A 139069-nucleotide genomic window follows, 5' to 3' on the forward strand; every position below is an offset into this window, starting at 1 on the left:
CTGGATTGTATTTTATTTTTCCTCATTTATTACTCCACAAGCATATTATTTGGAAAAACATCATTTTAATGCTCTCTTGAAATGTTAAGTGGGCAGATATATATGAACATATTATATTCTTCCAATTAGACGATCGAGAACCATTCAGTGACGTTTAACTGATACGAACATGGAGGAAGACTTGAAGATGATGGAGCAACGATTGGCGAAGAAGTTTGAGGCTCTCCATGATAAGCTGATGAACTTCATTAAGGGGTTCACGGGAGCTGATTAGCGAAGAAGCCTTTACTGAATAACATTCATAACCTAAATCCACACCTTTATTGAGTTCAGGGGCATGTCTGTTTCATCAAATTCCAAAGCATATCCACCAATTTAAACCACCCATCTCTTTCTCACTCTCCGAAACAATGCCATCACCCTTCAACCGCTCACCGACATGTTTGTTTGCTCAAATTGCTAAGCATTTGCAATTCCTCCAATCAGATGATCCATCTCTTCCTCGTTCTTCGACTCTTCACGGTCTTCATCAGACCAATCACTTCCCCTGCATGCCTTCGCTTCTTCTTCACCAGACTCAAGAATACTATCACCTCCTTTGGCTTCTTCACCACCATAGAACCATAGAGGCATATGGGTTGAGTCAAAGCCCCCCCCCCCACCAATTTCAATTTCATGTTCCTCCGAGTCAAATTGAAATTTTGGGGGGGGGGGGGGCAGAGACTTTGACTCAACCCATATGCCTCTACGGTGGTGAAGAAGCCAAAGGAGGTGATAGTATTCTTGAGTCTGGTGAAGAAGAAGCGAAGGCATACAGGGGAAGTGGTTGCTCTGATGAAGACGGTGAAGAGTTGGAGAGCGAGGAAGATATGGATGGTCCAATTTGGAGGAATTTGAAATGCTCAACAATTCGAGGAAACAAACATGCCGGTGAACGGTTGAAGGGTGATGGAATTATTTCAGAGAGTGAGAAAGAGATGGGTGGTTCAAATTGGAGGAAAGGCTCTGGAATTTGAAGAAACAAACATGCCCATGACTCAATAAAGGCGTGGATTCAGGTTATGAATGTTATTCAGTAAAGGCTTCTTTGCTAATTTGCTTCAGTGAAGCCCTTAATGCAGCTCATCAACTTATCACGAAGAGCCTCAAACTTTTTTTGTCAATCGTTGCTCCGCCATCTTCAAGTCTTCTTCCATATTCGTATAGGTTAAACGTCACTGAATGTTTCTCGATCATCTAATGACATTAAGCACTAAAACAATAAGTAGTAAACAGAAAATATTAACTCAAACAAATACAATTTAAACAAAAGATAAGCATACCATTCAAATTCAAATCCATGTCATGATAGATAAAATAACAACATCATTCAAAATTATTATCAACAAACCACACATAAGATATTAACAACATGTAGAAATCACGTTTTTAACACACTAACAGCAATGAATTTTTCTCAAAATTTCCAGCAAGCTTATATGTGAGTAAACATGCCATAATCACTTTTATTTACTCAAAACCATGTCCATAAATTCCTTAAAATATCAGCAAGCAATTACATGATATATTTTTAAGCCAAAAACTCGATAAAACAACATTATAAGTAAGGGAATTTGCCTAAAATTATCAGCAAGCAAATAACCAACAAACACATACAAAATTGATATAGGCGCACAAGACAACAATATAATTATAACAACTTCATCTCAAACACATAGAAAATTGATATAGGCATACAAGACTTTATATTAACGATCTAACACCGAGTTATCCTTACCACCTTAGGTAGTAGTGCATAAACGTTGAGGACATTGATCCTTTGAGGAGGAAAAACAAAATCTTGAACTTCTATAGTGAGAGAGGAGGTTTCGAAGACAAGAGAAAATAATGCTTAAGGGTTGACATTTCCTCAATTATTTCTCAGGTGAGGGTAAAAGTGGCTTCCAAGCGAGTGAATTGTTCCTCACTCAAGACCTCTATTTATAGCAAAACCCAAAAGATGACAATATTTTGTATATTAACAAAAATAATTTTTATCCTGTTTTCTCTCTTTATAAAATAAGGAAACCTCCTCTCTCTCACTCTATTATTTTTAAATATTCAATTTCCCATATTTAAAAATAAAAATAATTAATATTATTTAAATTATAATTATAAAGGACAACTTAAGAAAAATATTAAAAACAATAATAATAATAATAATTGAAAGTAAAACTGACTTAACCTTCACATTAATAACAATATTAGTTAGATATTAATTATATTAAATACTAATTGCAAAACTTTTGACGAGTTTCTCATTATTTATGACAACTTATGAAACAAATATTAAAAATAATAAAGATAATAATAAGTAACCGTAATTTTGACTTGACCTTCACAGTAGTAATAATATTAGTTAGTAATAAATAATAGTTTATATTATTTAATAATATTTATATTATTTATTATATTAATTACTAATTGTACAACTTTTCAATTTATTGTTGTTAATGTTATTCAAAAAAATTTATTATTATTAATGACAACATGAGAAAATAAAAAATAATAAGTAAAAGTAAAATTGACTTGACCTTCACTTGCAGTATTTGGGGGTTTATTCAAAGTGGCACTTTTTGTAATTTTACCACAAATAGAGGGTCGCTATTTATGTAAATTTCATCCTCCATTGCCTTTTTTCTCTATATAAACACAATCACTCTCTCTCACTCACTCTCACTCTCACTCTCTCTCTCTCAATCTCTCTCTCTCTCCTCATCCTCTCACTAACTCAATCACTCACTCACACTCTCTCCCCCTCTCTCTCTCTCTCTCTCTCTCTCTCTCTCTCTCTCTCTCTCTCTCTCTCTCTCCTCCTCCTCCTCTCACTAACTCGATTACTCACTCACTCTCTCTCTGTCTGTCTCTCTCCCCCCCCCCCTCTATCTGAGAGACTCTAAATCGTGATCTGCCGCTTTCTCAGTTTCCGTTCCTCAAAGGGGGATAGAACACAAGTTCTTCTCTCTTCTCATTCCCCTTCTCTCTCAATCTTCAATCCTACATCATCATCATTCTATAACTTGGATCTCACATTTCACTATTCGTTAATCTGCATGCGCTTGAATTCAATGTTTGCTTCTTCCATTGTTGGATCTCAATTATGATTTTTCGCTCTCATGCAATCTGATTATGCATGCGCACGAATCTAGCATTTTTAAATTTTTCATTCATTCATAAATTGATTGAATTTGAAGCAGAGTTTCATCGACCAATTAATTGGAAAAAAATTTCCGTGTTGTTTTTTTTTTTTGCATATAAGAAAATGGCGACAACAACGACAAGATGGTACAAAGGAAAGGTGAAAGGTGTTCTTTCAGGGGATTGCTTGGTCATCGTGGCCTTGAAATCCAACAAGCCTGGTCCCTTGCCTGAGAAGAGCATCACTCTATCATGTGCTAGTGCTCCTAGACTGGTACTCATTATTTTTATTTATTGCATGTTTGATTACAATTGATGGTAGCTCTATGAGTAGCTTCTGATCGATTTCAAAATTGATTTCGAAGTTGATCCAATTTTTTTATAGAACTTGTGGAATTGATGTTGTTGTAGGCACGTAGAGGTGGTGTGACTGTGGATGAGCCATTTGCATGGGAAAGCAGGGAATTTCTAAGGAAGCTCTGCATAGGGAAGGTGCAGGAAAAAATTTAAAAGTTTTTGTTTTGCTACTTCTGCTGTTGTTTCTTTTTATGACATAAACCATGCTAACTTCTGAGTGTTTGACCTGTTTTGATGTTATTCGAACAGGAGGTGACTTTTAGGGTTGATTACCATGTGCCGTTAATCAATCGTGACTTTGGCACTGTTTTTCTGGGTGATAAGAATGTTGGGGTTCTGGTTGTTTCTGCAGGATGGGCAAAGGTTGGATTAGAGATTGTCGTGTGGTGTGGGTGTGGGTCTTCTGTATTTTGATTTTTTCTGCATTGCTGATTTTCCGTTACTGTTGTTTTTTGTCGTGCAGGTAAGAGAGCAAGGGCAGCTGAAAGCAGAAGTGAGTCCTTCTCTAGCGGAACAACTGTTGCGATTGGAAGAACAAGCTAAGCAAGATGGCGTTGGCCGTTGGAACAAGGTTCGATTCTGAGTTTTTGTCTTTACTTTGTTGGAACACCAGACAATTAACTTTCAATTATTATTATTTACATGCATAACCGTTTCTTTTTGGATATTTTGGTTTATGTGAAGTGTTGCATTACCTACGTGTGTTATCTCAACTTTGACCTAATTATGTGTAAATATAAAATAAAATAAAAAGAGTTTTTTGCCTGATGTGAATGTCAACTCTCAACTGATTTTAATAATTACTCCCTCCGGTCCTATTTATAAGCATGAAAGAGAAGAAAAACCTTGGTCCTTTTTATAAGAACCAAATGAAAGTTTGAGCTATATTAATTAATTTTTTCCAATGATGCCCTTATTAATTCTAACTTGTAAAATGTGTCTCATTAATTATTCTCTCTCTTTCCCACTTTCCAACACTAATAACAAAGGGTAATTTTGGAAGTTTATTTTGATTTAAGACAAATTTAATGCATTTTATCTAGTTTAACTACATTTTTTAAACTATGTGAATTTTTTTTTATTGCTTATAAATAGGACCGGAGGGAGTATAATGTATTAATTTATTACATTAAAACTACGAAGTGTAATATATACTTGCCTTTATAATGAAAACCTACTCGTTGCACGTAAATATGAAATATACAATTTTATATAGTAATCTGTCATGAGTAACGAACTATATTTGGTTTTGTGGTTGATTGTTGCAGGAACCTGGTGCTGCTGAGGCATCTATCAGAAATATACCACCATCGGCCATAGGTGACTTTAGAAATATCGATGCTATGGGTTTATTATCTGCAAACAAGGGAAAGCCCATGAAAGGAATTGTTGAGCATGTTCGTGATGGCAGTACCCTACGAGCCTATTTGCTCCCAGAGTTCCAGTTTGTCCAAGTCTTTGTTGTTGGAATTCAGGTGTGTATTAGTAATGTTGTTGTTGCTATTTATATCTTTATCTTGAAAATGTAAATAATATGTTTCCTTTAATTTAGGCACCACAAATTGGAAAGAGAGCCGCACCTGAAAGTGTTGTTGAACCAGTGGTCATGGCGCCGGCGGATGAGACTAACGACGATGCTCCTGGGGAACCTCGAGCCCCACCTACATCTGCCCAAAAACTTGCAGCTTCAGCATCTACTGAAACGAATGCTGATGCTTTTGGAAATGAAGCTAAATTCTTCACTGAGATGAGGGTTTTGAATCGAGATGTGAGTAATTTGCATGCTGCGGTAATTTACATTGTTGTTGCATTTCTACATCTTTTTTAAATTCCAAACTTGTATATATGCAGGTTCGGATTGTCCTGGAAGGTGTTGATAAGTTCAACAATTTGATTGGGTCAGTGTATTATCCTGATGGTGAATCAGCCAAAGACCTGGCATTGGAGCTTGTGGAAAACGTATGTGCTTCACCTGTGAAGTGATATTACTGTGGTTTACCATGTTTAACTCTATTCTTGTGTATTTCTTCTAGTTTTAGTGAAATAACCTAACAACACTCCTTCTCATATTGATTTCTTTGACCATAAATGAAGGGTTTGGCCAAGTATGTTGAATGGAGTGCAAATATGATGGAAGAAGATGCAAAGCAAAAGCTGAAAACTGCGGAGCTTCAGGCAAAGGAATCCAAGCTAAGGCTTTGGAAAAACTATGTACCACCAGCTACAAACTCAAAGACAATTCATGACAAGAATTTTACTGGAAAGGTAAAATTTTCTCCAATCACTGGTTCATCCCAGATAGTCAATGATCTCCAGTCATATATTTGGACTTGTCTTTTTCCAGGTGGTTGAGGTTGTTACTGGAGGTTGCATCATTGTTGCTGATGATTCAATTCCGTATGGCAGTCCCTTAGCAGAACGACGAGTCAAGCTTTCAAGTATTAAGTGTCCAATAATGGGCAATCCTCGGAAAGATGAAAAACCAGCTCCATATGCTCGTGAAGCAAAGGAGTTCTTGAGAACACGCCTCCTTGGTCGTCAAGTATGAAAATATTATATGATGATGGTTTCTTTTGACATCTTTGGTGAATATATTTATATGGTTTCTATTTGTATTGGGTTGAAGTACCCTTTATACATATTTTCAATATATTTTTGGCTTATTAAAAAAAATTATAACTAATTGCACTTCTTTTCAGGTGAATGTTCAAATGGAGTACTCTAGAAAGGTTGTTCCATCAGATGGATCTGCAGTTCCATCTGGTGCTCCTGAAGCTAGAACAATTGATTTTGGATCAGTATTCCTACAGTCTGCCAAGGCTGAGGATGATGATGCCCCATCATCTGTTCCTGGAAGTCAGCAAACTGGGGTGAATGTTGGTGAGTTGGTTGTTGCACGTGGATTCGGAACTGTCATTAGACATCGTGAGTTTGAAGAAAGATCAAGCTACTATGATGCTCTTCTTGCTGCTGAATTACGAGCTACTTCTGGAAAGAAAGGGATCCATTCAGCTAAGGATCCTCCGGTCATGCATATAACTGACTTGACCTTTGTGAGAATAATCATAATCATACTTTATTTTAATTGCAATCTGAAATATTCTTGTATCTAACTTTCCTCTTTGGTTCATAATAGGCATCAACGAAGAAATCCAAAGATTTCTTGCCTTTTTTACTCCGAAGTAGAAAAATTCCAGCAGTTGTGGAATATGTACTATGTGGGCATCGTTTTAAATTGTTGATTCCAAAAGAAACTTGCAGCATTGCTTTTGCATTCTCTGGTGTCAGATGTCCTGGTCGTGATGAGCCATATTCTGATGAAGCAATCGCACTGATGAGGCGCAAGATAATTCAAAGAGATGTTGAGGTAATTAGGGGTTCTTCTGTGACATATGATTTCTTTATGTATTTTTACTTCTTACTTAATTGTATTTTTCAATGTTTTCAGGTGGAGGTGGAAACTGTTGATAGAATTGGAACTTTCTTGGGTTCCTTATGGGAATCAGGGAACAATGTAGCTGTTACACTCCTCGAAGCTGGTCTTGCAAAACTTCATACCTCCTTTGGTAGTGACAAAATTCCAGATTTTCACCTTCTGCAGCAAGCTGAAGAATCTGCCAAGAAGCAAAAGCTGAAGGTAAGGAAGTTCCAAACCATATTTCACATTATAACTATACTTTTCCTCCTGCTTGTTGTTCTAAAGTAACGAACGCTGCAGATCTGGGAGAATTATGTTGAAGGGGAGGCAGTACCTAATGGTGCAGCTGTTGAAAACAAACAACAAGAAGATCTTAAGGTACTTAGTATACTCCCTCATCCAGTTACATAAATGGTATTTCTTTTTGTATCAAAAGAGACTGAATGATTTATCCCATTGTTATATGTTCTTAGGTAAAGGTTACCGAAGTCTTGGGTGGTGGTAAATTCTATATCCACCCCATCGGTGATCAAAACTTAGCATCCATTCAGCAACAACTTGCTGATTTGAACCTTGAAGAAGCTCCTTTGCTCGGAGATTTCAGTCCTAAGAAGGGAGACTTAGTGCTTTGTCTTTTTGTTGCTGATAAGTCTTGGTACCGGGCAATGGTAAGCCCTTATATTTAGTTCCATACTAGCATTATCATACAATGGTATGTCCTTGTTTTCATGCAATTTTTTCTTTTCCTTATGAAATGTATTGAATTGATGAGTAGATAGTAAATGGACCTCAAGAACCAGTTGAATCTCCTGATGACAAGTTTGAAGTATTCTACATCGATTATGGAAATCAAGAAGAAGTAACTTACAGTCAGCTACGGCCTCTGGATCCATCTGTATCTACTGCTCCTGGTGTTGCACAACTATGCAGCCTTGCATACGTGAAGGTTCCCAGCTTGGAAGAGGAATATGGTGATGACGCAGCTGAATACCTGAGCGAACTCACTTTGAAGAGTGGAAAAGAGTTCACAGCGAAGGTTGAGAAGAGAGATACTTCAGGAGGAAAACTGAAAGGGCAGGGAACTGGAACAGTTCTTGCTGTAACACTTGTCCCTGTGGATTCTGAGATCAGTGTTAATGCTGCCATGCTTCAGGTTTTTATTTTCTAGCTATTACACTCTTTTATTTTCTTAATGAAGCACAATTCTCTGATTATATATGTTTTTTCTTTGTGAAATATTCCAGGAAGGTCTTGCTAGGTTGGAAAAAAGAAGCAGGTGGGACAAGAAAGAAAAACAAGTGGCCCTTGATGCTTTGGAGAAGTTCCAGGCAGATGCAAAGAAAGAAAGGCTTGGAATTTGGAAATATGGAGATGTGGACTCAGATCATGAGGAAGCTGCTCCTCCTGCAAGAAAGGCTGGTGGTGGCCGTGGCGGTGGCCGGAGGTGAGTGTCGGGAAGAGAAAATGAGTAAAGTTGTAGATATGAACATTTTACCTGAGAGAAAAACGAAATGCCGTGCTTAATAATCCTCAGTTTTGTTGTATATTTTGTTGCTAGATTGAGGGGACAATTTTTGTATACAGATATTACAATCATAGATGCGCGGTTCTTTTCATTTTTATATCATGGCACAGCGGAGATAATTTTTATGATTGATCATAGTTGAACGAACAGTTCTGTCTTTTTAGAATGTTGTGTTAATAATTTTTGGAGGTTCTCTTGCAAGAGCAGCATGGTGAAGAGCTTCTCAAAGTGAAAGAATATTGCCTTCCACATCAGTTCATTGCTCTGGTCCTCCGAAAGCACCCTGGTTGGGTGGTCTCGTGGTGAAAACTGGAAAAGAAAAGGATAGAAGAAAAAAGAAGAGTCTCGTTGCCAATATAATTAACAACATTATCTGAAGTTTCAACTAGTCTGAGTGAGAAGTCTGCACATTCATATCCGTTATCCCCCAATGGCTTTTGCTACAACTAAATGTGGCTGGCCTTTCTTTTAATATGGAGCAACAACACCTACCTTGAGACTCTTAGTTCAATAACACTGTGATCGCCCAACATTCTGACAAAGCTTCTAGCACGCGGCTAAAGGAAATATGTTGAAGGCAGCTTCAAGAAGTGCAATTAGCATCGGTGCTAGAAGCTTGATTGTTGACAGAATGTTCGGTTGTCTCTGGTGTTGATGAACGAAGAGTCTTAAGAGGTTTCACCATAAGACAAAGCTAAAGCTATTGGGGATAACGGAGATGAAGGTGTGGAGTTCTCACTGCAACTACTTGAGACTTCAGATAATCCTGCTAAATTGGCATAAAGACTCCACTTCTTTTTTCTTCTTCCTTTTTCTTTACCATTTTTAACCACGAGACTACCCAACCCGGTGCTTTCATAGGATCAGAGCTCTGAACTGATGTGGAAGACAATTTTCTTTTACGTTTAGAAGCCTTTCACAACGACTTCAAGCTAGCAAGCGAAAAAAACCTCTTCCCCTATCCATTTAGTTTATACTTTAGGTCGATTTGGTTCGGCCATATCTAAACTAGATTCTTATTACATTTGTATGTAGTGGAGTTTTTATTAAATGGATAGTCAAGGCTGAGTGTAAAAATCTACGACAAAATGAGGAATAAACATAAACATGTCCAATCCTAGTTCTTATAAAGAAAATTGAAACCAAATCTTTTACACAGAGAAAGCTGTAGATTGAGGTGTTTTAAGTGGTAACTTGTGCTCTTTGTGAACCCAAAACCAAGTGAACTTTCTGCATGCAGCGTTATGGGGTTTGCTAAATCGACATGAATGCTGTGGATATTTTATTACAACCTATTTTGGGTATTGGGTGTTATGCAGCCGCAAATTTTAAGTTATGACTTGATTTATAAAAGAAGTTCGTTGCTGGGAAAGATGGAAATAAGAAACATCTCATTTTGAAATTCACTTGATTTAGTAATGAGGTTTAGAAGCTCAATTAGATTTTGGTTATTTTTTTTAAACATAGATTTGGGTTGAGAATGACTACGTTTGATTTAGTTATTTGAAATGGCAAACTTAGTTTTACGTTATACCTTTTTGACACATCTATGCGGGGTTAATAAAATGAATTACTCAGGTAAAAAAAAATGAATTACTCAATTAATTCAATGTACTTTGTAAATGTACTTCAAATATAGAATTTCATATAAATTCTAATTTATATTTTATGATGATTTCTAAACCAAATTTTGAGTTAAACCAAATTTTATATTTTATGATGTTTTTTGAACATAAATTCTATTTTTATAATCAAATCAATTCCATGTCTTCTATTGATCCAAACTTTTTTTCTGTGAAGAATGATTTAATTATAGTCTTGAAAACTTCTCAATGAGAATTACTACGTACATTAACCAATGGAGATAAAGAGCTCAGTAAGTCAACCCACTCTCGCAGAAACTCTACTCCTCTCCAATTCATCTACACCTTTTGCATGTAGTAAGGGTGACTTGGTGACCTCCATTGATATATGACGGCCTTCCTCCCATCTAAATATGTCTGCAGCACTTGCAGAGCCATTTAGGCAAAAAAAAAACAAGTGATGAAAAAAATCGCAAGATGCTTGATGACCTAGATAGTCATCCAATAGTCCTCCATTAATTAGGCAATAAAGAACACACATTGCAAATTTTGTAAGAGGAAGTTGGCAAGTGTGGCTATCAGTGACAAAGAGAACATTAAACGTATTTCTGAAGAAGAGTATTAGGAGAAATGACTAGTAGTTTACCTTATTAGTAAATAAATGACAAATACTTAAGTTTAGTTATTCTGATTAACTTTGTTATGGTTGTGCAACCATGTATATATACTTCAGTTTTTCTTCAATTCAATGAGATGAAAATTACATTCTACACATTATCATCATATTGTTACTCTTAAATCTTAATATGGTATCAGAAGAAACGCTCGCTTATACATAAGCTCACGACCACCACATCCTCTTCCACAGACACCGTCATTTTTCTTTTAGCAATTGCTAATCAGCAACCATGGAATTACTCTTCCACAAAACAAGAAATTATGCTTGAAGAATATACTTCTAAATCCATACCCAGGATGGCCAGCTATTCATAATGTTGGACCACGCATATATTTAAATCGGGGTTCTAATTTTGGTATCTGTACTACATACTAGAAAAATAATTGTACAACCTTAATTATCTTAAAATACTCAAGTCTACAAAGTGACCAGCACAATACAGAATATCTGATTTACATTCCATACGCATATCATCTTTCAAAATACCAAAATGAAAAACAAAGTGCTATGGAATCAACCTAATGTCCAACTAAGCTCAAAATTTATCTATGGTGATCTTGAATGGCCGCCCCTGTCAAGTTTCTCAATCATTTCAATCATCTCGCCTTACCCTCCTTCGGGCAGGGGGAGCAGCGGTTTCCTCCTCTTTGTTTTCTTCACTCTGTTCACCGCCTTGGTTAGTGGATGTTTCTGTGTTTGTCTTCTCCACCCTTGTTGCCTGCACAAGAGACAAGGTCCATAGATGAATATATAATCTTAAGCACATATATAACAAGACAAGAGTGAGCTTTAGCTGACGAGAAAACAGAGTGTATACTCACCGGCTTCTTCCCACCAAATAGGATCCTGAAGAAAATTGACAAGAAGACAACCACCACGGATACAAGAATTCCAATAGTGAGATTCGGTTGCTTTTCACCCTTTTCAATGATATCCTGTAAAGAAGTACAATATTCAATTCATATTCCAACAAGTGAAACCATGCAAGGATGCAAGGTTCCAATAGAAGGGCCACTTTTTACTTACATATATTTTAAGCTTGTAGGCACTCAGGAAGGGAATGTCCGCGATCTTGTATAGCAGGTCAAATACCTTCTTCTGCAAGTTCAAAAAATAAAATCAAGCATAAGAAAGTGGAAGAGGAAATGCTAGAGAAAGTAAAAACTAGAAGAAAGTGGTAGAGTAGCTAAAAGAAGGAGTGCAGGGCAATAAAAGAAAGAAAGAGGAAACAGCAAAATGATATTACCTGGAAGCTAGCAAGACCACTTGATCCAGTCTCCACATCTTCTTCCTTCTGTTTCTCTTTCTCAATGGTAAACTTGGGCTTCCATGTAGTCTCCCGATAGGACGCTGCAATCTTATCATCTTGAGCAATCAAAATGTTGTCAAACAATATACCGTCTTGCATTGTCCAAATTTCAATACCAATAGCAGCAATAGGCTCAAAGTCGGGTTTCTTAAGTTCAAAGTAGTCAGGGTTTGGAATATCCTGGGGCTTCCATATACCCTTATATGCTGGATTATCAATTAGTGGGGCATGCCACTTTCCCTTATAAGCTGGATTCCTCTTCATTGGCCTCTTCCACTCACCACAACCAGGGGCTGCTTCACACTTTGGGTTATCAATCTTCGGGGCTTCCCATTCACCATCCTCCTCCTCGTCCCAATCTTCTGGTTTGGTTGCATCTGGGTCATCTATCTCCTCAGGCTCATCATCTAACCATCCTTCAGGTTTCTCGGCTTCTTCATCAAGAATTTCCATGGGTGCATCCTCATCCCAGTCCTCTGGTTTTACTGCATCTGGGTCTGGAATTTTCTCTCTCTCATCCCAGTCTTCAGGTTTCTTATCATCAGGATCTGGAATTGTCTTGGCAGGGATAAGAGAAGGCTCAAAATCCTCAGAAGATAAGAAATTTGCCTTCTTCTTTTGTTCCCCATCAATTAGAATTTCCAACTCATTGTCTGGCTTCAAAACGGCAGTGTACACATGAGATAGTTTGTCAGACGGGACAGATGGGGGAAACTTGAGATGGTGTTCAACATACTCCCCGCTCTTGGGATTCTTATGCTTGAAAATGAAGTGCACCTTGTTTGTGGCCCCACACTTGTCAGGACCAAACATGATAGAATATGGAGATTCGTTGTCAAATTCCTTGGATTTCCATCCAGCCTCCTGTGGTCGAAGATATTTCAGATATGCACCACCACATTCAAGGCCATTCTGAAGGCGAGTCTCAAACTGAAGAACAACTGATTCATCTTTAAGCTTCACAGGCTCATCAAGTTCTTTAACTATAGCATACTTCCTTGCTTTCTCACTGACCAGAAGTCCATAGTCATCATGCCCCTCACTCTTATCATGCTTCCAGGCACCTAGCACCCAAAAGACAAATCAAATATATCAATTCTTGCGAGAACATATTATCTATAAGCCACTATAAGCGGAGTGGGATTTGGAAAAACTTCATCCAGGGAATTAATGAACTGAAGCATGAAAGGGGAAATAATCCAAAACATAAATTCAAGGTCAAGTTTATGAAATATATAATCCACGCAAACCTAACGAAATAAATACATGAAACGTATATTCCAACGTTTCGTCTCATATAAATACTGATAACATGCAAATCTATATGATTCACCATTGCTATATTATACGGTTGCACAGCCGCAACATACTGTACGCAATTGACTCTTATTTTGATAATCATCACAAAAACTCAGGGAAAGACTGGCATAACATTGGCATAACATTTGCAACAGGATTTAATAACACAAACAAAACATATACACAAAGAAATTGGGGAAACAGTCTGATCAGTGACGACTGACGAGTAATCCGCAACAATTGCGTACACCGGTAATCCTAAACATATTCTAACACAATCTCTCTAATGATCCGTTCATTTCAAAAGTAAATTTCATTTCAGAAGTTATAGTTTGATTCAAATCAGTTGCCACTACGTGAGTGGCTTGAACTACATAATAAAATTCGATTCAAAATCTAACAATAATGAAAGTAAGCAACAGAAGAAGAAAACAATCGGCAATTACACACAAGCTACAACCAAAGAAGGAAACGAGTTATAGCAGTTACCGTTGTATTCATCCTTCTGAGAGACAATCCAACGTCCTTCGAAATCCTCATCGAACGATTCGTAGAAGATCTGAAACCACAATCCACATACAACACGATTCGTCAATTACATCGTCACAAAAACAGAGATCCAAAATCAAATCATCCTACACACACACACAGAAATTGAAACGAATCGGAAAAGGAGAAGGGGAAGGTGAAATACCGCATCATCGGAAGCGGAGAGAAACTGCAACGAAGAGGTGGAAATCACGAGGAGCACCGCGAAGATCAACAGAGGGGTTCGCTTTGGTTCTCCCATCGTAGATCGTACACGCACACTCACTCTCTGAACCCTAACTCGAAAGTGTTCCAGAAAGTACTTGCTTCGCTTATTATAGATGGATCTTCGTCACACTTTCTGCGTGCTGTTTCAACCAATTGGTTTTATCTTCCACGTGACGCTAACCAATAGTCTCTTGCCACGTTGTCTTTTTTTTCTTGCATCATTTCACTGCCCTGTACCGTTTCAAAATCCCAGTTTATGATATTTTAATTAAAAAAAATCAATTTTTTTATAAAATAAATTTAATTAAAAATAAAAATTATGTAAACTATTTTGTAGTAAGTGGGCTGAAGTGACATCAAATGATTGATATGATAGGCTAGTTTGATTTGATAAGGGACACCTCTCGCGTCATGCGAACCTCTATGCTGGATCACTGGGTGATAACGATATGTTAGTAGATTCAGGCTCATATATATGAAGTTCAGTTATTGCGGAGCGTGAGAAATAAGTAAGTTGTATGTGTAACATTGTCGGTAGATTGTTTCCAATTTTAGAGACGATAGGTTCATTAACCATGAGTTTCCTAGCAAGTTGCGAGGCTTGCATGAGCTTTTGATGCGAGATTGGGATGTTTGCATTTGTCATGTCTCATGAGATGCAAATGTGTATATGAATGGTCTTACTACTATTGGTGTCCACTAGGGTGCACAAGTTATAATCTGGTCCATCGGATGGACCAGAGGGTAACTTTGTATTTTCCTTTTCCCTTACCCTTTTCCTTTTGCATCTAAAGCTTGGCTGCAGTTCTTCACCGTCTTCACCTTCAACGTCTACTCCGCCCACCGTGCCGAATAACCACCCTGCTCTTTCCCCTTCGTCGTGCCAAACAACCACCCTGCACCTCCCGGTCCGATAGATAATCCCGGCCACCCACCCTATGCTGAGGTAAAAGCCACACATCTAAAAAATCACCCAAAAATTAAAGCACATCTTCAAGATTTTCCCTTACTTTTGTTTTCTTCTTCACCCATCTGTGTCCAAACCAGAACTTGCGCGGAGAAAAGGCCTCCTCAACGGCAAACGCCGTGGAACTCAGGTTCAAGACTCACGTAATAAGCCATTACGGAGAGTAGCAGAGAGAAGGGGAAAGGAGATCTACACAGGGAGTGGGCGATAGATGAGAGATTGAGATCGACTAGTCGCCGTCGAGGTCGTGGAAGTGTTTGGGTAGGTGTCCGTGACTGTGGATCTGAAGGCCGTGGTTCCGTCGACAGCGACAGGTTTCACTGCGAAGCAGGAGGTGGTAATCCCTCAAGCTAGGGTGGTAATGGAGCAGAGTTCTTATGGTTGGGCATTCTTCCTAGCAAACCCTGAATTACCTAACGACAACATTAAAGCAAAACAATCTTCTCAAAACTGATTATCAATTTGTGGATTTGGAGTTTAACAATTTCTCCAAAGAGTATGACCCACGCACATGTTGGTGTTTATGTCAATTCCATTTACTCTGACATGCTTGAAGAATGGTGAAACTTTCACTCTTTTTGTTTTTCAATCAATTTTAATCCGGTTGAACTTCTGGGTTTTGATTTTTTAGATTGATTCCAAATTTTTCCTCCTGTTTTTCTTTTGTTTTGCCCATTATTTTAGTACATTCACCATGACCATTTTTCCGGGCAACCACCACTAGGTAGAGAAGGTTTTTGGAATGGAGTGGAAAAGGGATGAGAATTTTTTTTTTTGGTGACAGTGGATTGGGGAAGATGAAGGGGGATTATAAATTTACATTTTTATCATTTTTATCATCATTTAATCCTAACCATCCAATAAAAGAATATTCCAAGATTCTCAGATCCAACGGCATATGATGATGGTCTATGGGTGGACCAATTTTAAAGTTGTCCACCCTAGTGGGCACCACTACTATTAGCCTTGGTTTATCGTTTTACTGTTTTAGATTATCCTCCTGTGAGGATTGTTCTTATACTCGTTAGAGATGTTTTAGCTTTATAATTGTTTTATTTAGTTTTCTCATTAAAAAAATTGATTGATAATACATCAAAATTAAATTTATAATTGAAAATAAAACGAGATGTACAAAGAAAAATATGCGTAAATTAAATAAAAACAATATGTATGGATGTATTAAGAAAAATTATTTTCAGGGATGATAGCTCAAGTGGTAAGAGCTATGAGACATATGAGTTGGAGTGAAGGTCTAGAAGAGATCCAGGGATCAATTTACCTTTCCGATATAAAAATAAATTATTTCCTCGTATTCCTTTCTTTAAAAACAAATTTTCAATATTGTTAATGTATGAGCACTCCAAAAGTAGGGCGAGACTTGAGTTATTAACCACCTCATATATAAACTAGTGGTCAATAGAAAGTTTGTCAATTTCTTGTGACGGCCTCCAAATTACCATATTCCTACAAGATTATGGTATCAACACAAGGAATAGTAGTTAATACATGTTTATGCCATAGACTTGCAGTGACATGATCAACAATCTCAATAAGAACAAATAAGTCCTTAGCCCCTCTTGAGAATGTAGTATGAGGCATGTTATGTTTGGTGTAGAACAAATACATGTTTTTGAACATTATATCGTCTAAGAAATGGGTAAGCACCTCATGTGCTTTATTTGAATACAATTGTTTGGCTTATAAAAAAAATATCGTCTGAGAAACTTGCTTCCAAAAACATATACTTATATTTCTCATTGCAAAATTATAATTTACATCATGTGTTAATCGTGTCAAATAGCACCACTGATAATTAAAATACATTATAAAAGCACATTTTTTAATTAAAATTATAAATAGAATTGCAACAGAGACAATGTCAAGAAGAACAAGAACACGAACCTAACTCACCAAGAAAATGAAGAAAATAATACTTATTAGGAGGGGCTGCATCTACCGTGTGTCAGTTTCAAACTGACGCACGGTGCTTCAGTTTTTATTTTTGTGTGAGTAGACACAAATACCCTCCATTACTAAAACAATTCCATACTTCTCCTTCACTGTGTTCTAGCACTTTTCCAGTTTTGTTTCTCTCACTGTCGGTGGCCACCAAAGTTGAAGCTGGATTTCAACAAACCAACAACATCATCCCCTTCACTCACTTTCTTCCTCCCTGTCTCACACACTGTTATTGTTGTTCCTCCCTTTCCACCCCAGCTCCTCCGCCGCCGCAACCTCCACCCGCCAGTGCTGCCACCCTCCTCCGCCTTCACCACTCAAGATCGCACACCGTCGGTTTGAGCCACCGCTCCACCACCCTTGCCTCTCGACCACCATGGTGCCGATAGCATCTGCGACCGTTCATTCCCAACCACAACCGCCACCGCCACCGCCACCCTCTACAGCCCCTCTTCTCTCCCACACCACTGCCTTTCTTCACCACATCTGTTTTTTCCGCAAATTGTAATCACAGGGGATGAGTGTTTGGTACCAGAGATTTGTTATGGATCTGAGTTTTGTTGTTGAAGCCATGCAATTTTGGGTCTGGGTTTTGCTATTGAAGAGATGCTATTTTGGATCTGGGTTTTTGGAGGGTTGGCTTTGGGTGGAGGCTTGAAGAGTGCAGCATCATATACAGTGGCGGAACTAGAAATTTTTTTGAGCCCGGGCAAGATTAAGTCTAAGTCTAATTGCTCACACCTGATGTCTGACTTAAGATTTTAAATTGCGGTTGCGGTCGCAGTTTTAGGTGCTGCAGTTGCGGGCAATACGGTGTTGTGGCGTGAATAGCGTGTTGCAATAACTAATATGTGATTTGCAACTTGCAAGAATATAACAAAATAAAATAATATCATGTAGTTAATAAAAATGCTTATTAAAAATGTAGTTAATAAAAATAAATAAATGTAGTCAATTTTACATTAATTTATTTTTCCAATTCCCCTCTATCCTTACCTCACCTCACGTTCATTCCTAATTTTAATTAGACTAAAAAATCAGAACCACACAAATTAAATGATTTATGTTTCTTTCCTAATTCTCTAATTGTCCTAATGTTGTCTTCCTCTTCACCTTACCCAAGTCCCACATCGGCTTCTCACTTTTGCCTCCCCAATGTTACACAACTTTTCTCTCTCTCTCTCTCTCTCTCTCTCTCTCTCTATTATCCCTCACAGAGTCACAGTGGCCAGACCACCAGCTACTTCACGTCTTCACCCACCACGGATCTACACACAAGATTACAAGAAGAGGTTCTGCTGAGATCTACATGCAAGAAGAGTGTTTTTTCAGGGCTGAACATAGCAATTTGGATCTAGAAATTGAAGGACAGATGATGAAGGGAGAAATGGTACAAAGGGAAAGGTGAAAAACTCATTTGAAAGAACCAATTCAGAGAAGATACCCTCACCCACTCACTCATCCATGACCCACCCCCACCGCCTCACTCCCTCACCCACAGCGACACAACCTTGTCTGTCTCCCTAAATTTGCCCTTTCTCTCTTTCTTTTTTGGTCCAAACACTTCCCTGGTCCAAAGAAAAAATTAAAAAAATTTCTTAGAGCCTGGGCAAAGGCCCAGGCAAGCCAGGCGGTGAATCCGCCCCTGATCATATACCTTTCTCTGAACCCTATTCAACTGCGTCATTCCTTTGAAGGCGGGTTGTACCCAATCAGGCATTGAAGATATTTTCACAAGCTTCTCATAAGGACCAAAGGGTTCAGCGTTCAAAATCAAGCATATGGCGATACAATGGTTCTGCAAAGGGAGGGCACGGTGGTGGGGTGGAGGAAGCATGAGAAAGGAGAAGGGTTTTTTAGTAAAGTAATATATATTTAATAAATGATTTTTTAAAAATCTAATTAATCTGAACCGTTAAAACATAAAAACAATTAAATCAACGAATGTCTGTGAACTGAGGCACCGTGGGTCAGTTTAGATGAAACCATTAGGAGGAGATTGAAAACCTTACTCACATGAAGAAGATGTAGAGCTCTCTTCTAAAAATGAGAATGGAGTTAACATGTGTGGCAAGGGGACATAAATATTTAAATGTCAAACGAAGGGCATTTCGTGCATAATGGATGGTTCAAAATAAATAAATGGTACGTGGTAAGAAAAGGAAGTCCATAGAAAACTGGCCAAGTATCTTATGAAATAATATATCTCTTGATATCTTTTTTTTTTTGAGAGAATATCTCTTGATATCAACATAACCCGTGAATCACCTTTAATTTTGTAAAGCTTTTCAGTTTAACATGAACTCTGAAAACTAAACGTATTCCAAACTCTCAATCCTCAAGAGCTTCTTACAAAAGAAGATTTTGATAGAAATTAGAAATTACATCTATAGAGTATTGAGGGAGAGAGTTCAGAAGACGTTTAATTTCCAAAATCATTGTTCTCATCTTTTGTATACAGAAACAATGCAGTACATTTTACAACAAGCAGAGTACTCTGTAGTATTTATACTAACACAGACAAGATATTCCAGTCCAAGTATAAATATTCCATGTACATTTTGTATTTACAATTAACAAAACTTGGAAGTGACTTTCAAAGCACCTTCACTTTCCGCGTACCCAACACAATCCTCGTGGTCATCCAATGGTATTGGAGCTATTCAAAAACTAACCATGGTTTCTTGTGCTGCCTATAAATCCCCCTTTGTCTTATTCGGTTTCTTACCGTTAATAGGAAATCCTAAGTACTATTTGTTTCAGTGGGAGGCGGCGAATTGGAGACTCATAGGCTGGCCTTCCGTGAATTTTGAGGTCATCACTTGCTGATCTTCTAGTTACCATTCATGACTATGCTACTATTTTGTATTGCACGGGATTGGAACTAATTAGATTACGGCACACCCACACTCTTAACAACATTTCTAGCACTACCCTTATACATCCACACACGGTTAGTGTATACGTTTCGGTACCGATAAATGATAACATTCCACAGGGTCGGCCCTGGGCCTGTGCAAGCAGGCCCACAGCCCAGGGCCTCAAAAAAGAAGGGGCCCTAAAAAAAATTCTCATTAAACTTTCCCATAAAATAAAATTTAGTTATAATAATAAATGTTCAAGATGTTATTAATGACTTGAGCTGGTCTAGTGATTAGTAATTGTGTATGTAACATTTATGTACCGGGTTCGAATCCCACATTTTAACTTTTGACATGTTATTTGTAAAATTATTAGGGGTTCTTTTTTATTATTTGTCCAGGGCATCCAAAATGTCGGGACCGGCCCTGATTCCAAGATTAAATAGAGCTTAAACGATATTTATCTCTTGGTATTAACATACACACATATTTAGAATTAGAAAACTACTATTCTACGTATTATCCATCTGGAACAATTAACCATTTTTCACCATCACGGCAAGTGATAAAAACTACCAAGATTAAATGACACTCAAAATTATATGTACCTCTCAGCATCCGCATACACCCACCCAAGGCAAGACTGTTGCTCTGGTCAATAAATGGTCTCTGCTCTAATCACACCCACCCTGTTTGGCACATGCCTCGAACTCGAAGCGTGATCTGCTAGACAACATCATATACCTTATCGAACCAAAGTCATTCATGACAACCAATTGCATCCTATATCCGACCTCCCGATGACATGTGTCTACCAAAACTGAATGATCAGTCAAAAACCGGTTGCATCCCTGTCATCATTCATTTTGACCGAGGGCTGAGTTTGGGTCTTAAAGCACTCGCTATGATACATACATGCGCAAACATACCTCACTTGTTTGATACATACCTCACTTGTTCGATTAAGCAGTGTGTTACAAAATTCAACAAAATCCAACGTTTCCTATTCTTAGTTGCGTCTCATATTCATCATAAAACGAAGATCTCATATCACATAAGGTAGAAAACCCTCGTTACAGTACGCAAACACAACCCGCCTATTCAATTCAATTAAGCGGTGTGTCAACAATCATCAATTACCCTAGAACTCTTAGTTGTGCGCTTCGTGCTCATCATGAGGTGCCAAACCCTGATACCCTCAAAACCAACCTAAGAAACCCCAATGCCCTCAAAACCAACATAAGAAAGGAGATCTCATATCACATAAGGTACTCCATAGGGTTGGCTCGATGATGAAGAAGTTTTCAGGTTCGGTTCGCATTCTCTAGGAAAAACATTACATCAAGAGGAAGCTCACAATTCTTGCCTTCCAATCAAGACTCTTCTGAGTAATTTGGTCAAACTCATTCGATTATTATATTTCTTTTTTGGATAAGCATTCGATTATTATATAATGTAAATGACTAGAATTTTACACATTATATTATGCTCTTGTGCCGTTCATTTTTTTTTTATAAGCAATTAAAATCATATTAAAGGGAAGTACAAAGGGTACTTCAACCCAATACAAATGAAAAAAAAAAAAAAGAGAACTAAGTGTAACTTTATCACAGTTACAGTTACAATGATCCTACAAACACCCACAAAAACCCCCCGAACTCCTTAGAAATAGGATTTAGCGAGAAAGCCTCATTAAAACCTTACTAGGAAAAAATCCCTTGGAAAAACCTATTGAAGGAAAAAGAGTACTAACTCACTAAAATTTAAATCAAAGTGAAATTTCCAAGGAGCAACCCACAGTGTTTAAAGACAAGTATCCACATCCAAGCAAAGATACGATATCAGCAATGTGATAGCAAGGAGCCTTCAAATAATTAAAGTCATATCATTAAAACATGAAACTACAATGCTATAATTAAAGTCACCTTAGAGTTCTATTTACAGCCTGCCCTCATGATTAAAAGGAATTACAACACTTAAAAACTTCACTAATTATTTAGTGTGTGACTGTGAACACCAGTTAAGTGCATCACAATCAATGAGAATGATTACACCAGTAAACACAACATAATCTCCAATCTCCACATCATCACACGTGCGATGGGTCAACCCCAACGGACTTGAGAGTCTCAACACGAGGTTCATAGGCGTAGGCATCTTTGCGAGTTGGATCAGGCATCTGGTTATGATCAGGGTAGCTACGCTCCTGCACGTGAGCAATTTTCCTGAAGAACGATTGCTTGAGAAACTTGTCAGCTTCCCCGGCCACGTGATCCGGCTCCACCACCTCCGGCAGAGTCTCCCTCCTCTGCTTCTTCACCCGCACACCGGGCGAGTTCCTCAGTTGCTGCCACGCCGTGTGGAGGCCGAACGCTGAGGCCATGGCTATCAATCCAACCGCCACATAGACGGGCACGAAGTCCTTTTTCCCTGATGACTTCCCAGGTTGACGGTGGTGGTGGTAATCCGTCGTAGGAGCATAAGCCTTCATCTTTGGCACTGTTGAGGTTGTGTATGCAGCTTTGCCTCCACGGAAACCATTCAACATTGCTATCCAAGTACTCATCTGCACCATAACATATCAAACCAAAACCATTATTACATAACATACTAAGCAATTTTATTTCACGTTAAAGCCAACACAAACGTGATTTCACTGTATATGGATCAGAGATGCAGTTTTTAGACAGACTTCGATCTTCATGTTGAGTTTAACGAAAATTAAACTGAGACTAATTTGACATATTCAGAGAAAACATAGAATAAACAAAATTGTACCGTAGGCCTGAAAGCCATGAGTGCAAATCGAATTGGAGCGATGAAACTAGATAATTGTAGAAGTGTACAGTTATAGGAACAGTTTATGTTCGTTGCTTGATGCTGTTTCTGTCATTGATTTTTGCGGTTACCTTGATTATATAGTTTGATGGATTAGATGTGCTTGGGTTTGTACAGGAAGTGAAGTGAGTTACACAGTAGAAAAAGAAAACTCTGGAGCCACGTAGCAGAGTGTTGAAGTCCCAGAACACGTGTCACTCTGTGCAAGTGACATGGTAACCATAGAAGCCTCAGGAAGCGCCACGCACTGTTTATCGTCTGACTTGAAATTTTGTGTTTTTCTGTGTACAAGACTAAACTGAAAGACGGTAAATGGTTAAATTTATACTCCTAATATATTTAGGCTGCATTTGAAACAGCTTAATTAAGCAATAAACGCTTCTTTCGGAGAGTTTCTTCATATGCTAACTTAACTTGAAATTTAAAATAAGATTAAAATAAGCTCTTTTTTTTTTGTTATTGAGTATGTTCCACCTAATAAGCGAGAGATTAATTTCTTGAAAGAATCGAACTTAAAATCGCATGTTTTAGAAATAAGAGCTCCTTCCACTTAGATACATTATTAGTAGCTCAAAATAAGTTATATATATAGCTAGTAGCTACTTATATATGTCTACACTATTGAGTGATAGGATCTTTCTGAAATAAAAAACCAACAAAAATATGGAGAATTCTCTCTTTAATCTATTACTAACTTATCAGTTAAAGTATTGCTAACTTAACAGTTAAACTGTTAAAGTGTGTTTTGCAGGTATCTTCTCTAAACGTGGATTTTCATCACCTCGCCGGCTGCCGTGTTCTCAGCCACATTCTCTACCATCCACAACCACACCTGATATGAAGAACATCTTGCTCATTTTCTAGATGAACAATAACTAAAAGGGTTAAACTTTCAGCTCCAAATTTTAAGTTGTTAGTTAGTCACTGTCAGCAGGCATAATTTTCGATATCAATCCCATTAGCAACATCAAGAAGGAGACGTTGAAGAAGCCAAAGCTAAGTTAATTTTTGGATGTTAGTAATTGGTACATTGAGTAAACAAAATCTCAACCTTGCCAAGGACCAAAAGATGGCCTTTGGAGGCCTTCTATAAACTTTATCAAGTGTAAGGATCTAATTACAAACCAAATTGTCAAAGGAACTTATTGATGATAAATTAGTAACAAACTTAATCAAGTGTAATGATCTATTTACAAACAATAATATTGTCAGAGGAACTTATTGATGATAAATTAGTAACAATCAGTCGCAACTAAATCTATTCCTCATACCCAATTAATCTGTGCACCTTCTCCTTTCCCTCCCACCTTGGTGATCAACAAGGTTCAAGTTGATTGGCACATCCCAGAACACCACTGCATGTTGTGGAAGAAAATAATCATCCAGGGCCCTAGCTAGCAGCATCTAGTTAGTGGCATTCAGTCTAATCAAACTACGACCAGTAATCTTCTTGGCCCTCCTGTTGGCACCCAACGATCTCCTAATCTTGACCAAATCATCCCATTGTTCATTGTGAGCAAAAACATTAACCATAACTGAATAAACCCCACCATCCTCAGGTTTAATCTGCATAACTTTCATTGCTGCTTCTTTGGCAATCTCAACGTTCCCGTGTATCCTACATCCACCCAGCAACCCACCCCACGCAAAAACATCACCCCCACTTGGCATCCCTTTCACCAACTCCACCCCTTCCTCAATCAACCCAGCCCTCGCCAACATATCAGCCATGCAACCATAATGCTTAGGCTCTCTAGGAACACCATACACAGCTTCCATTTCATTGAAAAGCTTTCGTGCTTCATTTACCAGACCCGCATGGCTACACCCTAGCAACACCCCCAAGAAGCTCACACCATCAGGTTGAACCCTGTCTGAAATCATTCTAGAGAAGAACTCCATCAAATCTGAACCTTTCCCATGAATAGCAAGGCCAACAAGCATAGCATTCCAAGTGAACACGTCTTTATCTGAGCTTGACTCAAATATCTCCTTTGCAGTATCAACACACCCACATTTTGCATACAAGTCCACCAACCCAGTAGCTAAAAACGAATCAACTCGAATCCCATTCCTCTTTATGTAATCATGGACGACGCTACCCTGCTCCAAGTCCCCCAGCTGAGCACATGCAGAAAGAACGGACACCAGCGCTATGTTATCCGGCCGAACCCCTAAACAAATCATCTCATCAAAGAGCTCAATAGCCTCACTACACAACCTCGCGTGACTATAACCCGCTATCATGGTACCCCACGACACCGAATCTCGCTCGGGCATTTCATCGAACACCTCACGCGCACATTCAAGCTGGCGATTTTTAACAAACCCATCAACCATTGCATTGTAGGTGACAACATCCTTATGAGAACTTTCACAAAACACCTTATGGGCATCGAGGATACTGCCGTGGACAGAGTAGACGCGAATCAGCGAGTTGACGACGAAGGAATCCGGTAAGAATCCGAACTTGAAGGCTTGGGAGTGAAGAGAGTGAGCGAGGGGGAGGGAATGAAAATGGGCACATGCTTTGAGGACGAGGGGGAACGTGTGGAAGTCAGGGGGGAGGGGGTGGCGGCGGAGAGAGAGGAAGGTTTGGAGGGCGGGGAGAGGGGAGGAGAGGAGGGTGTGGATTCTGATGAGGGTGTTGTAGGAGAAAGTGGTTGGGTTAGGAATGGAATGGAAGAGGGAGAGTGCATAGGTTGTCAGATTAAGAGAATGGTTGTTGTTTTTGTTGGAGGGAAGGGAAGTGAGTATGGAAGTGAAGGTGGAGAGGATGTTGTTTAGGATTGGGAGAGTGTGGAGGGGTAAGAGACCAGTGGTGATGGTGTGGGCATGAATTTGGTGGAGTTGAGGGATGGTTTTGCATTGTTTGATCAGATTCAAGGTACTCATACATGCAATGCATCAAAATCAAAATAAGCAAAAGCAGTGAGAATTTGTTTGTTTGTGTTGATGACAATGTCAATGACAGTGTTGTTTCCATGAATTTGGAGGTTTGGATAGTGGGAAGGAAGGTAAGATGAAAAAATTCATTAAAAACATGATCAAAATGCGTGGACGGCAGGATTCGAACCTGCGCGGGCAAAGCCCACATGATTTCTAGTCATGCCCGATAACCACTCCGGCACGTCCACTACTTGTTTGATGAAATCACACCAATCAAAGTATATAAAGAATAGTAAACAGTAAATATTTGAAGCAATTAGATAATCAAAAGTACAATATTATAATGATACAGTGATACCAATTGTACTATTAATTTTGGGATAATTTATACACACCTCATTTTTAGGTGTGGAGGGGTAGAGGAAGAGAAATAAGAAGAAACGAGAGAGAATGTAAAAACTAAAGATGTAATAAATGATTTGATTGATAAAGAAATGAGAATTATATATAAAATAAATGTGGAAAAAAGGTGGAAGTCTGTAAAAATCATAACATAGATTTTTGGAATATAGGTGGAAGTGTGTAAAGAATAGTTTTATATAAGTTAAAGATACCTATACACAAGAAGTGGACGTGCCGGAGTGGTTATCGGGCATGACTAGAAATCATGTGGGCTTTGCCCGCGCAGGTTCGAATCCTGCCGTCCACGTTTTGTAACTTTTTTTTAATTTCTTCAATCTTCATCTTTGCTCCCACTCTATTCAAATTCATGAAACACAAATACACAATGTCTACACATGAGATGAAGAGCAATTTTCCCTTTCAGTAAAAAAAATATCGCATATTCAAAGATAATATTTAGCAAATTAAAGTGTACTTTTAATCATGTATATTTGCTCAGAAATATAATATTTTTGTGTATATAACTATATATAATTATCTATCATTTGCACTGTGTGTTTCAACCTTAAAAAATCATATTAAGGGATCCGGATAACAGGAGCTAAAATTCAGCTTCAATAACAAAAAACAAACGCATGTATTAAAGTTAGACAAATAATGTTAATCTGTTTTTTTTTCTTCAACTTCCTCACCAAACATGTTACCTGTTCTTGCCATAAATAGCTCAATAACAGTTAGTTTTTATGACAGTTTCTGAAGCTTTGACAAAACTTTAAAAGAATTGGTTGAGGCAACAAACATCTAGTACCAAAATCCATAGATAGTGCATGTAGGGAACTAGGAACCACCCTAACAAAACCTGAACAAAAAACCAAAACTGAAAAAATCAACATTTTCTATTTGGCATAGATTTCTTAATTACTTATATGAATAAATGGATTCATACATATACTAACTAAAAGCCCCTTTCAAGAACAAAGTTACAAAATCTGAAATCAAGAGATTGAAGAAAAACCAACAACATCATTTTTTTCCCAAATTTCATTTTCTTTTTCAATGGATGTTCATGTGGATACTCAACAACAAGAACAACAACAACCCCTTTTGGAAAACACACCCTCACCCCAACAAAAACCACCCAAAACACCAACACAAAAGACCATGAGAAAAGCCTTCAAAGGCACAGCACATTTGGCAAAGCTTCTCCCCACAGGAACCGTGCTCATATTCCAAACCCTCTCACCCGCCCTCACTCACCGAGGCCAATGCCAAACCCTCACAAGCCAAGCCATGACCTTAGCTCTCTTAACCTTTTGCGGCGCCTCGTGCTTCGTTTTGTCCTTCACAGACAGCTTCCGGGACGAGAGGGGGAAAGTCCGATACGGTGTGGCCACAAGGACCGGGATATGGATCGTGGACGGGTCAGTGAGGCTTCCAGTTGACGAGGCGGCGAATTACAGGCTGAGGTTCATTGATTTCTTCCACGCTTTCGCGGCGGTTTTGGTTTTCGTGGCGGTCGCACTGTTTGATCAGAGTGTGGTCAGATGTTTTGTGCCTGAGCCTTCAGAGGAGGCCAAGGAGGTTCTGGTTAAGTTGCCTATTGGGATTGGTTTGGTTTGCAGTGTTCTGTTTGTTTTGTTTCCTAGTAAAAGACATGGGATTGGTTTCCCTCTCTCACGCAATTAGTTAGTTTTATTTGATCATGTTCTTTGTTTCTTACATTTATGTGTTATATGTTCTTTTTTTCTTATGGAAATCACAACTACATTAAATAACAATAGAGAATACATCTGCTAGCAATGCAGAATTAATTTGGACCGGAAAATTATCCCACCAACATGTGTTAGGATATTCCGACGCCATAGAAGCTAACAAATGGGCTACCTTATTAGTTATTACCCCTCTTTACATGAACTAAATCAAAAGAAGGAAACTAAGAGGCATGCACTCTACAGTCCTGGATCAGAGCTCTATAATTGCATGTTGTATGTGGTTGAAAAAACAAGAAACAACCAACTGCGAATTTGTTTTAATTAACACAGAGTCCATCTCCAGCTGATGAATCATGAATCTTCAACAAATACTATAATGATATATAAAATTAAATTCAAATGAGTTAACATAAAATAAAATGAAATAAAAAATGAAAAAGTTACTCTTCAATTATAGTCTAAAGTAGAAAATGATTTAGAGGTTTTTGTATATACATCCGGTACCTGGTCACCCTTTAGATGCTACCAGATTTGAGATTTAATCACAGTTAAGACTCCTCATCCAACCAAAGTAATAAAATATGCACAAAAGTATCCATGTCAATGAGGAGGTTACCACCTAAGGTTAATTTTATTTTTATTTTTATGAAGAGCTCCAATAATTGATATTCCTCTCAGTAAGGAAAGAATATGTAAGATTCCCACATAAGTTAAGCTGAACAGCATGAATTCCTTCCTTATTGTCATAATAACCTATAATTTGAAAAGTAAAATTGAGGCTCAAGGCCTAAGCCCAATATTATTGTATAAAGTATAAACAACCAGCTAATATATATGCATATATGCTTAAAGTATCCCTAGTCCTACCAAGGAGGAGGTGGTCACCTAAGAAGGGGAGTTATTATATTTTATGATGAAGAGTTCCAATAATTGCTATCCCTCTCAGTAAGGAAAAGATGTGAGATTCCCACAGGTAAAACTGAACAGTATATGTTAATCCTTATACTATTCCATGTAGAAGCTGCCCTCATGAAAGGAAAAAAAAAAAGCAAAAAGTTGAGTATTGGATTTATTTAATTATAGCAAGTCACTACTGGATTTAGCAATCTTTCCACTTAAAGAATTGAACATATCCTTTCAGAAAGCATTAGGCCCTCTCCCACCATCCACATGGATACGAATTGGGTGGTGTCATTGTGCTAATCTATGTTGCTTTACTTATAAGATGCAAGTGCTCATCTACTACCCTCTCCTCTCTTTACATTTGGTTGTTTTGTCTTTACAATTGCTTTAACCACATTTCCATTATTGTACCACCTATCACTTCTTTTTATCTGCTTTACACACCCACGCCTTGTGCCGCCCAATCTTATTCCTCTATTATATGTTATCGCCCTATAATAGGGTTGGGCAATTATCACTTATGAATTAACTTTTGAGATAGAGTTAGATATAACTCAAATTTTAAGATGGTATCGACCTTACTCTAGAACCATTTATTAGATATTACCCGTATATTGGCTATTCACAAATGATCACTCTTTCAATTCCCGGGCTCCATATGTCCAGTCTTGGGCATGTGAGTGTGTTTTATGATCTCACATTTACTAGAAATATGGTCACAATAATCCTTATATAGGGTAGAATAGTCATCACACATAAGCTAGCTTTTGAATTAGAGATTTAACCGAAATTCTAAGATTATTCATTTCTTGTTAGCACATACATGTTTAGAAATTTCTCTACGATTGATCCTAAACTAGAATCAGTTCTGAAAATTTCTGTGAGTAATTTTTTATTTTCAGATTTGATTTTCGAAAGAAAAGTTAATTAGTCCAAACAATACATGTCTCTTTTCTAGTGGCTAGCTCTATACATCTCTCTTTTCTAGTGGCTGGGCTCTATGCATTTCACTTTATCACTACAATAGAATATTGTGAGCAGATTGTCTATAGCTGAATAATATTTCTAGTCTGGATTACTTTTTCAGTGGTATTTGAGCAGTTGTTTTCTTTTGTCTTCTTTTCCAATGCCCTAATAAGTAGGAAACAGAAGGCAATCTTTCCACTTAAATTTGCCTTTGGAGTGGATATATATATGCTTGAATGTAAGTGCAATAAGAAAGCCACCAATTATCCTTCCTTCCAAGTTCCATCTAGAACTACAAGCTAATAAGCCAAGTAAAGCCCTGCATATGGAGAAAGAAGAAAATGACGAGGATGATGAGAACAAAGTTCAGGTCTTGAATACTATTCCTCTCTCCTTTTAAAGAGAGGAGTATAAAAAGGCAAGGCATAGTGGCTAAGGGAAGGCAAAGCCTTTCTTCCAGGTTCAGTTCATGAAGCTGCACCTCCTCCATGGTGATTCAGCTTGCTATGCCAGATACTGTCTGCAGTTTTATCTTCAATAAATGTTTATGTTTATTGCTACCAAGCTCACTTAGTGTTGTGTCTCTTTCTGTCTATTCTTTAGGTTAGTCAGTTTTTCATTGTATGACTCATAAAACATCTATAAGTGATTTGAGAAATAGGGAGTTATAATATTTGCCTCTCTTTGTGTTTAAGTCATGAATAAAGTAGACAACTGTTTGTACTTTGTTGGCATGTAGAAGGGGAAAAGTATTGTGAAGATGTACTTTGTGCTGTCAAATTCTAGGTGCATTCCATGTTCATTGTCAATGAACACTGGTGCTTATGTAATGTGACATGTCCATTTTTCAAAGATGCTAATTGTTAATGTGCAATTTATACGTAAAACTCCAGCATTTAGATACTTATATCATGTTTGGTTCTGCGTTTAGTCTTATAATCACTTTTGAGAAGCTATAAAGTGTAGCTTCTGATCTTACGAGAAGAAACTCAAACACATACAACATCATATGATATTAATATCCCTGTCCTAACTGTCAACATGATGTGAAGGCAAAGACAGACATGAAACCCGTTATGCATTGCTGACTGAATGCTTCCACACACTAAATTCCAACCAAGGATAGTTGATATTTAGGCTATGTTTGGCATGTTTAGCTGATAAGCTAGCTGAAAGCTGAAAAGCTAGCTGATAGCTGAAAGCTGATAGCTGAAAGCTAAAAAACTACGTGATTAAAATAAAAGTGTTTGGTAAAACTATCTGTTAAACAAGCTGAAATTGTAAAATGACATAAAAGGACATACTTGTATAATTATTTTTATATTTAACATTACTTATTTTCACATTAATACATATATGATATTAATATTAAAATTATTATCACTTTAAATATTTTTATTAACTCAAGTTATTTATCATCTTAAAAATATAATATTAATTTTTACTTATTTTTATTAATATAATATTTTTAATACATATGGTGCGCAGCGGTGTGGCGAGAACTGCATACGTAAGTGTGAGAGGAAAATATGTTTAGTGTTTTTATAAATATATAAGGGTAATGATGGAATTTTAACAAAATAATAAAGATAAAAATGAGAATAAATTTAATAAGCTATAAGCTACCTGAGATAGCTTATAGCTTAAAGCTTTAAGCTACTGAAATAAGCTCATTCACCAAACACTTTTGAAGAACTTTTAAGCTAGTCAAATAAGCTTTAAGCTAGTCAAATAAGCTATAAGCTAGCTGAAATGACATGCCAAACATAGCCTTAGATAATGACATTGGAAAGAAGTTCATATGGCATTTCTGATATTAAACAGAACTTGATCATTCATTCTGGAAAGATGCTTCAGAGAAACTGCAAAGACTCCTGAAAGCGTAGTGACTCCTGAAATCCACATGGCTAAACATGCAAGAGACCACATGTACAACAGTTGAACAGACAATAACCACTAAAAACAAGTTTGGTTTCACATTTACACCTTAAAAAATAACTTCTAACCTCATAAAAGCTATTAAAAGTAGCTTCTCACTTCTCCCTCAACATGAAATTTTAACAGTTTCTAAACACACTATGAGTGAAAGCTATTCACTGGTCAGAACTTCCAAACTATCAGAGTCCGAGGTTTAAGCTCAATGCAATTGCCTGTATCAAACTAAAGAGTGTTAATAATCTCTATTTAGTTTTCAACATATTTTCCTTGCACTTTGCAACTAGTACATTCATGATTCATCAGAAACTTACATAGTGCATTTAGCAGAATGAAGTGTGAAAAAATAAATCATTTACCAATCAACTTATAAGAATCCATTTGGTCATTATGCAGAAAGTGGTTTTCCTTATTGTTGTTTCCTGAACCTCAGAAGGATGCCACCCATTAATTTTATTCACGCATACAAATCCAGAGACTATTTTGTTAATGGTATTTTGAATACCATGAAAACAGAGGGAATATAGTTATGTATATTCGCTTTTGGCTATAGGAAAAAGGGGGGCAAAGTACATATATCGAGAAGGATAACACCCATTACCTTGGTATATATAGAATACCATCCTAATTTCTCAACATTTAGTTCAGATAAGCATGGGGGAAAAACTTTCTGACTACAAAATCTATGTTTTAAGATATCCTTAGAAGAATCACTATATGTAATAGCTAATCTCTCTTTTTTTTCGTCACCATCAACAATTCATGCCATCCTATAATATCTGAAATCAGTTCAGTTGTCTAGGCACTAACTACAACAACTCTACTTAAGATCTAGTTTCTTCTTCATACTTTCATAAACCATATAGGTAATGCTTGCAGCTGGCACAACTTTGAGGAGATTTGGAATGAGTCCCTTGTAGAAACCTCCAAAGCCTTCAGTCTTGAGAGTTTTCCAAAAAACATCAGACATTCCTCTGTCACCACTAGATGTGTTCGTAGGTTGAGCCTGAAGTCTGAGAAACATGATAATGTAACGTCAGCATAGAATATCAATTAGAAAACTAGCTAAGAAGAACAAAACTGATACCATCCCCAACTCAAGGAGTGCAGAGAAAAACATCACTTCTGGCACAACATTATACCTTGTACGAATAACCTGCAGTGGATAGACACATGTAGCTCCAAGAGCTCCTGAAATTGTCCCACATCCGAGTTGTATCAGAGCACCAGGTTCTTCTATGAAGGAGAAAAATAATGGAAAGTTTAAATTTCAAATGTTGAATACTCTATCAGTGTAAAAAGCATAAGCTGTTAGAACAAAATAAAATCAGCAAGTTCAAGAGATAATGTAGTTGCAGTAATATCATACCGCGGTCATAAAGAATATATGTTTTGGATATATCTTTCAAGGTGTCATAGGCAGTGAGATCAATGCCTGCATAAGGAATCATACCAAGAAGAGATGGAACAAGCCCTCTATAGAAAGCCCGAGGTCCCTCATGGACCCATATATCCCTTGTAAGTGTGCGCAACTTAGGAACCCTTCCACCTTCAGGAACACAAGTCTGTAACCTAGTTTTGACAAGATCCAGTGGATAGATAGCAATCTGTGCAATAGCACCAGCCATACCACCTGCAAAAAGTCTTCCAGCAGTACCGATATCTGACTTGTTCCCTTGACCATCTCCGATTACATTTTTAATCATTTCATAAGCATAAAACTTGATGGCACTCTCTGGAGCAACCTTCACAACATTCAATCCATTACCTCGGAAAAACCCTAACAAACCATCTCGTTGCCATATCTTCATCACTGCTGGCATAATAGAAGCATTTCCGGTCTGAACTTGTAAGATCACCTTTAGACGATCAAGAGGAGCAGTTGCTGTGCGAGAAGCAGCTCCTGCTACCCCTCCTGCAATAAAATATCTGCTCCTGTGCACATGCTTGCTGATGCCTTCAGGAATGACAGCTTGTTCTCCGATGTCTACAAGGCACACCCTCTCCCAATGCTGATATATATTTTCAATAGTGGCTTCATGAGGATAAAGCAGAAGAAAATCTCTCCATTCTTCAAAAGTGATAATTCCATTATTATCCTTATCAACATGCTCCACAAAGCGAGCAAGCTCCTCCTCATCAATTTCAATCCCTGCAGATTGACAAGTACCATGGTAAACAAAATGGAACAAGAGAATGGAACAAACTTCCACATAAGCATTAAGGACTGCCATCTCAAAAACCTCAGCAAATCATAATAACTGAGCACTGAACAGATCATAGTACACAAAGCAGAAAGCTAAGTAACAAACATGCACTAGAATCCACCATCGAAGATTGAAATTGAACCAAGCTTCACAAGTCCCAACTCCCAAGCAACATGCAAATCCATAGATCTATTCCCAAATTTCTTTTAAAGGAAGTCCAATAAACAAGACAGACGCACATGCTCAAAAGGAAAACATTCTCACAAGGGTTCGCCAAAGCTTTGGTATATGAATGATCAATGCTGTTAATCGCAGATCCTGGAAAATAGCGGAAAGCCAAAAATCTGCTATGGCGAGCCCTCGGAGAGCGGAAAATAACGGATAGCGGCGAGTCCTCAGAGCGCTACGCTAAAGCGCAATATCGCCGCAATATCCACTATTGGACAACACTGGAATTAATATAAAATCTCTGCAGTCTCTCAACAATTTTTCACGCATAATTGCTACAGCTCTGGCTACGGATGTCCTATTAAAAAACAAAAAGCTTCTTAAATAGCACCATTATAGCTTGCATATTGGTGGAACTCAATCTCTTCAGAATAGTTCTGCCACCATTATAGAATCTACAAGGAAGCTTACCCTACGGCCACAACCACAGGCAATGAAAGTTTAAGTAGTACTAGTAACATCAAATGCCAACATGTCTAGCCCCACAGCCCACTAATGGTGAAGAAAAATGGCAAGCAACAGCCAAACAACATAATTATGACACCATAAAGGAATAAGGGTGCATTTGGTAAACAACTTAATTAAATACTATGTGTATGTTTGAACACGCGCGTTTCGTCACACACATTTTTATAATCCACCAATGAGACCATTATAAAAAAAACACCCGTATTTTTTCTTCCCTTCAAACGCGGAAACAAACCGACCCTAATTCAGTAATTACTTATAATATGTGAGTTTAAAGAGCTTATTCAATAATTGTTTAAGCAAACCAAGTTTAAGTGTTCAAGGATTCTGCACACTAAGCATAAAAGGATGATGAAGATAGATCAAACAACAACAATGTCAACAACATGAATAAACATATAACTAAACCCCAGGCAATAATCACAAGTACAAGGCATAAGTGATGAAACAGCACAATTATCAATCAAAGTGAGTTGCATGAAAGGGGCTAAAGGAATACCAGCCTTGACAAGTGCATCCCAAAGCTCTTCAGGGAGAATGCAGCCACTGTGCTCCACATCAATAGCTTGAAAAATGCGGTAAAGCTCAAGCTCCTTGTCATCCATATAGCGCCTGAAATCATGGTAATCTACCCTGCCATCCCTATCAGCATCACAAACCTTGAAGAGTTCCTTAGCATACTTATACTCAGGGGGTATCTGCAGTGCAGATAAACCCGTTTCAATGTGAGCATAGTCCAAGTAGCCTTTGTTAGCAGAGTCGAAGAAATTGAAGAGACTCCGAATTCTAAGATCCCTCTCTTCCTTGGTCTCACGCAAAGCCAGAAGAACATGATCCATCGAAACCGGACCGGTTTTCTTGCCCTGAGCCGCCGTCGGCGCCGCCGTGGATTTCGCCTTGGGAAACCCCACATGGTCCATGGCTTGGCCTGCACCAGACATGGTCTTCTGCAAGTTGAATTTCAAAATTCGAGAATTTGCAACTTCAATGGAGAGACCCAGTTGAGCATTTGAGTTGTGAAGGATCGAAAGATGCTAACTTTGGCTTCAGATCTGAACAATGATTACGCAAAGTTAGATGGGTCAAAACCTCACAGTCAATAAAAAAACACCAACTTTGAGAGAGAAAAAAAATTAGCCATTGAATTGAACGGTGGAACAAAGGAAAAGAGAAAAAGAAGAATCAGAAGAAGCCATTGAATTGAACAGCACAGTGTGATACAGAAGAAAAAACAAGAAGAAGGTACCTGAAATTGAATTGAAAACTGGAAATTGATGAAGACGGTTTGAACATTGAAAATAAGAATAAATTAAATAATTTATATAAAAGAAGAGAATGCGTTAACTTTAGAAAAAACTGAATCAGAGAAATTAAGAGGGGATAGAGGATCATGACATTACTGCTTTACTTTGCTGAAAAGGAAACCAAATAATTTGTGATGATTCTGAGAGTGGTTTCCTAGTTTGCTTACAGCTAGAGAAGAGAAGAGAAGAGAGGAAAGGGGATATTGTTGGATATTCCTCTCTAGCTGTCTTCAATTTCAATGACTTGCTTCATCCAGGTTCTTCTACTTTTTAACAGCTATAAATTTTTTCTTTTTGACTTTTATTTTCTTACTCTTTTGCCAAATTTCCACTTATTGAATGGTAAGTAGCTTTGGATTATTTTTTAATCTCATGCCTTATAGCTTATATTTATTAATTTTTTTAATATTAATGAGAAATTAAATAAATAAAGTAAAAACTACAAGTATAGAATATCCTAGATCTAGGTCAATAAAAGGTCAACCCTCTTAGGAGAACCCGCACGAATAAAAAGATCATACTGAAGAGTTGCTCCAATATCAGCTAAACAATCAATAGATGCATTAGCTTCTTTAGGAACATGATGCAGTTGCACTTTCCAATTCATCTCCAAAAGTTGGCGAATATTAAGGAGGCCCTGAGTATATAAATGGAACATAAATATCTTATTTGATAAGGACGTCATAAATCTCTCTTCCCTAACATCCATGTCCTATGATAAGGATAAATCATACCTCTTAGCACCAATAAGCGCATATGGGTTCTCCTAGCATGTATAGATTCTTCATGGGTCGACGGTGGCTTGGAACCATAATTTTAAGCTTGTGGTTTGTTGTTATTACTCCTTACATGTAATGTCTTTAATTAAGAACCCCATGTCAGGCTTTTCATGTATATGTTGTCCTTGTGGCTAACATTAGGGGTTTGCTTCATCATACGGGTTGTTCGGTGGTTCATACCCTTTTGTGAGGGTAATGTATGTGCAAATTTTGCAGCTAAAGCAGGAGTACGACAATCTTCTGACTTCATTATGGTGCAAGATCCCCCTCCTTATCTTGGTCACCTTATTTTAACAGATGTTTTATGAGTTAGTTTCACTCGAGCCTAATTGCCTTGAGTGTTCTTTTCCCTTTTTCTTTGATTTTTTCCCTCTTGTACCAAAAAGAAAACATAAGAAAAATTATGATTTAATTTTCTTGTTTCTAGTTGATTTCTTTTGTTAGGGTCAGGCAAGCAAATACCGCAACTTATAAGTTATTTAAGTTCTCATTGTTAAATTAAGATAATGCTTGGCTTAGAGCTTTGCCTGCTTGTAATTAACTTTGTGTTTATTTTAGACATTTCATCAACTTTTGTTTTATTGAAAGTTCCAATTTTTCATAAAAAAAATATTTTTTTTATCAGAAAGATAAATTGCATCCTTCAAGTATTGATTATTGGACCTCTCCCATTTGCATCACACAGATATGTACTATAACTCTTATCACTTGAGCTATCAATCGGGGACATAAAAAAAAATAATTAATAAACTTCAGTAATTACCTTTCATATATGTTTTTTTTCCTTTTAATATATGATCTTCTCTTTTCCTTCCGTGTAACATTTATATTTTTTATTTTTGAAAGTAAAATTTTGAGAATTTTCCTCTTTTTTTGTCAAAAGGTTTTTCCTCTTGTAACTAAAAAAAGAAAAATTTTGAGGCCCAAACAATGAAATAAAAAGGGGAGGCATTCCAAATAAAAAAGGGTCCAAAACCTGTACAGAGCAAGAAAATAAAAGCCCACTAAAACAATATCCAACACATGCCACAATCCAAAAAACCACAAAACCTATAAAATTTACATCTATTTAATTATGATACCGCATGACTGTAATTACATTTTTTATATCGACTGAGATATCTCACTCGACCGCCGGTAATCGTGAGACTATTTAATTAAATTTTTAGCTGGTAATTTAGAGATTTTAATTAGAAGATCATTATTATTTTTTAAAGCGAATATCATTTTTATTAAAGTAAACCAATTTTTGCATGCAACGTATTTTTTACAACGTGTATAAAACTATAAATATAATTTAGAAAAAGTGAATTACTAGTACAGGGTTTAAGAAAAAAAGAATTACTAGTACAGTTTTTTAGGTAAATATAAAACTTCATTAGAAAATTAATGTCAAAGATACAAGAATGCAACCAAATAGGAATATTCAGCAAACTTTGCAAAATTATGAGCTACCACAAATTAGTCTTCCTATTTGGAAGTGAAACAAACAGAAGTAAAACAGAAGAAGCTACCCTCTTGATCTCATCAACCACTAGTATTAAGTATGAGCGTGAGGAGTAATTCCATTGATAGCATTGATCAGTCCTAATTGGCAATCAGATTCCACAGCAATATATACTGAGAAAATTACTAGTACTTAATTGGAATGTTGTCAAGCCATCCATCTTTATTAATGAAAGATGATTTGGAAAATTCTTGTAGTTGTGAAGGAGTCATATTCTTCTTCCATGGGACACGGTTGACATTATTAGCCCCAGGTCCTATGCAGTCAACTTCTGCATAGGTGATCTTACCCCTGCAATTATTTGTTTACAAATTAAGAAGAAGTTAAATAAAAAAAATGTTCTTCAAATTACATTATATCAATACAATCCTGAAAAAATACACAGATCTCTCAACAGTATAGCCCACTCCAAACACCTTATTTAATAGTGATTTGTAAACGTTACAAACAAATCACATCTAAATGAATTGTAGAGCTGTGGGTTGCACTGTTAAGTGATTTGTATATAATAATTGGTACAATCCCCAAAACAAACAATATGATATGGCATTATCTACATAAAAGGTTATGATCAACAATACTGCATTATTATCATTTTTAGTGAATGCACTGATTCAAACTTACTCTTGACCATAAAAGTTCCAAGAGTTCCATCCTTCTGGAATCACCACTGAAGAAAAGTATGTTTTATGAAATATAACTCTTGAGTAAGGGCCCCATGCTCTTCCTAGATTCACTACACCAATCCCATCAACAGAACCTCCCTCAAAAACAAAACCATCTGGGTCATTTGATGAAGCCCTGCTTTGAGCTGTGATAAAACCAGGAGGTCTACCCTTTGCTTGTGTGACACTGATTGTGCAATTCTACAACAAACGAAAAAACCACATAACACCTAATGCTTCATCATTTGATTTTCAAAACATCATTAAAAAAAGGAGTGTACTGCTAACATTCCTCAATCTGTATTTATGTATTACCTCAAAATAAGATTGCCCGGCACCAGCAATGAAATCCACCTCACCTTGAATGTAGCAATCTTTAAAGTAATGGCGTCCGATCGCAGCGATCAGAGTGTCTTGATAACCCTGGAAAGCACAATTAAAGAAGGAGGATTTGTCTCCAGCTACAACAGCCGCCACTGCTACTTCGATTTTCGCTGTTACACCCGGTAATTGACCCCCCACCAAATTAAATGTGTTCTGCAATTACAGAACAATGCATAAGAAACAAATACAATTGAAGAGTTATCAAATTTGTAGTCATATCTAGCTATTGATGTGTTTACCTTAAAGGCAATGCCACTCACAATCACATTAGGTGGACTTGAAGTGAATGTTGCTTCCCAGCTAGTAGCTGTTCGGGTATCACCATGAATAATGACAGTATGGCGACTGCCTTCTCCTTCTAAGATGATGCATGGTTTATCATACGGAATTGAAACTTTTTCACTGCATAGTTTACAACATGATCAAATACAACAATAAAATTTAATAATTTATGAGAATATAATAAGTAGCAACATTTCAACTCACATGTACACGCCAGCATTTATGTGAATCTTAACCCACTGGTCGTTGTTACTCTGTATAGAATCAATACCAGCTTGAATACTTCTAAATGCTCCTCCTCTGCCAAATTTATCAATGGTAATGGTTTTTGCAATGTTGTTTCCACCACAATCTATGGCTGTTCCAAGGTAAAAGTAGCAAATTACAAGAAGGATTAGAGGGGAAATCATTGGTTGAGGAAGCAACTCCATGGTATTTGATCACGTTTAGGTGAATGATGATACCATAACAATACGTTTTCATCTATAAATACACTTGGTGAAACTAATTATGTTTTCCCTCTCTTAATTTGTTGCTTGATTTTTTCTTTCCTCTCTTAATTTGTTGCTTGATGATTGTTGGAACATAACACATGTAAATTAATAATATTAATGAAAAATGTTTATTTTTTGAATTCAAAATATTATTCATTTAGTATCAAAACTATTTCAGGAGTTGTTCCGATGTATCGAAAAAACTATTTCAGAAATAAGTACTTTTTTTTTATACATTCAGGAATAAGTACTGTTATTAATTTATTAATTAACATATTTGTCAACAACAAAAAAATTAACATAATTATTTTTTGGACGATTGCATTGTATATTTACAGTAAAATATTAATTCTTATTAATAGTATAATTAATCTCCTTTAAGTTACTAGCAACGGTTAGAAATTGAGCCAAATTCAAAGCATAAAAAATTCATAATAGACACAAAATCTCTTTTTGATGCAACGGAAAACACAAAATCTCTAATTTGATTATGATATTAATTCATTTAAAAAAAATTATGATATTATTTATTTTCTCAGTCTTGTTTGACTTTATGGACTTTTTTAATAGACTATTTTGTAAGACCTTTAACTAAGATCTTTATAGTTGACCTTCAATTTGACCTATACAATTATGTTCAGCTTTAATTACTACTATAAGAATGACTAATCTCTAGTGCTATATGGAAAGAATCTTGGCAATTTAGATGCCCATGATATAGGCCCAAATTATAAGAAAAATATTAAAATTGCGTTCATGACAATTTTCGAACAAGTTTGATTATTAAAATTGCGCTCATGACAATTTTTGAACAACTTGATTATTTATAAATAAATTATTATTTTATTATACTTTTTTTTGTGATCAAATTCACAAAAAATTTAACAATTTTCCCCGACCAAAAGTTAGTTGATGAATCTGTTGCCTGAAGTCTAGTTCTACGCATTTGACCAAAAACGCCAACATTAGTGCTAAGACCAACAACGTGGCATGCATTTGCTTCATTGCATCTCTTGTGTGTGTTTCATACATTTGCTCTTTCAACTTCAAACTTTCTACCTTTCCATATCCCAAACTTAGCAATTCATCTTTCAGAGTTCAATTTAGCTTTTTTTGGTGCTGAATCCTCAGGGAGATAGAAAGAAATGGGGCACAAAGAAAAATCTAAAGAGCGGAAAGAAAAAAGGTTGCAAGAGATATCACTTCTGAGGACCATTCCTTATTCTGATCACCAAAGGTTGCATTTTTCTAACTATTTACTTTCTCATAGCTTCATATTTCTTTCATTTTGCAGCTATAATATGTCATGATGAACTTTCCATAAATGAACCCAATTTGGGATTAGTAGGTGTGCATGTAAATAGCAATAAGCTTGTGCATTGACCCTGATTATTGTATCAAAGGTCAACAATGGATTTAGTGCATGTTTGGATGTCAGAATTGATTTTGGATGGAATTGATTTTGTTAGAATTGATTATGATAAAAGTGAGTTGAAAGTGAGGTGATTTATGTATAGCTACATTTATTCGAAAATGATTTCTATATGGTAATGTTATGAAATTGAGTTATGAAATCTCATAATTGATCATGTCAATTGCAGAAGCTATTCTTTCTAGCTTCTTTGCATAATTGATCTTGAGACCAAAATCAATTATCTAAATCGATTGTCAAACATCTATATGGGCCTAAAAGTGATTCTGGTCAATGAGAATTGATTCTAAGGCTCCAAACGTTGGAATCAAACACACACTTGATGATTGCCCTTTTTCCATAGCCTGTGTTATAACTTTGTTCTTGTGCATAGGTGGTGGTCTAAGGAAACAATTGCTGTGGTTACGGGTGGAAACAGAGGAATTGGGTTTGAGATTTCTAGACAACTTGCTGATCATGGAGTAACTGTGATACTAACATCAAGAGATGCTAGTGTTGGTGTTGAATCAATTAAGGTCTTTCAAGAAGGTGGTCTTGATGTGGCTTGTCATCAACTTGATGTGTTGGATTCTTCATCCGTCAATCAATTCTGTGAGTGGTTGCAGGAAAATTATGGTGGCCTAGATATTCTGGTAAGTTTGTGAAACAGAATCTTGTTGCAATTATGGTTTGTTTCTATTTGATCAGAATAATGTGAATTTCACTTGAAAAGAAGAGGTGCAATGAGAAATGGAGTGTTGTTTTTTTATTCCATACATCATATTGTTACTCAAGCAATAATATCATATATGTGCAGGTAAATAATGCAGGTGTTAACTTCAATTTTGGGTCTGATAATACTGTTGAAAATTCTCGTTTGGTTATTGAAACAAACTACTATGGCACCAAACGTATGATTAAAGCCATGATTCCATTGATGAAGCCTTCCAGTGCTGGTGGTCGTATTGTAAATGTGAGCTCACGTCTAGGTCGACTAAATGGAAAGCGAAATGTAAGTAAAATATATTTTGTCTTCTAAAAGAATTTTTTATTCAAATATGAAGTTATGAACAAATGATGCTAAAACAAAATTGAGTTTTATCTTCAACTATCTCCTCGCTCGAGAGTTGAGAATACTCTTTTGATTCTTGTATTTTTCTTGTTCTACATTTTTTTTTGACACAAATAAGGAAGGGGATATCCTCTTACCAGTGATAGCATGTCTTGGAACACGTTTTATAATTACTTTTAAAGTTAAAAATCAATTTTGTAAGAAGCTCATGTGAGTCGCTCATGCACCTGAGAACTGATTTAGAGAGAAAAGAAAGTTAATCCAAATAGGATAAGCATGTTTTTCGTCACATCAATATTGTTGTTTCGTGATGTTAAATATGCATAATAATGTTTTATCTTCACAATTGGTTTTTCAAATCTTGCTTAATATGATGAAAGAGTTGGTTAAAGAAACCTTTAGTTGTGAATTGTGATTACAATTTATGTCAGCCAAACAAACTTTGTTCTTACATGGAAGAGCAAAAAATCCACAGAATTCCTTACTTTCCTTCTACAGTTATCTTTTTTATTTGGTTTTGGTTAAGTATTTTTATCAGCTTCTATGAGATTACAATCAAGGATTCATTCAAAACACAACTTGAGCTAGATAAAAGAAACTGATTCTAAGCTGTTGGGGTTAACAGAGAGTGGAGAACGAAACTTTGAGGGAGCAACTAAGTGATGTGGAAAACCTTTCAGAAGAACTGATCGACTCAACTGTCAATACTTTTCTGCAACAAGTAGAAGATGGAACTTGGAAATCAGGGGGATGGCCCCAAACATTCACTGATTACTCGGTGTCAAAGCTAGCGGTGAACTCTTACACAAGGTTGATGGCAAGGACTCTCTCGGAGAGACCTGATGATGAGAAGATTTATATTAACTGCTACTGCCCTGGTTGGGTGAAAACAGCTCTCACTGGCTATGCAGGAAGTGTTTCAGTTGAGGAAGGTGCTGATACTGGTGTGTGGCTTTCCCTTCTTCCTGACCAAGCAATCACAGGGAAGTTTTTCGCAGAGAGAAGGGAAATTAACTTTTAACAAGTTGGGGAAAATTGTGATTGGAAGAATCAATTTGTGGACCAACTTTCGAAAGGAAAAGGAAATCTAAAAAAAGTCATATTTTGTGCAATGTATGTGAAGGACTAGACGACCTTCAACTTGAAATGATAAGAGTACTGTCCATACAATCCAACAGTGTGGCATACTTAAAGATTATTTGAGACATTTTGAGGATCATACCATAGAAGTGTTACCATGTTTAATGTTATTATTTAGGGCCTGAGTTCATTGTTTTAGATGTTTGATGCTTCACCTAAACCCTGGTGCCTAAGGCAAGGAAGTAATTGTTATTTGTTTAATTTCTACATAACTTTATACCAAAGTTACTGTACTGTTGAGTTCAAAAAAAAAAGTTACTGTATTGCTACTCAGAAGATATTTTCTTAACTTTTCTCAAATTAAAAGTTGGTACTGAAATCATTGAAATAAGTTAAAACATATTGAATCAATGCGAATGTTTTCATAGTTTAAATAATAATGTTATATTTTTTTATGTAAAATGTCTAAAGTAATATTGTAATTTCAAATTTTAACTTTTGCCATTTACCCGAACAAAGAAAAGAAAAGACCCTTTCCTGCCCCATTCTATTCCACCACAGATGACCTAAACGTGTTTAAATTGATTGGAGACTGGACTCCTAGTTATATCTTCGTGTTATTCACCTTTTCTCTTCAAATGATGAACCATTAAAACAATTTTTTTTTGTTTATATGGAGTTGGCCAGAAGTACTCCAGTTCTCATCCAAGTCTACTAGGGAAACTTTATCAACCCTCCCTTTGTGTGTGGAAACATTAGCTTGTGCGCATAGTGGAGTCTGGAATGTTTCATTTAAGTTTAATGTTATTGTGAAATCTTTGTTCAAGATTATAGATATCTCACTAAAAGATAGCTTCCTGTATCATGTGAAATTCTAGTTTGAATGCAGGGAATTCAGAGAATCAATCCTGGGAGCCATGCCACATCACTGGGTAATTTATACTTGCAAGTAACCTTATATATCGAAGCTTAATCTCTAATACCCTAGATAATTGGCGTTATATAAACACATTTATCAGGATAGGAGAGAAGATACTTTGTCGAAGCTAGCTCACTTCAGCCGCAACAAGAGGAAAGCATTGAAGAAGACACCAGGAAAAACTACAAATTAGCCTTTTCACAAGCCTAAGGAAAATCATCCTTCAGGGAAGGACTCAACCCAGAAAAATTCAAACATAATTGGGAAAGCAGCAAATTTTGCGGGTTCGGCAAAATCTAGAAATGTTAACTACAAATCATGTCATGTAACTGCTAATCATTCATTTAATACACAAATGGGCAACAATTAGCAATATATCCTTCACCATGTATGCAACAAAGCAAAAAGCTATACAAGTAGATTCAGGAGACTTCAAAGCCAAACCAGGTATTGTTAGCAATATATCCTTCACCATGTCTGATACTATCCAACAAAGCAAAAAGCTATACAAGTAGATTCAGGAGACTTCAAGCCAAACCGGAGCTAACATGGAAGATTTTTGGTCTTGGCATTTTTGATTGCCTCCTCAAGCCCATCTATTTCCTTTTTACCATTTTTTAACAAATCCTCTAAAATTAACTTTTGTAATCTCAAGCCATTGATTTTTTCATCTAATGTTGACCAGTAAGAAAACAAACAGCAATCAGTATTTTTATTTTTTTCCTAATAGTAAACATTTAACTCATTTATATTTTCCACAACATAGAATCAATTGAAATTATAAATATACCAAATTATATACAATCAAAATAAAATTGAAGGATATATTGCTAATTGTGTATGGGTATGTATTTCATCTCTGTTGGTCTCTAGGATTCAGAACTGATATAGTTCCCCTTTTTTCCTAATCTGATATCGTTACCCTTCTGTTTTTTTCTTCCCTGATCCTGATGTAGAAGATGGCTGAGGTTTGGCACCGGACATTGTTCCTTAAATGGTGGATGCTGGCTGGGTGCTCATACTCGATTTGGGTTTTCCTGCAAATTTTCAGGTTTGTTTCTCTTTCTCACGACTGTGATTCGTTCTTCCTCCAAGCATCCATTCGTTCCCTTTGTTTTTTTTTTCCCACTTCGTGATGGAGATGATTTTTGGCTAAGCAAGTTTGATTCAAATTGTTCACTGTGATTCCTGTTCTGCAGATTTGGTGCACCTATGCTCTGGGATTATGGGGTTCCAGTTTGTGCATTGGTGTCGTTCTTCTACGTTGTTCTTGATTGTGGTATTGAATTTCCTTTCCCTCTCTCCCTCTCTCTGTTGTCCCTGAAAGGCCCAATTTTTTTTGTCTCTGATGTTTGATTCCCTTAGTTTGTAGGCTACTGTTATCTGGCTGATAGTGGAATTAGGACTATCTAGGCCCAAATCTATGAATTGCAGAAAATTTGATAACATGTCATTGATATTTTTGGAATCAATGACATGATTTAGCCAAATAAGTGTGATCGGTGTCTGTAAGCAAGGTAAAAGAGTAGGAAGAAAGATATGATTTAGCCAAATAAGACCTGACTTGAAGGTTATCAGTCCTAGGTACCAATTGCCATGTATAGAAATAGAGATGAGGTGGCAGGAGTAGTGACTACATTGGCTAAGTAGCATATGAAAGTGAATGTAGCCCAGCTTAATTTTGTTTTGGCTGCTTTTTTCTAGCAGAAGAGGGGAAGGTAAGCAACACATCAAGGAAAATGACGCCCTTGCCGAGAACCGCGACAGGATCAATGAGCAAGCTGATTCTCCACCTCTGGTGGCTTCTCTGCCTTCGATACCAGCATGGATTCAGGGTGAAGAGGAGCACAGCGGTGTATCCGACAAGTCGTCCTTTTCCTCCTCTGATTCTCGCCATTGATGGGAACGTATGAGATCCAAACTTTACTTCTCCAGGTTCTCCCATTAACAACCACTTCTTGAAATCACCATTTGATTGATTCCCCTGTTTTTTCTTAATTGCAATTTTCCTGTTTTGGGTATTTCAGCTGTAGCAAACAGAACCCTCTTGCTCTGTCCATTCTGTTGTTATTAGCCTTCTTTTTCTTCACTTTAATATGCGGCTCAAGTTAAGCCATTATCATATAAACCAGCATATGCATTTCACTCCTTCTCCATAATTACAATCAATCATCTTCGACTGTAGTTTATACTCTTTTTTCCATTTTGTGGCTGATGATTTCATAAAATTTGTTCTGAATTAACCTCATCAATTTTAACTCAGATTATCTTATATGCTTCTTTTTTAACTGAAATTAGGTTTTAGCATGGTTTAAAATTACCTGGTGAGTACTTCTAAGCTCTAACTACTCCCTTTTTTTGTTTCACCATTGTTGATTGTTTTGGCGTGTGTTCAGTTTTTTGAAATCAGTTTATGTGAGCCCTTTCATTTATCCTTTTTGCTGAAAAGGATCATGCCCAGTTGTAGAAAACATAATGGATGAACCCCAGTGAAAATTTCATTTAGGTACCTTCTTTTTCACTCACGTTCATCAAGTTTCTATTTTGCTCACATGTTTTGCTTCATGAGCAGGGATGGGTTACCTTTACTTGCAGTGGTATTTTTTGTGTGTTTTTTTTAGTGCAATGGTCATTCTTAGTGTTTTTTTATGGTCATTCTTAGTGCTGAAAAGGATCTTGATGTGTGGGTGTGTATCCTATTTTTGCTTCTTTTCTTTTTTCTTTGTTTTGTCCCACATTTATTCATTGATCTTTGGCTTTTTTAAAAAAAATTACTGTATAAAATTTGGAAGCAAAACACAAGAAAATCGTGTTGAATATTGTCACACTTATTCCTAATGAATAAAGTTAAGGCGCTTATTGAGTTCAAAAAAAAAAAGAAAAAAGTTAAGGCGCTTATTTAGGCAATTTGTGAGAGTGAATTATAAATGAATTTAGTATTTGAAAATATCAGGTTGTTTATATTTTCTCAACCAAGTTCTTTATTGACAGTGACAATTGGACTTGATTTTTAAATTTAATGTTGAATTAAAAAAATACAAAATTAACCAAAACTCCTTCAAAAAGTACAACCTAACACTCCTAATTCCTAAACCGAGTCCAATTACATATCCCCGTGACCATCTACAAAATAATCCCAAGCAACATATAACCCCTCTCCCCAGTATCCAGAAGTCACACTAACACATCCACCAACACCACGACCCGAAGCCAGCAAATATAGCGAATAAAGTTTCATACCCATTCCTGATTAACCACCACCATCTCATATGAAGAAAAGATACAATGAGTTATGTGATAGATTATATAAAAACATAAATTAGTGTGTGAATAAATCATAACTCAACTCAATATAACATGACAAAATTTGGAAGCAAAACACAAGAATGAATCATTTAACCAAAAAAAAAAAAGAGAAAATCAGTTATTAAAAAATTAAAAGTAAAACAAAAATAAAATATGTTGATTGTTACTAGGTTTCGTCTAGAACTCTTTCAACCTATCCATCATTACCCTAATTTTCTTTAGGGGTTGACAAAGAGTACCGGCACAAAAGACACACTTGATTGATTAGCAACCAAGTTGAAATACAATCATAATGAAACAAGTGACCATGACCACATGCCATTGATGAGTACCATTCCTTATTTTTGTCATCAGCATTATCATCATCGCCACCACTTACATGAATCTCCTCCATGCAGATAATACAATCATTTGACTCAATCTCAACGGTGTTATCATAAAGAAACACTTGATTCAAACCATCATCACAAACCACAACACTCAAATGTAGAAGGAACTCATGGGGTTCCCCAACAATAGCAAGACTACTATGAGTAAATTGGAATCGTTCTTTAATCGCACACATGACTGCATGTTTTACTCGAAAACAGGTGGTATATAGGTACCGTAAAAAGAAGAAATTGGATAAATAGTCTTCACACTCTTCAAGAAACCTTTTGAGTTCTATGCATACAAAAGGTCGCGATTCTTCAAATCCCGGCATTGGAGGGTGCTTCTCATGGACTTCGATAGACAATTTGAGATAATCTCCAGCTACAGGATGTTGCTTTGAGGAGAATCTTCTCCATTCATAATGACCGGTGACTGTCATGATGATTAGTCGGCGAAGAGCAAACACAGTTTTATATGTTTATATAGGCACACCAAATTTTATCGCTTATATAGGCACACCAAATTAAATAAGGATTGAGATTTTTTTTGTTTACAAGAGAAAAAATCAAGAATTGATATTGATTTTTTTGGTTACCAATCCTAGAATAAAAAGTAAATTATTAGATATTGAAATTAATCATTATCAATTATAAAACAAATCTACTAAATCACCTCAATATTTGTTAAAGAATCAAAAGTATGTTAGGATTGTGTATTATATTACGTAATTTGTAAAGATATGATGATAGAATTGTATAAAGTCTATCAAATCTGTTCAGCTTAATTTAGGGAAATATATTGTATATTATAATCTAATCTAATTTAACCAAATAATTTTTTTACAAGAGGAAGACAATCTAACTTAATGTATAATATAATACAGTTTGAAAGTCATGAGAATCCTAGGTGACAACAATTTAGAGCAAAATCAGTTAAAACTTCACGTGTCAACCTTAAAACAACCTCAATTTTCAATTTTGATAATTATTACTACATTAGATTAGATATCTATCTATCTACTACTACTTAAAATAATCCCTTGAAATCACTATTCCTAATAAAGGTTTCAATCCTAGCCATTGATTAAAATTGGTTTGAATATTCTGATTCAATTCTTGGTCCCTCTTTCTCCTTTCATGACCTCAGAAGTGTACCTTTCTTCCCTTTACTTGAGAAACGTAACTTTCTTCCCTAATTGATGGGGATGTCGATGATGGGTCTGGTTCCTCTGTTTTAACAAGTTGTTCTCTGCAATTTCCGTACAGCCGATGATGTATTTGATTGCGTGGGAGAAGGTTTGGTAGAAGGGGCTCCTGTTTTCCTCTGTGATGACCTAAATTCCTCCGATGATGAAGTAAGGGTTGAAGGAGCACAGTGTTTCATCGGTTCTCTTCTTCATTATATGTACTGTCCTTGATGTCATGGATTGCGTTGGAGGAGGTTTGGTAGAAGGGGAAGAGTGTGGGTTTCAGTTTGAAGAGCAGTTGGTGAAGAGCTCAGTTCTTGATTGTTTTGATGTCAGTTTAGTACAAAAGGCTGGTATTGGTTTTCTTCCAGCAAGTTTCTTCCTGGCATCCAATTTAAAATTTATTTTATTTGATTCTGCTGCTATGTTGGTATGTTATAATCAAAGGCTTCTAATCAATGTTTTTGTCTATTCTCAATGTATTGGTAAGTGGATCGTTGAAACTAATGTGCTCTCCCTGTCTCATTTCTATGTTTACCTTTCTATTTTCTGTACTTACCTTGACCTCAAGGTATAATTTCTGGCTGGATTTGTTTTTAAATTTGAATACTTGAGGATGCCAATGACTTGTGCTGTTTGTCAAGGCAAGATGAGTGTATTTATAGTTTTTTAGGGTCTTTGGAAACTCAATTCTAAGTGAAATAATTGAAGAATGATGGAGTAACACCAATGAGATATCAAGTGGTGTTGTCTTAAGATTGTACCCTACCTTCTGTAACAATGGCCAGTATAATTTTTTTTCATGGATTAATTGGTACTCCATATTTTTGTATACATGCTTTAGACATGTTTTCTACACTTCGATAGCAAATATTAATGTTGATGTGTAGCTGGTAAGTGATTCTGCCAGACAAATTGTAAGGCATTGGATAGCTATTAAGTCAATTTCAAGAATTGAAGATGTTTAAAACGATGTGTCAGATATACTTGCACAATCAATATGCAGTATTTTGTCCTTCCTCACCATGCCAGCTTTGTTGGCAGTGATAACTTACAATGGTAGTCAAATGATTACTGAGTGAATCTTTAGTTTGCAGGTTGATGATGATATAGTGTGTACATGTTATTGTAAATCTTTATTAGAGGGAGCTAGAACTGTCATTGTATGTCATAATATACTATGATGGTGATGGACTGTTTGAACTTCAAAATATGTTTAGTGGTTGTGTTCCAAAAATATTATGATTATGATAGTAGAGTATAGCCCTCATCACTTTTATATTATATTTACCTTGATTTCATTTGGACATAGAACTTAATTAATGGGTAAGGCGGTCTGAAACTACTCCCTTGTCTGTTTTTATATTTGGCTTTAATAGATACTCCAGTGGTTCCTTCGGCAAATTGAGCAAATGATGGCAGATGTGAACAAGGATGGCAGTGGATCAATTGATTATAATGACTATGTTCTTAAACTATTTGGAATAACAGAGGCTTAAAGGAGAAGTGTTTGGAGTTGTGTCTTATTTTAGTTTTAGCTTTGGATTTAAACATGAGGGTCCCATTAATTGTAAGTTGTAACCCACAGTGTTGGCCTATTCAGCTCTCTATCGTTTTCTCTAATAAAATTGTGTGCAAGCAGGATAGGTTTAATCATAAGTATGCAATTGATATGGGCTATGCTCCTACATAGTTGAACTCACTGAATGTGATAGAAACTATGTTCCAAAAAAAAACTATCGAGTTCATTCTTCATGTTTGTGATCCTATATCTATTTTATTTCAAGTGGACTAATATGCTGGCATTCCCTAAAATATGTGGGGCTTGCAATATCTACTATAACATGTGACAGGTGATCCTTTAGCAATTTCTCTAAGACAACACCATGTGACATTTTATATGCTCCTGTCTCTCTTATATCCCATGACTCTCATCTCATAGCCCTCATTCATTGATCATTCATATAGCCAACAATTTGTAACACATCCTTTCATCTATATATATCCATGGATGCAAGCACTTAGAACCAACATAAATCATTCTATGATGTTTTTAAACTTCAGTTGAGAGCTGAATTTGTTGTCATTGGTTCTTCTTGTATGAAGATTAAAATTGATTTTAGGCTTTAATTAATCTGTGACTTTTTCATTTTAGGTTGTGATTGCTGCTCCTATTTAATCATGATATTATAATTATACACAACTTCTCACTTTGTCCTCTGATTATAACTACAGAGTGTGGAAGCAATGTTAATGGGACAACTTATTTATGCAGAGAAAGGACTAAAACTAGGAAGCACTAAAGTTTTAAAGCTGCATCAAAGCAAGCAGTTTTAAGAGCAGTTCAAGATGCACCCCACAACTGGGCACCGAGAATTTCAGAATGTTGGTATATGTAATGACAAAAATGGTAGTTTTAAGAAATATAATTTTATGTAGTGTGCAAACTTCCCTTTCTTATCAATTCAATTTCAATTTCTTATGAAATGTAATGTCTTTGGTTGTTATGCTATACTTCTTCATGAAAAATGCATGAATGAGTGACTCTTAAAGTGTCGAACTGGTCTAAATATGGATCAATTTGCATCATCTAAAGCCTTTCATATTCTTTTTGGCAAGTATTGTTTGTATTTTCTATTTCTAAGAATGTTACAAGATGCAATGTGATAGGAAACTGCATGAACAGTACTCGTGAACAGTAGCGGTTAGGAAGTTATTATTTAATTATTTGTTGGGGAACTATTGGGTTAGTTATTATTAGTTATTTCATCAGTTTATGTTAGTTATGTTCTATCAAAACTGCCTAGGGGTGGTTATTAAATTTCTGGTTATAAATAGGAGTTGTGGCTGTTAGTTTAGACATTCAGAAATTGTGTGGTTGTCTTAGGGAGAGACCAGACTCTCAAAATTCCAAAATCTGTAGGAGAGAACTGGCTCTCGAACATCAGTACTTCCATAATTATTCTGTAATAAATTATGTTCTTATCATAATGCACTGCCCTTGATTTTTTTTAAAAAAAAAAGTTATCGCTGGTTGCAGACACAGGTGCTAATGGGAGCTTGGAATCAGTAGCTTTGGTGTCTACCATAAGTTCTGAAATGCTCAAAAAAAGAAGAGCATTATGTCAATTTAGCATATGAAGGGGAAGAGGTTTGATATCAGACACAGAGCTACAGGCACAAGGCAAAAAAATTAATCAAGAGCACTAGATAATTTTATTATGTTGTATCATGTCATCATTTCAACTCCAAAATAATTGAGGATGATGATTTCCTCTTTAGAAGAGAGAATTACAAAGGAAGAACAAGATAAATTGGTAAGGTTTTTTTGCTTCAGCATTGTGATTGGATATGCTGAGTGATATCCATTTCTTTTTCTTGATGACTCATTTGTTGTGGTTTGGCAACCAGGAAGCTATTGATTGTTATAGAAAAGAAAATGATGCTAGAAGTGCAGCTAACCAGATGCAAGCTTCACTTTCAATTGAGCTTGACAAAGTTCGGGATGCGAAATCAGCTGCTGAGAAGAAGGTAATGTTATGTTCTAATTCGGAAAATTTATAGTTACCGGTTAAAAATATTGAAGCCCCCAATTCCAGCAAGAGTTATTGCCTTCTGATTATAATTCAGGTTTTTCAGTTGTTTTATTCCTTCTTATTGCCTCACTTAATTACTCTTGTCCTATTGAAATTGTTGATTTTTGCAGGCTATTTCAAATGAGGACCCGTACAAGTGATCACAGGAGTATAATGAGTCTGCAACAGTACAATAGTTGCCTTCAGTCATATCTTGAAACAACTAATGAGGCACATAAACAACTAGAAACAGTGAAATCAACTATTGTTGAGAACCTTAGCAATGTAAGAGGGCGCGATAAGGCATTGCAGGAGCGGTTGTCGTCTCTTAAGGTAAGTTGATTAGTGTAGTATTTGATTAATGTTGTTGAGTTTCATCTTTAATTTTTTATTGTAGAGTCAGGCTCTTGGTGAATATCCTGATGCTGTGAAGGAGATAGTTGGTATTGAGTATCTTTTCAAGGTAGAAAAAACATCTGATCATGGTGTGAAGTTTGATTATTGATTCAAAGTTAAGAAGACATGTGATAATCGTGGAATCATTGAAATGTTCACGTCCAATTGTAAAGTTCAGACTCCTAAGAAGGTAGTATTTTGTTCTTCAATTCTCTTTACATTTTATTTTGATGTTGACTAAGAGAAGTACTTATATTTCCAGTTGATCACGGATGCATTTGTTTCCAATCTGGATTTTGGATCAATTGAACAGCCCATAGGTGACAATTTAGCTGACTCATGTGGTTAACTCTCAGAAATCGGGCCCAACACTGTTTCTTTGGATGACATATCACCGCTGGAGTGTTCTTCTGTGCTTTATTCTAGGAGTTCTGGTGGCGGTGATGCAAGTTCCTCCAAGCCCGTCAAGAGGATGAGGATAAGGAATGTGAAGCTAGATCTTTAGACGTTTGTTTATGTATGAAGTGGGGAGAACTGTATTGTTGTAGTTGGTTATTCAGTATCTTATGTTTTAGTTTGAACTTGAAGTTGATTGTCAACTTTTTTTTGTCCTGTCTAGCAGGCAATGTTTAGATGAAGTTGTTTTTGTTGTTCACTTTTATGATATCATGTTTATGTTGGATCTTTTGTTAGTTTGCTAACTAGCATTTGTGAGTGATATCTTTTTCAATTATTATGTATCCAGTGTCATGTAATGTTCTTATCATCACTGTGATGAATGAAGTTAATTTTCATTATACGTAGTTGTGTTATTTATTTATTTATTGTGGTGGTTATTGTATAAATAATTTGTTATTGCTTTGCAGTTCTATAATTATTTTAAATACTGTCTTTATTTGGAAGCTCATTTTAGTTGTTTCCACGATGGTCGAATAAACGGGTAATAATAATAAATGTGTTTATGGTGGAGTTTTATTAACTATATTGTTATAGATAAATATATGTTATTATTTGTAGTTTTTCTCTTCTTCCTTTGGACGAAGTTATCTTTCTGAAAGCATTATCGTAATTCACCTCATTTAGTAGATTTTCAATTTAATCCTTTAGTTTTAGCTTAACCTCTTAAAATGAGATTGGTTGGAGCAATTTTTTAAATAATCTGATGTGATAAGGTTGTCTATAACTTATTCATATTTATAAAATTTGATATAGATATGTGAAATTGTTGAAAGGTATAGTAGTATTAGCAAAACGTTAAATTGATATTTTTTGAAAGGTTAGATTATTACACTGTTACAAGTAGATTTATTAAGAGTATATTTTTGATTCACTTTGAAGATTTGAATATACTTCTTATTATATGTCATGATATTTTAAAGTTGATATTATTTAGCTTTGGAATTTAATATGAAGTGAAAGTTAGTTTTTTCTTTGAATGTTAGCCGAAGTGGTATAACTAATTTGACGTAGGGGATCGAAAGGGTTAAGTGTGAATGGTACAGGGTTCGAAGCTTGTGGATGAAACCAAGTCAATTAAGGTAGCGTTTAGTAGACACGTCTGAACGGGACGGAACATGACACAAGGGTTCTGTTCCGTATTTGTCATGTTTTTAAAATGGAACTTTGAAGATTGGAATATATTTCCTATTATATGTCTTAGTATTTTAGAGTTGATGTTATTTAGCTTTGGAGTTCAAATTTAAAGTGAAAGTTAGAGTTTTTTATGAATGTTAGCCGAAGTGATAGGACTAATTTCGCGTACACAATTATTCTTCTCCTTTGTATCACCAAAATTTTGTTCTAACTTAAAGGCGTCGAAACTTGCACTATCATTTTCATCATTTGCTAGCTACAATATCGCTTTCTCTACTGTCAATAAATCTCAACGACTAAAATCTTATCGTATATGACAATAATTTATCAACCTACTTAATGCGAGTGTCACACTCAAAATAATTTTTGAGTATCACTTATTCGCCAAAAATATGAGAATATTGTTGGTAATTGATTGACTAGTTGTGTAATCAAGCAAACGTTCAAACCTGACTGAGTTGCCCCGTAATTGTAGTAAATCACTGTTGGCTAATTTTCTTTGCGTTCCTTCTGGGTAATGCCTCTCCCTTATCAGTTACCATCATTACAGTTGTAATCATCTTATTTAAAATTAAGAAGAAAAATTAACTAAGTCTACTGCGTAGTCATCAATCCACTCACTATATGCGGAAATATGCATATATTTCAAGAGTAGAGTCTTGGATCGAAAGACCCAAAATAAGCCTGATTTTTTTTTCTTTTCAGAATTTTTTTTTGGAGCTCTTACGATTTTGGTTCCATTTTTTTTTGTTATAGCCCTTATATTCAAAGTAATAGTATGACTTTGGTCTCAGCTGCCATTAAGATCTGATAATTAAAAATACTAACGTAAGTAATAGAGGGACTAAAACCAAATGACTCTTATGTTATAGTGATTGATAACTCCCATGCACTATGTCATTTTTTTAAAGTAAAAGTGAATTTGTTATCTTATCCTGCCCGTTTCTAACTCAGCTCCTCTTTAAGATATATACAAGATTGCATTATGGTATCCCGCCGGTAAAGCAAACAACACATCAATATAGCAAGATATACATGTCCACAAAATGGACCCGGCCCAGTGATGTTAAGGAAGTGAGGAGCACTAAAGCAACCCCGTACATATACACTTCAAATATTTGCGTGTACTGCGGTCTGCAAATTAAGAATAGTAACACTAGACTTTTCAATTTTCACCACCTTACGCATCAGAGTGACCGCAAAGATTAGTAACACTGAACTTTTCCATTTTCCACACCATCGATCACGTTTCCATTTTCCACACTGTAGTACTAGTATGTGTCTATTCTAAAGGACTTTGTGAGATTATAATAAATTTCCGTGAAAGCAATAAGCAACAACACGTCTTTTATTTTCTACATTCTTTAATATTTTAGGCGTCAAATTAATTAAACCAACATGGCCTCAATTAGGGATGGAACTACATAGTTCTTTTTATTTAGTGTCTAAAAAGATGCTTAAAAAATTTGAGTATGTGAAAATTTAGATTTTTTTATAAGTCATGTAGTGTTTAATCTTGGTCCGATCCCCAAAATGAAGTTTATGCCTCCACCCCTGCTACCCTACCTACGCGCGACATATGCCCCTGCTTAAGTAAATAGCAATATATAAAACTAGTTATAACTCCTAGCTAGCTGACTATCTTAATGATAATGGTCTGATAGAAAATGGTAGAAGGAACAGATTTAACCAAAAAAAAAAACAAAGAGAGAGTAAATCTATGCAACATGCACCATGCCTTCATCACCTGATAATTCATATATAATGATAAGTTTAATTTGTTTTCACACCACCAATATATACCATCTTCACCTAATAGAGAAATAAAGAAATGAAAAAGGAGCAGGAGATATATATAATATATGAATATATGATGTGATTGGAAAATAAGAGAGATAAAAAAAATGAGATGAAAAAAAAAATAGTAGTCCCTTCATCCTTTTTTTTTGTCAATAAGCTTTTCCATTGATAGTCCATCCCTTATTATTTAGGGTCTAAAAAGTATGCTCCTTTTTTTTTCTTTTTCCAAATACTAGGTGGGCTTCAGCATATTTACCCATTACTATACAACTTAACTTCAGGCCCGGCCCAGTATTAAATCTCTCTTTTTTAGCTCTATTTATTTTCCCTTTCTGTCTAAATTATCACATCTTTCACTTGCTTTTGTTTTCCTCCTATTTCTCCCGTTCCATCTGATGAGGTATGCATCTTATGGTAAGTCACTGTCGACTGAATTTTCCTGCGTTTCCTTCCGCATAATTATATAATGTCTCTCTCCCTTATCAGTTATCATCATTACAGTTATAAAACATTTATTGTAAAATTAAGAAGAAAATAAAAATTAACTATTGAAGTCTACTGCGGAGTCAACAATCCACTAGCACAAGGCCAAAAAAAAAGCAATCTACTATATGCGGAAATATGAGGATGTTTCATGAGTAGAGTCTTGGACCGAAAGACCCAAAACTAAAACCTGATATTTTTTTTCCAAATATCTTTCTTAATATAAGAATTTGGGTGGGTTAGGCTCTAAAATCACTGCCGGGAGTGCATATGATTAGTTTGGATCGGTTCCTGATCAAAACATAACCAAATCAATTAAAAGTATTTGGGTTGGTTTTGTATTCCACATTTTTCACCTTTGGATCCGAATTGAACCAAATTAAACGGATGATATTTGGATTCGATAGATGAATTGAATCTCTATTAAAATATTATTAAATTAATGCAACATGAAAGTTAGTGATGAATCAAACAACAAATTATAGAGGTGAATCAACCACCATGCTAATAATTTCTCCCAACAAGTGTAAATTGAAATTAACGCTAACAAAACACTAAAATTAATCCTAACAAAACACTTATGGTTAATTATATATGTTCAGGTTTATTTTTTTTTATACATCGGAAAATTAACAAAGACAAAGAAAACTAACTAAAGAATGGACAACGAGTCCTTCAAGAGAAGGTACTCAACATCCGGGTCAGGAGACTCAATGACCCAAGCCCCAGAAGATCTTGCTGCTGCACCTCTCCTGGCAAGGTAGTCTGCTACAATATTGCTCTCTCGATGCACACAATTGATCCTGACGTTCCACTCTCGTGCTAGAAGCTGACGAATAGAACCAAGCACAAGAAACTCTGCATGTCTTTGAGAAGCTGCTTCATCTGTTATTATGGAGGCCAGCTCTGCACAATCAACATCACATATCACTCGCCTAAACCCCTTCTCCCAGGCTAACTGGAGAACATCTCGCATCGCCACGGCTTCTGCTCTGAACGCACTATCTCCAGCCTCCCCGGAGTAGCAGCCCACCACCCAACGGCCAAGGTGATCCCTGATAATTCCACCGCCACCAATCCGCTGATTACTATCACAGAAACTCCCATCAGAATTGCACTTCACCATGTTGGTTGGAGGAGGAGACCATGCGTTACACAGCAAAAGATCAACCTCTTGACTGCTACGAATCCAATCATCGTGATCATGAGAGAGCCGACGCCAAGCCACTTCGAAAGGCCACGGATGAGCGTCCAACAGCAAGTTGCAGCGCCATTTCCAAGCAGCCCATAACCCAGCCAAGAAACGCACACCATGAACACCACGAGACAGGGAGGTCACCCATCGCTCGAGCTCAGAGCAGCGAAAATTAGCCCAATTTGTTGCCCCCAAACGCTGCCAAAGATCCCAGGATTGCGGGCAATCCCGCAGGCAATGAAGAGCATCTTCTAAGCCGTTCGAACACCGCGTACAGGTAGCATCCGCAGCCATATGACAACGGGCTCTCAATTGATTAACCTGGATCGCATTATGTAAAACTAACCAAACAAACACTCTAACCTTTTCGGGCACTTTAAGCTTCCAAACCCAGTCAATCTTACGATCTCCCTGCTGGTCATGAGCACAACCATTGAGCCACGCATAACCATCCCGAACCGTGTACTGACCCTTATTACCAACATTCCACACCCACCCATCACTCCTCGCCGCACAGACAGTAGGCTGTAAGTCTGTGAGTTTCTGCTGCACTGAGAGCGGGATCATAGTGTATAAACGATTGAGATCCCAAACATTACCCTGGATAATATCCTTCAACTGCAAATGAACATCAGCGATATTTACGAAGGGCAATTGATGAGCAATTGGACCTGTACCGCTCCAATCCTTGTACCACAGCGACGTCTCTCCATTCCCAATCCTGAAAACCATTTGCTGCCCCACTTGATCTCTAGCCCGAAGGATGCCCTTCCAGAGCGGCGAATCCTTCTGCCTGGGTTGAACACTGAGGATAGACGAGTCCTTGATATATTTCTGGTCAAGAACTTTCACCCAAAGCTTATTTGGTTTCTGGACCAATTGCCAAACAGCTTTCCCTAGAAGCGCCGTATTAAACCTGTTCATCTCTTTGATCCCAAGACCACCACAATCTTTATCTCTGGTTAGGGTGTCCCAATTCACCAAATGCCAGCCGCGATTACCACCATGACGGGACCAAATAAAATTTCTAACCAGCTGGTTTATTCTTTCGTTAAGCCATCTAGGAAGCCAGAAAACTTGCATGGAATAAGTTGGGATAGCAGCTAGAACTGACTTCGCCAAACAAACTCTACCTGCAAAATTCAACATGTTAGTTTTCCAAGAAGCCAATTTCCTTTGGATATTATCCAGAAGGTATTGGAAAGCATTTCTGTCTCTCCGTCCACCATGCAGCGGAAAGCCCAAGTATTTGCCCAAGTTATGAACAAAAGGAATAGGAGCAATATTGCGAACTTCATTGCGGATTGCCTGGCTGACTCCCCTGGAAGCAATGGCTTTGGACTTGGCCATATTAATTCTAAGACCTGAGCTATCGCAGAACAATTTCAAAGCTTCTGCAACCAACTGCACCTGAGCTCCCGACGCTTTGCAAAACAGGAGAACGTCATCAGCAAAGAAAAGATGAGAAATAGGAGGTCCATCAGGGGAAAGACGGACAGGCTGCCAACTATTTTCCTCAACAAGAGATTGAATATACACAGAGAGTCGTTCCATACATAGCACAAACAGATAGGGAGACAAAGGATCTCCTTGTCTCAAGCCTCTACCTGGGTGGAAAGCAGGCAAACGCTCACCATTCCAAAGAATTGAGAGCGAGGAGGAGGACACACAACACATAATCAACTGGATGATACGGGGAGGGAATCCAAAGAGAGTCAGTGTCTCCTCCAAAAAAGTCCAAGATACGCTATCATAAGCTTTTTCCAAATCGATCTTGAATGCCAAACTACCCTTCTTTACCCGCGAATTATTCATATGATGAATAATTTCTTGAGCAAGAAAAGCATTATCCATAGTTCCACGCCCGGGAAGAAAACTATTCTGCATTGGACTGATAATCCCATCCAGGAAGGGTCTAATTCTCCCCACCATAACTTTGGTGATTAATTTATAAACAACGTTACAAAGACTGATTGGTCTAAACTCCTTAATAGTAGCCGGATGATCCACTTTAGGGATCAGAACAATCAAAGTCTCCATAATACTGGCATCCACGGTACCTGTAGCAAAAGCATCCCGAACTAACCTCCACACATCCTCTCCTACCAAGTCCCAATATTTTTTGAAAAATACTGGTTGAAACCCATCCGGTCCTGGAGCCGTAAATGATTTCATAGACATCAGTGCCTGACGGACCTCTTCCTTATCAACAGTGTCCCCCAAACAAGTGGCAGCTGCCTCTGAGAGCCTAGGGAACCTCAAATGGTTCAAGACCGCCCCATTCATGTCAATTCGAGCCCCAAATAACGACTGAAAGTAGTTCAACACCTCTGCCCGCAACCTATTCCCATCAGAACACCATTCTCCATTGTCAAGCTTCAGTCTGTGGATCGTGTTCCGCTTGCGACGAATCATTGTTTGAGCATGGAAGTAGGCAGTGTTACGATCCCCAAACTTCACTCTATTATCTCTAGATTTTTGAAACCAGAGAAGTTCCTCCTGTTTGAGAATACTCCTGTACTCTCTTTGCATGTCAGCCTCGAACATAACAAGATCAGAAGTGACTCTAACATTTAGTTCACGTTGTGCACCTTTCAAGCGGGCTTCAATTCTCCTTTTCCTCCTAAATATATCACCAAAGACATCTTTATTAAAGGCTATAGAATCAACTTGAACGGAACTCAACTTACTTTGGACATTGTCACTGCCTCTATTCCAAGCATTTGACACCAACGACCTGTAATTCTCATGCTCCATCCATGCCGCCATGAACCTGAACGGGCGAGGATAGGAACCATGCAACGACGATCCACAATGAATCATGAGCGGAGTATGGTCGGAATGGATGCGGTTTAGAACTTCGACATTAGCACCTGGGAACGCAACTTGCCAATCTGTATCGCACAAGGCTCTATCTAATTTTTTTGATAAAATCAGCACATGGTTTACCTTCCGGAACCAGGTAAAATTCCCTCCTGCCATCCCAAGATCAACCAGATTACAATCCTCAAGCGCAGAAGCAAAACGGAGAGCACGATTAGGCAGTAAGTCCCCACCACGAACTTCATGAGGGTGGAGAACTTCATTCCAATCCCCCACAAGCAACCAAGGGAGGGAGATGTTCCCCCGTAATCCTGCTAGATGCTGCCATAAAACCTCCCTGTTAGTCGGAATGGGAGAAGCATACACCGCACTACAAATCCAGGAAAAATTTGCCCGCCAAATTTCAAAAGACACAATCTGAGAGTGCATGTCCCAGAGGCAAAAGGAAAGGTTAGAAGCCTCATTAGACAACACCCAGATTCCACCACTAAAGCCTGTCGCTTCAGAAATAAATTGCAATGTGAAACCCAAAGACGTCCAGAAGGAACGAACACGGTTAAACTGACAACGTGGTTCAACAATGATGATAATATCAGGTTTCCTGTAACGAACGGTATCTTTAACAAACCGTCTTCCATCCTCATTCATAGCACCTCTAATGTTCCAAGACATTATTTTTACATCATCAAATCCAATCATTAAAACAATTGATGATGGGGGAAAGGCCATCCCCAGGCTTAGGTATTCCATGTTCAACATTTATCTGGAGGTTTTCCTTGGAATAAACCCCCATGATAACTGCTCCCCTCAATGCGGCTGAGCTCTTTCATAAACTCAGGAGTTCCAATGGCTACTGCAACTGACGGAGATGCCATTCCAGAACCGCTCGCACCAGCAGCAGTCGCGGTGGTCGACGGTGCACACCCACTAGTTTTCAAGGCTGGCTTACCCGCAGGGGGCACCATACCAGAACTCGAAGAATAGCTTCCTCCCTGTCCACGTCCAGCTTTCTTAGTACTGACGTCTTCATTCTTCCTGCGTTTTTTGGAATTACCAGCACCTTCTATTTTTCCCATATTGAAATTACCTACGGGAGGTTTAAATCCCTTGTGGGCCCCGTCTCCAAACTTATTGGAAACATTGCTCTGATTCTTTTTCTTTTTATATTTGACAGTTAGCCAATCCCCAGCAGCATCTAGAATCTTGGGATCCTCAATAATAATAGCCTTATTAATTGCTTCCCTGTTATTTTCACCAGAGATCACAGTTTGCGAAATTCCCTCCTGAATTTCCGCAGTTGCCAATCCTGGTGGTACCTGATGCGTGGCTCCTAGGGTTTGGGATACGCTTGGCGGCGCCCCACCTTGCTCCTGCTCTGCTAGGTTTTGAGTGACCTGCATGCTTGGTGATGAAGCTTGAGCTAGCCGAGAGCAGTCACGAGTGTGATGACCATAACACCCACAGCCACCACATATGATATGTAGACCCTCATACACGACCTTGAACCAGTTACCTTCAAACCAGAACTTGCCCAACACAGGTTTTGTAAGATCCAGTTCAACGCAAATTCGTGCAAATTTACCTCGTTCCGCATTCAGAGTATTCATATCGACCCTCACCGGTTTGCCAATAAGTTTAGCCGTCGACATAAGAAAGCTTGCGTCATAGTACGTCGCATTCAATCCAGGTATTCTAATCCAAACCAACGTCGTTGAAACTGTTGCCGTAGGCGCAATGAACTCCCTCGTCCATATCGTCACCGCAAGATAGTGATCAAATATCATCCATGGACCTCCCTCCATCACTTTCTTTCTATCCTCAGCCAAGTCAAACTTAACCAAAAAGAATCCATTATCAACATCTAAGAGTTCAAAATCAGCGGAGAGCTTCCATAGCGCACACAGTTTAGTTTTCATAAGACGATAGCCTAGTTTCTTTCCCAGGAGGCTAACCACTAATGCATCTTTCCAGCGCGAGCACATCTTGTCCTTTACAGATTCATCCACGTAAAGCATGGGCAATTGTTTATTACCATTCACATAATCAACTTTCATCTTCCCAGTGCTCCATAGGTCTTCCAGGTCCACCTGAGGAGCCTTCTCTGACCCGCCCATGAGCGTGTCTCGAAAGGATGTTCGATGCCGCTGTTGCGGTTGCCCCGCCCCATCCTCCGGCGGCCGCCCCTGCTTGGTTGCGATTCCGTCCTCAGCGAGAAAACCCTTGTCCGTGTCCATTCCCTCCATTGATGTTTCCTATATGTTCAGGTTTATGGTTTAATTTGGGTTTCATTTTTTCAAACTCAAAATTCAAACCAAACTACCTAATCGGATTTCCTCTTCTAGAATCCACTCCAATCAAATCTGATTTTTGGGCCCTCCATATTGATTTGGGTCGGATGAGTTAATCGGAAATCCGGCCTGTGCATCCCTACGGGGCCAGTGAAGGAAAATGATTTTCCTTATCAACTAAACGTGATATTTTTTCAAATATCTATTTAAAAAAATATATATATATATATATATATATATCACGTTTAGTTGATAAGGAAAATCATTTTCAAATATCTATTTAAACATATCTTTGTTTGGCTCATTTAGGAGAGTCTTGTTCCCAAGTTTATTATTTTTCAATATATTATCTTCTTATTTTAAAAAAAAAATCTATCTAAACACATAGATATTAGAAGCCTCACATTCACTTCAAATAGGAATTTTTTTTTTTATCTTCACCTGAAATCTAGCTCCAAATAAGTGATATATATTGAGAAAGAGTGATCTGGTCGAAAAATAATAGAGCTAAAGAGAGAAAGTGAATGGATTTGAGATGATAGATAAAATAATGTGTGCATGTAATAAAACTCCTTCAAATATAATAATTTGCATGTAAATAAAAAAATTAATTGAATTATATGGGGGCGTTTGTTTCAAGGTTTGAGATCACATTTCCGGGAATGTTATTCCCAGGAATATGATTATCGGGTATGTTATTCCTGGTTAAATTTTATAAATGTGTTTGGTAAGTATTTTGTATTCCCAGGAACATTTTAAAATTTTCTTAATTTAAAAATTAAAAAAACTTAAAAATAGAGGTAAAAATGATAAATTATGGAAGAAGTGAAAAGTTACATTCATCTTTCCCATGGGAATGTAAGATTCCCAACATTTTTCATGGGAATCAATATGAAGGAAATCATGGGAATTGTGGAAGTTATTTTATTCCCGGGAATGATTGATACCCAGAAATCTTAGTTTCCAATCTTGTAACAAACGCAGAAATGTTCATTCCCAGCCTTTATATTCCCGGGAATCTCTTTCCAAATCTTGAAACAAACGCCTCCTGTATATTTTGCTAGCACCAACAATACTCTTATAAATTAGTGATATAATAGGTAGATGTGATATAAATTAGATAAAAATAAATTATAAGAGAAAGTGTTTAACGAGAAAATTGAGTATACCAATATATCATAACTCAAATCATTCAAGTCTGGGGTCTGCAAAGAATAGTAGCACTACATACTTTTCAATTGCCGCCACTTCACGTATGTGTGCTGTATTATTAGTGTGACAGCATAGAATAGATAACACTAGACTTTTCCATTTTCCACCACATTACGTATTATCAGTGTGTCAGCTTCTCCGATCATGGCCTATATAAATATCGGTGCTCACATCCTAGTTTACTCACCCCAAACTCAAAATGGCTCTCATGAAAACCTCCCTCTTCTCCCTCATTGCTCTCTGCTTCACCTTAGCACAAGCAGCAAGGTTCGACATCACGAACCGCTGCTCCTACCCCGTGTGGCCTGCCTCTTTGCCCGGCGGCGGGAGGAGGTTGAACTCAGGCGAGACATGGCCCCTGAACTTGAATGCCGGCTCATCAGGCCGAATTTGGGGCCGAACCGGGTGCAACTTCGACGGCTCAGGCCGTGGCAGTTGCCAGACCGGTGACTGCGGTGGCGCGCTGAGCTGCTCTCTATCCGGTAGACCACCCACCACACTTGCTGAATTCACATTGAACGGAGGGAACAATCAGGATTACTACGATATCTCGGTGATTGACGGGTTCAATGTTCCGATGGAATTTAGTCCCACGTCGAATGGGTGCACACGTTCATTGAGATGCAATGCTGATAAATGCCCTGATGCTTATCTCTACCCTAGTGATGATACAAAGACGCACTCGTGTCCCGGTGGAACCAACTACAGGGTTGTCTTCTGCCCATGAAGTTGAACATAACAATTAACAACCTTATATGTGGTCTCTGACAATCAGTCATAGACATATATACCTCTAAAATAAAGAAAATAAGGTGTCTGCACTTTGAGTGTCGTACTGTAATGCTTATGCTTCTATTCTAAAGGACTTTGTAAGATTATAATAAATTGCCGTGTCAACAAAACTTATTTGTCTACGTGCATGCTTCTCAGGGGCCGAGAATATGTGCGACTTTTCTTCATTTTAGGTGTTCGGTTTCTCTTTTATTTAACGCGCAGAAGAAAGAATCAAATTTCATCTTTACACTTCTGGTGGTGGCTAGTTCAAATTAATGTCATCTTTCATTTTGGTCCTTAGAAATTTGTAGCTAGACATTTGGAGTGAACAACAATTAAGTGAATGAAAATTGAATGCGTATTTCCACAAAAAGAAAATTGAATATGGATAATATGAAAACCAATTATCCGCTGAATAATGGTCACACCAATGATTTTATATTATATTTTAACACGTTCTCTCACGTAAGAGTTATTTGAGCTTGATGCGTGGATAATGTACATGTTCACTCTTAAATTCAACTTTTTAAAATCGAATTCTAGACCACTTGGCCATTAACGCTCTGATACAATGTCAAACAACTAATTATCTCAAAAACATAAACACTACATGTATGAATAATTTTATATTTATTTGTAAGTAGCATTGAGTGGAATATAATTGGAAAAAGTAGAGAAGTGTGAATATAATTGTAGTTGCATAAAGAGGATTGGAATATACTAAGGGTATATACATTTGTTTGCAATAATTAAAATATATAATTGATTGTCGGTGTTTCTAGCCATGTATATCTTCGGAGATTGACCTACGTACCCTACCAACGACACATGCATGATGCATGCCCACACTTAAATAAATAGAAATACCAAACTGATATAACTCCTAGCTGACCATCTCAAGCAAGAATTGCATGAATTAGTAATGGCTTCATAGAAATGGTAGAAGGAACATATGTTTAACAGGAAAAAAAAAATTACAAAGTTAATATATGCAACATGCACGATTAGTTGTGCCATCATCGCCTGATAATTCATATGATGTGTGTGCTTACTTCCTTTGCCACATGGCTACACACTACAATTTTTTTTTTTGTCAATAATAGATTATCATTGAAAAAGGCCAAAGGCCCAAAGACACAAGGATACAAAGCTGAACATACACAGCCGAGTGATACAACAAGATAAAAACAAAGCTATGCTAGCAGTGTAAAAGTAGTGTGGAAAACAGTTTGACTACAAAATTTTTTAATTTTATTGGCAATACAATGTGTTCATTTAGGTTACAATTCAATTTCAAAAAAAAGGTTACAATTCGAACAATGGGCCGTTAGCCCACTTTGGCGTTGTGGCGATAATGGGTTAGATCAATCCATGGAATGTGGATCCAGAGAACATTGGCCTAAAACAATATCCAACACACACTTATTCTATTGAAAAAAAAAACACATAAATGTCATTTTTATATTGATCTCTCCTCAATTTTGCAAAAATGTATTGACATTCTCTCATTCATATTTCATTTAGAACAACATAAGAGTGTCAATCATAAAACTTAAGGGCCGGAAGTCGATGTAGTTATGGTAAATCTCATAAGAGGTAGTGCAATGTTTCTGATAAAATAGAAGTGGTTATTAAAACACTAAAGGGGATAGTGTAAAAATAATAAATCTTAGTAGAAGTTTAGTACTACAATTTTTCTTTTAAAAGAAATAAAAAATAAATTCTGCATCCCAAGGTTGCCCGCACACGCTGCCTCTAACCTCTTATCCTGGAACGTTGAAAACAAAATGCTTCAGACAAGTAACCATGTTTGTCCTCACTCCTCATGTAGTTTAAACATCCTAAATCCAAACAACACAATTAATTGCAAAAAAAAAACTAAATAACCATTTGAAAATTGAAAACTCTAAATTAGCAGCACTGATGAAATCACATCATTCACTTTCCTTAAAATATTAATTCAAGTATTAAAAAAGAATAAATACTCAATACAAAATTAAAACTTAAAATTTATAGTAACGAAACAAAAAAATTGAACATTTATTCTATATCAGAAATCATAAAAGTAGTATTTAAATAAATATTTTAAATTATTTAACTATATTACTTCTTTTCGGATATATTTTAATAGTTTTCATTGCTAATAAATGAGCGTTTGTTTTATCAGTATCATCTCCCTTGCACTCTACACTCAACAGAGTAGATGATGATGATGATGAAGATGACAACTGGCCCATGACGGGAGATGACGTGGCGGCTCAATCCAAATCCCAAAAACTGAACATGGGGACCCACGCGCAAAACATAAAATAATTATGAAGAATGAAAGGTAAAAAGCGCGCGCCAAATCTAAACTAATGAGAATAATTACTAATTAGTAAAGATAAGAACACACTAAAACAACCCCAACATTAACATTCCCTAAAAATAATTAATTCATTCCATTTCATTACCCAAGCAAGCACATTTCTCGTGCTTCCAATTCTCTCGCTCCCTATAAATTCTCACACACCAAATTCTATCCCCAAATTCAAACAAGATGGTATCATCATCCTCGCCGCAGCAGAAGATTCTGGTCACCGGCGGTGCCGGCTTCATCGGCACTCACACGGTGGTTCAGCTTCTCCATGACGGCTTCCATGTCTCCATCATCGACAATTTCGATAATTCCTGCATGGAAGCCGTCGACCGTGTCCGTGAAGTCGTTGGCCCTCACCTCTCCAAAAACCTCCAATTCACCCAGGTAGGTCTCTCTTTAATTCTTCATCCTTCATCAATTTCAAAATTCAAAAAATTGTTTGTATATTCACTAAATTGTGCATTTCTGCTCTCGTTTTGCAGGGTGATCTCAGGAATAAGGATGACTTGGAGGAAATCTTCTCCAAAACAAAGTAATCAATTGAATTTCTGGATTTTTGTTTTGCTTGTTTCTGTTTGATTAGTAAAGTTTGTAGTGTATAATTGATTTTTTTTTTTGAAATGGATCAGATTCGATGCTGTGATTCACTTTGCTGGGCTAAAAGCGGTTGGAGAAAGCGTTGCGAATCCCCGTCGCTATTTTGATTTCAATCTCGTTGGCACCATCAATCTCTATCAAGCTATGGCCAAGTATAACGTTAAAAAGGTATCAAACTTCAATATTTTGACCATATTATTAATTTTTTTTTTATTTTGACTTCAATATTTGTAGATCATTTTATATATTCATCTTTCATGTTAACCCCAGTGTCTTTCATATTGATATGGTATATGTGTTCATGCTGCACAGATGGTTTTCTCTTCATCTGCAACAGTTTATGGCCAACCTCAAAAGATACCTTGCGTGGAGGATTTTGATTTACAAGCCATGAATCCCTATGGACGCACCAAGGTAACTTCTATAGGATGTTTGTTTGGTTCCGCCGTAAAATGCTTTAGAATCACTTTTCTGTTAAAAGCTACCGATCTTATGTTTTTTTTTATAGGCAAATGTTAGTTGTTAGTAATGATAGTAAATTAGTCTTTCCTTCGGGTTCGAACCCTAGACCCTTCAACCTTCATCGCACCTAACCCTTATGTCCCCTAACTCTTACTACTTGAGCTAACCTTTGGGGGCTACTGATCTTATGTGTTATGTCCTGAGTAAATTTGCCTTTATTTGTTGCAAGTTGAGAAACCAAACATGTCTTTAGATTGTTTTGGATTACTTTTTATTAATTTATTGTGTTGGGGGCTTGTTGTTTTCAATTCAATAATTTATATGAGTGTGATGTTGGCAATTGTACAAAGTATGAATGAACTTACTTGAGTAGTTGAGTACTTGAGTTAACTACCTGCTTTTGGGTTCTAATGCTTTGTCTGTCTGTTTGCTCTGACACTAATTGAGTTCAATTCACTGTAGCTTTTCCTGGAAGAAATTGCCCGGGATATCCAGAAAGCTGAGCCAGAATGGAAGATCATTTTATTGAGATACTTCAATCCAGTAGGGGCGCATGAGAGTGGAAAACTTGGTGAAGATCCTAGAGGCATCCCAAATAACCTCATGCCTTACATTCAGCAAGTAGCTGTTGGAAGGTTACCTGAACTCAATGTATATGGTCATGATTATCCTACAAGAGATGGCTCTGCGGTGCGTGAAAGTCACACAATTAACATCCTATATAATTGATAATAATTATTTTAAAAACATATACTTGCACCAGACTAGCCATTGTCACAGTTGGGATAAATTGTTGGGTGGTCAAGCAAATAATAGCATAGATATATTTCTTACTCCTGCCAAAATGCTTACCCTCCTTTCTCTTATCTTTTGCAAAATAAGATCCGGGACTATATCCATGTGATGGACTTAGCAGATGGTCACATTGCAGCTCTGAGAAAGCTTTTCACCACAGAGAACATAGGTAATTTGTTCTTTACCTAGCCTTATATATCCATATGAACAAACTTGTTATCTGTTAGAATATTAGGCATTTACTAGAACTGCAACATGATCATGAGCGATTGTATCGGAGTGTTCTAGCAATTGTAGATTGATTATCTTGAGTTTCTGTATGCTAATGTGACAAATTGGTCCTCAGGTTGTACTGCTTATAACCTGGGAACTGGTCGGGGTACATCTGTGCTTGAAATGGTTACTGCATTTGAGAAAGCTTCTGGCAAGGTAATTATAAATCTTCCTGATACACTTGTAGAATTCTGCATGTGCGCATACAAAAACTAATGAAATTAATTATGTCTGAAGCTTTACCTTTTTCCATTTATATGATATCTTCAGAAAATTCCTGTTAAATTGTGTCCAAGAAGGCCGGGAGATGCCACAGAGGTTTATGCATCTACAGAGAAAGCTGAGAAAGAACTTAGTTGGAAGTAAGTAACTGATTAGTAACACATAGCAAGCTGGTTAAATTGGTTGCACATAAACAAGTTGAAGAGGTTTTTCTTTCATTTCACCTTGTGTTTCATGTACTTGTTTTGATGTTGTTCGCTTTGATCTATTGTTCAGGGCAAAGTATGGTGTAGAAGAGATGTGCAGGGACCAATGGAATTGGGCAAAGAACAATCCATGGGGTTACTCGGGGAAGCCTTGAATTATGTACTTCCCCTACCAATATTTTCATACAAATAGGCTATTCATCCCTTTGATGACTTGTGATTTGTCTAATCGCTTTGATGTATAAATCCTTGAGAATAATTCGAACTATTTCTATACAGTCTGATGATCACAACCAAAGATTGGGTCATATCAGCTGGATTTATTTATATGGGTATTCATCATGCGATCCAATTAAAACTGAAAAACCAGTCCAAAATACTCAAAATTCAATCAAAACAAAAACCGAACAAATTATGTATAGTTCTCCAAAATTTTATAAAATGTGGTTCGTGTGGAAGAAAATAAAACAAAGTTACTGAGATAATCAGAAACCTTTTTGGCTATGTTTGGCATGTCATTTCAGCTAGCTTATAGCTTATTTTACTAGCTTAAAGCTTATTTGACTAGCTTAAAAGCTCTTCAAAAGTGTTTGGTGAAGGAGCTTATTTTAGTAGCTTAAAGCTTTAAGTTATAAGCTATCTCAGGTAGCTTATAGCTTAAAGCTTATAGCTTATTAAATTTATTCTCATTTTTATCCTTATTATTTTATTAAAATTCTACCATTACCCTTATATATTTATAAAAACACTAAACATATTTTTCCCTCACACTTACATATGCAGTTTCCGCCACCATTCCCGCCACATCACTGCGCACCACAAGTATTATAAATATTATATTAATAAAAATAAATAAAAATTAATATTATATTTTTAAGATGATAAATAACTGAAGCTAATAAAAATATTTAAAGTGATAATAATTTTAATATTAATATTATATTGGTATTAATGTGAAAATAAAGTAATGTTAAATATAAAAATAATTATACAAGTATGTCTTTTTATGTCATTTTACAATTTCAGCTTGTTTAACAGCTAGTTTTACCAAACACTTTTGTTTCAATCACGTAGCTTTTCAGCTATCAGCTTTCAGCTAGCTTATCAGCTTTCAGCTATCAGCTAGCTTATAAGCTTTCAGCTAGCTTTTCAGCTTTCAGCTAACTTATCAGCTAAACATGTCAAACATAGCCTTTATATCAGGGAATGAAAGTATCACCAAATGTTGCAACCAAGTACTCTGTAACCTACCTGTCAACTTCATTCTGATATATGCACAGCAATAGAATACTCAACTTTGATATAAAGGACATCAAATAAGGATTAACACGGCAAGATTAGATGATAAGGAAACATAGTAAGTTTACTGTTTTTACACTGAACTTTAGCAACGAAATGATATAATGATGGGTACGATGGAAAGTGAATCAAAATATCAAATTGCTTAGCAGCAGAAAGTAATAGTAGCTTGCAACAAACGAATATAGAGTTCAACAATTAGGAATCCTCCTAAAGAAAAAGACCACACCCGGATAGTAAAACCCACTCAGGGGCCAACTAGGTGACTGATGACGAATCTTTTGATTGGATTATCATATATGATTAGAGGTTTTTCGCCTATTTGCATTCTTCGCATATTTTTTATACTTTTCCTTAATGAGCTTAGATATTTTTTATTTCCATTTTATTTGAGTATCTTTCTTGTTGAGATTTATCGTAACATTTTGTCTTCTTTACCTTCCTTCAAAATATCTTTTTATAGTTATCAATTTATTTATTTTTTCTGTTATACTTTTATCACTTTTCCCTAATAATCATTTATTTATATACTCCGTTTATATACATTTATTAACTTTAATAGTAAGGCTTGAAATCATTTGGGCCGATTTAGTGTCTTCTTCACCGTCTCTTTAATAAAATTGTGTCATTTTATTTAAAAATTAATCATGTAAAGTTATGCTGTAATTTCATACTTTTTTCAATTGACATGTCACATTTTTATTAGTGGAATACACCAAATGAGTTAATCGTTCTTATAAAACAAACAAATATACTTGCGATTTGATTTTTATTAATATACCGAAGATAATAGCTTTTTAAGAAGATTTGAGTAACTCACTAACTTGTAACATTGTCTCTTAAAAAACAGTACAAACTTGCAACATTGTCATGGGTTTATCTTATTGTTCTAAACAAATCAAAATAAACTACTTGCACTTAACATTTATATGGTAAACTGCAGAACTCATTTTTTCTCATCAACTTAATCTTGATCTCTGGTTTATCATTAACTTGTCATACAAGAATAAAAGAGACATATGGTTATGTCGTTCTTTCGTGAGTTGATGAGTTATGAAACCTTGAGCTACAAAATTACATGCAGCTAGCAAACAATTATATGCATACATGTTTATAAGCTGATAGCACAAATAAATGCTTTTGCTTTTTTCCCCATTTGTACAAATTGTTAGAACTTATGGATTGGCAAGCCCAAAAAGTGTGCCCCTCCGAAGTTCTAACTAACTTCAGCTCTACCCTTTACCCCAGACAAAAACTTGGTTCTTTCTCTCATTATCTTTGTCTCAACAAAGCCAAAAGGCCTATGCCGGCAATAATTGCAGCTCCAGCAGTAACAACACTATATGCTGAGGCCCATACTTCTGAGTTAGCATATTCCAAACTTCTTAATGTTGTATCAGTTCCATAATCACGTGTTCCTGAGTAGTCTAAGTGCAACCTCAATCCCTACGAAATTCATCAATGAAAATCAAACATTAACCTACATTGTTCCAAGTCCATGTCTCTTCAATATATATATATATAACTGTCCCCTTTAAGATAAATTCAATTCTCAAGATACAAGACCAATAAATAGATCCATCATACCTTCAAACCAGCTGTCCTTGCATGTTCCACAGCTGCAGCAAGATCACCATCAGAAGCTAGTACAACTCTATCATGTTCTTCATCTTCGTACTACATAAAATTGATTAGCTTGCATCAGGAGAATGGGGAAATATTGGCTTACTAATAAAGATATAATGCAATCAAATAATCAAAAGATACCATTATTTGGGGTAGATTATCGGGGTTAATCTCAGCACCGACTCTTTGAATAATGGAAGCTATAACCTCTGTTAAGCTTCGTGTATCTAAAGTTGCATTCAAATACACAAACCACTCAATTGACAAATTTTATTGAACAATCAATTAACTTGAAATAGTTACTTTAGGCAATAAACAAGTGACTTGTGCAAAATTACTCGTTTAGATAAAAAGAATTTTAAAGTAGAGGTCTGAATGTTGACATACCACATGTGAATCTATGTAACCTTCCCCTGTTATCTTGTATTTTGAAGGAAAATGCGCTATTTGTGCTTGATGCAAGATAAGACATAGATCTCCCTGTTTCTCCTCCCTCAGAAATCATTTTTGTGGAAATGTCACTGGAAAATCATCAATTAAGTGTAAGTACATTAAAAGTTCACTTTTTTTCCTACAAACATCGACACACATATAACCTTTGTGAATCTTCTTCATCGTCATTCGGAGTCAAGGACATCGCAGAATCCCAAAATTTTTGTATCATGGAGCTAGTAGCTTCATTGTTCATATTTGCACTATTTCCAACCTAATTAGTGGAGAAAAGTGAAATCATCATAGCAAATATTTAGTAAAGATAGGTCATATGCAGCTAAAAAATGTATATTTAGTATCATAATTTGGAGTATACCTTACTGGCTGTCGCCACAGCAGCATGAGTAATATGGATCACATCAACCATAGCAACAACAATGCCATCTGTTCAACCACCCAATTCAGAAAAATAGCAGCCTAAAAACTTGTTACTTATATCATATTTTATTCTATTACCTCTATCAACCACAGGAAGATGCAAAAACTTTCCATCATGCATAGTGTGAAGTGCATCAACAATTGGTGTATCAAGTGTAGCACATTCTGGATTTGGAGTCATGACCTGTACATGGTTTTCAATATTTGTAAAGAAAGGACAAGAGATATAAGAAGGATAATTTTTTATGTTACATAGAAAGAAAAACATCAATTATACCTTCTCAACAAGAGTTGACGATGGAGGAAGCTTATGTGCCACTACCCGCATCAAGATATCTCTTGAACTAAAATTTGAATGCAAGTTAATTATATAGTCCATCAAAGTTAATTTGATGATAACAATGAATGACTTTTCAAAATCAGATGATTTGTGGAAATTTTCTCTACACACTTACGTAAGGATACCACAAGTTTTGTCATCAACTGTCACAATAGCAGAATTCACATGGAATTCAAGCATCTTATTTGTTGCTGTCAAAATAGTGTCTGATGGTGAAACAGTTGCAACCCTGAAAAGTGTCATTATCATTTGAATCAACTTGGGATGAATAAACATACAAAAGTTACAACTAATTAAGGTAATTTTTATTCATCTCAAGCAAAAAAAAAATGTATTACCTACTTTGAATTCTCAGGAATTATTGTAGACAATGATGGCTTGAAAATCCTCTCCCGAAGAGTCTCAATGAATGATGAATTGGAACCTATACAAAGAACAAATTAGCATGAAATGAAACTAGGTTAGTAGAATTAATTAAGAAAATAAATAAAACACTATCTAATTAATTATATCCAAATAAGTTAGACATGTAAAAATAAAATACTCTACAAACCAGTAGCAGATGTTCCCAAGTGTTTTTCGATACCTTCAACAGCTGCTGCAATTGCCTTTCCTTTCTCAGCTGCCCTTTCCATTCGAGCAATGGCATCATATAAACACTTTGCTATGTCAAGTAAGGCAACAACTTCTCCATTCTCCACCACAGGTAAATGTCTGAATTTTCCTATATAAATAAATCATCACTGTATTCAAAGGGCAGGATACAACAAATAACAACTAGCTAAGAACTTTTCAGTTTTCAGCTAACTTATCAGTTAGACATGTTAAACTGACATAGCCTATGTGTACTATTAACCTTGAACCATCTTTTGGAGGGCTTCCACAGCAAGAGTGTCAGTAAGGACAAATACTGGATTCCTTGTCATAACCTTGGAAACTGGTGTCTCTTCAAGATTAATCTCACGAGCAGTAACTCTTGTCGCTATGTCCTTAAACCAAAAACAAAGAGACAATAACAAGTTACATATGTTAAAACTACAAGAAATGAAGAAGAAAAGTCCCACTTATTCCAAAAAATTTCTCCTTTTTATTTCTAGTGATTCATGAAAAGATGACTAAATAATAATACCTTATCTGTGAGGATCCCACAAAGCAAAGCATTAGAATCAGTTAGTAATAAAGCATCTACTCTGCGAGAAGCCATCCGGCGACATGCTTCATAAACATTTGTTGTCTCAGGTATTGTTAATGCCTTTGAGAGCCGCAATGATTTCACTGTTCTCTCTCCCCTAATTCAATTCATAACAAAAACATGATCATCATCCCCTGATCTAAACAGATAAATGTATCATTTTCTCCTCTTAAATATTTCACATGAAGCTACCACAATTCACAAATTTTTTTATTAAGATGATATAACAAGGTGATTTAATTACTTATTTACAACATTGTAATGAATCAATTAGATTAAGCCATATTTCCTAGACATTTTTTTTCATTTCACCTTTGCTAGAAAACACTTATTTGACATTGACATTTTGAAGGTAACTTTCATTCTAACAAATATCATAGATAAGTACCTTGAACATGAAAATACAAATCTATCATAAGAAGTGTTGAGAATAATTAAAGAAGAATTGGAGAAGAGAGCATACGTGCGCATAGGCGTAAATGATTTACGAGCGGCAAGGTCAAGCGTTGTAAACTCAGTGACCTTCTTCTTCCGTGGGCTATCCGACAATGAACTGCTCATTCGAGAAGAACCACCTTGACTTGACATTTTCTCCTTATAACCTTGTTATATAAAATACCTGGACAAAACAAATCATTGAATTCAAAATGGAAGAGAAATGAATCCATAATGAAACAAACTCAAAAGTTATTATAAACTCACAAAGTGAAACTTAACACCAAAAAAATTGTAATGATGTGTAAGAGTAGCTATGAAAATGAGACAAGTTGATTGGGTTTGGAAGAACGGGGGCAGGGGTGGTCGGGAATGTGATCGGAGAAGGGGATTCCCGTTGACCAGCCCGTGGGAGAGAAAGAGAGATAGAGAAGGAACGTTGTGTACGTAGCTTGGTGAAAAAAGGTAATGTGATGGGATAGGAGAACTTGAAGCCGATTTGAATGGCTTTAATGTCAAAGCTACACATGTCACAATATTTTTGTACCTATGTCAAAATGTGAATCAAATCATCTGATCTATATACAACAACTATAATATTTCATGTTCAGGGATCGATCTCTCATCACTTATACCAACTTGATTGTTGAGAAAACAAGATTTCTTACAACATCTACTCAAAACTTACATATTTTGAAACTAAAATCAAGGAATAAGCTTGTTTGCTTTACTATACATAGTTCATTAAATAAAATATATTTCCTGCACCATTTACTGATAAGCAAAATTAACAGGCTATGCTTCCATTTACTGAACCATGTTCCCAGTCTCAAATTGAATATGAGAACTTTTTAAGTACATCAAAGGCTATATGTCAATGAGTTCTTATTATGAAATAATTTAATGAAAACATGCATATCATCTCGGAGCTAGTACATTTCACCAATATATTTCAAACATGGTTAACATGCCATTGCGCCACAATAGCAGCGGATCGGCTGTTGGTCACAACACTGAAGGTCATAGCGGCACGAAAATCGCGTAACGGATGGTGATATGAGTATACAATATACAATTGCCATAACGTGTGTGCAAGCCCAATTCAATGTTCTTCAAGGCCCAAACTTGTTCATCATAACATGGAAAAAAGGAAAAGCCAGGCCCACAAAACAAAAACACAAAACAGTGTGCTGCCATACCGACCTGTTTTTGGATCTGTTTTCGAGATTAACAAATTTCAAAAAAAAAAAAGAGTAAAAAAGTAGTATTGTATTTGTAGTAGTACTAAATTTCATTTCATTTCAATAATAGGGGTAGCTCAGTTTGCAACGTAGAGTGAGTGTGTGATGAAGTTCGATTCCTACACAATACACTATGAAGAAGATGGATGATGAGCCTTAACTGTGTTTGTGAGTGATTAAATCCTGAATCTGGCGGCATCCAAAGGGTGATTGGGTACCAGACGCTTATCGGAAAAAAAAATCAATCTCAATTCACCGAATCCCTATTGTGACGAGGCACGAGATCAGAGCCGTCCAAATCACAATAAAAATGATACAGACATGTTGAACAAACGTGAGTGACTCACTCACTACGTTGCTGTTTTCCCCCAAATTCCCAAATCAAAATTGAAACCGTCACTTCTTGCAATTTCTAGGGTTCCTTCAATGGCTGATTGGGGTCCGGTGGTGATAGCGGTGGTGCTGTTCGTGCTTTTGAGCCCAGGGCTGTTGTTTCAGATTCCGGCGAGTGGAAGAGTGGCTGAGTTCGGAAACATGCAAACAAGTGGTGTTTCCATTCTGGTTCACGCCATCATCTACTTCGGACTCATCACTATCTTCGTCATTGCCATTGGCGTTCACATCAACACTGGGTAAACAAACATAGAGAAAAGGGATCTGAAAATGTATTTTGATTTTATTTATAGTATGTATGTTTGATCTATGTTTCCTTGTTAGTAGTATGTTTGTACTGAATCTGTATGTATGTACTTTGGTGGTGTTGTTAGGGATAAGATAAGGATCACATTGTTTGTAGGCTTGATTCCAGTTTGGGTCCCTGATGTTTTACAAATATGCGATCTGCATCCCCTGTATTTAAAATGTGCGGTCAAACTCCCTCATGTTTCTAAAACGGTCGATTGCAGCCCTTCCGTTCATTTGTGTCAGTTGACCAAACGAAAATGCTGATGTGTCACTTATTTAATTCATAAAATATAAACTACTAACTGGTGACGGAAATAATCCGTCACAAAACCCTTCAGCCAATACATTTTTTTTGTTCCTCACACATTTCAAAATCATCAATAATAAATAAACCCCCTTCTTCTTCCTCCTTATCCTCATCAAGAAAACCCAGAAAATTAAAACACCCAGATAAACAAACCCACAAGCCAACAATCCAACCTATATAGCCTCAGCCGCTCATCACTCCCTTTTCTTTTACCTTTTTTTTTTCTATGCCTACCACCACCATGAAAAAGCATCCATGTTTCCGTAAGAGGGGAAGAGAAAAAAATGTCACCCATGTTTCCATAAAAGGGGTAAGAACGAACATTTCTAAAATAGGAAGAAGGTGGAATTTGTAGTTAGGTTTAGTTTAGAAAATAAAAAAACTCAGACCCAATAATCTTTGCATTAGAAAAGCAACGCAACGTAACAGAAACCTTGATAATCAATCACAACCTTGATTGAAAAAAAAATGCCAAATTCTTTCTTTCGATCTTTGAGGGCACCACCAGACAGTACCATCATAATGTATTCTCACTTTAAACCCACTCTGAACCAAACCAAAATCAAGACAAAGATTATAGAAAAAGGGGGGAATTTTAGAGCTCTGAGGATACCCTTTTAGAAGAAGAGGAAGAACCAGTGACAGAGCACCCAAGCTTCAAGTTAGATCTAGGCCCACTCTGAACCAGAGGAGGAGAACTATACACTCGATCTGAAAACCCAAATTTGGAGCTCTGGCAATTCTGGGTTGGTTCGAGATCAGCGGTGAGATAGCTATGACGAGTGGGGTTTTGAAGAGAGAAGAGTGTGAACCATAGGGATAAGGAATGAAAACAGCGGTATGAACTGATTTGGAGGACCTCCTTCCTTCTCCATTGCCCCATGATCTTTTTGGTATCTCCAAGCACAATCAACCTTTTCTAATTGTTCTGCATTACCAGTACCTGCCTGAAAGGAAGAAGAGGAGAAAAAAGAACTAAATTTGGCATAGCTTGATGATGGAGTTGTTTCTTTTTCTCCTATATGTTGATTCTGAAATGTGTGAGGAAGAAGAAAAACGTATTCGTTGAAGGGTTTTGTGATGAATTATTTCCCTCACCAATTAGTAGCTTATATTAGCTTATATTTTATGAATTAAATAAGTGACACATCAGCATTTCCGTTTGGTCAACTGACAGAGATAGACGGAAGGGCTTCAATCGACCATTTTAGAAACATGAAGGAGTTTGACCGCACATTTTAAACACAAGGGATGCAGATCGCACATTTGTGAAACATCAGGGACCCAAACTGGAATTAAGCCTTGTTTGTACTTTGTGTGAAGATTTCAAAAGTGTTTTTTAGCTTTTTGCTTTATAACTAGGGCCCCGTTTGGAAGAGCTTATTTGAGCTTATCTGATAGCATAAGCTCTTATGTCAGTGTTTGGGAGTGCTTATGCAAACAACTTATGACGTACCATAAGCTGTTTTGAGCTTATTTTCATAAGTTACTCAAAATAGCTTATGAAAAAGAGTTTATACTTATATAGCTTATTTTTAAGTTATTTAAATAAATAAAATAAAATAGCTTATGAATAAGCACTTATGTCATAAGCGCTTATGACCATAAGCACTTAATTAAGCTGTGTTTCCAAATGAGGCCTAGGTAGACTCATTACTATGTCATTGTCATTACTAGTTCTGCAAAACGCTAATTCAATTGTATTACAGTTTATTGAAATTCACATGTAAACTTTGAGCACAAGAACAAACATCCATTGCTTCAAGTAGTAGCAGTGCACATAGGAGTTCCATCTGCTCCGTACAGTGTACAACCCTTTGATGCAAGGCAACAGTTGCATAATGGTTTGAGATGTTTAGCACCTGAAGATGGACAGGTCATGTATGCTGCACCATAGCATATACCTAGGCAATATTTATCATCATTCGTTTCCATGTTGCCTTCCAAAAGAATTGCACCTAGATCATGAACAAAAGGGTCAAATTAAAAAAGTACTCGAATGAGCAATCTAAATGATCATAGTCTAGTTTTCCCCGTAAAGGAACAAATTGTCCTGTAACTATAATAACATGAAAAAGAAAAAAAAGAACAACTTATAGCTGGGCTCAATATGCATACCGCATGCGAGGACAAGGAAGATAATCCCAATCTTGTGAATAATCCCAATCTTGTGAGAAGCCATGTCTTTTGTTGCAACCTTGGTGGACCTTATATCTCATATCACTATATATATATACACCTAAAACTCACTTAAACTTTTACAATTAATACATTAATTGGCAATAAAAAAATTCTTTTTACATTAAATACGTGAATTAATAACTATAAATAAAATCTGAATAAAAACAACAGACACTTTATTATTCTTTACTACTAATTGTCAAACTTTTCAGTTTTTCATATTTAAAATAATATTTAATATTATTAAATTTAGACTATCAATTAATATTATTAAAATAATATTTAATATATATTATTAAAATAATATTTAATATTATTAAATTTTGACTACAGACAAAATATATTGAATACTTTTACATAAATAGCAATATCATAATTGTAAAAAAAATTAGATAAGAATTAATAATTCATTTATAACAATTGCAAGAGAGAGGGTGAGAGAGAAATCGCAAGAGAGAACCAGAGGAAGAGATCATTATAGGGACGATGACGAATATGGCAATTGAAGGTGCATTTGAAACGATGGCTGCTGCAATGTGATGTTTTCCTTACAGTGTGTTTGTTTCGAGTGATTTTCAATGGAAAGGAAAACAATTGGATGTAAAATGAGAGGAATATTGGGGTCTGATGTGTTTGGCACGAGCATGGAAAGGAAATTGGCATGAAAGTCGTACTGCAACAGTAGCTGTCAGTTTTCTTCCCAATATTGGCGTGAAAATGAAGCTGGTGTGAGATTTGTAAGAAAAGTCCACTATGACCACACTATTTTGCAAGAAAAGAAAAAAAGTAAAGGATAAATTAGTAATCATATAAACATTACTTTCACTTTCCTTTCATTTTCCATTCCTTTTCTCTCAATCCAAACAACTTCAAAATCACTTCACTTTTCCTCTATATTATTTCCTCTTATATTCATTCCTTTTATATTCCTTCCTCTTATTTTCACCTCTGCATCCAAACAGAGGGTTGTATGAATCTTGAAAATTAAAAAGATTTTTGAATTGTATTTTCTTTCAAATTAAAAATAGATTGATTTTACTTACCTGGAAAAAAGAAGAAAAAAAACCGACACACCCCCTTTATTTTTGAATTGTACTTTCTTTTAATTTTGATAAACATCTATCCATACATGCATTAAGTGTCTTAGCCAAAATCTATTATGACTCACATAATGAATATCAAAACATGCAAACTGTTTCCAAGGGAGCCAGCGAAGTCTATGTTGCATTTATTGGATTACAATTCAACAGAGAAGTCTGTTGAATTTATTGGATTACAGTTTATTGAAATTCATAAAGTAAACTTTGAGCATGTGAACAAACATTCATTGCTTCAGCTAGCAGTGCAAATAGGAGTTCCATCTGCATTGTAAAGTGTACAACCCTTTGATGCAAGGCAGCAGTTGCATGTTGGACTGAGTTGATTATCTGAAGATGGACAAGTCATGTATGCTGCACCATAGCATATTTGTGGGCAAATTTTAGCATCAACCCTTTTCAGATTGCCTTCCAAAAGAATTGCACCTGCATCATGAACAAAAGGGTCAGACTAAAATGGTTAATTTGTTCAATTCTTTTTTAATTTTTGGAACTAAGTAAAAAATATGACTCGAATGAGTAATCTGATCAGCGACTAGTTTTCCTCGTAAAGGAACCAATTGTTCCATGACTATAATATCATGGAAAGAAAAAATAGAAAAGAAGAACTTATTTTCTGGATAAGCTGAGCTCAATATGCATACCACAGACGAAGACAAGAAAGATAATCCCAATCCTATGAGAAGCCATGTCTTTTGTTGCAACCTTGCTGGATCTTATATCTTATATTTATAGTATGAAAAGATTATACTGTAGATGTGAAAGGAATCACCTGCTGGTTGTGGATTTGAACAATAAACAATTACTGGCACAGAAAAGGTTGCTTGTGTATATTAAAATACGTATGAAATCATGAAAGGTCTTTCTTAGGAGTACTACTATTTAAGAAGCTGAATTGGTAAACATTAATACAATCTTTGATGTTGCTATATAAGCATCATGATGCATGCCTGATCAGAACATTTAGTATTTATGTAACAAACTAACAAATGTTTTGGTCTCATTCATAATACTAATATTTTGTAAAAGTCGTTCGACTTCATCAGTCATCATTTTTACAAAACACCTATTATCTAAATATGACTCAGGCCAAAACTTCAAAGTTTCTCATATTACATGGATGTCATCGGATTAATCATGCGAGAAAAACAAATCATACAAAATATTTATAAGAATAAGTCTTTATTTACACTTTAGTCCCACCTCCACCTAGAGAGATAAAGAAAAAAAATAGAGAAATGAGAGATATGATAAGTGATCTGATAAAAAAAAAACAAGAGAAATAGGAAGAGAAAGTTCGTGTCTTATGGAAAAAAGAGTTAGGTGTGAATGAATCAAAATCCTATTTAAAACTATTACTTTCAAAGCCTTATTTGTATTTTTTTTCCTTATAAATCCCAGTCAAAGTCAAAGAAAAATAAAGTCACCAAATGGGTAGATAATCTAGCTGAGATTGCTTTTGTTTGAGCAGTGGTTTCGAGTTTGAGTTTCACTGAAAATGCGCGTTAAATACTTGATAAAGAGAACTTTTCCATCCACAATCGTCATACTGAGCTCAAACATGATTGCCTCATCGGAGGATAGATGTGGTTTATAACAAAAAAAATCAACGCAACAAAAATGCCATTTAATTAGTTGTAACTTGTAAGGTGTGATGGATTGGTTTGATATTTGACCAACTTAAAATTCAAACAACGAAGAAATTTAAGAGGTTTCATACAATATGCATCTAGGTATAAAATGGACCATTAATAAACTATATTTTAAAAAGAGACTGAATGGGACACAGAATATCCAAGAACAAAATAGTGGGTGCATCAAAGTCTTGCAAGGATAATGCAAGTTTCAGATACAAACCTTTGGTTTAGAACTGCAAAGTTCAGAAAGAAAATGAAGAGTGAGAAAGTAAATTAACAATATATGTAAATATAAAGACTGAGAATAGCACTGCTGAACTTAACATATCATAGAAGCATGTCAGTGATAGATTTAAATACCAGTCATTAAGTAACAAGAAGGACTTACCACTTCTCAGGAATTAGATCATCCCCAATCCCGGATAGTGGATACATGGAGATAATAATCTGAATCAAGCTCCCAGAGAGCAGGTTTCCCTTCCTGCCTGTGGTTGGAACTTGGAAGTAACCTAAAAATCTGTCAGTAGAACAACGTACTTGTTCAAGAAAAGATTTACCGGGGACAGAGTATTTAAACATTAGAAAGTTAGAAACTCAATATCTAACATTATTGAAGATGAGCCAAGAATTCCTTCTAGGGAAGGAAACAAAAATTATTAAGATAAAATAAGTAGAAACAAGAGGAAGGAATAATTTAGATTTATTGCATCTTGGTTTTTACCATCTGTGTAAGCATTGCTATAGTATCGTTATATGGATCTCAAAAACTCTCTTATTTGTGTTGTTGCTTTCCATTGTCCCTGCCTCTCTGGAAACACCTGCCATTCACAAAAAAACATATATCATAACAGCAGCAGAAGACGCAAATAAGCACATTAGATATTTGTCCAACAGATAACATGAATTTAGAGTCACACAAATAAGCCATACACTGTTCTGAGCTGCAGAACCACCATACTGCTGGGCTCCCATAATTTGATACATATCCATTAGAGTTGCGGCAATACTAATATCAGTATCCACTTTCGGCACATCAGTTAAACCCATTGCATGGAGCTGCGTCCTAAAGCTTGTAGACCAAGCAGTCGATGACTGGGTAAGAAGAATTCCAATGTGAAAATGCGGAGCATCACCACTAAAATTACACATGGGTCCATCCCTACCCTGTACTATCTAAGGAACATATAACAACAACCAAGCAGTCGGTGTTGTTCCCATGTTTTATCTCTTTTATGCATTCCTTTTCCTGGTGAACAGTATATGTAAGTTTCTTTTCTGTCCGGAAGCAAATTTGAATTGAATGCTTGACTTCCCATTATTTTGAATATCTAAATTTGACCAACCTGGCAAATTCCATATTCTTGGTATCTATTGTCTTTCATTAGTGCTGTCAAATGCTTCAAAATATGTAATATTTCATCAGAACAAGGATGTGATGTATCACTGGCAACAAACGAGTTTGTCTTTTGCCCCACTACAATCCAGCTACACCCAGGCATCTTTTGGATTTCTTTCTGCATCATTGTTCTCCTCAAAGATCTAGCTTCATCCCAATGTCCTGATGCAGCATGCAAATTAGAAAGCAGCACATATGGAGAAGAGTTTTGGGGTTCTAACTTTATAAGTAACTTAGCTGCCCTCTGTCCTCTTTTTTCATCCCCGTGTATTCTGCAAGCACCCAATAAATTGGCCCAAATCATAGCATCAGGTTCAACATCTAGTTTTTCAATGAACTCTTCAGCTTCTTTGAGAAAACCCCACCGACCAAGAAGATCAACCATGCAAGCATAGTGATCTACTCTGGGCACAATGCCATAATAGTTTACCATGACATCGAAAATTTGACGACCCTCAGTAACCCACCCTGCATGGCTACAGGCAGTAAGCACTCCAAGGAATGTGACATCATCTGGTGTAACACGTGATTGAGTCATCTCATCGAAGACCTTCATGGCACTTTCAGCATAACCATTTTTCGCATATCCAACAATCATTGAGTTCCAAGAAATCACATCCTTTTTAATAGTCAATTCTTCAAAAACCTTGACAGCACCTTTTACATCCCCACATTTAGCATACATATCTACAAGGGCACTGCTGGTTAACTCATCTAAGTTAAAACCAGTATGGAAAGTTAGAGAATGTATCTCTTTACCATCTTGCAATGAGGATAAGAGCGCACAAGCTCGAAGAACAGTAACAAATGTTGCTTGATCAGGAAAGATGTTGTTGTTACGCATTTCTCTATACAAGTTTAAGGCTTCATCACTGCATTCATTTTGGGTATGTCCTGAAATTAGAGCCGTCCACATTACTTTACTTCTAAGGTCAGAAAACTCTGAGAAAAGAGTTTTCCCATCTGCAATCCTTTGTGAGTCCATATACATTCCCAATAAAGAGGTACCTAAGAATTCACTACCACATAAAAGCCCTCTCTTTACTATGGTACAGTGGATCTGCATGCCTAAACTTGCCATAGGAGGCCCTTTACAATCATCTAAGAGGGCTGCAAATGTAATTTCAGATGGCTTCAACCCCAATATCTGCATCTCATGAAGAAGATTAAAACCTTCTTTAGTATTTCTCAGAGCATATCCTGCAATCAGAGCATTCATGGACACCACACTCCGCTGGGGCATGCTAGAATAAATTTTACGTGCATCTTCAATGGCCCTGCACTTGGAATACATGTCAATAAGAGAACTTCCAGAAAAAAGGTTAGTTTCTAAACCCAACTTAATTGATAGGCAATGGAACTGCAGTCCTGCCTCTAGTCCCTTGATATTTCCACAAGCACTGAGTATACTAGCTAAAGATACCTCATCAGGTATCATACCCTGTAAATTCATTCTCCGAAACATGTTGAAAGCATCGGTCTCCTCTTCTTCTTGCACGTATCCCACAATTATTGCATTCCAGGAAATGTTATCTCGATCCTCCATGTTCTCAAACAGTTTCCTGGCTTCCTTCAAAGCCCCAGCCTTGGCATACATATCTACCAATGCATTGTTCACAAATATATTGGTTGTAAATTTTTTCTTGATAATAGTTGCATGCAACTGTGAACCGATTCCTAGGAACTCAAAACAAGCACAACAACTCAAAATGCTAGTGTAGGTAAATTCATCCGGGTCAACACCGCGTACCATCATATCAAAGAAAAAGTCCAGAGCATTACTCAAATAACCATTCTGCGCATAAACCCCTAGCATGGTATTCCACACGACCATATTTTTGTTAGATAGAGCTTCAAATACTTTCTTTGCAGCATCCAGCATTTCACACTTGCCATACATATTGATCAGAGAACTCCCCACATAGATATTGGACTCAAAACCCAGTTTGATAGCTTCTGAATGAACTAGCAAGCCATGATCCAATGCTGCTAAGCTAGCAACCACACTTAAAACACTTGCAAGTGTGGACCTCGAGGATTTTATACCATTCTTCCTCATTTCTTGATAGAATTCAAGAGCCTGGTAATAATGGCCTCTCTTAGCATGACCAGAAATCATGACATTCCAACCCACAACATTCCGTGTCCGCATCTGTCGGAACAACTGACACGCATCGTCCAACTTTCCGGAAACCATGTAGGAATTCAAGAGTGCCACTTGGTCAAAAGAAGAAGTAACCGGCATTTTGTCAAACAGGTGGTGTGCCTCCCCTGGCAAACCAGCTTGAATGGATGCGGCGGCGCAAGCGGAACTCAGATACCTCATAAGAGAGTTGCTGCATTTCACAACTGCATTTCCCTGAATCACGCAACAATGAACTAACCTTCCAAAACTCAACATTCTCAAGTTTTGCAGAAAGTGAACTCATCAGAAAATTAGCCTCCTCGAGCACATTCTCCGCCCCCTCAGACCCTCACCATCCAAACCGACGCACGGTGCTCCTAACTCGCCGCCACCTTCTCCAGACTCCGGCGGCTTCAACGACAGTTACCACAAGCTCTGAACCTTCACCTTCAACACCACCACTGCGATTCTTTTTTTATGAACACTGACTTGTTTTTTGGTTTTTTTAATAATGCGAAAAAAATAAAAAAATAAAAAAGTTATCAAAAAAGGGAAAAAGAAATTTATTTACCTCAATGGGGTGATTTTTTACAGCATGGGGTGACGTGGCCGGAGAGAAGGAATTCACGTCACTTCACGCGAATTTGGATTAATTGGATTCGCTACATTTCACTTGAATTAGTGTTGATATGCCTCGGTCAACGTGAATTCAGTTTATATCCCTCTATCCCTAATCAAGTCAGCAGCAAGTTTTGTTTTAGAACGTCTCCGATGCTAATTCTTAGAGTTAGAGGTGAGTTCTTACGCACTGTTCATGTGGGTTCGTACTGCCACATATGCTTAAACAAATCTTAAGCAACTTTTGCATAATTCGCTCCAACCATAAGTTATCAACGCTGAGTTCTTAATACTATTCATTGGGTCTCACCACACCACATTATTTATAATTTTTATTTTTATAAAACAAAACTCACAAAGTAATAAAACAATTTAGATGAGAGAGAAAAAGTATTTTTTATGCTAAAAACTCATAAATCAATTTTTTTTGGGTAAGTCTCAGAAAACAAAGTTGTTTATTAAGACATGTTCTTATTTTAAGAACTAAAAACTTCACGTCAACAATCTCCAATGCATAAGAACTTGGACACCTGATTTTTAGTTCTTAGCTTAAAAACTCAACTCTAAGAACTAGTATTAGAGATGCTCTTATTATGATTCAAGTCACATGGAACAAATCATTTCCTCAATTTCGCGTTAAGTGACGCGAAACACGATCCACTCGCCACATCACTTGCACGTTGTTAAATACAACCATAGTGTGGTAAATAAATATTTTTCCCTTTTTGGTAATTCTTTTTTTTTCGCATTATCCAAAAAACCCGATTAAATTGGGCCTGAAATACCCGATTTCTGTTTGAAGCCCACAATCTCATTTCTCTTTCTCAGCTTTACTCTTCCATTTTCCATTTCCACTTTCACAGCTCGAGCTCATCACCCATGGCGAATCTGGCACGTTTCTCGAGGAGAGCCCTACTAACCGCACGTGCGGTAGCGAACCACCGCGCGCAACCGCAGCTAGCGGCAGCTGAACGCGCTTTTGCGACGGAGGCAGCGAAATCGGTCGCTCCTTCGGCGGATCCGGTGAAGTGGGACTACAGAGGGCAGAGGAAGATAATCCCTCTGGGGCAGTGGCTTCCTAAGATTGCCGTCGATGCTTACGTGGCACCTAACGTGGTTCTCGCCGGTCAAGTCACCGTCTGGGATGGGGCATCCGTGTGGCCGGGTTGCGTTCTCCGGGGCGATCTCAACAAGATCAGCATCGGCTTCTGCTCCAATGTTCAGGAACGGTGTGTTCTTCACGCCGCTTGGTCTTCTCCCACAGGTTAGATTTTGGCTTGTTCTATCACGAATCGGAAATTGCAGTTGCTTTTGACTTTCCTTCGTTGTTTTGTTTGGTTTCCGAGGAAATGTGAAATCAAAATAGAGGGAAATTTTGTTTGTAATTGGGAAATAGTGAATTGTGGAAATTGTTATTGTTTGTTGTCTGGAAATTGATATTGTTCTTTGAAGTACAAATTTTAGGTTGAGCTGCTTAGAAATTTATAAGTTATTGGTGTTTATGGTGTTGCTGATATTCTCATTGATGCATCCTTGTTGGATCATGGTTGGACTAGGTGATACTGTTATTGTGATATCAATAAATTCTGCTAGCCAACAATTTCTTTTTACATAGTTAATTCTTTTTGTTTGAGAGAGAGGAGGATGTGTGTCTGGACTCCGGAGTTTGATGCAGATGCTGGTTTGTTCTGATTATTTCACTTTGCAAATGCCTTAATCTTTAGATGATTTGAGTAGTGTTCTATGAAGTCACGAGTCGTCATGACCCTATGAATCTTAATCACATGTCAACAGAAGCTCAGAGTACATGCTTGTGTTTTCGTGTTTGAGAAATGTAATTTTTTTAGCAATGTTACTTTCTGGCCTTTTGTGTTGTTCTTTTCAGTCTGGTACCTAGGAATTTTGTGGTGGGTTTTGTGTCCCAAACAATTGTGGAGTTCTTCTAATTTTGCCACTTTTATTGGTCTGTTCTACTTGTATGTGATGGTCTTATCTGAGACCTGCTGTGCCCCTCTTATAATTTGTTCTGCCTATTCTGGCTGTAAAACTCTTTTTTTCAAGCGTGTTTTAAAGTAAAATTAAAATGTAATATTTTTTATAGTTGCCTTTACTGCACATTTGACTTATCTACATACTACTACCTCTGTTTCAAAATGTTTGTTGTTATAAGGTTATGCACAAAGAGTATGTTTGGGTACCCGTTAGCACTAATGCAAAACTTGGAGACAAACTGAACAGAACTCTTTCTAAGGATTGAGGAAAAAGTACTTTCCGTATAGATTTGACTTGTATCCAAACACACACTAAGATGTCATGTATTGATATAAAACTTGACTGAAATATCCTAATTTATACTCACCTATATCATTTATTTTTCACAACTAATCCACATTAAAAATACCCACTCATTAGTAGATAGAAAAGAATGGTGGTTGATCCAGATTAAATGTGATAGGTGAGACAAATTTTATTATATGAATGGAAAAAGGGGAATAAAATGTTTTAATTTCTAAAACAATAAACATTTTGGGAAACATGGAAAAGGCTAAAACAATAAACATTTTGGGAAACATGGAAAAGGCTAAAACAACAAACATTTTTGAACGGTAGTAGTACTTCTTTCAGTTCTTTGCATTTGTTTACTGTTATGAGGAATTAATTTGCATCGCAGTTTCCAAATTTCATTTGAAGTCCTTGAAAAGTGCGTATGGGCTATGCTTATTTATGATTTATGAATATATTGCTTATTTGTTGTGCATGTTTTATTCTCTGAAACAGGCCTTCCAGCTGAGACCACAGTAGAGAGGTATGTGACTGTTGGGGCATACAGCCTGTTGAGGTCCTGCACTATTGAGCCAGAGTGCATTATTGGGCAGCACTCCATCCTCATGGAAGGTTCATTGGTGGAGACACAATCAATCCTTGAAGCTGGGTCAGTCGTTCCACCTGGAAGGCGAATTCCATCAGGTGAACTCTGGGCAGGAAATCCAGCCAGGTTTGTGAGGACTTTGACCCATGAAGAAATCCTAGAAATCCCCAAACTTGCAGTTGCAATTAATGATCTGAGTAGAGATCATTTCGATGAGTTCCTTCCCTATTCTACAGTATATTTGGAGGTTGAGAAGTTCAAGAAATCCTTGGGTATTGCTGTTTAATGCTCTTTGTTGCTAGTCTTCAATGTATCTGTTAGTTGGCGTTTTGCTTGTAAGGAAATAAGAATTAAAACAGAGAGCAAGCTTTTGTGTTTTCTTTGTATTCCTTGCTGAAAGTATTGGCTTAAAACATCATGTCCTGTATAATTGACTGGAGTAATATGTGATCAGATGCATTATCTGAGTCTTGGACATTAGTTTTTCCCTCCCAATTAGAATGGGTTTGCTGTTTCACCCTTTTTATGCCGCTTGCTTCATTTTTGTTATAAAGTGGGCTAGTATCTCTGAGGTGAGATAGAGGAGGGGGTATATTCAACCAGGTTTCTTCCCAATCTCCTTTTCTGTCAACTATTTCAAGGCATGTGCTATAAGGAATAGGGATGCACGCCTTCATTTGAGTTGTGAGCTGAAGTTTCCTTAGGAAAGTGTCTCTATAGTTCCTTGACAAAGTGATGTTATTTCGCACACTTTTCACATAATCTAGATTTTGTACTTTGTTATTTTCTTGTTCAAAGCATATATTATAGCATGGTTAATCAACTCTCATTGGGCAATTAACTTTTGGTTGGTTATATAAATGTTTGGATTTCGTTGAATAATCTTGTGTCGGTATACAAAGTGATTCAAATTACTCCATGAGAAACGCAGGTGTAAATAGTAATCTATAGCACACAAACACAGGCCCTATCATATTTAATTTTAATTGTGTTTGTTGAGCGAAAAGTATTGGATAAGCTTACTCTATCGACTTATCTAGTTCATTATTGTATACTTGAGGCAAATCATATTTTACTCCTATCTTTTATTTATTTAGTCCTTTAAGCCACACAGAGACATTGTATGTGCAAGTAGAGACATTACTCTTCCCTTTGAAAACATGGTGCTGCATTCAGTCAGGAAAAAAATGTACTGCAATAGTGGATTGTATGCACGGTAGCAACCCCACCACTTAAAAAATTCACACCAATGTTTTGCTAAGTGATAGTCCTCATTGCCTTGTCCAGAGATAAGTTGATAATTAAAAAAGTACTTGTGATAAAACCTAAAACCCTCTATTCCCATTGAAAGGGGAACATTGAAGGGGCTTCATTCCCCTGGGACCCACTAGAACCCACGTTATACATTGATGAACAATGGTCATCACAACCTGAGTACACGGGCCCCATGCTGTTATCATGCAGGCTCAGGCCCAAGGGCTGCATAAGGGATGAGTGAGGGTTCACCATTTGGTTAAACCCATTTCCTGCAGTGTTGTGTGCCTGTGGTGATGACAGAAGAGAGAGAGCACAAGAGGACTCTTGGACTGAACTTGTTAGGCTATCACAGAACATGTTTTTGCATCTCAGCCCATCACTTTCTGCAAAAGGGCTAGGCCTGCCAAACTTATGGCCTATGGAAGCAGCTGGAAGATGTGGGTTTTGGTCACCTGGCATGAATGCCACTTGCTTCCCTTCTTTATAGCTGGATGGAGAAGATCCAAGAAAAAGGTCCTGTTTATCAACCATGTGGATTTGTTGCTGGTGTTGGTTGTGGCTGTGGAGCCTAACATCTGCAGCGGAAGTAACAACTCCAGCCCAAGCAGGGTTCACCACAGCAGTGGAAGGGTATACATGTGGACTTGAGAAGGGCAGCAGCTGGGTGCCTGATAAAAGTAGTAGTAAATTCAGACATTGACTCCCTCTACTGTCTTACATTGTAGCCTTGGTTACTTAGAGCATGTGGAAAACCATGGTGAGTCTGGTCATGATGGACAAAATTAACTTCTCTGTCCACCATGATTGTTTCACTGTAATTTTCCATCATTTACCCAAACATATTTTTTTATAGGCAAAATCCAATTATAAAGAGAGCAAAGGTACCCCATCCCATTAAAGATAGTAGGTTAAGCAATACTTAGTCAAAGGATAACATACACACAAATCCAACCCCAAGATGAATAATTGTCTACACTTCATAGCTATTATACATTCTCATCAATATAGAACAATTACATATTACATTCCCATCCCCTGCACTAGCTTATGCCCAGTTCCTAAGCCACTACCAGATAACATCTAAACAGATCCCAGCGAGATAAACCAACCCAATCTAGACATGTACTTAGAGAGAGACATTCAAGTTTAACGAATTTTTTTTTTTGTTTCATTAGTAACTATAAAAATATTACTTTATATATTTCCTTGTGTAAAAAAAACTTTAAATGAAATAATAGTGAAAACAAGATAATACTTCTCGAGATTGTCTAATTTATGTCATGAGATTATGACCAGTAATATTATTAACAAGAATTCAAGTGAAAAGTGTGTAAAACTCTTAAACGTGTGATGTAGTTATATAATCTCATGAGATAAGTTAGACAACCTCGTAACTTTATGATTATTGAATATATGAAGAAAACACTCTCAGTAGAGCTTGGTAATGGGCCAGCCAAGCCTATTTAGGCCCGCTAATTAACTGATCAAGCTAGAAAAGCCTGCACTGTAGGCTCGTCTCTACTCGCTTAACCCGTGGGCCGACAATTTGACCCACGTACCACTTAATTTTTTTTTTTTAAATGCACATACCACTTAATAAAATTACTAGAAAATTGTAACAAATCCTTAAAATTTATGAAATGTGTCAAGTTAATCAAAAACACTTTAAATATATCCCACAAACTAACACATTAATAGAAATTTTACAATTTTAATTTTTCATTCAAAAAAGATATGGCCGGCGGGCTCATTCGTGAGCCCATGAGCCACAACCCATTAAATCAAAGGACCGGTAAAAATCTGAACTTAGACCAGCCTGGATAGGGTTTGGAGACCCTGAAGGCTAAGGTTTGTCTGGCCCATTCTTCTTGGGCTCAGAGCTATTGGGCCTGTTTGTTTTTGCAAGTAGTTGTCATTAACCTCCTAGTTCTAACTTTGGGTTAGGTGTAGATAGGAGTCATGGGCTCAAGTGTAAGAAACTTACTTGTATTTCTCTATAGGTTTGCCCAACCAGTGGTACTACCCTCTTGGGTTATGGGCCTGGCCCATGCTATCAATGAAATGTTTACCGTTGACACACAAAAAAAACCCGGGTGAGCTGCGAGTTACGCGAGCCAACCAACTTGCGAGTCTGAGCCCATATACCCATCTCTACCTCAAAGTAATGTCTTGGTCTAACACACTCAAATCCTAGTTTGAGATGTACAAAAGCACAGTCTACCTTAGGTATCCAGGCCTAACCAAGAATTGCACTCGATGTGTGTGAAGAAATGTCCAAAGTCCAAACCGTGTAAGAAATATCTAAGCAATGGACAACTGTTAACGAACAAATGACATGACACACTAGCCTCCCCTCTCTCAAAAGCAAAAGCCTTTTGTCAGTTTGTGTCTGTTAATGTGTGAGTACTGACATGTTATTTTAGTGGCCACTAGATTATCATGAGGGAGGACACATCAGTGGACCCAAATCAGGGATGGTGGCAGCACACTGAGCTAGCTGTGTGCCTTTGTGTAATTGTGTTACTTCTTTCTCTTTTAAGATTTGTGTACCTTTGTGGGGATACACAGCAAGTGTCTGCTCCAAATCTGGGAACAAATGGGTCCACTCAGATAATGTAGCTACAAAGTACTGGAAACTAACCTTGGTAATTGGACAAAAAATCACAAGATCTCGTGAGTGGTTCTGGTTGGGGCTTTCTCCTCCGTCGATTGTGACCATCTAAGCGCTTCCTGCAGCTTCTTTTTCCTTCATCAAATTCCTCCAGTGAATGGAACCTACACAAAGGAAAGATTCAGAATTTAATGAAGAACCCAAGCCAAGTAATACTTTGTTTCATAACTATTGCTGTTTTGAACTTTCTCTTTAATTTTGAAACTTTATTTTTCTCTATTTATCTATTTTGGTGTGTACCAAGATTATCCTAACAGCTGACAGCTATGAGACTAATCCTCTTAAAGCTCTGAGATCAGATTAAACGTGTAGGTCGTTCATAACAAATCATTCTTCATACACATCATCCAAAGATAAATAAAAAACTCGACTTAATGCTTAAAGAGTCGAGCAATCTACTAAGTGTGTGTGTGTGGGAAGTAGTTTATATTGCAGAATCTAATGGTAAAGCTATAGGACTTGAAAGAGGGTGGTCTCTTAAAGACTATACAAACTAAATTAACCATATAAGATATTCAGGAATTTTAGCTGGGGATTAGCAGAATATAGGCTTCGTCTATTGGGATTCCTTTCTTGTAAAGTACTGTGCTACGTTTTTGCCTCATCTTCCAGGCCAACAACAGAGGATGGCGCAAATGAAATTTGAGAATCAGATTCCGAAGAAGTTGCGTACATAGGTCTTGTAGAGGGACATGAATTTGAAGTAGGTTTTGGTAGGGGTTGTGGTAAGGAAATTGGATCTGCAGTCGGTGATATTTTGGGGTAAGGATTGATAAGGTTTGGAGTAGCAGGTTGGGGGTGTGGAGTTTCGGTGGTTTTAGAGGTTGAGTACTGAACTTGGTAATAAGGATGAGATACGGATGGTGAATGCAAAGATTGGGAAGGTAAAGATATAGCGGAACGATTGTTGTTGTTGTCGCGCGGAAACCTATGTGGTTTCCCTCTCCTGTCTCGTCCCCGGTTACCGTTGTTGGTATTGTTGATCTGCGCCGTTAAAGCCGCCGTGAACGTCGCCATATGTTGTATCATCTGTTGTGTCATATGTTGCGTAATAGCAGTTAGGGCCGCGGTAAGAGCCACGGTAACATCCTTCAGGTCTGCTTTGGTCATTGGTTGATCTTCCATGGTTGATCAAGCAAAGAAAAGAGACAGGAGAAAGCCTGCTCTGATACCACTTGATACAGCGGAAGTCGTACTAGGATTGCAAGCGCAAATCCTAAGGAAAAGGTTTCTGGAATCCACCAGAAAGGAAATTAGCAAGCGCTAAAACCCTAGAAAATACACTGGAATCCACCAGAGAAGAAGAGAAAACTCTTAAATTTTATTATCAATCAAAACTCCAATAGGCTATGCCTTACAAGTGCTTAAATAAGAAAAGAAAATATCCTAATAGTAAAATAAATAATATCCTAAAAGATCCTAATTGAAAATAAAAGATCCTAATTGAAAATAAATAAGTTCCTAACAAAAAATAATTAAGATCCTAAAAGATCTTAATTACAAATAAGTAAAATTACTAAAATACTAAAATTATCTTAAAAAGCTCCTACATCAACTGTGCTTCTACTTTTCCTATATGAACACTAGATTAAGATGCTAAAAATAACATAAGAAGGTAACTATAGCGAGCCTACTTGTGAAGTTAGCATGAATATTGGCACATAACATAGATGCCTACTAGGTACAGCAACAAGAGAAGAAAAAATACATTAAGAGGACAAATCAAAAGCATACTAGAATGTAAATAAACAATTTCATGTATCTGGCGATTTACATCGAATTCAAGATCCGTTTATTAGGAAGTTAAGATTTATAGTTTCTAGCCAGAATTGATTATAGACTGTTTTACCTTGGAACCAAATATGATATTCATATGCTGATAGCATGATTGGTTCCGCACTAAAATGCTTCAGAATCACTTATGGTGTGAAGCTACAAGTCTTAGCTTTTTAGTAACTTTGTCTTATATTTTGTGCAAATCGTGAAACTAAACATGCATTGAAACACAAAGATTCATATGATACATGCACCTGCTACACTGTTGGCAGAATCTTTGCTTGTGGCCACCAATTGTGACCTGAGCACTCTTGGAATGGAGCTCACAGACCTTATGGCGCCGGTGATAGTCCCTGCAGTTACTAAGATCTGATTGGCATCCATCCACAAGACATGACACTCTCTGAGTCCCATTGTTAATGGCTCTAGCTCTCTTAGATGATCCTGAAGATGATGAAGAAGGTGTAGTAGTAGTCATTTTGGAGACACCACCAGCAGCAACATCTAATTTGGACTTGGCAGCCACCAATTCATTGCTAGAATTCCCCAATTGACCAAGCTTCAAGTCAACAGAAAACTCCCCTTTTGTTCTGTAAACTCCAAATCTGTTAATTGAACCATGATCCACTGTTTCTATGTTGGGTATGGTTGCTGCTTGATCCACTTCACTCAAATCCCAAGAACTTGCTTTCAAATTCCATTCCATAATCACTACTTTTGCAGCCCAAAGAATGCTTCTAAGTTGAATGAATACAAAGAGAAAATTAATCAAGAAACACAGCTATAAAATACTAAAATAGGCACATCTATACAAACATTTTAGAAACTTGTTTGTCCTTATTAGGGAAAAGAGAGAGAGGGAGAGAAGAAACCTGCAGCAAGAGTGTTAAAAAAATCTCATAATTAATGTCTAACTACCTAGCATCCAAGTAGATAGAGTTCCAAGGAAACTGGAAGTTGCAAAAGAGAAGGTTACCAACTGCATATGTAGCAACTAAATGTTAAAAAAGAAAAAAGAAAATATTAATTAAAAGATTGAATCATGGAAAGGACTAGTACTTGCAGCAGGAGGATGCTTAATGCTTCCTCTCACCGCTACCACTACTACCACTGGACAGTGAATTTAAGGAAATGTAATTTTTTCCTTCTTTGATGGTTTTGAAAAATAATGACAGAAAGAGATAGGATTGCATGTCATATTAAGAAGGAATCTCCAAAAAACATACCTTATTAGCCACTAGTGAAGATGAACTTGTGGATTTGTGCAGACAGGAGGAGTACTGTGGACAATGTGTTAAAAGTTGAAAACTTGAAACTTGGGTGGACAGAGAGTGAGAGAGAGAACAAGCTCGAGCAATGAAACACAAAAAGGGTCTGAATGATGTGTTCAGTTTAACAAGTTCAACTAAATATTTTAATAGCTTGAATTTTTTAATTTTTATTTCCAAATATAGGGGTTCTTCCTGGTATGCATAGCTTGAGAAAGGAAAGAGAAGGTGTAATAACGACAGGCTGTTGGTTACTTTCAACTTTTAATAGTCAGGAAAAAGAAGTACAGAGAATGGATGCTGATGACACGGCATGTGGCATTGTGTTTCACATTCCATAGCATGTCTTTCCCTTGTGATTTTCTTTTATTTTTATTCACATAATGTTTCCTACACCGGTTTAAGCATCTACATCCATTATATTCACTAAAATATTTACACATCATTTTTTCAATTTCCCATAATGTCACATCATCTACCCCATTTTACTAATTTTTTACTCAAACCCAACAACTCTTAAAAGTTTCTATAGTGGATCTCACCATCAACATCACATTTGTATATTTTATTATTTATCTCCATTTTAATTAATTGTAAGTGCTTGTAATAAATACAGACTCACTTTTCAAGTCTAGTGTAGAGTATCTATTCCCACATACTCATATTTGTCATGTTGGAATTGAATATGTACTTTAATGGTAATAAATACTCATATGAGTATGTATTTAAAATTAGATACTACCATTGGAGATGCTCTAACCCATGTAGAAATCCGGAGAAAGAAAATAAAATAAAATAGATAGATGTCATAGATATGGTGTATGTAATTAGAAGCGGTAGATATAGAAAAAAATTAGATATTTAAAAAAAAGATGTATTATTAACTTGGAATTTGGAAATTTAAACTTGTCGTGGACCGTGGTATTTAGCTTTTTTCCCATCCAACTAGGGGTGGGAATAGGCTAGGCCTAGGTAGGCTTTGCTTAAATAGGCTTAGCCTGTTTAAAAATCTTAAGGCCTGAGCCTGGCCTATGGCCTATCAAAGGCTTTTTTTCGAGCCTGGCCTGGGCCTTCCGAAAGCCTGGCTTGGCCTGGTAGCCTGTTTAAAGACCCGTTTCACAACAAGAGTTTTACGTTTGTTAATAAATTTATCTGTAAAGAAGTTATCAAACTTATAAGCTAACGGGTTAAATTATACTAAAATAATATTTTCAACAATCAGACTTATAATATTATCAGCTAATAGGTCGTGATGAAACTAAACGAGATTATGTTGGTTTCTTAGAGTTGAAGAGCCAATTTAAAATCACACGCCATATTAAGATATTTAAATACGTCATATATTTATTTTTAAAAAGACTTATAACTTTGAATCGTTATATAAGTCAATTTGCTTAAATATACTAAAATCTCAATAAGTATATAATATCAAGATATTATTATAAATTTTTAATATATAGACATCATCAAGGGTAAAATATATTTATACTTATCATATTTACAATTTACCAAAAAATACTAATCATATTTACTTAAATAGGCTAGCCTGTAAGGCTTACAAGACTTGTTGAATGGCCTGAGCCTGGCCTTTTTAACTAAATAGGCTTTTCAAAAAGCCTAAGCCTTGGCTATTTACCAATTTGGTCTGGCCTGGCCTGGGCCTGTGGTAGGCTAGGCCATAGGCCCCTACGAACGGCCTGGCCTATTCCCACCCCTACATCCAACCAACTATGAATGTTATGGTATCCGATCTCATATTCCGTAAACGATTGACTCTCTTATTTTATCGTAAATGAAGAACACACCAAATGCCAAAAAGGTTTACATTTGGAATTATTTGTACCTCTAGGCATAAGCATTTGCGCATACCAAAGCTAGAGTATTATTGTTCTGATACCCAATAAGTGGTCAATTTCTTTGGTTCCCAGTTACTCGAGCCCAAACTCATTTTTTTCAATTGAAAACAGAAGTGAAAGCACATTCTGTTGATTTTGTCTTGAAATTTATCCATGAACGCTCCCAACGGTAAAACAAACACAGTCTAAATATGTGAATACTAGTAAGTACGAACAGACTGAAGTGTAGCCACTCACTAGTCACTCCTTGGAGCCATAGTGGGGAACAAAACAGAGACTTCAAATTTGAAAAGTAAGCGTTTAGTATTTGAATACAAACGATCGAAGAAATCAAAACAAGTTAAGGTAGTAGTAGTACTAGTACTAATTAACACTCTTTAATATTGGAGTGTAGACAGTTTGTTGGCACAACACAAGGCTAATGATGAGTCCTGGTGGTGGGCCTTTGTAGTAGACGCTCTGCATTAACTAAGAGGGCTCCATGTAAAGATGCCTTTGCTGATTTAAGCCACAACAATAATGAGACACCATCAAATGTTCATATTACCCAAATGCATTATTCACCACGTGATCATTTCACTCCACGTCTTCATTTCCAGTCCTATCTGTATTCTGCAACGCTGATGCTGCATAATTGGTATTAATGGTTCTCAGGAAGATTTATGGCCAATACTGTACACCTGTATCGCTAGCTCAATTATGTGCTACTGCTGATTAAATGACTTTAGCTTGTTTGGTTTCACATTTACGTCAAAGTCAGCAAAAAAAAATGTTGAAATGAGGGTAAGGTTACCAGTGAGAATAATCATCACCGTTGAACTAGTTTTTAGGATAAAATTATGTCTAGATTAAATTATAATATGATATCTGAATCTTTTTTTAAATTTATTTATTAGAGACCATTCTTAGATGAGTTGCTCATAAATATTTTTTGAAATAATGTGAGGATAAATGAAAAATACAGAAAGAGTTTAGGAGCATATGTACTATGTACTTTATAAATGAGGACTCTTAAACATTATTGTTTGCCTCCGTCCTTGAAATAAGTGAAATGTCTCCTCATATATATATACTCAATTTTCTCCTTAAAAAACATAATGTTAAGAGGATTATTTCTAAGTCTATTTGTTTCCTGCTGGTTCAATGAGTTGTTAATTGTTTGGTTTCCCGTTTGCGTCAAGTAATTAAGCAAAAACATGTTGAAATAATCAGGGTAAGGTTACTAGTGAGAATAATTATATGTCTTTTAGGGAGAGGCTATGTCTAAATCAAATTCTAATTTGGTATTAGAGTCTTTCTTTAATTCATTTATAAAAAATCATTCATATCTAAGCCAATTATAAATATTTATTTATGCAAATGATGTGATGAAAAATACCGAGAAATATAATGTTAAGAGAATTTTTTGAAATAAGTGAAATGTCTCCTCATATAAACTCAATTTTCTCCTTAAAAAACATAATGTTAAGAGGACTTTTTCAATACATTCGTGGGATAACATGAGGTGGGGTGGTTTTTGTGATGGTAGCGGTTTTGGGCAAGTAAAGGTGTTGGTTTGGGTTGTTGGGACTTGGGAAGGAGAACGGAGCGAAGGTTGGGGTGCATATCTCAATTGAGTTTTGTCTCAGACTTTTGCTCATATTTTGGTTCCATTGATTAGGTGAAAGTGTTTTTTTTTTGAATCATTTATGGGTTAAGTGATCTTTATTAATGTTCTTGAAGATGATGTAGATGACAATATAATAGAAAAATTGAAACCAAGTTTATTTCAGTAAAAAATTAATTTAATTTAAACTTTTAGTAATTTATAATATAAAATTAATTTAATTAGAAATTATACTCGCTCTGACTAGACCCGGTAAAGTGGTCGGCGGACTAAAATTGAATTGTTTCCTAAAATGGATTGATGGTTTCGTAACTTTACACCTCAATGATGATTATGCATACTAGACCATAGACATAATTGACCTTAAGATTTTGATTTTGGAATGTGGTAGGCCTATGTACATTGAAATAGTTGGGTGGAGAGAGTTAATTAATTACTGCGCTGCTGGCATTGGAGAGAGTTATATCTTCCCTTGCATTGGTAAGGACACCTTTCAAATTACAAGAAACTAAGTCTTAAAGGTGCATTGTGTGGGAATTGGACTCGCCACTTGCACCCACGTTACACGACCCTCTATTTTCCAATTTTGCTGTACATGAGTTTGAAAATGATGAATCATCCTCTGGTTCTGGTTCTTCTGCAAACAAGTATGGGCATATAAAACTGCATGCCCCACTCATCAGATAAAGCAAAACACAGAATTATTGAATAGCCTTACTCGCTCACTTGCTGCCATGGAAATTCAAGTACACAATTAATGACCTAGCTAGATACCGTTCATTTGTTCGTGATGCATTATTCGTGAGACTGTATGTGGACCATGATACATATTCGCCCTGATACAGGTTCGGTTATCTTATCATTCCCCAACTTGTTGCCTTTCCTATTCACTCATTTTTTTCTGTCTCTCACTCTCACCAACACACATCATCAATTTTTTTCTAAATAAATAAAAAAATTGATGAAATTTTTTGGCCATATCCTATATACTTTTGGCAGGATTGAAATCTATATTATGTGCTGGTGTGGATGAAAAGGTGCCGCATCGTGTTGTTACAAGGAACAAGAAAATTATACTACCTATCCTTTCTCTGTTTTCCAGGCAAGTTTATCGTTAACCCATTCTTTTGAATAGTAGTATATACTAACTGACTTTAGTTTATAAAAATTATGTGTACAAAATTGGCAGACATATATATTCGTGATGAGAAAATCTATATGGTATCAGAGCCAGAGCTAGTTTAGATGTTGGACAAATAGTTCTGTTCCGGCATGCACCTAAACTACATACCTAGGAGGACCACATTGAAATTCAAACATTTTAAAGGCAATGCTAGCTCCTCTTATTCGTGAAAGTAAAGAATCTAAAAGAGAAAAGGTACTTTTCTGATTTTGGGCGAGGGAGGGTTGAGGAGGAAGAATATTTGTTTTTCGGTCAAAAGAGAAGGGGAACCATCTTTGTTGGTGAAGAAGCCATGTTCTTGTAACAAAAGGGATAATAATGAATGACATTGAAATTACGCACGAGGCCATATTATATTTTTAACTTGATGACAGTTGATACAAACACTTTTCTAGGTGGACAAAATTATTGTCTCAATTTAGTAAGTTCTAATTAGTTTATTTAGTAAAATAAGTAACCAAACATGTTGGTAATGTCTACCGTGAAACTGACCCACCGTGCTGCAGTTTCATTTTTTACCGATAGATATAATATTTTTTAAATTCAATGGCTAAGATTAATTAATATTAAAAAAAATTATTTGTTAAATATATATTAATTTACTAAAACACCCCTACTTCTTTCTATTCGCCCACACCATTATTTCCGGCGACATGTTAACTCCGACCACCCACCACTTCTTCTTCCTCCACTGCTACCCTTTCTTCTCCTTCCCACTCCTCTTCATGTTCAATATATTTTGATGCAAGATCTGGAAATTTTGAAGCAAAACAGAAAGAAACAGAGATATGGAAAGTTTTAATTTGCAAAATTAGAAGTAGATTTCAGAAGCCCCTTCTCCTTCCCTCACCACCCACCCGTTCTCATTCATGAAACTGCCATGTAGCGTAAAATGCAGTTTCTGGGTTTGTCAGATCTGAGAAAAAGTTTGCGTTTTGTTTTTGAAATTGGTCTCATCCAGTTAATTCATTGTATTTGGAAGCTTGCATCCTCAAATCATTGTTAAATTTGCAGCGTGATAATTAAGAGGGGAACCATGAAAAAAATGATTTTTGGATTGGGATTTGCATGAAGAACAACATCAATATGAACAAGAGCTAAGTCCCATGTAGTAAGCTTTAGAAAATGTACGTTTGCGGCTTTATTACTCAATCTCCCATCTAGATGGATCTGAAATTTGTGGATTTAATTTTTTTTTACAGATAGGGTGAAGCCCCATTTTCTTCCTTTAGATCCCATTCACTTTTAAATCACCAATTTCTTCATGCAAATCTCAACCAAGACATAACAAAACATAGACATTTTATTTTAGCATAACCTCTCTCTCTGATTCGTTGTTTTCTGGGTTCATTGCATTGGAGAGAGACAGTGAGAGAAAAGGAGAAGAAAGAAAGTAAAAAGAAAAGGTGGGTATTTTTGTAATTTAAGTGTAAAACAGTAACTGTAGTGCCGTGGGTCTGTTACGAAACAACCCACGGTAGACGCAGCCAAACATGTTGCATAGTTTATTTATAATCAGGAGCACCACTGTATGACACAAGAAAACAAGCACGATTGGCTCGAGAAAACACAAACATGACTACCACAAACATAAGAAACAACCATTAGAACTGGTAAGAATATGTGAGAGGAGAGAAAAAAGTTAATTAGATAATTAAAAAATCTCAGTGAGAGTTAGCTCAAGTAGTAATTTCTTTCGTAGATGCAATAATCGTGTCAAATATTATTTGTGTACAATCAATGAATATAATTAAGAGCCTTGCGCTTCAGTACCTTTTTTAAATAATAGGGTTTGGTATCACTCACTCTATTCTTTAAAATTGTATGATCAAATTGCAAATTTTAAAAGTTTATTTCATGAAACTTAAGTGAGCACCAAGAAAATCGCTTTCAATTATTTGAGTCGTGTTAGACCATCTACAATGGTTTTCAACACTCAACACCATTTTTTCTCTTCCCAACACTCCACATCATTTTCTCTCTTCAATTCAACACTCATTTAACTTTTAACCACTCCAATGGTTTTTCATTCAACACCCTACCCCACCTCTTTTTTATTTCATATTTTTCACTATTTTAGAAAGAGAATAATAATAGTGAAAAACTTGGTTTTTTTTTTTTCTGTGTCCAAATCAAACGAACCAAGTCTCTATTTATAAAGAAAAAAAATCATGAATTTTGGTTAAAAAAAAATTCTATTATAATTTTTTTCAATGAAATAATTGAGTTCAAAAGATTAAGATGATAAAAATCCTAACGCGGCCAACGAAAATGCGCCACGTGTCCCGTCCGGCTCCACCTTCAACATGTTAAGTTTTCTCAACATCTCTCTCCTCTCTCTCCTCAACACCACTACACTACCCATTCAACACTAAACTACCCTCTCAACACCACCATTGTAAGTGGTCTTAGAAATGCTCTGATTAAACCTATTGACAGTCGGGAAGAAAGAAATGAATGAATGTTCTTTTGGGAAATCTATATATATATGAAAATAATGTTTCCTTCTAAAAGCCTATGCCACATGTCACCCCCAAATTCTTCCAATTTCCCTCCAAGAAAAAAAAAACTCATTCTACTTTTTTGTCACAACAAACTATCATGACTCACACTATTTAATATCATTTAATGTAATTCCAATTTTTATGTAACCTTTATTTAGAAGTTCAAAAATATTTTAAATCCTTTTTAATTTAATTATCACTGCAATTAATGTTTTAATTTTTTAATATTTAATTTTTATGTACAGATTTTCAATATATAATATTGATTTTTAATTTCAATTTTTTATGTAACCTTCACTATGAATCTATATATCTATATACTTTAGAAAAGATGAAGGTTGTGAGCCCCACCTCTATGATTTGGCACTCCAAGAATGACTCTCACCCACCCCTCTCTTTGCATGACAAGTGTCACCTTCTCATTGTTTTGGACCAAAATAGTATAAGCCCATTTTAATTTCAATTTTTTTATGGAGGTCCACTATTCAAATGATGATTTTATTTTTATTGTTTTATAACTCCTAATTAATTGTTAACATAAAAGTTGTATACATATACCATTATACCATTGATTAACATTTTTCAAAAAAATTCGAATTTTTGGTAGGCATGAAAAAGGTAATTTAGTAAGGTGAAAACATTCTCAAATTCAACGTTTAGTCTGCTGAAACTTTTTTGTTTCTGAATCTGAATCTTCAAACTATTTTTAAAATGGATATTCACGGCCTTGAATTTGAGATTCAGCACCTGCACTAAATGAAACATTAATGGTGTTATTTCTATTAAGGAAAAGAAGTCAAGAATTAAAAGGGTGTTAATTCTGCTGAGCAAGTCACAGGTTAATTTCTTTCAAGCATTCACACCATGTTAATGCTGCTTTACCAATCAAACCTTAAAAATTTAATTTTGAGAACCATATTAATGACCCGTTCTTGAAAGAAATACGCATTGTTTGTTTTTTGTGCGAAAATAAAGAAATTAATTATTGAAAGAAATTATATGATTTGCCATAAAAGTCATTATAAATCATTTTTAAAATAAATAAAAAAATACAAAATTATGGTAAAATTGGTTGCTTTAAATTGTTTATTACAAAATAGTTGTATAGTCTGTTTAGTAAATTGGGCTATTTTTTTACTGTACTATTTTTCAGTACAACCAAACAAAAATTAAGAAAACCATATTAATTTGATGATTAATGTGCAACCAAATTTAAGGAGTCAATTTATTTTCACTTTATTATCATAAAATCATTCCATTTATTGTAATGTCAATATTAAGTGTTTGTCAAATGTAAATTCCTATTTTAAGAATGGAAACGAAAAGTATTGAAATTTTTGCATTCTTAGAAATGTGTGGTTTGTTTTATAGCGCATAAAAAAAACTTATTTTAAAAATAAAAGGAACCCGTCAACTAAGGACTGAATATTTAAGTTCAAACGGTAAATTTTTTTAAAAATAAGTTCATTATTAGCAGGCACCTAAAATGCAGCTACCCTATAAGATGAGTTTATGATTAATATCATTTGAATTCTTTAACTCCTGAAATTAAATGCAGGTCCTTACTCCATGTGAAGCCGCATGGAGAACATTCAAATATGATATTCATGATAGATGGCCTCCAGTGTTGAGATTAGGATTTCATCTTACAAACCAACAAAGTGTTTTATTCAAAGAGAATGGCGATTTGAAAGTTATGAAGGAAAAATCAACTAAAAATAGCACTCAATTCTTGGCATTGATGGATGCCAACAAGAAGTACCATGAGGGGAGAAATCTTACATATGCAGAATTTCCTTCCAAGTTTGTGTACAACAAAAAATCAACAATATGGCTTCCTAGGAAAAGAGGCATTTCTCTTGGTCGATTGCAATTTATAGCTCCTGGAATAGGAGAAAATTACTACATGCGTGTTTTATTAACTAGACAAAAAGGTTGTGACAGTTTTAAAAGCATAGGAACTGTAAAGGGTGTTGTTTATCCCACATTCCGCGATGCATGCGAAGCGATGTGATTAATGGAGGATTACCGGGAGTATGTTGATGGAATTTCAATTGCAAGTGAACTTGGTTCCGGACCTCAGCTAAGGAAATTATTTACCAGAATGCTGATAACAAACTTGATTTCCAGGCCACAATAAATTTGAAGAAAGTCTTGGACTCTTTTAAGTGATGAGATTTTATATGACAGAAGAAAAGCACTCAACATTTCAGGTATTTCATCAATTTTAATTTTTTGCCACAATTAGTAATATTTTCTTTTTTATCCCTTAAGAATTAGTATGCGTTTATTTTTTCACATATATAATTGTCCATGGCTATTATTATTTCTTTCCATATGTTAATTGAACCAAATAATATTTACCGTATTTTAAAAATTATGCAGCAACCTAAGCGATGTACTATTATAATTTTTTGGACAGCTACTATATCATAATTACATACCATATCTATTTTCTAATTTTTATGGAGATATTTTTTTCTTATACTCAAATTAACCTATAATTAGTTTTCCAAATAAAAAAAGCAAAGATTCACCTACCAAACTCACTATTATTTGTTGCATGTTAAAAAAAATAAAAAAAAATCAATATCAGAGCTTCTATTTTCTAAATAAATGTGTCAAGTTTTTTTAAAAAATACTTTTATACATGAGTATCACGTTAAAACTACTACCATTTTTTTAAAATATTCCTAATTTGACATTATCGAAATACGGTGAGTCAGATTAGAAGGAAAAATTTAAGTTGTGTAAATGCATTTTCTTTCTTAACATGAAAAAATAAAAACTCAATATTTCTCATTTAATTTAATTTTCTTATTTAATTTATTTGTCTTATTTCATTTAATTTCCTTCAGATCTTCGTATAGAGGATGAAGAATTATATAACTTATGTATGATTGAGATTGAAAAAATATTGTAAAGCAATGGAAGGTCACTCAAGGAATTTCCATGTTTACCATACCCTAAATTTTCAGAAATTCATAATTTTGAAAATATATTCGTTGCAGATGAGTTGAATTATAATAGGGATGAAATGGTAAATATCCATGATGAATTGGTCAGTTCTCTTACTTCAGAGCAAGAGATTGTTTATAAGAATGTTTTGGATGTTGTTTTGTCTGATAATGGTGGATTCTTTTTTCTATATGGTTTTGGAGGAACTGGAAAAACATTTGTTTGGAATACATTATCTGCTGCTTTGCGTTCAAGGGGCCTTATCGTCTTAAATGTCGCATTTAGCGGAATTGCATCGCTATTGTTACCTGGAGGTAGAACTGCTCATTCAAGATTTTCTATTCCTATTTCAATAAATGAGATATCAACCTGCAATCTTCGTCACGGTTCCCCAAAAGCTAAATTATTGAAAAAAAGCAAGCCTAATTATTGGGATGAGACACCTATGTTAAACAAACATTGCTTTGAAGCTTTAGACAGATCTCTTAATGACATTATAAAGACTCAGTCTACCCATGGTTATGACATTCCATTCGGAGGTAAAGTTGTGGTACTAGGAGGCGACTTTAGACAAATACTTACAGTTATTTCCAAAGGAAGTCGTTCTGAAATTGTCGGTTCAGCTATCAATTCTTCATATTTGTGGAAGCATTGTAAGGTAATGAAGTTGACTGTTAATATGATATTGCAAAATGCTACATCGACTTCTTCACCAGCAGAAATAAAAGAATTTGCAGATTGGTTGCTTCAAGTGGGAGATGGTACAGTTAAAATGATGGATGAGGAAGAAACACTTATTGAGATTCCTCCAGATCTTCTTATTGAACAGTGTAAGGAACCGTTGCTTGAATTAGTTAATTTTGCATATCCGAAACTTGCGCATAATTTGCAAAAAAATTCATTCTTTCAAGAAAGAGCGATCCTTGCACCAACACTTGAAAGTGTAGAGGAAATCAACAACTTTATGTTAGCAATGATTCCTGGTGATGAAACAGAATATTTGAGTTATGATACTCTGTGCAAGTCAGACGAAGATTCGGGTGTCAATGCAGAATGGTTTACATCTGAATTCTTAAATGATTTCAAATGCTCTGGAATTCCAAACCATGCAATTAAACTGAAAGTTTGTGTCCCTATCATGCTCATTCGAATGACACTCGAATGAAACATAGACCAAGCTGCAGGGTTGTGGAATGACACTCGAATGACAGTCAATGCTTTGACTAAATATATAATTGTTGCTACTATTTTAAATGGAAACAAAATGGGTGAAACAACATTTATTCCAAGGATGAGCTTAACTTCATCTAATTATGACATTCCATTCAAATTCTAGCGCAGACAATTCCCTGTTACTTTATGTTTTGCAATGACTATAAATAAAAGTCAGGGACAATCTTTATCTCATGTTGGACTGTATTTGCCAAGGCCTGTCTTTACTCACGGGCAGCTATATATAGCATTTTCTAGAGTTAAATCTAGAAAAGGGTTGAAGATGCTCATCATAGATGACGAAGGAGTTGTATCTAACACTACACGCAACGTAATGTATCAAGAAGTCTTCGATAATATTTGACATGTAAGTGTTTATTTATCTTCAATTTCAATTTTAAAAATAGGAAAAATGATATGGTTATTCTCTTTATTATTGATAACATAAAAAGATATCAAGCATTTTATTGATCATCTTTTTTTTTGATACGCAAATGTTAGTGGTTAGAAATGTTAGCAAATTAGTCCCTCCTCCGGGTTCGAACCCGGGACCCTTCGCCTTTCACCCCTCCCAACCCTTATGTCTCTAACTCTTACCACTTGAGCTATCATTCAGGGACATTTTATTGATCATCTAATTTGAAGGTGTATTGACGTTTCTATAAGGTTAGTTTAACACTTTCAAATTATACACAGTTTATATTTGTATTGGTTATTGATTATTACACTGATAATTTTTTTTTCCTTTCTAGGTTCTATAACTCAAATGTGCTTGATTGACAACAAGCTCGATTATGAAGTCTTTATCATTAATCATGGACTACAATTTCGAATAAGTGTTCATGTTGCTGTAATTGTTATGTTTATCTTATTTCAATTTCAATGTAATGCATTACTTAAAAACTTGGTTTTTATTACTATTCAAGTGTTGGCACTGTATGGTATCTACAACCTCATCAAATTAATATATTTATTGTGGTTCATTCATCTACATGTTTGTAACATATGTTCGGTTCCATATCTTTTATACTTACTGAAAAGAGCCTAAACTAAGTTAAAACACATTACTACTGATTCATCTTTACAATAAATTTAATCGCCGTGCAACGCACGGGTAAAGAACACTAGTATATATGAAACTAATGTTTCCTTCTAGAAGCCTATGCCACATGTCACCCCCAAATTCTTCCAATTTCCCTCCAAGAAAAAAAAACTCATTCTACTTTTTTGTCACAACACACTATCATGACTCACACTATTTAATATCATTTAATGCAATTCCAATTTTTATGTAACCTTTATTTAGAAGTTCAAAAATATTTTAAATCCTTTTTAATTTAATTATAACTGCAATTAATGTTTTAATTTTTTAATATTTAATTTTTATGTACAGATTTTCAATATATAATATTGATTTTTAATTTCAATTTTTTTATGTAAACTTCACTAGGAATTTTATTTGAAAATATATCTAATATAATAAAAAAAATTGAATTCGAAAATAGAACAAAAATAATAAAAAATCAGAAAATAAAATTAATTTAATTTTCAACGTAAATGTTATTTTAATTTTTCAATATATATCTATATATGAAAATAAGGTTTTCTTCTAGAAGACCTATGCCACATGTCTCCTCTTAAGTAATTCATTTTCCTTCCAAAACAAAAATATATATGTCCACTTTTTTTTGTCACATTAATTGCTAAGTTTAATATAGGTAAAATATTTTTTAAGAATAAAACATAATTAATACTTATAAAAACTATCAAAGTAAGGATATAAATTCCAAATAATATTATTTTCTGCCCCTCCATATTTTCGAAAACATTATACAATACATGAACATCTCTAAACTATTTCATTTCATCCATTATTAAAAATTCATTATTAGATTTAAACTTTTTGAAAATAATCAATTCTGATTAAAAAAATTCAATTTTTATTTTCCCTTAAATTCTTTTTTAAGATATATACGATTCATAAAAATACTTCGAATCCTTTTATTTTAATTAATAATATGCTAAATAATTATAATAAATATTCGTAATTATTTCAAATAGAAATAAATATTGGATCTTTTAATTTTTATTTTTCTAAAATTCATTTATTTGTTTTTCTGTAATATCATGGTTAAAATGATTTTAAAAGATAAATTAATTTTTTTTTTGAAATTCAAATTTCCTTTACTGTAGTAATTGTTTAAAATCTAATTATTACTAGACTAGTTATAAAGTGAGTGTGATGAGCAAATAAATTTTTGAAACTAAAATAAATATATTTTTCAAAATTTTCAGCATCATTTATTTTTATTTTGAATTTTTCGAAAATTTTACAATTGAACAAATATTCCTATTTTAGATACTACAATTTTTATTTCTTATAATTGAAATTAATGGCTCTAATTAATTCCTAAAATTAATGAGTTTAATTTATTGTCTTTTGAAATTCAATTTTTAAAAACCTTGATGCTCAAGAATTGATAATTTATTGGAACAATCAAATAATTTGTAAGAAATAACGAAAAAATTTAATTAAATTAGACAAGATTAATTAAAGAATTGAATTTTCAAAATAAAATATTCCACATTTTCAAAATTAAATTGATATAATTTAATTAATGAATCCTTAGAACATTAATACAAATAATTTTGTTGATATGTTTAATTTATGATTAATTTTTCCTTGACCGATAATGAATATTTTATTTTAGGAAAAAATTAAGCATTAATAAATCAAAATATTTCAGCATCATTTTGTGCATATCTCCTCGAAAACAAGGCAAGGACTTTCATTTTCCTCCATTTCCTGTTCATCTTATATTTCTTCCTCTATCTTTGGAATTTCTTATGAAAAAAACTCATCCTGTTTTTTCTCCGTTCGTCTACTCCATGGTAAGTATTTTCAACTTTCTTCCATATTTTTCATACTCCTCTCTTTCCTCCATTTCATTTTTCTGTTTCTCAATTCTTTATTCAATTTCATGTTAAGGAACTTTCACCTTCAATTTTTCTTTCATTTGAAACAACTATAGAGAAAAATAATTTATCAATCATGTGCAAGGTAATGCTTTAATTTTATCTTAATGCAAAAATAATTAATTTTGCTATACACGTGCATTGGTTAGAGAATTCATTTTCTCTTTTGAGACATTTCTCACATTATTTCTTTAATCTATAACATTCTCTTTCACACGTTCTTTGTGGCATTGTGTTTATCTTATTTTGATTTATTGTTTTTAGAGTTTTATTTCCATTTTTTATTTTATAATTCTCCCCCACCACTATATGATCGCAAATTTGCAATATTATAAGTTTATTATTGGTTACATTATCCTCTTATTCACTCATTTTTATTTGTTGTGTAAAATGATTTATTTCATGTTTCATGATAGGGGTGATCGCGATTTGGTTTTAAAGGAAAAAATCATCTGATCCGATCGTTTCGGTTTTATAATTTAATCACCCAATCTTTTTTTTTTCAAATCTGATCCAATTTTTATCAATTTGGATTGGATTGGATTTCAGTTTTTCAAAGAAACTAAAAATCTTGAAATACATAACGAAATAGAAAATAAAATCATAAAACAAGAAGCACTGTAAAAGTTACAGAGACAAGATATCATGCTTAACACTAACATAAATACTGTAAGAAATGAATTATGTACGCAATGATATGTTTCACTTTCGCTGAATGAAAAGAAGACATATGCCTCCTAACTTAGAAAATGTTAAACACATTACTGTAAAGGCTTGGGTATACATGGAATAAAATATTATAAGTTTTGTTAAATGGGTAATTATGTATGTCAAAATTTAAATAAATACTTTCGGTTTGGTTTGGATCGGCTCAATTTAGAACATTGGAACTGAAAACCAATCCGATCGATTAGCAAAATATTGATTTTTGCGGTTTTCAGTTTTTTCAATTTGTGGTTTTTTTGATCGATTTGAGCGGTTTTAATTGGTTTGGTTCGGTTATGAAGCCCCTATTTCATGATCCTATTAATTACTTATTCATCCATTTTTTATTCACCATCATATATTGTTTCACCCCTTTTTTAAATCATGAAGGGGAAAGACGAAAATCCTTCAATTTATCTGCTTGGATTGACAAAATGAATTTTTCCTCCATCGTCCCTGGTAGGCGGTGGTTACCAAAGGTACGATCGAAGAGCCAAAGACAAAAAAGGGGAACGAGTTCAAACTTAAAAGTAACAGTCACATGAGAGTTTATTCAAAAATAAGAGAAGCCCACCAGTCACCACGGGGGAAAATGGCACAACGTGAGTAATCTGGCTCGGGATACGGTAGTGATGTCCTTAACCACAAATGTATTATATTTTACCTTAGAGGAGATCGAACCCGGGCCAGAAGTCTAGGCGAAATCCCTTAAGGAAATGCACATTCACCAAACATTTTGAATCAAAATATATATATTATTATTAGTGTTATTGCAATTATAAATAGAAACATTGATATGAAAAATAATCAATCAAATATTAATAATTAAACATGTATTAAAAAATTAAAATACTGATTTAATGCATATATAAAAATTTGAGTGAATTTAAGTCTTATAATTTAAAATATTTAATTTTTTTCATATTTAAATAAGTAAAAATTTATAAGTAAAAAGTTGTGGTAGATTAATACACAATTATCACTATTAAGAACATATAGTTGAAACAATTGTTAAAGTATATTTACTAAAAAGATACAAAACATAATATGACATGAAATTTAAATTGTAAATAACAGAAGTCACCCGTGCAGGGCACGGGTAATTCCGCCAGTTTATAAGAATACACAAAGGTCCATGGGTGGGACACAAAATATAAATATAAATTTTGAAGAAAAGTTTTTGTGACCATCAAAAGTGACTCTATTTACAAAATTATGGTCTGGGCCTTTATTTAGTGTTGCATTGCAGCGTTGATAATGGGCTAGTGAAAGTCCATATTCATTATTAAGTCAAGATCAGAAAAGCCCAATAGTTGCTTCCACAGACATTCACCGACGATTACCCCGCCGCGCCGTTGCTTTCAGTGTTGTTATTTTCGAACAGAAACTGAAAATTTCCGACGATATCACGGAGCAGGTTGCGGCTAGGAATGGACGGCAACGGCGAGGAGTTGACGGCGCAGGAGACCGCTCTCTATGACCGTCAGATTAGGGTTTGGGGAGCAGACGCTCAAAGAAGGTGCGTGCGTTGTTTGCTATTGTCATGTGTCTAATTATATATAGTGTTTTGAACAACTCTACTTCGTATTTTAATGTTAGTTTTTGCTTATGTTGTTGTAGATTAAGCAAATCTCATGTTTTGGTCTATGGAATCAAAGGAACTATAGCTGAGGTAAGCTTAGAAGTTAGAACATGTCTTGTTTTATTTTTTTTGTTGCAATTTTATTTCTCATGTTTTTTCTTTTTCATTTTTTCTTTTTAGTTTTGCAAAAATATTGTGCTGGCTGGAGTGGGTAGTCTCACCTTAATAGATGATAGGGTTGCTAGTGAAGAATCATTCTCCTCAAACTTTCTCATTCCTTTGGATGAGAATGTGTATAGTGGAAAGACCCTTGCTGAGCTTTGTTGTGATTCACTTAGAGACTTCAATCCTATGGTTCGTGTTTCCGTGGGAAAAGGTTATTGTTTTCATCCTCCCCCTTGTTAATTTGTTTTGTGTTGTGTTTGTACTTTCCTGATGTTCAATTTTTTTTCAGGTGATTTGTCAAGTTTCGATGAAGAATTCTTCAGCGAGTTTGATGTTGTTGTCGTCAGTTGTTCCTCACTATCTGCCAAAGTACTTTTCAGAACTCTATCTGATATATATATATATATATATATATATATATATATATATATATGTTGTTGTCATGATTTAAATTCTAAATTACTTTCCCCCTTTATGATATTGTAATTTTTATTTTAACTATCTTGTTTGCGTTTATTTTTGTTCTGTAGAAATTGGCTAATGAGAAATGCCGGAAGCTATCAAAGCGTGTAGCCTTCTATACTGTAGACTGTAGGGATTCTTGTGGTGAAATTTTTGTTGATCTGCAGGACTATAGTTATTCCAAGGTATCACTCTTGTGGATCAAATTCCCCACTGTTAATTATCAGCTTAGACTAAGGTTCATAGACAACTCCAAATTTCTATTCTACGTAAAATATATTACATCATTGCTTTTAGGGAATTTTTATTGCAATTAGTGATAAAGGCCACAAGGGCAGAATTATAGGACAAAAGTCACAAAAACAGAGAACCTAGTGAAAGTATGGATTGGGATCGCTAAAACTTTTGATGCCTATATTTTTAATGATGCTTGTGTTTCAGATTGTGGTTTGTTGACTATTTGATAATTAAAGCTCATGAGATTTTTCTAGAACATGTGGTTTTTTATGGAACAACTAATAAATAACTTTTGTGATTGGATCTTGGAAGTTTTAAATGGTAAGTGTCCGAGGACTTATTCTTCTGCAACCACTCATTTTTTTTAATGCTTTTTTCTTCTTTGGCAGAAAAAACAAGAGGAAACTATTGAATGCCACCTAAAATATCCATCTTTTGAGGTATATGTTATTCTTAACTATTAAGTTGTATTGCTATCTTTCATATTTAAATGTCATGTTAAAAAGCTCAGTTTCTGTTTCTCGGAATGATATTTAGTTATTTACTATTTAGGGCTGGGTCTTGACTAGTTTGCAATGATGCAACCCTCCAGACCTTCATCGTGTTCAAGTGATCTATTTTTTTATTGACAGAACAAAAGAAAATAACATAACAATCTAGTAGAGAGAAAATAATAGACTGATTTTGACCTGAAGCCTGGAGGATGTATGGTGCGCCTGATAGTGCCCCTGAGAGCCCTACATTTACTTACATTAGATGCCTGTGGGCCCTGGGTTGAGTATCAATTGATAATTTTTGTGAAGCTCATAACTTCTGAGTAATCCTTTATGAAGCTCATATGCTATATGTGGGATTATGTTATGGTGCATTTCATTTTGTCTTAGTTCTACATGACATTTACAGTATCCCTATTTGTGTTTCATATTTTACTTTACTGACATTTAGTCATGATTATCACTTTATTTTGCGCTGCAGGAAGCATTATTGGTACCTTGGAGGGAACTTCACAGGAGAACGTCTAAGTTGTACTTTGCAACGAGAGGTTTGTAAACTGTACAGTTATTTTTATTTGTAAATTACATAAATTAAGAACAAATAATTCAAATCTTTTGAACTTTAAAACTTTTAGTTGTTTGCTTAAGTGGTCCTATTGATTGAGTCCATCGATTATGTTAGGAGAGGAGATGTCGAGAGGAAGCTTACATCTTCCATATTTTCTGTTGTCTTATGCATGAAAAAATAGACTTTTTTCTGTTTTTTATTTTGGATAGACATGCCTTAAGACTGGCTTTCAATCAATAACATCAATTGTTTGATGCAGTAATAGAAAAGTTTGAAGAGGCTGAGGGGCGTAGTTCTGGAGAAGTTTCAACTGCAGATCTTTCTGGTGTTCTCAAACTGAAAAAGGAGCTTTGTACTGCACAAGTATGCTTGTATAAATTTGTTATTTATGCTTTAAGAATGCGTCATTCACTTCTTCTCTTTTTTTGTTGACAGTCTCTCAATGAATCTCATGTGCCTGATACTCTTCTCGAGAGATTGGTGGCGAATACAAATGAATTTCCTCCAGTTTGTGCTATTATTGGGGGAATCCTTGGACAGGTATTTTCTGTTTTCAATTTTTAATTGTGTTTTGAAAGTGTGTAGTGATATTTAACTGACTAGGTTAACTATTGTATGATTGTATCATCTCAGGAGGTTATCAAAGCTATTTCTGGGAAAGGAGACACCCTAAAAAACTTTTTCTTTTTTGATGCCTTTGATGGGAAAGGCATTGTAGAAGACATTTCTAATTTAAATCCTCTGAAGTAAATGACAAATCCTGGTAAGTGTTTTTTGTCAGAGGCACCGGGAATCTAAACTCTAAAGTGTGGAAAATTAAACACTAGATAGCTAGTTATATTTTGTAAGTAGAGGTTCAAACTGAAATTGTACTTAGAATTGTTATTTATTCACCACAATCAACCAATCTTTCTAAGATTTTTTGGTTCCACAAGTAGACCTATGCTACCTTATTCTACAATGGAGTATCATTACACAATTGGTTGTATATGTGATAGTTTTGCAAGATTTGCTCAAAGCTTTCAGCTGACTTCTCGACAGGGTGAATATGCATCCCTTCTTAGGTTGACACCACAATCTGCTCATCTTCTGAGCAGCGTTGGATTTGTTTCTTCACATTACATCCGCGATAAGTGCACCTATAGTAATGTCTGAAAGCAGGAATGTAAAATTTAGATGAAAATTAAGCAAGATCAGGATTCAGGACCAATCAATTGCAAAATTGAAAAAAAAAAAATTGTTAATGTAATAAGGGTAAGTTACCATATTAGCCAGACCGAAATCCATTTATTTTTTTGCCTTAGATGTACCAATCAGCTATGTTGCTTAGAGACATGTATTGGTTTTTATACTACGAAATTGCAATCACAGGATAGAATCTATTAATGAAGTAAGGCTATACCTAGGAAATTTTTTGTTTTTCACCGATTTTTTACCATACTTTCTCCATCGGTACCCATCGTCCAGTATATCAATCGGACTCCTTGTTTGGAACACATACTTGTGTTGTGTGATTTTTCTGTGTCCTTTCTGGCTCAACATGTCCTTGCTCTTAGTTCTACTTGTCAGATCTTCCTTTAATATTATCATTAGAGCTATGACCAGCTTTAAAATCAGATGGAGAAGCCGATGAGATAGGGAATAACACTATATGTTCCTCCATTGATTTAGAAGTAGAAATAAGAGAGGTTACACTATTGATGGCTTACGCATAAGTCATGCGTTATTATATAGATTTGGTCAGAAAAAGGTTATGGAGGATGTATCTTGCATGCATTCTAAGGTGAAACACGAGGGCGGTAAGCAGGTCAAATGGTCTGGTCAAAATCCAATTTATCTGACGAAGGTGATGCTCATGCAACTACTTGAAAACTTAATTATATGCAAGCTAATTATGCCGTATAAGATGAGTTGGGGTGTCGTGAATAACATGGAATCTAAATTATAAGCAGACATTCCAATTCCAATTCCAATTTTATATGTCTGAAGTTGTTAAAGTAGACTTTTTAATGGAGTAAAAATTTAATGAATTTCGAGTTGATGTTGCTAAAAGATGTTTTCTTTTTCCTCATTGGTTTCAATTTGTACTCCTTAAAGAGACGTGACAATTTTGGCAACATGGAGTTAGATTCGTGAATCACGTCGGCAGTACTCGTAAACGATCATGACATTACAAAAGTGCTAGCAATATATTCATTTGAATGTGATTTTTTTTTAAATACAAAAATGAAAGAGTAGTGATTGGTGGCTCGAATTGTTTTAATTTTATTAACCAATCAAATGAAGGGATGGCACGCAGACGGATTTCATCTCGTGCCATCAAGCTTTTTCCAAAATGAAATCCATCCTCCCATGACTCGGTGAGCGCACATGAACTTCAATCAATAATCAAGACAGCAGCATTGAAAAGAACGTGATGTGTTTACTACAATTCTGCTAGAATGATGTACCAAAAAAAATAATTTTTCTTCATCATGGAAAGAACCTAGAAATATACAATACCATGAAAAAAATTTCACAACCATGTGTAATTACTAATTAGTAAGAGATCCCAATTAGATAAATGTAGAAGTAGTGCGGCACTGGCTTAAACCAAATATTTAGGTTCCAATCCTCAAGTCAATTAAAGGGGGTGTAACTTTAGACAAATTTTTAATCACACAACCTCATTTCTTATGATAGGAAAGGTAGCATTAGCAGGACCAATCATATTTACTGATTTAGGCTTCTTTTTTTTGGTCAAATTACTGATTTAGTCTCAAATATCACTTCCAATTTTAGGATTAGTTTCTCTAGACTCAATCCGTTCATATTGTTTACTCTTGTCATACCTAATAAAGGAGTAAAGCAATCCTAGAATTGTTTGCATCACTTGGCCCTTAAATAAAAGGAATGATTGTCTTCTTTTTCACTTTACGGTACTTGGATAATGATTTGTCCAAATACAATGGGCCCAAAAGCTCAAGTTGCAGGGTTTGATATATCGTGTATCTTGAAGTTTAAATTACACTTCATTAACAAAAAAAAAAGGTTTAAATTACACTTCCCATTTTATTTGATAATCAATATCAGTTACTCTTGGAGTAAATTGAGCCCTCCTCTATCAATCAATATCATCAATCAATATCAATCAATCAATATATATTAGAAAAGAAGAACTCTCATCAGGCAGATTTAGTGACGTGTCACTCTCATGTTAATTCTTAGTGACGTGTCATTCTCACGTTAATTCTCATAAAAAAATTTCACGTGTCATTTTCAGGTTAATTCGCATAAAAAAAATACATTTTTAAATTTTAGATTTGATTAGGATTTAGGTTGTTTATTTCTTGATTTTATCTTAATTTATTTTTGATTTATTTTTAGAGTATTAATTAATTTTTATGGTATTTTTAAATAATTCAAGATTTTATGAGTTTTTATTGTGATTTGCTAGATTTTGATAGTTTTTATCTATATTTATTTAGTACCTTTTTAAATTTTAGATTTGATTAGGATTTAGGTTGTTTATTTCATGATTTTATCTTAATTTATCTTATTATTTATTTTTAGAGTATTAATTAATTTTTATGGTATTTTTATTGAATTTTTGGATTTTTAATTAATTCAAGATTTTATGAGGTTTTATTGTGATTTGCTAGATTTTTGTAGTTTTTGTCCTAATTATCTAATATTTACCTAGATTACTCCTTACTAAATTTATTTCATCATGATTTAAATAGATTATTAATATCTGAATTTTTTTCATAAAATATTAAAATTTTAAAAGGTTTGCCCTAATTATCTAAGATTTACCTAGATTAAATAAAAAACTAAAAATTCAATAAAAATACATTAAAAATTAATTAATAAAAACTACCAAATTACAATAAAAACTCATAAAATCCTTAATTAAATAAAAATCCGAAAATTCAATAAAAATAATCTAAAATTTAATTAATACTCTATAAATAAACTTTTTCTTCACCTAAAATTTATTTCCATAACAAATCTTGAAACCGATTTTTTAAAATTAATTTTAAATCTGAGAAACTTTTTCATAAAATGTTAAAATCTTAAAAGATTTGCCTTAATTATCTAAGATTTACCTAAATTGCTTCATACTAATATTGCATCAGCCATCTCCTCCCCTACATGCCTCTACTGTGAACCGGTTGGCATGGAGGAAAAATGAGGAAGATCACTCGAGTATGCAACTTGCTTTATGTGGTGTTGATAATTGTGTAAGTTAATAATTGTGTAAGTGTTTAACATAAATGTTTATGCTTCGCTTCCTAAAGGTTATTTTGTGTTGCTGAATTTGATTGAGCTAATTAGTGAGCACTATATTTGGTAGTGTTGATTCAATTCCTAAAAGCCATGGCCTTTAATTTTCTCTTAATTTGTTTATTGTTCCCTATTTTGTGGTTGTTTTGTTTAATTTCATATATGCTTTAGTATTTGTTGTTGGTTTCTGTGATGCTTCTATATCTCTTAAATAAACTAATGTTGTGATGCTTCCTCTTATGCAACCATTATTCTGAATGTACTTAATCGGCCAATTGATAGCAGACTTACATGCTTTTATCCTTCCCATTACAAGTTTATTTAATTGAATCATTGTCTTCCAGTTTTGGCTGCCAAAACTTCATCTACAATGTCAGCATCATGAAGGCAGAGAAACTCTTTCAGAAGAAGGGACGTCCAACAAATTTGACCCAGGATCCCAGTTAAAGAAATGAGATTTAGGTAAGATACTTATTCATATGATTGTTTTCAATTCCAGATTTTGCTATTTTTCTTATTAATTAATAGCCTTTTTTTTGTTGTCAATTGTAAATCGCTTTTAGACATAGCTATAGTCTCTTTTATTTTGCTTTACTATCTCAATAGTGGAAGCTTTTTTCCAATTAGTACATGGGTTAAAATTCTAAATTTGCTTAACTAAAGCTCTGATTCTATTTGATTTTCAGGCAGTTTCCTATTTGGCTCAAGAATGATTGGGGTTATGGTTCGGGAACTGCATCCTTATACCTGTCACATCCATGGGTATTAGTTGTACTCATAGCTGCATCTTTATAACTCATAAGTTACATTTAGTTTGGGTATTAGTTGTACTCATATATGCATCTTATTCATCGACATCTCATGGGTATTAGTTGTACTCATTAGTTGTACTCACCTTTTTTTGGTAATTCAATTGTTTTTCACTACCTAAACATTATTTCATTGTTCCTCTCAATCTGTTTTGTCCATCTCACATGTGCAATGTAAGCTCTTGCTTGGTTTACAATTTGGTTTTGTATTTTTTTTCTATAACAGATGCATCATCTTACACAATTTAAGATCATTCTCAATGATGTAGAGTAAAAGAAAGACATTGATGCTCCCAACTACCAAAGAAGCATGACGATGATTGATGATATGTGATGGATTTGCAAGAAATGGAACCTGAGTTCTACACCAAGAATAATATAAAATGTGTTATTCTAAATACAGTTGGTGGCTACTATACAGCTCTAAAGGATCACACTTCTTGATAAATGGTGGCAAAAAAGAGCATGCAAATATCAATGTTTGATGTAATGATGTTTCAAGGTGTTGCCACCTATGTATAAGTAAATCATTCTCCTATTTTGACATGTGTTACACTGAAAATTTTAAAATCTTGCCACCTATGTATAAGTAAATCATTCTCCTATTTTGACGCGTGTTACACTGAAAATTTTAAAATCTTCTTTTTAACTTTAGTGATTTTTTATGCATATGTAACGTGAGATATTGTTTTATATAAAAAGTATCATTATATTTTTTTAAACAATTATTATACTCTAAACTAATTGATTGATATTGTATTAAATTACAAATAAAATCAAATGAGATACCAACCGAATGCATTCAGTTATAAATAGAGAGGAGAAATTTCTGGACCAAAAATCTATTATCAAAACAAATCTATGTTGGCTAATTTAAAAATTTTAAACATGAGAAACTTTTTCATAAAATATTAAAATCTTCTTTTTAACTTTAGAGATTTCTTTATGTATATGTAACGTGAGATTTTGTTTTACATAAAAAGTATCATTATATTTTTTTAAACAATCATTATATTCTAAACTAATTGATTGATATTATGTTAAATTTCAAAATAAAATTAAATGGGATACCACCGAATGCATTCAGTTATAAATGAAGAGCAGAAATTTCTGCACCTAAAATTTATTACCAAAACAAATCTATGTTGGCTAATTTGAAATCTATGCAAAATTACTTTTGTCAGTTTAAGGTTCGTAAATTTTGCACAAAGTCTGATATATTGCTATTTTTTGACTTCAAATAAACAAAATGATGTCATATTTTATGATTTATCTTTCACAGCCCTAATTTGTGCTACTATCACATTCTTTTTTTCTCATGATTAATATGTGTTTATCATCTGCTTTATTATAATTGTTCTTACATTCTTAGTATGTTAAATTTTTTATAATTTAAAATATTGATCGATGTATCAAATACAATAGACACATTCTTTTTTTTCCATGATTAATATGTGTTTATCATTTGCTTCATTATGATTTTTCTTACATTTTTAGTATCTTAAATTTTTTTATACTTTAAAATATGTTCGATGTATCAAATACAATAAACATAATCCCCGTGCAACGCAAGGGTAAAAAAACACTAGTATGATAAATTGATAAAGTGTCTTCTACTTTTGCTTCATTGTATATTTGTATTGCTTATCTACGTAGACAATATCATCGATCCTTGTTGAAAATTCACAACCCGAATTTTATCTATGTTATATCTGATTAGTTTAGTTTTCCTCAGAAACAATTAAATCAGTTACTCATAAGCAATTCACAAAAGTTTATCTCAAAATTAATTTTAATTTAAGAATCAATTATTGAAGAATTTCCCAACATGTAATATGTTGTACAAAGCATTACAAGCTTTCTAAAATAAAATAAAAAGTCATGTGGTTCTGAGGCTAGACTAGGAAAATTAACTATCTAAGAGGTAAGTTCTAGTGATGAGTCATCCTCAAAATTGAGATAGGGATGAGATGAAATAAGACCTGTTTATCCGCTATAATATATAGACCTTATATACACTTCTCAAACACTTAATTTTTCTTTTCGTCTTTCACTTTATATCACATCATTTTAATTTCTTTATTTTAGAGTCTACACATCTTAAATCTTAATGATCTATAAAATATCTTCTATGCCCAAGATAAGAAAACAGAGGAAATCATTTGAAAGAGAGTGGGTAATCGGAGATAATGAAATTCTGACTCTCTGTTTTGTTGGATTATTGTTGGCTGCTTCTTACTGAATAGAAGAAAAGGGTTAAACTAGCTAATAGAACCACTACTAGTAATTACATTGGTACAATGGTACACCCGAACAGCACTAGCTAGGTGGATGCAGAATCCTCGGATGTAATTGTTGTCTTGTCGTTATCTATTTGTTATAGTGAAAATAGATATTTTCAAGTGAAATTTTCCAAAATAAATGAAGTATATAAAACTTTCACATAATTTTTTTTGATGCATTATTACGATGAACCCACCATAGGATTGTCCATATATGATTGGGTTCTTGGGACATATTTATGGGAATTCAGGCTTTTTACTTGATGGATAGGTTCCACAAAGCATCATCTCACTCACGCATCTCCATGAACAAGAAAATGAAATCATTTTACCATCATATGTTATGCTTTTCTCTAACAATGAGCGTCATTTCAGCCCTCGATCTAACGTGTCATATTCTTCGATGCTAATTTGCGTCACAAAAAATCATTGTGAAAAATAAAGTAATACTTTTATAAACACCAATAAAAATATATAAATCTGAATAAGATTAAAAGAGTTATTAAGAAATGTTTAAATATTTAATGAGAAATTTAAACTCATATATATACATGTATACATGTCTCGATACCAATGCTATGTTTGACATGTAATTTCAGCTAGCTTCTAACTTATTTGACTAGCTTAAAACTTATTTGACTAGCTTAAAAGCTCTATAAAAGTGTTTGGTGAAGGAGCTTATTTCAGTAGCTTAAAGTTTTAAGTTATAAGCTATCTCAGATATCTTAAAGCTTATAACTTATAGCTTATTAAATATATTCTCATTTTTATCCTTATTATTTTATCAAAATTCCACCTTTCGCCTTATATGTTTTTTACTAAACCTATTTACTTATCAATTATCACACTTGTCTCATATGCATACCGTTCCCGCACACAAATAATTACTATTTTGGAATAAAATAAATAATTTTATATTACAAATTACAAATTATTTGTTTTATTCTATTTAATTTAATAAAAACATAGAAAATTAAATAAGTAAAAATTAATATTATATTTTTAAGATGAATTTTTTTATAGACTTTTAAGATCAAAAATAACTTGAGTGAAATTAAAATATTTATAATAATTTTAATATTAATATCATATAGATATTAATGTGAAAATAAAGTAATGTTAAATATAAAAAGAATTATACAAGTATGTCCTTTTATGTCATTTAACAATTTCAGCTTGTTTAACAGCTAGTTTTACTAAACACTTTTGTTCTAATTAATTACGTAGCTTTTCAGCTTTCAGCTAGCTTATCAGCTTTAAGCTTTCAGCTAGCTTTTCAGCTATCAGCTAGCTTTTCAACTATCAGCTAGCTTTTCAGCTAACTAATCAGTTAGGCGTGCCAAACATAGCCCAAGTATTGAGGGTTCGAGTTATGTTATTTTAATTTGTGTATGCAAAAGTATTTATTGAGAGATATTGAGAGATGTTTGTTCACTTCATGTGATTTTAAAGTTTTAATGTGATTAGTTTCATAATTGGCAGCAGTGGGGATATCTTAGAGCAATGGAATTTTATATCTCAAAATTAAAGAATATTAAAAGTGAATATTGAATAAAACGAAATAAATATACTCTATTATATTAGTTTTATATAGAACTCAAAAAGCATATATATCACAAAATGTAAAAGACGTGTCACAGCATACAAAGATTATGATGCTTTCCTCTTGTAAATTAAAAATACAAAGATTATGAATTTATGATGCTCAAAGAAGAGATCTTGTAATTAGTTTGTTATACAATGATATATTTTCCATCCAACTTCAAATAAATAATAATATTGAGTAAATTATATTTTCTTTCAGTAGTTTCTTCATATTCATTCTATATTCTACTTGATGAAAATATAAAGAGATGATAAAATTTTAAAAAGCACTACTTCTTAGTTTTTGAAAAATGAGTAAAATAAAAATATGTTAAAATGATCAACGCAATGTGTAGTCCAGGTGCAACGCAAAGGGAAATGCATGCAATGTGTAGTCCAGGTGCAACGCAAAGATGTTTCTCTATTGTCTTTGTATCTTCTCTTTTTACCCACTCATTTTCTCTATTATCGGTTGTCTACTCCAAGACTTACAACTCAACAAAGAGTGATTTGATGGTTCATACAAAATGCAGGTTAACGACTTACTCAAACCGATGTCCTAGTTGGTTTCCACAATATTCCACTAACAATACCGACCATCATGGGGACGCAATGTATCACAAATATTTGGACAACAATCTAATTAATCAACAATGCAAGGGTCGGTCGATTGATTAGAGCATGACAGAGTCTAAAACAAATTAACCAACGACATAAGAACATGATGATATTTCAGGTAACAGGCCTACCCATTGGCGCTGGGCCCAACATGGAAGCCCAAATTCCCGGCAAATATTTCCTTGTTGTGAATTCGTCCCTCTGAACAGCCCTGACATATCATATGAAGATGCATGCTCTAGAATGTCTAGATTTGAATAAGCTGTATAGTGATAATTAATAATAAATAAAATGGTGTGAATAATCAAAATATGATGGAGTGGTTAACTCAATTCGTATAATAATCATGGGTTGGAAGTTCAATCCTAGCTCATCAGAGTGTAGTGCATACTATAACTAACCGTTTATCATTTGGTGTAAACATTCGTACAAAGGAAAATAATAAGTCACTGTTGTTCACTATGAATATAATCTCGGCTAAAAAAAATAGGGACACCGTTGTTTGTGGGGACGCTAACCTTACTTCTAAAGCTATTTGCTGCCCTTTAATTAAGCAATGTCACTAAAAGACCAAATAGAGTTGGAAAGACTAGTCCACGTGTGAGGACACTGAGCTTCCACGTGGTGCTTGGGCCCTGATGGGCCTTGCCAGGTGTCAATGCTGAGGCAAGTTATAGACTTGTCATCGGCCCACGTAGCTCATAACTAACACCACATTTTGTTTGCTTACGTTGAAATAGTATGGGACAGCTAGCTTTGTGTTCTGTTGCTACCGCGTGCTTTATGCAATCGATCAGATCGTATAGATATTCTTCAGAAGTGTAAAATTAAACACAAAACATAATTTTTGTACTACCACAAATTTTGTGCATAATTTTATTCGTGAAATTTGTGGTAGTTTTAAATCGCTACAATCTCATCTCATTGTATATTTTTCTTAAAACTTATTACAATAAGTTGAAAATCGTCAAAAAAAAAATTGTGTTTGCGTGTCACTAAAATATTTGCACCGTGCCCTGATCACGGATCTTTATTTATGTTGTAATGGTTTAGTCCAAAATATAGTCAACTTTCTACTTAGATTTGCAAGTGATGATGATATCTGCATACATGTTAACCAACATAACATGAGGGCAACATCGTTGTAACGGGACTGTTTGATTGAAATTGGAAAACCGAAAACGATTGCACAGATACAGTGTTCTCTTGAGGAATCGTGTTCAATTAACTTGCTAGATTAATCTCAATTTGCAAAACACATGCATGCTTTTGCGTTGGCACGAATTTGAGCCTCTATCTGCTTGCATAAAGTTCTGAAATTATTGAAACATCGATGGATGATGCGCACTGAGGCTGAACTATATCTATCTAGATTCACCAGGTTGAATTGAATTGCCAAATTAGGCAATAGTCAAATCCATGACCCTGAGAATACTTTAAAGATTAATATCTCGCAATAACCAACCAACTTGTGTATAAAAAACCAAGACATGTTTTACACTTATATTCTCAAGTATAGTCTAAATCGGTTATTTCATCTAAGCGTTTAGAGCAATTTCTTCTCCCTAGTAACCGAATTTCCTAGCTAATATTAGTTCATTACGGAAATGAATTTCATTGGCGAAGGAACATTGCGTGCTTGGCAAAGCTGATATATATAGTTAAAGACAATAATATAATATCACACAAATTCCAAATTGCAAAATGGAGACGGATCCTTCAATAATCTTATCTTCTAGAGACTATATTTATGAAGAGATCATCATTCTTTTGGGTTACATATCGATTATTAATTAATTAAGGAGTATAAAAAGGCTTTTGAAAGGGATTAGTTAATTGCATTGCGTCATTGATATGCATGGGCTTAATGGATTAAATATGCCATACGTACACAACACTTTTGTACATCAAATCAAAATTCAAAAATCATGACCCACTCGCAGCACTTAAATACATTCACTGGCTAGATTTATTTATTCAATGGATAATTATAGCTTAGCATCCCAAAGACAAAGCACAAAACAAACTACAAGTTCCTACAATAGACACTAAACAAAAATTAAGAAGAAGCCTGAAAATTTTCATCTACATCCTATGTAATCAAATTAGACTATCTAAACATGTGGTATGAATTGGAGTCAACGGTGCTCCTTCTTTTTTTTGAAGTTCAACTTCTGTTTCTCATTCAAGAAGAAGCAGATGAAACTGCTGGAGATACATCACTAGTGATCAAATTTGAGGCCCCTGGAGGGTCTTCCTCAATCCAACATTGATCATGAAAACTGAAAGCAAGATGTGCAAGGAAATCAGCAACCCGGTTGCCTGACCTCTTGACATGTGAAACAGAGAAAGAATTAAAAAACAAAGCTAAAGACTTACAATTTCTAATAACATCATGCAAATATGAATCCCCTAAGCTAGTGTTTTTCCATTGCTGCACTAGTATTAGAGAATCTGTTTCGATGGATAGTTGTCTGAAGCCTATCTCCTTTGCCCAGCCAAGTGCCCATTTTGCAGCTAAAGCTTCAGCCATTGTAGGGTCTTCTTGGGCACACCAGATTCGGGTTGCAGCTGCTAAAGTCTCCCCTTTTCCATTTCTTATGATTGCACCAAAGCCCGAGCCAGAGGGATTATTTGCTGCGTCCACATTCAGTTTATACTTCTCTCCTTCAGGTGGGATCCAAGTTGAGGGGGATGACTCTTGGAGCAAATCGTCTTGCTTTTCCACTTGTCTGATGCAGCTCCTTGCTGCCTTTGCCAGGGTTTGCTCGATGTCCCACAGCTGCTTCTCAAAGACCCATGTGTTCCTTCTTTTCCATATTGTCCAAATAAGATTGAGCACATCAGCCATGATCTCAGGACAGGGGTGCTCGAGAATTCTCTCAAGCCATCCCTTGAAATTGTTGTCCATGTCTTGAGAAATTTGGATGCCAAGATGGGAGCTGAACCAGATTCTACATGTCCCACTACAAGTTAGGAGGGTGTGAGTCGTAGTTTCCTCAGCTTCACCACAGCATGGGCATGTTGTATCTAGATCAATACCTCTGCGTTTCAGATTTTCATACACAGGTAGCACCTCCTTGCACGCTCTCCAGGCGAATTCTTTACAGCTTGGTACCACTTCTATAGCCCAGATTTTTTTCCATAGCTGGTTTTCTCTTGAGTTTGATGGTTCAGCTTCATTCCTTCCCTGTCGCCTCTCCTTCAGGAGTTTGTATCCCTCTTTGACCTTGTATTCGCCATTGATACTTTCCTTCCAGATGACTTTGTCGCTGCTATTCTCAGGGTTCAGAGGGATTTGTAGGATTCTATCCACGTCTATGGGGAGGAAAGTTTCTCTGATCAGCTGCTGGTTCCAGCTCCTGCCCGTGTTCTCCATAAGTTGGCTTACCCTCAAGGTTGTGCATCCATTTGGCTTTGTTGTCATGACTTTTCCCCTGTGTGTACTTGGTATCCAAGCATCAGACCAGATGTTAATTTTGGTCCCATCACCAACCTTCCACATGCTCCCATCTTTTATCATGTCTTTGGCTGCAAAGATGCTTTTCCACAAGAAGCTTGAGTTGGTCCCTCTTCTCGCATTCTCTAGCTCATCTCTCGGGTAGTAGCGGGCCTTTAGCACTCTTGCCATAAGGGAGTCTCCCCTTTTCATTAATCTCAACCATTGTTTGCCCAACATTGCTTTGTTGAACGCATGGAAAGATTTGAAGCCTAGCCCTCCCAAGCTTCTCGGTGTTGCTAGGGAATCCCACTTGATCCAGTTCATTTTCCTCTTTTCAGAACTGCCTCCCCAATAGAAGCTATTTATCATCCTCTCAATTTGGGCACATAGTGTAGAGGGGAGTAGGAATAGTCCCATAACATAAGAGGGGATAGCTTGAGCCACAGATTTGATTAGAACGCCTCTTCCCGCTCTTGACAAGGTCTTTTCCTTCCATCCTTTGAGCTTTTTCCAGATTCTATCTCGAACAAAGTTGAATACTTGTGTTTTTTATCTCCCTACAATTGTCGGGAGGCCCAAGTACTTCTCATGTCTCTCCACCGCCTTAACACCAAGGAGTTGTTCTAACTCGATAATACAGGTACTAGGCACATTTCGGCTTAGGGAGAGTTCAGATTTGTCAAAATTGATTCTTTTCTCTTTTTCTTTTTCATCACATTACTCATCATAACTCTTATTTCTTACTCTTTTATTTCAATCTCTCTTTTCTTTTCTTTTTAAATGCATTCCTCAAATACTTTCTCCCTAAAAAATTAAGTAAAATCTCTTTTGTTGATAGAACTTCAGTCAATCTTCTACCTAGTACACATGCAACAATAAATAAAAAATCAAACTTAGCATGAGTCTTGGCCTCTTGGGGAGAGGGATTAAGATTAATGGCCTATGATGGTTTTAATGAGGAGGTAAATCCAGGACTGGTGCAAAATATTCAAGCCAACTTATTATATTGATTTGGTGGTTTTATGTGTTAGAAGGTGGGTGATGTGAGGTCTAGTCGTTGTGTTTCGTTATAGTGGGTATGGTAAGATCCTAATCTTAGGGTGTTTGATGTTGGTTGTCTTATAATTAGAGCCTAATAAGAGGAAGGAATCTTATTTTCTTTGTAAAGGGGCAAGGGGTGTGAGCTTTTTGTTTAATTATGATTTTTTATAAGTGAAAATTATAATGAATAAAAGTATAAGAAATACTTCAATCTAATACGTACATAATACAGAAAGTTCTTCTTTGTGATCGGTGCCCATTTATTGAAAAAGATTGTTGATAAAAAATATACTTTTACCATAGCTTAATTTTTTTAAACAGTTTTTTTTTTTAACTTTTCAAATAATATGAGTCATATCATGGGTTGTCTAAATGACCCATGATAAAGTTTGGGTTAAATAACTTATCATCCAATCACATTGAAGATATGTGAGTTGTAATTTTTATATTTTATTTATTAATTTATTTCCAACTCATTTATCTCCAATCACATTAAAGATAAGTGAGTTGAAATTTCTATATTTTATTTAAATTTCTGATAAAGAATATTTAAGTTGAAGTGAAATAAGTAAAATAATAATTATAACATTATTGTATTAATAATATTTTGTCGGGTGTGTGAAGTGAGTAAACTGTTGAGTAAGTGAGTGTGTGTTGAGATGTGAGTGGCATTAAAGTTTTTAACCTAAGGTGAACTTGAACATAATAAAAATTAAGTTTTTTTTTTAGCCAATTGGTTCGAAGTGTGGAAATCCTGCACTTAGTCGTCCTAGCTGAAAAGTTGGAGTAATAAAGAAAGATCACGCGTGAATCAGATGTGGTGTTGCAACGGAGGACGCCGAGCATATGTTCTCTGTCACTGTCCGAGGGCGGTGTGGGTCTAGAGTCAATTTGCAAGGGCGACACCGGGGGTTCCAATAGCAGCACCATTCAGACATCGGTTATTTGCTAAGAGAAGAGCTCAAAAAGAATTCTACACATTAATATCTAAGATCAAATCCTCATTAAAAAAACATACACAAATCACCAGCCGGACGTGAGATTGCCAAGACCCTCAGAAATTTGTGTGATGTAACACCCCGATTTCGGTGGCGTCACTTTAGTAACCAAAAGTAAACTTAATGCGGAAAAACGTGAATATTTTTTTTTGATAATAACTAAGACGAGACTGAATTAAATAGAACCCAACAATAACAAAATCAGAACTAATATATAATACATAAACAGCCCCCGCTGTAGTACTAACCTCGTCACAAGTAACCTCCAGTGACGGAAAGAAAAGTGTAGCGCCCGAAGGCAATATGTACAGACTGAAAATAAAGGTGAAGTATCCGCAACACCATCCCTCAAAACTGAAAATCAGCTGGCCCATCGGCCTGAAGCAAGACCTCCTAAGTCCAACCAACTCTCTGTGATTCCTGTTAAGAAACCACACAAAAGCTATAGGTGGGAAGCTACCCTGTCCCAAAAGAAACAAATGATGTTCAGAGCTAAGACTCTACTCCTACACTAATCCCATCTTGAGGAACTCACACCAGCACCAAAACCTACATGCTAGCATGATCGTCGTCCGAATTCGAAATCCAGAACGACCTAGTCTATGTACACCATCCGTCATCCTCTCGCTACCGCGACGCGCTCCTGTTCCAGCATCCCAACCTAGTTTCCCCCGAAGGGTAAACCATGGTGAACCAGTCCGCAATACTCATCTGACAAAAGGCGTTGTCCGCCAAAACACACACAGAAGACGCGAGGGTCAACTCTAAAGAACTATGTAGATAATAAACCCAATAGGTACAAATAATATATAGCCACTTAGGCTTATAACTAGAGATATCATTCCTAGGGTTGCATGTTCCACCAAATCATAATGACAATAATAACATTTAGCATGTTCCAAGTAAGTTTATCAAATAGCAACCACACTCATCAACTAAGTCAGTATGCATGTTGCGTGATATGTATGCAGGTTAACCCAGTCAACCAATATGCAATCCGGAAACGGATGGGCATCAAAACGGATCAATCCTAGCACCAGCAACGGTGGGACCATTTCTGCCCGCGTGCCTCTTACACCAAGCAAAGGTATGGACAACAACGAGTCAATCCTAGCACCAGCAACGGTGGGACCATTTCCGCTCGCGTGCCTCTGGGATGGACATCAACGGATCAATCCTAGCACCAGCAACGGTGGGACCATTTCCGCCCGCGTGTCTCTTACACCAAACCAAGGTAGCCAGATCAGCCGTAACCCGTAGGTCTGCCATTTCGGTCTGCTACAAGAGACGTCTACAAACGCTCTTTCACGGCATTCCGGGTCTTATGACCATTTTGGAAACCGACGAGGTCCAGAGTACGTCCTGTGTTAATACCTCATTAATGTTGCATGTATGCAAAATGATTAGTCAAACAACGTCTCCGTCCTCACTCGACATGTCGCCACGTGTTCTAGGGAAGTTAAAGTCTCTAAAAGCTTACCCTAAGGTAAAGTCGATTCTGCGACAAAAGACACACTTCACAACACACATCGCTGCTCCAACAGCACAAGAGTATCACATACTCGGGAACTAACGGTTCCCCGGACTTATCCCCAGGATAGCCCAACAACATCGCTGCTCCAACAGCACAACAACCAACGCTGCTCCAACAGCACAACAACCAACGCTGCTCCAACAGCACAACAACAACAGACTCAACACTTGGATCCAACGACACTTCTCGTTTTCCATACTATGATTTTCATCCAAAGCCTCCTTTCGAGATTATTACCCTTACTTAAAGATTTAGAGGTTGTTTAATGTCTTATGAATTTTCTTTTCAAAATAATATCCTTTTTAGTCTTATCGCAATTCCTATAAGTTCTCGGGATCTTCGAATCCCCAAATGACTCCAGAGAATGTCTCGATCCATAAACCCTATACAAGGCCCGAACCTCGTTCGTCCTATCAAACTTTCTCAAAACTCTCAAAATAAAATCGGCATGACCTGCCCGCTATTCTCACCATTCAGAATCTCAGATTTTCAGTGTAAAGCATATTTAAATCATCACAATCAACAACATGTCATATATCAATAAATCGCATCATAAACACTTAGCACTTAGCATATAAAGCATGCACCACACATCCTAGATTACCCACATAGCACATAGCATGTAAGTCAATCTTCAAAAACATTCAGTAGATGAATCATCTACATTGTCAGCCGAAGCCTCAGAAAACATTTTCAATCACACACAATCTCAGTGCATAAACAGTAAACAATGTCGAAATATCGACCCTAAGCATTAACTAGAGATTCAGTGAGAAGCCCTCACCTGAAGGTTCTCCAGCAAAAACTTCAAACTCTTCTTCACAAGCAAGGTGTTGATCCTCAGGAAATTCCTCAAAATCACCTTTAGAACAAAACCACAAAAATCAATCAGAATCTATCGGAAACTAAGCTATCGATACTTACTAAGGTTACTCGAAGTAATCTATACTCTAAGGTACGATAATCTAGCGCGAAAAGACAAGTTTTCGGAAAAGGAAATTTCCTCCTCCCCCCTTATAGCTCTCGGCCACTATAGGTAATTGTAGGGTTCGATTTTTCTTCGATCAAACTTGGTTCCTATGCTTTCATAAGCCGTAACTAAGGGTATTCTGAACTCGGAAAAATTATCGGATCAAAAACTGTCGCAGGGGTATTTTGGTCATGATTTTTAACTTAGGATTTTCAAAACTGAAATCCCAAAAATAAAATTTTGCAGGGACGTCACCAACGACGTTTATGACAACTAATCCTACTAGCACTAAGCTAAGGCGATAGTTTTCAGCCTAGAGGTTGGAACTTTACTCAAAAACTACATAAAATGGGTATTTTAGGTTCAAATTGATTCCGGCGGAATTCCGGCGACATAATGGAAAATCTAATCCGGCAGAAGTGATCTTGGGCATACATAGAAGAGGTTTAGAATCAGAAATGAAAGATTCAGGATAGTTTTGCAAAAACCCATAAACTATCCGCTCAGAAAACTCTACAGAAAAGCTATGGAAAAAGCGATCGGAGGTAAGGATTAGCGACTATACCTCGAAACCTTGAAGTAGCAACTGATTGATCGACGATCAAGCAAACGATGAAGAAAAACTCTTCTTCCTTCTTCCTTGTTCTTGGCCGCGGTTTAGAGGAGAGAAAATGGAGGAAAATTGTGTTTTTTCTTCCTTTGTTTGCTATATATAGAAGGTGGAAATTCGCGGGAAAATGAAAGTTCCGCGAATCCGATTTTTCCGGCGTCATTCACCATGAATTCTAAGATAGGTTTTGGCAAAGGAATTCCCAAGCTAAGAAGATGTCTCCTTGTATTTTTGGCAACTAATGCAAAGTCGGTGCAAAGTCGGTGTAAAACTATTTTACCCGATAAGTTGCTTTTTGCCTCGAATGTCGGAATGGAAAACTTCCTTCTGAAGAAAGATTGAAATCATCAAGAGAAATGGGTGTACGCGTGTGGAATATTCATTTGAAGCTCTGAATAGATAAAGTCCTCAAAGTCGGGAAATTCTAGGGTTTTGAAATACCAGGGATTCGGTTTCGGCAAACTTCCGATGATTGGAATCGGACGTTCGTAGATCCTAGAGTTTCACCTCGAAACGATTGTGACATATGGAAAAAGAGAAGTTCTAACATTTCTCTGAAGATTTTTGGAATTAACTGCCATCGTGCCTAAAAGTGAAAATTAGCTATATACTAGGGTTTCTGACCTAGGTTTAAGCGTAAAACGTTCGTGCTATAACTTTTATCGATCATAATGCAATCCTTGAACTTTTCCTGAACTTTCTCCTTCATAAATATATTTCATTTAATAAACTTTCGTTCAGGTTTCCCTTCACATTACATCAACCCTAATCGTGAATAAGAAGTTTATTCGCTTAACATAAGCTTAAAAACTTGGGTCTTACATTACTACCCTCCAAAAAGAAAGTTTCGTCCTCGAAACTTAAGGGTCCGTAAAAGTTCTGGATATTATTCCTTGATCTTTTCTTCTAATACCCATATAGCATCGTCCGTGTCTTTGTTCCAAATAACTCTTACTAAAGCACTCTACTTTCCCTTCGATTGTTTCACTCTTCTAGTCCCAATGTTGATTCGACGGCGTCTCAAAAGACATATCATCTTCCAACTCTATGTTGTCCGGTTCGACCACTTGCGTTGAGTCTCCGTTTGAAGTAATACTTGTTGGCATTCGTGCAATTGCACAACATTAACCACTCGTTCCTTTGCTTTTGTTCGTCCAAAATGTTGATTAGAAACTCGGTACATCTCTATGCTCCGGAGTGAATGCTCAACTTGAGTCTTAATACCTTGTGCATCACAAGACTCATCCCCTTTAACATTAACTTATCAATAACTTATAAGCTAACCTTCATCTTAATATCTACAATTCATTATTATCGTCTTCGTCCTCAAAACCCTCCTCGCTCAAACCAACTCAGACTTACTGAAATCCCTAACACTTCGCATAAAATGAGATTTATCCCCTAGGAATCCAATCATAACTATACTTCAAGGAATTTAGCTAGTCATCTCGTCATCTCATCCTTCAACTTACTGTCATCCAGCTCGATAGCATGTGTCAGATCCGCAATATACTTCCGTTTAAACGCACCGGTGGAAGACTACTTCCTAGGCTTAGCATGTTATCCTAAACCTCGTGTACTTCTATAGTTAAAATACGAGCTACGGTCAAGTAAGGTATTAATAGGCGTACTAACTGTAAGGTCAAAACTTAAACGATGTAAGCAAGATAGGTGTGTTTGCACACGTTACGAGAGAAATGGAACAATATTATACTGAAATAAGAAAGATTGGTTAGAAGGTTACCATCGTTCTTGCGCTCTCCTCTGACAAATCCTTCAGCTCTCTCACCGTCCATGGTGTAAACTCTTGCTTTAGCAGCAGAACGTTTTCCACGAGCAGTGTTCACGGTTGGCTCCGTCTTGGGTGCTCTACACTGATCGGCATTATGCCCCATTCTGTTACAATTAAAGCATTTGGGCCTCTTGTCGGGACAAGCATTAGCATAGTGCCCCGGCTTCTCACATCTGAAACAGGTCACCTCCCTGTTCAAAGTCCGATCTCCAGAACCACCAGCAGTACCCGTCATGGGTCTGTAAGATCCTGAAGTAATCCCTCCTCCAGCAGGACGCTGATATGGTTTCCTGCTCTGAAACTTCCCCTTGTCTTGAAAATTTTGAGAACCTGATCTCATCGGCCCTCCAGTTCCAGCCCGGTTCAACCTCCGGTTCTTCATCAGCTCCACTTCCGTGGCTTTCTCCACCAATGATTGGAATCGCATGATTCCCAGTGGCCTCACTGAGTCCTCAATATCGGGCCTCAGTCCATTCACGAAGCGCTTGCACATGTAGCGCTCGTCAACATGATCATTAAAGAATTGGAAATGCTTCGCCAAAGACTCCAGCTTCGAAGCAAATTCCGGTACAGACATACCTCCCTGACGGAGTGTCAGAAACTGCGCCTCCCTCTCATCCCGGGCACTTGTTGGAAAATACTTTTCCAAGAATGCGGTCCGGAACGAGTCCCAGTTGATCTCTTCATGGTTGGCTTCCATGATTCCCCTGGTGCCCTTCCACCAGTATTCAGCATCTCCCAGCAGAAGATAAGTCGCCATGCCCACCTTGGCACCCTCTACAGTCTGCAGAACGCCGAAAATCTTCTCGATTTCCTGGATCCAGAGATCCGCTGCGTCTGGATTAGTACCACCAGAGAACTTTGGTGGGTTTTGCTTCCTGAAGTCATTGAGGCCTTTGTTCAGGTCCAGAGTGACTTCCCTCTGGCGCTGATGCTGTTCACGTGCTTCTTCAGTAGCACGCCTCATGGCATTATCGTTTGCCTGTGCCGTTACCGCTTGGGCCTGCGCTGTTACTGCTTGGGCCATAGTGGCCATCATCGCAGCTAGTTGTTTAGTATTCACCATGTTCTGTTAAGTTAAACAAACAGTTAGTACTCATCATGAGATAGCATCTAGCTTAACTATACAATATGATTAAGCAATAACTTCAATCAATTTTTAAGCGAAAAATCGCTTGCAGACAATCAATTTTCACTCTTTGCAGAGTCACACAACCTAGCACAGAAGACCTATTCCCCAACAACTCCCGAAAGACTCGACCGTGCTCTGATACCACAATGTAACACCCCGATTTCGGTGGCGTCACTTTAGTAACCAAAAGTAAACTTAATGCGGAAAAACGTGAATATTTTTTTTTGATAATAACTAAGACGAGACTGAATTAAATAGAACCCAACAATAACAAAATCAGAACTAATATATAATACATAAACAACCCCCGCTGTAGTACTAACCTCGTCACAAGTAACCTCCAGTGACGGAAAGAAAAGTGTAGCGCCCGAAGGCAATATGTACAGACTGAAAATAAAGGTGAAGTGTCCGCAACACCATCCCTCAAAACTGAAAATCAGCTGGCCCATCGGCCTGAAGCAAGACCTCCTAAGTCCAACCAACTCTCTGTGATTCCTGTTAAGAAACCACACAAAAGCTATAGGTGGGAAGCTACCCTGTCCCAAAAGAAACAAATGATGTTCAGAGCTAAGACTCTACTCCTACACTAATCCCATCTTGAGGAGCTCACACCAGCACCAAAACCTACATGCTAGCATGATCGTCGTCCGAATTCGAAATCCAGAACGACCTAGTCTATGTACACCATCCGTCATCCTCTCGCTACCGCGACGCGCTCCTGTTCCAGCATCCCAACCTAGTTTCCCCCGAAGGGTAAACCATGGTGAACCAGTCCGCAATACTCATCTGACAAAAGGCGTTGTCCGCCAAAACACACACAGAAGACGCGAGGGTCAACTCTAAAGAACTATGTAGATAATAAACCCAATAGGTACAAATAATATATAGCCACTTAGTCTTATAACTAGAGATATCATTCCTAGGGTTGCATGTTCCACCAAATCATAATGACAATAATAACATTTAGCATGTTCCAAGTAAGTTTATCAAATAGCAACCACGCTCATCAACTAAGTCAGTATGCATGTTGCGTGATATGTATGCAGGTTAACCCAGTCAACCAATATGCAATCCGGAAACGGATGGGCATCAAAACGGATCAATCCTAGCACCAGCAACGGTGGGACCATTTCTGCCCGCGTGCCTCTTACACCAAGCAAAGGTATGGACAACAACGAGTCAATCCTAGCACCAGCAACGGTGGGACCATTTCCGCTCGCGTGCCTCTGGGATGGACATCAACGGATCAATCCTAGCACCAGCAACGGTGGGACCATTTCCGCCCGCGTGTCTCTTACACCAAACCAAGGTAGCCAGATCAGCCGTAACCCGTAGGTCTGCCATTTCGGTCTGCTACAAGAGACGTCTACAAACGCTCTTTCACGGCATTCCGGGTCTTATGACCATTTTGGAAACCGACGAGGTCCAGAGTACGTCCTGTGTTAATACCTCATTAATGTTGCATGTATGCAAAATGATTAGTCAAACAACGTCTCCGTCCTCACTCGACACGTCGCCACGTGTTCTAGGGAAGTTAAAGTCTCTAAAAGCTTACCCTAAGGTAAAGTCGATTCTGCGACAAAAGACACACTTCACAACACACATCGCTGCTCCAACAGCACAAGAGTATCACATACTCGGGAACTAACGGTTCCCCGGACTTATCCCCAGGATAGCCCAACAACATCGCTGCTCCAACAGCACAACAACCAACGCTGCTCCAACAGCACAACAACCAACGCTGCTCCAACAGAACAACAACAACAGACTCAACACTTGGATCCAACGACACTTCTCGTTTTCCATACTATGATTTTCATCCAAAGCCTCCTTTCGAGATTATTACCCTTACTTAAAGATTTAGAGGTTGTTTAATGTCTTATGAATTTTCTTTTCAAAATAATATCCTTTTTAGTCTTATCGCAATTCCTATAAGTTCTCGGGATCTTCGAATCCCCAAATGACTCCAGAGAATGTCTCGATCCATAAACCCTATACAAGGCCCGAACCTCGTTCGTCCTATCAAACTTTCTCAAAACTCTCAAAATAAAATCGGCATGACCTGCCCGCTATTCTCACCATTCAGAATCTCAGATTTTCAGTGTAAAGCATATTTAAATCATCACAATCAACAACATGTCATATATCAATAAATCGCATCATAAACACTTAGCACTTAGCATATAAAGCATGCACCACACATCCTAGATTACCCACATAGCACATAGCATGTAAGTCAATCTTCAAAAACATTCAGTAGATGAATCATCTACATTGTCAGCCGAAGCCTCAGAAAACATTTTCAATCACACACAATCTCAGTGCATAAACAGTAAACAATG

The 139069-nt window shown here is 35.9% G+C and overlaps 21 protein-coding genes and 2 non-coding genes across 45 annotated transcripts; 11 read left to right on the forward strand and 12 right to left on the reverse strand.

The window, feature by feature from the left end:
- Positions 1–3250: 3250 nt before the first annotated feature.
- Positions 3251–8586, forward strand: LOC130714308 (ribonuclease TUDOR 1). The gene is made up of 16 exons (XM_057564212.1): positions 3251–3451; positions 3589–3669; positions 3784–3897; positions 3998–4105; positions 4803–5009; positions 5087–5302; positions 5386–5493; positions 5629–5799; positions 5879–6076; positions 6234–6587; positions 6671–6901; positions 6983–7171; positions 7253–7330; positions 7426–7620; positions 7728–8105; positions 8197–8586. Exons 1-16 carry the CDS (start codon positions 3302–3304, stop codon positions 8398–8400), a joined length of 2982 nt encoding a protein of 993 aa, XP_057420195.1. The 5' UTR covers positions 3251–3301; the 3' UTR covers positions 8401–8586.
- Positions 8587–11108: 2522 nt separating this feature from the next.
- LOC130710741 (calnexin homolog) lies at positions 11109–14203 on the reverse strand. The gene is made up of 6 exons (XM_057560092.1): positions 14042–14203; positions 13837–13906; positions 11986–13112; positions 11766–11837; positions 11561–11674; positions 11109–11457 (listed from the first exon to the last, which is right to left on the reverse strand). The coding sequence occupies exons 1-6, from the start codon at positions 14135–14137 to the stop codon at positions 11332–11334; spliced, it is 1605 nt and encodes a 534-aa protein (XP_057416075.1). The 5' UTR covers positions 14138–14203; the 3' UTR covers positions 11109–11331.
- Positions 14204–21755: 7552 nt separating this feature from the next.
- Positions 21756–22835, reverse strand: LOC130710742 (uncharacterized). The gene is made up of 2 exons (XM_057560093.1): positions 22669–22835; positions 21756–22456 (listed from the first exon to the last, which is right to left on the reverse strand). Exons 1-2 carry the CDS (start codon positions 22684–22686, stop codon positions 21980–21982), a joined length of 495 nt encoding a protein of 164 aa, XP_057416076.1. The 5' UTR covers positions 22687–22835; the 3' UTR covers positions 21756–21979.
- Positions 22836–23832: 997 nt separating this feature from the next.
- On the reverse strand, positions 23833–25742 carry LOC130716058 (pentatricopeptide repeat-containing protein At5g61800). The gene has a single exon (XM_057566241.1). The coding sequence runs from the start codon at positions 25621–25623 to the stop codon at positions 24133–24135; it is 1491 nt and encodes a 496-aa protein (XP_057422224.1). The 5' UTR covers positions 25624–25742; the 3' UTR covers positions 23833–24132.
- A 41-nt stretch (positions 25743–25783) lies between these two features.
- TRNAS-AGA (transfer RNA serine (anticodon AGA)) lies at positions 25784–25865 on the reverse strand. The gene has a single exon. It is a non-coding gene; the product is annotated as a tRNA-Ser (tRNA).
- A 379-nt stretch (positions 25866–26244) lies between these two features.
- Positions 26245–26326, forward strand: TRNAS-AGA (transfer RNA serine (anticodon AGA)). The gene has a single exon. It is a non-coding gene; the product is annotated as a tRNA-Ser (tRNA).
- A 657-nt stretch (positions 26327–26983) lies between these two features.
- LOC130714305 (protein DMP7-like) lies at positions 26984–27827 on the forward strand. Its single transcript, XM_057564209.1, has one exon. It carries the CDS (start codon positions 27076–27078, stop codon positions 27703–27705), a length of 630 nt encoding a protein of 209 aa, XP_057420192.1. The 5' UTR covers positions 26984–27075; the 3' UTR covers positions 27706–27827.
- Positions 27828–32046: 4219 nt separating this feature from the next.
- LOC130711767 (calcium-dependent mitochondrial ATP-magnesium/phosphate carrier protein 2) lies at positions 32047–35996 on the reverse strand. 3 transcript variants are annotated; one of them, XM_057561499.1, is made up of 5 exons: positions 35839–35996; positions 34938–35490; positions 32905–33687; positions 32678–32771; positions 32047–32548 (listed from the first exon to the last, which is right to left on the reverse strand). In XM_057561499.1, exons 2-5 carry the CDS (start codon positions 35377–35379, stop codon positions 32356–32358), a joined length of 1512 nt encoding a protein of 503 aa, XP_057417482.1. In that variant the 5' UTR covers positions 35380–35490; positions 35839–35996; the 3' UTR covers positions 32047–32355. The 3 variants fall into 3 exon arrangements, with proteins under 3 accessions (XP_057417482.1, XP_057417484.1, XP_057417483.1); XM_057561501.1 differs by having other exon boundaries at positions 35685–35982; XM_057561500.1 differs by lacking the exon at positions 35839–35996 and having other exon boundaries at positions 34938–35675.
- Positions 35997–37847: 1851 nt separating this feature from the next.
- Positions 37848–39790, reverse strand: LOC130713424 (probable pectinesterase 66). The gene is made up of 5 exons (XM_057563192.1): positions 39564–39790; positions 39317–39479; positions 39009–39236; positions 38653–38894; positions 37848–38319 (listed from the first exon to the last, which is right to left on the reverse strand). The coding sequence occupies exons 1-5, from the start codon at positions 39788–39790 to the stop codon at positions 38154–38156; spliced, it is 1026 nt and encodes a 341-aa protein (XP_057419175.1). The 3' UTR covers positions 37848–38153.
- LOC130714632 ((+)-neomenthol dehydrogenase-like) lies at positions 39529–43752 on the forward strand. The gene is made up of 5 exons (XM_057564546.1): positions 39529–39809; positions 40985–41090; positions 41659–41917; positions 42082–42276; positions 42962–43752. Exons 2-5 carry the CDS (start codon positions 40999–41001, stop codon positions 43355–43357), a joined length of 942 nt encoding a protein of 313 aa, XP_057420529.1. The 5' UTR covers positions 39529–39809; positions 40985–40998; the 3' UTR covers positions 43358–43752.
- A 366-nt stretch (positions 43753–44118) lies between these two features.
- On the forward strand, positions 44119–48577 carry LOC130714633 (uncharacterized). Of its 8 annotated transcripts, XR_009011372.1 has the most exons (6): positions 44119–44348; positions 44436–45386; positions 45535–45614; positions 46040–46270; positions 46634–46659; positions 46746–48027. XR_009011372.1 is itself a non-coding variant. In XM_057564550.1 (4 exons), exons 1-3 carry the CDS (start codon positions 45295–45297, stop codon positions 46246–46248), a joined length of 381 nt encoding a protein of 126 aa, XP_057420533.1. In that variant the 5' UTR covers positions 44962–45294; the 3' UTR covers positions 46249–46270; positions 48040–48577. The 8 variants fall into 8 exon arrangements, 6 of the variants coding, with proteins under 6 accessions (XP_057420533.1, XP_057420531.1, XP_057420532.1 ...); XR_009011371.1 differs by lacking the exon at positions 44119–44348 and having other exon boundaries at positions 44962–45386; positions 46040–46659; positions 46746–46995; XM_057564550.1 differs by lacking the exons at positions 44119–44348; positions 46634–46659; positions 46746–48027 and adding an exon at positions 48040–48577 and having other exon boundaries at positions 44962–45386.
- Positions 48578–49133: 556 nt separating this feature from the next.
- LOC130711105 (kinesin-like protein KIN-14C) lies at positions 49134–53969 on the forward strand. 10 transcript variants are annotated; one of them, XM_057560575.1, is made up of 7 exons: positions 49134–49552; positions 50579–51609; positions 52240–52516; positions 52611–52730; positions 52906–53107; positions 53172–53360; positions 53433–53969. In XM_057560575.1, exons 4-6 carry the CDS (start codon positions 52639–52641, stop codon positions 53277–53279), a joined length of 402 nt encoding a protein of 133 aa, XP_057416558.1. In that variant the 5' UTR covers positions 49134–49552; positions 50579–51609; positions 52240–52516; positions 52611–52638; the 3' UTR covers positions 53280–53360; positions 53433–53969. The 10 variants fall into 10 exon arrangements, with proteins under 10 accessions (XP_057416558.1, XP_057416561.1, XP_057416560.1 ...); XM_057560578.1 differs by having other exon boundaries at positions 51435–51609; XM_057560577.1 differs by having other exon boundaries at positions 51475–51609.
- A 3729-nt stretch (positions 53970–57698) lies between these two features.
- On the reverse strand, positions 57699–61814 carry LOC130713425 (uncharacterized). Its single transcript, XM_057563193.1, has one exon. It carries the CDS (start codon positions 61812–61814, stop codon positions 57699–57701), a length of 4116 nt encoding a protein of 1371 aa, XP_057419176.1.
- Positions 61815–61816: 2 nt separating this feature from the next.
- LOC130713426 (uncharacterized) lies at positions 61817–63307 on the reverse strand. Its single transcript, XM_057563194.1, has one exon. The coding sequence runs from the start codon at positions 63305–63307 to the stop codon at positions 61817–61819; it is 1491 nt and encodes a 496-aa protein (XP_057419177.1).
- A 1427-nt stretch (positions 63308–64734) lies between these two features.
- LOC130710931 (thaumatin-like protein) lies at positions 64735–65478 on the forward strand. The gene has a single exon (XM_057560322.1). The coding sequence runs from the start codon at positions 64764–64766 to the stop codon at positions 65289–65291; it is 528 nt and encodes a 175-aa protein (XP_057416305.1). The 5' UTR covers positions 64735–64763; the 3' UTR covers positions 65292–65478.
- Positions 65479–67699: 2221 nt separating this feature from the next.
- On the forward strand, positions 67700–70579 carry LOC130710929 (bifunctional UDP-glucose 4-epimerase and UDP-xylose 4-epimerase 1). The gene is made up of 9 exons (XM_057560321.1): positions 67700–68081; positions 68180–68229; positions 68327–68462; positions 68607–68708; positions 69219–69446; positions 69639–69720; positions 69898–69980; positions 70095–70186; positions 70323–70579. Exons 1-9 carry the CDS (start codon positions 67878–67880, stop codon positions 70405–70407), a joined length of 1062 nt encoding a protein of 353 aa, XP_057416304.1. The 5' UTR covers positions 67700–67877; the 3' UTR covers positions 70408–70579.
- A 2039-nt stretch (positions 70580–72618) lies between these two features.
- On the reverse strand, positions 72619–76452 carry LOC130710928 (CBS domain-containing protein CBSCBSPB1-like). Of its 2 annotated transcripts, none has more exons than XM_057560319.1 (15): positions 76282–76452; positions 76043–76198; positions 75517–75676; positions 75244–75376; positions 74941–75111; positions 74730–74811; positions 74503–74616; positions 74325–74391; positions 74126–74231; positions 73986–74053; positions 73774–73883; positions 73565–73698; positions 73319–73404; positions 73139–73228; positions 72619–72997 (listed from the first exon to the last, which is right to left on the reverse strand). In XM_057560319.1, exons 2-15 carry the CDS (start codon positions 76165–76167, stop codon positions 72824–72826), a joined length of 1620 nt encoding a protein of 539 aa, XP_057416302.1. In that variant the 5' UTR covers positions 76168–76198; positions 76282–76452; the 3' UTR covers positions 72619–72823. The 2 variants fall into 2 exon arrangements, with proteins under 2 accessions (XP_057416302.1, XP_057416303.1); XM_057560320.1 differs by having other exon boundaries at positions 74974–75111; positions 76282–76451.
- A 1118-nt stretch (positions 76453–77570) lies between these two features.
- On the forward strand, positions 77571–78147 carry LOC130715453 (uncharacterized). The gene has a single exon (XM_057565549.1). It carries the CDS (start codon positions 77682–77684, stop codon positions 77889–77891), a length of 210 nt encoding a protein of 69 aa, XP_057421532.1. The 5' UTR covers positions 77571–77681; the 3' UTR covers positions 77892–78147.
- A 1430-nt stretch (positions 78148–79577) lies between these two features.
- Positions 79578–80571, reverse strand: LOC130715451 (proteinase inhibitor type-2). Its single transcript, XM_057565548.1, has 2 exons — positions 80365–80571; positions 79578–80204 (listed from the first exon to the last, which is right to left on the reverse strand). Exons 1-2 carry the CDS (start codon positions 80426–80428, stop codon positions 80008–80010), a joined length of 261 nt encoding a protein of 86 aa, XP_057421531.1. The 5' UTR covers positions 80429–80571; the 3' UTR covers positions 79578–80007.
- A 1648-nt stretch (positions 80572–82219) lies between these two features.
- Positions 82220–87140, reverse strand: LOC130715684 (pentatricopeptide repeat-containing protein At3g09040, mitochondrial). The gene is made up of 5 exons (XM_057565799.1): positions 84505–87140; positions 84092–84407; positions 83883–83979; positions 83550–83678; positions 82220–83394 (listed from the first exon to the last, which is right to left on the reverse strand). Exons 1-2 carry the CDS (start codon positions 86956–86958, stop codon positions 84321–84323), a joined length of 2541 nt encoding a protein of 846 aa, XP_057421782.1. The 5' UTR covers positions 86959–87140; the 3' UTR covers positions 82220–83394; positions 83550–83678; positions 83883–83979; positions 84092–84320.
- Positions 87141–88112: 972 nt separating this feature from the next.
- On the forward strand, positions 88113–90686 carry LOC130715686 (gamma carbonic anhydrase-like 2, mitochondrial). Its single transcript, XM_057565805.1, has 2 exons — positions 88113–88564; positions 90079–90686. Exons 1-2 carry the CDS (start codon positions 88180–88182, stop codon positions 90453–90455), a joined length of 762 nt encoding a protein of 253 aa, XP_057421788.1. The 5' UTR covers positions 88113–88179; the 3' UTR covers positions 90456–90686.
- Positions 90687–91153: 467 nt separating this feature from the next.
- Positions 91154–97742, reverse strand: LOC130715685 (squamosa promoter-binding-like protein 13A). 4 transcript variants are annotated; one of them, XM_057565803.1, is made up of 5 exons: positions 97100–97742; positions 96746–96852; positions 96128–96610; positions 94068–94201; positions 91154–92094 (listed from the first exon to the last, which is right to left on the reverse strand). In XM_057565803.1, the coding sequence occupies exons 3-5, from the start codon at positions 96577–96579 to the stop codon at positions 91505–91507; spliced, it is 1176 nt and encodes a 391-aa protein (XP_057421786.1). In that variant the 5' UTR covers positions 96580–96610; positions 96746–96852; positions 97100–97742; the 3' UTR covers positions 91154–91504. The 4 variants fall into 4 exon arrangements, with proteins under 4 accessions (XP_057421786.1, XP_057421784.1, XP_057421785.1 ...); XM_057565801.1 differs by having other exon boundaries at positions 91155–92094; positions 96792–96852; XM_057565802.1 differs by lacking the exon at positions 96746–96852 and having other exon boundaries at positions 91155–92094.
- Positions 97743–113449: 15707 nt separating this feature from the next.
- Positions 113450–116567, forward strand: LOC130715376 (SUMO-activating enzyme subunit 1A-like). Its single transcript, XM_057565469.1, has 10 exons — positions 113450–113660; positions 113762–113813; positions 113904–114099; positions 114178–114257; positions 114419–114535; positions 114977–115027; positions 115563–115629; positions 115909–116012; positions 116085–116189; positions 116283–116567. The coding sequence occupies exons 1-10, from the start codon at positions 113572–113574 to the stop codon at positions 116397–116399; spliced, it is 978 nt and encodes a 325-aa protein (XP_057421452.1). The 5' UTR covers positions 113450–113571; the 3' UTR covers positions 116400–116567.
- Positions 116568–139069: the final 22502 nt, after the last annotated feature.

The sequence above is a fragment of the Lotus japonicus genome, chromosome 4 (genome assembly GCF_012489685.1).
Source record: "Lotus japonicus ecotype B-129 chromosome 4, LjGifu_v1.2".
NCBI lineage: Eukaryota > Viridiplantae > Streptophyta > Magnoliopsida > Fabales > Fabaceae > Lotus > Lotus japonicus.

Coding starts and splice junctions, on each gene's coding strand:
- LOC130714308 (XM_057564212.1), top strand. CDS start 3,302: ATGGCGACAACAACGACAAGATGGTACAAAGGAAAGGTGAAAGGTGTT. Junction 3,898..3,997: donor TTTCTGCAGGATGGGCAAAG/GTTGGATTAGAG, acceptor TTTGTCGTGCAG/GTAAGAGAGCAAGGGCAGCT. Junction 8,106..8,196: donor TTAATGCTGCCATGCTTCAG/GTTTTTATTTTC, acceptor GAAATATTCCAG/GAAGGTCTTGCTAGGTTGGA.
- LOC130710741 (XM_057560092.1), bottom strand. CDS start 14,137: ATGGGAGAACCAAAGCGAACCCCTCTGTTGATCTTCGCGGTGCTCCTC. Junction 11,838..11,985: donor GTGGTCTTGCTAGCTTCCAG/GTAATATCATTT, acceptor TTGAACTTGCAG/AAGAAGGTATTTGACCTGCT. Junction 11,458..11,560: donor TATTTGGTGGGAAGAAGCCG/GTGAGTATACAC, acceptor TCTCTTGTGCAG/GCAACAAGGGTGGAGAAGAC.
- LOC130716058 (XM_057566241.1), bottom strand. CDS start 25,623: ATGAGTACCTTGAATCTGATCAAACAATGCAAAACCATCCCTCAACTC.
- LOC130714305 (XM_057564209.1), top strand. CDS start 27,076: ATGGATGTTCATGTGGATACTCAACAACAAGAACAACAACAACCCCTT.
- LOC130711767 (XM_057561499.1), bottom strand. CDS start 35,379: ATGTCTGGTGCAGGCCAAGCCATGGACCATGTGGGGTTTCCCAAGGCG. Junction 33,688..34,937: donor GGATGCACTTGTCAAGGCTG/GTATTCCTTTAG, acceptor GTCAATCTGCAG/GGATTGAAATTGATGAGGAG. Junction 32,772..32,904: donor ATATATTCTTTATGACCGCG/GTATGATATTAC, acceptor TCTCCTTCATAG/AAGAACCTGGTGCTCTGATA.
- LOC130713424 (XM_057563192.1), bottom strand. CDS start 39,790: ATGGAGTTGCTTCCTCAACCAATGATTTCCCCTCTAATCCTTCTTGTA. Junction 39,237..39,316: donor TGAGTGGCATTGCCTTTAAG/GTAAACACATCA, acceptor ATTGTTCTGTAA/TTGCAGAACACATTTAATTT. Junction 38,320..38,652: donor TGGAACTTTTATGGTCAAGA/GTAAGTTTGAAT, acceptor AAATAATTGCAG/GGGTAAGATCACCTATGCAG.
- LOC130714632 (XM_057564546.1), top strand. CDS start 40,999: ATGGGGCACAAAGAAAAATCTAAAGAGCGGAAAGAAAAAAGGTTGCAA. Junction 41,091..41,658: donor CCTTATTCTGATCACCAAAG/GTTGCATTTTTC, acceptor TCTTGTGCATAG/GTGGTGGTCTAAGGAAACAA. Junction 42,277..42,961: donor GACTAAATGGAAAGCGAAAT/GTAAGTAAAATA, acceptor TGGGGTTAACAG/AGAGTGGAGAACGAAACTTT.
- LOC130714633 (XM_057564550.1), top strand. CDS start 45,295: ATGGCTGAGGTTTGGCACCGGACATTGTTCCTTAAATGGTGGATGCTG. Junction 45,387..45,534: donor GTTTTCCTGCAAATTTTCAG/GTTTGTTTCTCT, acceptor CCTGTTCTGCAG/ATTTGGTGCACCTATGCTCT. Junction 45,615..46,039: donor CTACGTTGTTCTTGATTGTG/GTATTGAATTTC, acceptor GCTTTTTTCTAG/CAGAAGAGGGGAAGGTAAGC.
- LOC130711105 (XM_057560572.1), top strand. CDS start 52,639: ATGATGCTAGAAGTGCAGCTAACCAGATGCAAGCTTCACTTTCAATTG. Junction 52,731..52,905: donor AATCAGCTGCTGAGAAGAAG/GTAATGTTATGT, acceptor TGATTTTTGCAG/GCTATTTCAAATGAGGACCC. Junction 53,108..53,171: donor AGCGGTTGTCGTCTCTTAAG/GTAAGTTGATTA, acceptor TTTTTATTGTAG/AGTCAGGCTCTTGGTGAATA.
- LOC130713425 (XM_057563193.1), bottom strand. CDS start 61,814: ATGGAATACCTAAGCCTGGGGATGGCCTTTCCCCCATCATCAATTGTT.
- LOC130713426 (XM_057563194.1), bottom strand. CDS start 63,307: ATGGAGGGAATGGACACGGACAAGGGTTTTCTCGCTGAGGACGGAATC.
- LOC130710931 (XM_057560322.1), top strand. CDS start 64,764: ATGGCTCTCATGAAAACCTCCCTCTTCTCCCTCATTGCTCTCTGCTTC.
- LOC130710929 (XM_057560321.1), top strand. CDS start 67,878: ATGGTATCATCATCCTCGCCGCAGCAGAAGATTCTGGTCACCGGCGGT. Junction 68,463..68,606: donor CCAAGTATAACGTTAAAAAG/GTATCAAACTTC, acceptor CATGCTGCACAG/ATGGTTTTCTCTTCATCTGC. Junction 70,187..70,322: donor GAGAAAGAACTTAGTTGGAA/GTAAGTAACTGA, acceptor TCTATTGTTCAG/GGCAAAGTATGGTGTAGAAG.
- LOC130710928 (XM_057560319.1), bottom strand. CDS start 76,167: ATGTCAAGTCAAGGTGGTTCTTCTCGAATGAGCAGTTCATTGTCGGAT. Junction 75,677..76,042: donor TCATTTACGCCTATGCGCAC/GTATGCTCTCTT, acceptor GAATTGAATTAG/GGGAGAGAGAACAGTGAAAT. Junction 74,232..74,324: donor CGTCAACTCTTGTTGAGAAG/GTATAATTGATG, acceptor AACCATGTACAG/GTCATGACTCCAAATCCAGA.
- LOC130715453 (XM_057565549.1), top strand. CDS start 77,682: ATGGCTGATTGGGGTCCGGTGGTGATAGCGGTGGTGCTGTTCGTGCTT.
- LOC130715451 (XM_057565548.1), bottom strand. CDS start 80,428: ATGGCTTCTCACAAGATTGGGATTATTCACAAGATTGGGATTATCTTC. Junction 80,205..80,364: donor CTTCCTTGTCCTCGCATGCG/GTATGCATATTG, acceptor TTCATGATCTAG/GTGCAATTCTTTTGGAAGGC.
- LOC130715684 (XM_057565799.1), bottom strand. CDS start 86,958: ATGTTGAGTTTTGGAAGGTTAGTTCATTGTTGCGTGATTCAGGGAAAT. Junction 84,408..84,504: donor AAGAATATGGAATTTGCCAG/GTTGGTCAAATT, acceptor ACTGTTCACCAG/GAAAAGGAATGCATAAAAGA.
- LOC130715686 (XM_057565805.1), top strand. CDS start 88,180: ATGGCGAATCTGGCACGTTTCTCGAGGAGAGCCCTACTAACCGCACGT. Junction 88,565..90,078: donor CGCTTGGTCTTCTCCCACAG/GTTAGATTTTGG, acceptor TCTCTGAAACAG/GCCTTCCAGCTGAGACCACA.
- LOC130715685 (XM_057565803.1), bottom strand. CDS start 96,579: ATGGAATGGAATTTGAAAGCAAGTTCTTGGGATTTGAGTGAAGTGGAT. Junction 94,202..96,127: donor TTCTGCCAACAGTGTAGCAG/GTGCATGTATCA, acceptor TCCTTTGTGTAG/GTTCCATTCACTGGAGGAAT. Junction 92,095..94,067: donor TTTTTTGTCCAATTACCAAG/GTTAGTTTCCAG, acceptor TACTTTTATCAG/GCACCCAGCTGCTGCCCTTC.
- LOC130715376 (XM_057565469.1), top strand. CDS start 113,572: ATGGACGGCAACGGCGAGGAGTTGACGGCGCAGGAGACCGCTCTCTAT. Junction 114,100..114,177: donor TCGTGTTTCCGTGGGAAAAG/GTTATTGTTTTC, acceptor ATTTTTTTTCAG/GTGATTTGTCAAGTTTCGAT. Junction 114,536..114,976: donor AGGACTATAGTTATTCCAAG/GTATCACTCTTG, acceptor CTTCTTTGGCAG/AAAAAACAAGAGGAAACTAT.